Here is a 144,179-nt window from a genome sequence, read left to right as displayed (position 1 = left end):
TTTATGTTCTATGATATTTTTTGATCAGATGCGTAGTTCTCGAGATATATCAAGATATTTAAAAGTTCCGAAGCCGCACCAACATAATAGAGATACAGAAACACCGTGGCCCCTTTCTTTGAGATAACTCTGCACTATTGCGAGCTGCAAATGCCACTTCCAGCTTAGCTGTGCAGAGGAAGAACAACAAGAAGAAGAAATATCTCGAAATATGTCCGTCAGGCCAGTTCCTTTGAGATGAATCTGCAAATATCTCGGAAACGAAGCGAGCTATGGCAAAATGTTAAGAGACGTTTTTTATAGAGAATTATGTTTCCTACAATTTATGTTCTATGATATTTTTTGATCAGAAGCGTAGTTTTCGAGATACATCGAGATATTTAAAAGTTCCGAAGCCGCACCAACATAATAGAGATACAGAAACACCGTGGCCCCTTTCTTTGAGATAACTCTGCACTAGTGCGAGCCGCAAATGCCACTTCCAGCTTAGCTGTGCAGAAGAAGAACAACAAGAAGAAGAAATATCTCGAAATATGTCCGTCAGGCCCCTTCCCTTGAGATAAATCTGCAAATATCTCGGAAACGAAGCGAGCTATGGCAAAATGTTAAGAGACCTTTTTTGTAGAGAATTAAGTTTCCTACTTTTTATGTTCTATGATATTTTTTGATCAGATGCGTAGTTCTCGAGATATATCAAGATATTTAAAAGTTTCGAAGCCGCACCAACATAATAGAGATACAGAAACACCGTGGCCCCTTTCTTTGAGATAACTCTGCACTATTGCGAGCTGCAAATGCCACTTCCAGCTTAGCTGTGCAGAAGAAGAACAACAAGAAGAAGAAATATCTCGAAATATGTCCGTCAGGCCCCTTCCCTTGAGATAAATCTGCAAATATCTCGGAAACGAAGCGAGCTATGGCAAAATGTTAAGAGACCTTTTTTGTAGAGAATTAAGTTTCCTACTTTTCATGTTCTATGATATTTTTTGATCAGATGCGTAGTTCTCGAGATATATCAAGATATTTAAAAGTTCCGAAGCCGCACCAACATAATAGAGATACAGAAACACCGTGGCCCCTTTCTTTGCGATAACTCTGCACTATTGCGAGCTGCAAATGCCACTTCCAGCTTAGCTGTGCAGAGGAAGAACAACAAGAAGAAGAAATATCTCGAAATATGTCCGTCAGGCCAGTTCCTTTGAGCTGAATCTGCAAATATCGCGGAAACGAAGCGAGCTATGGCAAAATGTTAAAAGACATTTTTTGTAGAGAATTATGTTTCCTACAATTTATGTTCTATGATATTTTTTGATCAGAAGCGTAGTTTTCGAGATACATCGAGATATTTAAAAGTTCCGAAGCCGCACCAACATAATAGAGATACAGAAACACCGTGGCCCCTTTCTTTGAGATAACTCTGCACTAGTGCGAGCCGCAAATGCCACTTCCAGCTTAGCTGTGCAGAAGAAGAACAACAAGAAGAAGAAATATCTCGAAATATGTCCGGCAGGCCCCTTCCCTTGAGATATATCTGCAAATATCTCGGAAACGAAGCGAGGTATGGCAAAATGTTAAGAGACCTTTTTTGTAGAGAATTCTGTTTCCTACAATTTATGTTCTATGATATTTTTTGATCAGAAGCGTAGTTTTCGAGATATATCGAGATATTTAAAAGTTCCGAAGCCGCACCAACATAATAGAGATACAGAAACACCGTGGCCCCTTTCTTTGAGATAACTCTGCACTAGTGCGAGCCGCAAATGCCACTTCCAGCTTAGCTGTGCAGAAGAAGAACAACAAGAAGAAGAAATATCTCGAAATATGTCCGTCAGGCCCCTTCCCTTGAAATAAATCTGCAAATATCTCGGAAACGAAGCGAGCTATGGCAAAATGTTAAGAGACCTTTTTTGTAGAGAATTAAGTTTCCTACTTTTTATGTTCTATGATATTTTTTGATCAGATGCGTAGTTCTCGAGATATATCAAGATATTTAAAAGTTCCGAAGCCGCACCAACATAATAGAGATACAGAAACACCGTGGCCCCTTTCTTTGAGATAACTCTGCACTATTGCGAGCTGTAAATGCCACTTCCAGCTTAGCTGTGCAGAAGAAGAACAACAAGAAGAAGAAATATCTCGAAATATGTCCGTCAGGCCCCTTCCCTTGAGATATATCTGCAAATATCTCGGAAACGAAGCGAGCTATGGCAAAATGTTAAGAGACCTTTTTTGTAGAGAATTATGTTTCCTACAATTTATGTTGTATGATATTTTTTGATCAGAAGCGTAGTTTTCGAGATACATCGAGATATTTAAAAGTTCCGAAGCCGCACCAACATAATAGAGATACAGAAGCACCGTGGCCCCTTTTTTTGAGATAACTCTGCACTAGTGCGAGCCGCAAATGCCACTTCCCGCTTAGCTGTGCAGAAGAAGAACAACAAGAAGAAGAAATATCTCGAAATATGTCCGTCAGGCCCCTTCCCTTGAGATATATCTGCAAATATCTCGGAAACGAAGCGAGCTATGGCAAAATGTTAAGAGACCTTTTTTGTAGACAATTCTGTTTCCTACAATTTATGTTCTATGATATTTTTTGATCAGAAGCGTAGTTTTCGAGATATATCGAGATATTTAAAAGTTCCGAAGCCGCACCAACATAATAGAGGTACAGAAACACCGTGGCCCCTTTCTTTGAGATAACTCTGCACTAGTGCGAGCCGCAAATGCCACTTCCAGCTTAGCTGTGCAGAAGAAGAACAACAAGAAGAAGAAATATCTCGAAATATGTCCGTCAGGCCCCTTCCCTTGAGATAAATCTGCAAATATCTCGGAAACGAAGCGAGCTATGGCAAAATGTTAAGAGACCTTTTTTGTAGAGAATTAAGTTTCCTACTTTTTATGTTCTATGATATTTTTTGATCAGATGCGTAGTTCTCGAGATATATCAAGATATTTAAAAGTTCCGAAGCCGCACCAACATAATAGAGATACAGAAACTCCGTGGCCCCTTTCTTTGAGATAACTCTGCACTATTGCGAGCTGCAAATGCCACTTCCAGCTTAGCTGTGCAGAGGAAGAACAACAAGAAGAAGAAATATCTCGAAATATGTCCGTCAGGCCAGTTCCTTTGAGATGAATCTGCAAATATCTCGGAAACGAAGCGAGCTATGGCAAAATGTTAAGAGACGTTTTTTATAGAGAATTATGTTTCCTACAATTTATGTTCTATGATATTTTTTGATCAGAAGCGTAGTTTTCGAGATACATCGAGATATTTAAAAGTTCCGAAGCCGCACCAACATAATAGAGATACAGAAACACCGTGGCCCCTTTCTTTGAGATAACTCTGCACTAGTGCGAGCCGCAAATGCCACTTCCAGCTTAGCTGTGCAGAAGAAGAACAACAAGAAGAAGAAATATCTCGAAATATGTCCGTCAGGCCCCTTCCCTTGAGATAAATCTGCAAATATCTCGGAAACGAAGCGAGCTATGGCAAAATGTTAAGAGATCTTTTTTGTAGAGAATTAAGTTTCCTACTTTTTATGTTCTATGATATTTTTTGATCAGATGCGTAGTTCTCGAGATATATCAAGATATTTAAAAGTTCCGAAGCCGCACCAACATAATAGAGATACAGAAACACCGTGGCCCCTTTCTTTGAGATAACTCTGCACTATTGCGAGCTGCAAATGCCACTTCCAGCTTAGCTGTGCAGAAGAAGAACAACAAGAAGAAGAAATATCTCGAAATATGTCCGTCAGGCCCCTTCCCTTGAGATGAATCTGCAAATATCTCGGAAACGAAGCGAGCTATGGCAAAATGTTAAGAGACGTTTTTTGTAGAGAATTATGCTTCCTACAATTTATGTTCTATGATATTCTTTGATCAGAAGCGTAGTTTTCGAGATATATCGAGATATTTAAAAGTTCCGAAGCCGCACCAACATAATAGAGATACAGAAACACCGTGGCCCCTTTCTTTGAGATAACTCTGCACTATTGCGAGCTGTAAATGCCACTTCCAGCTTAGCTGTGCAGAAGAAGAACAACAAGAAGAAGAAATATCTCGAAATATGTCCGTCAGGCCCCTTCCCTTGAGATAAATCTGCAAATATCTCGGAAACGAAGCGACCTATGGCAAAATGTTCAGAGACCTTTTTTGTAGAGAATTAAGTTTCCTACTTTTTATGTTCTATGATATTTTTTGATCAGATGCGTAGTTCTCGAGATATATCAAGATATTTAAACGTTCCGAAGCCGCACCAACATAATAGAGATACAGAAACACCGTGGCCCCTTTCTTTGAGATAACTCTGCACTATTGCGAGCTGTAAATGCCACTTCCAGCTTAGCTGTGCAGAAGAAGAACAACAAGAAGAAGAAATATCTCGAAATATGTCCGTCAGGCCCCTTCCCTTGAGATAAATCTGCAAATATCTCGGAAACGAAGCGAGCTATGGCAAAATGTTAAGAGACCTTTTTTGTAGAGAATTAAGTTTCCTACTTTTTATGTTCTATGATATTTTTTGATCAGATGCGTAGTTCTCGAGATATATCAAGATATTTAAAAGTTCCGAAGCCGCACCAACATAATAGAGATACAGAAACGCCGTGGCCCCTTTCTTTGAGATAACTCTGCACTATTGCGAGCTGCAAATGCCACTTCCAGCTTAGCTGTGCAGAGGAAGAACAACAAGAAGAAGAAATATCTCGAAATATGTCCGTCAGGCCAGTTCCTTTGAGATGAATCTGCAAATATCTCGGAAACGAAGCGAGCTATGGCAAAATGTTAAGAGACGTTTTTTATAGAGAATTATGTTTCCTACAATTTATGTTCTATGATATTTTTTGATCAGAAGCGTAGTTTTCGAGATACATCGAGATATTTAAAAGTTCCGAAGCCGCACCAACATAATAGAGATACAGAAACACCGTGGCCCCTTTCTTTGAGATAACTCTGCACTAGTGCGAGCCGCAAATGCCACTTCCAGCTTAGCTGTGCAGAAGAAGAACAACAAGAAGAAGAAATATCTCGAAATATGTCCGTCAGGCCCCTTCCCTTGAGATAAATCTGCAAATATCTCGGAAACGAAGCGAGCTATGGCAAAATGTTAAGAGATCTTTTTTGTAGAGAATTAAGTTTCCTACTTTTTATGTTCTATGATATTTTTTGATCAGATGCGTAGTTCCCGAGATATATCAAGATATTTAAAAGTTCCGAAGCCGCACCAACATAATAGAGATACAGAAACACCGTGGCCCCTTTCTTTGAGATAACTCTGCACTATTGCGAGCTGCAAATGCCACTTCCAGCTTAGCTGTGCAGAAGTAGAACAACAAGAAGAAGAAATATCTCGAAATATGTCCGTCAGGCCCCTTCCCTTGAGATGAATCTGCAAATATCTCGGAAACGAAGCGAGCTATGGCAAAATGTTAAGAGACGTTTTTTGTAGAGAATTATGCTTCCTACAATTTATGTTCTATGATATTCTTTGATCAGAAGCGTAGTTTTCGAGATATATCGAGATATTTAAAAGTTCCGAAGCCGCACCAACATAATAGAGATACAGAAGCACCGTGGCCCCTTTCGTTGAGAAAACTCTGCACTAGTGCGAGCCGCAAATGCCACTTCCAGCTTAGCTGTGGAGAAGAAGAACAACAAGAAGAAGAAATATCTCGAAATATGTCCGTCAGGCCCCTTCCCTTGAGATAAATCTGCACATATCTCGGAAACGAAGCGAGCTATGGCAAAATGTTAAGAGACCTTTTTTGTAGAGAATTAAGTTTCCTACTTTTTATGTTCTATGATATTTTTTGATCAGATGCGTAGTTCTCGAGATATATCAGGATATTTAAAAGTTCCGAAGCCGCACCAACATAATAGAGATACAGAAACGCCGTGGCCCCTTTCTTTGAGATAACTCTGCACTATTGCGAGCTGCAAATGCCACTTCCAGCTTAGCTGTGCAGAGGAAGAACAACAAGAAGAAGAAATATCTCGAAATATGTCCGTCAGGCCAGTTCCTTTGAGATGAATCTGCAAATATCTCGGAAACGAAGCGAGCTATGGCAAAATGTTAAGAGACGTTTTTTATAGAGAATTATGTTTCCTACAATTTATGTTCTATGATATTTTTTGATCAGAAGCGTAGTTTTCGAGATACATCGAGATATTTAAAAGTTCCGAAGCCGCACCAACATAATAGAGATACAGAAGCACCGTGGCCCCTTTCGTTGAGAAAACTCTGCACTATTGCGAGCTGTAAATGCCACTTCCAGCTTAGCTGTGCAGAAGAAGAACAACAAGAAGAAGAAATATCTCGAAATATGTCCGTCAGGCCCCTTCCCTTGAGATAAATCTGCAAATATCTCGGAAACGAAGCGACCTATGGCAAAATGTTCAGAGACCTTTTTTGTAGAGAATTAAGTTTCCTACTTTTTATGTTCTATGATATTTTTTGATCAGATGCGTAGTTCTCGAGATATATCAAGATATTTAAACGTTCCGAAGCCGCACCAACATAATAGAGATACAGAAACACCGTGACCCCTTTCTTTGAGATAACTCTGCACTATTGCGAGCTGTAAATGCCACTTCCAGCTTAGCTGTGCAGAAGAAGAACAACAAGAAGAAGAAATATCTCGAAATATGTCCGTCAGGCCCCTTCCCTTGAGATATATCTGCAAATATCTCGGAAACGAAGCGAGCTATGGCAAAATGTTAAGAGACCTTTTTTGTAGAGAATTATGTTTCCTACAATTTATGTTCTATGATATTTTTTGATCAGAAGCGTAGTTTTCGAGATATATCGAGATATTTAAAAGTTCCGAAGCCGCACCAACATAATAGAGATACAGAAACACCGTGGCCCCTTTCTTTGAGATAACTCTGCACTAGTGCGAGCTGCAAATGCCACTTCCAGCTTAGCTGTGCAGAAGAAGAACAACAAGAAGAAGAAGTATCTCGAAATATGTCCGTCAGGCCCGTTCCTTTGAGCTGAATCTGCAAATATCTCGGAAACGAAGCGAGCTATGGCAAAATCTTAAGAGACGTTTTTTGTAGAGAATTATGTTTCCTACAATTTATGTTCTATGATATTTTTTGATCAGAAGCGTAGTTTTCGAGATACATCGAGATATTTAAAAGTTCCGAAGCCGCACCAACATAATAGAGATACAGAAACACCGTGGCCCCTTTCTTTGAGATAACTCTGCACTAGTGCGAGCCACAAATGCCACTTCTAGCTTAGCTGAGCAGAAGAAGAACAACAAGAAGAAGAAATATCTCGAAATATGTCCGTCAGGCCCCTTCCCTTGAGATAAATCTGCAAATATCTCGGAAACGAAGCGACCTATGGCAAAATGTTCAGAGACCTTTTTTGTAGAGAATTAAGTTTCCTACTTTTTATGTTCTATGATATTTTTGGATCAGATGCGTAGTTCTCGAGATATATCAAGATATTTAAAAGTTCCGAAGCCGCACCAACATAATAGAGATACAGAAACACCGTGGCCCCTTTCTTTGAAATAACTCTGCACTATTGCGAGCTGTAAATGCCACTTCCAGCTTAGCTGTGCAGAAGAAGAACAACAAGAAGAAGAAATATCTCGAAATATGTACGTCAGGCCCCTTCCCTTGAGATATATCTGCAAATATCTCGGAAACGAAGCGAGCTATGGCAAAATGTTAAGAGACCTTTTTTGTAGAGAATTATGTTTCCTACAATTTATGTTCTATGATATTTTTTGATCAGAAGCGTAGTTTTCGAGATATATCGAGATATTTAAAAGTTCCGAAGCCGCACCAACATAATAGAGATACAGAAACACCGTGGCCCCTTTCTTTGAGATAACTCTGCACTAGTGCGAGCCGCAAATGCCACTTCCAGCTTAGCTGTGCAGAAGAAGAACAACAAGAAGAAGAAATATCTCGAAATATGTCCGTCAGGCCCCTTCCCTTGAGATAAATCTGCAAATATCTCGGAAACGAAGCGAGCTATGGCAAAATGTTAAGAGACCTTTTTTGTAGAGAATTAAGTTTCCTACTTTTTATGTTCTATGATATTTTTTGATCAGATGCGTAGTTCTCGGGATATATCAAGATATTTAAAAGTTCCGAAGCCGCACCAACATAATAGAGATACTGAAACACCGTGGCCCCTTTCTTTGAGATAACTCTGCACTAGTGCGAGCCGCAAATGCCACTTCCAGCTTAGCTGTGCAGAAGAAGAACAACAAGAAGAAGAAATATCTCGAAATATGTCCGTCAGGCCCCTTCCCTTGAGATAAATCTGCAAATATCTCGGAAACGAAGCGAGCTATGGCAAAATGTTAAGAGACCTTTTTTGTAGAGAATTAAGTTTCCTACTTTTTATGTTCTATGACATTTTTTGATCAGATGCGTAGTTCTCGAGATATATCAAGATATTTAAAAGTTCCGAAGACGCATCAACATAATAGAGATACAGAAACGCTGTGGCCCCTTTCTTTGAGATAACTCTGCACTATTGCGAGCTGCAAATGCCACTTCCAGCTTAGCTGTGCAGAGGAAGAACAACAAGAAGAAGAAATATCTCGAAATATGTCCGTCAGGCCAGTTCCTTTGAGATGAATCTGCAAATATCTCGGAAACGAAGCGAGCTATGGCAAAATGTTAAGAGACGTTTTTTATAGAGAATTATGTTTCCTACAATTTATGTTCTATGATATTTTTTGATCAGAAGCGTAGTTTTCGAGATACATCGAGATATTTAAAAGTTCCGAAGCCGCACCAACATAATAGAGATACAGAAACACCGTGGCCCCTTTCTTTGAGATAACTCTGCACTAGTGCGAGCCGCAAATGCCACTTCCAGCTTAGCTGTGCAGAAGAAGAACAACAAGAAGAAGAAATATCTCGAAATATGTCCGTCAGGCCCCTTCCCTTGAGATAAATCTGCAAATATCTCGGAAACGAAGCGAGCTATGGCAAAATGTTAAGAGACCTTTTTTGTAGACAATTAAGTTTCCTACTTTTTATGTTCTATGATATTTTTTGATCAGATGCGTAGTTCTCGAGATATATCAAGATATTTAAAAGTTCCGAAGCCGCACCAACATAATAGAGATACAGAAACACCGTGGCCCCTTTCTTTGAGATAACTCTGCACTATTGCGAGCTGCAAATGCCACTTCCAGCTTAGCTGTGCAGAAGAAGAACAACAAGAAGAAGAAATATCTCGAAATATGTCCGTCAGGCCCCTTCCCTTGAGATAAATATGCAAATATCTCGGAAACGAAGCGAGCTATGGCAAAATGTTAAGAGACATTTTTTGTAGAGAATTAAGTTTCCTACTTTTTATGTTCTATGATATTTTTTGATCAGATGCGTAGTTCTCGAGATATATCAAGATATTTAAAAGTTCCGAAGCCGCACCAACATAATAGAGATACAGAAACACCGTGGCCCCTTTCTTTGAGATAACTCTGCACTATTGCGAGCTGTGAATGCCACTTCCAGCTTAGCTGTGCAGAAGAAGAACAACAAGAAGAAGAAATATCTCGAAATATGTCCGTCAGGCCCCTTCCCTTGAGATAAATCTGCAAATATCTCGGAAACGAAGCGAGCTATGGCAAAATGTTAAGAGACCTTTTTTGTAGACAATTAAGTTTCCTACTTTTTATGTTCTATGATATTTTTTGATCAGATGCGTAGTTCTCGAGATATATCAAGATATTTAAAAGTTCCGAAGCCGCACCAACATAATAGAGATACAGAAACACCGTGGCCCCTTTCTTTGAGATAACTCTGCGCTATTGCGAGCTGCAAATGCCACTTCCAGCTTAGCTGTGCAGAGGAAGAACAACAAGAAGAAGAAGTATCTCGAAATATGTCCGTCAGGCCCGTTCCTTTGAGCTGAATCTGCAAATATCTCGGAAACGAAGCGAGCTATGGCAAAATGCTAAGAGACGTTTCTTGTAGAGAATTATGTTTCCTACAATTTATGTTCTATGATATTTTTTGATCAGAAGCGTAGTTTTCGAGATATATCGAGATATTTAAAAGTTCCGAAGCCGCACCAACATAATAGAGATACAGAAACACCGTGGCTCCTTTCTTTGAGATAACTCTGCACTAGTGCGAGCCGCAAATGCCACTTCCAGCTTAGCTGTGCAGAGGAAGAACAACAAGAAGAAGAAATATCTCGAAATATGTCCGTCAGGCCAGTTCCTTTGAGCTGAATCTGCAAATATCTCGGAAACGAAACGAGCTATGGCAAAATGTTAAGAGATGTTTTTTGTAGAGAATTATGTTTCCTACAATTTATGTTCTATGATATTTTTTGATCAGAAGCGTAGTTTTCGAGATATATCGAGATATTTAAAAGTTCCGAAGACGCACCAACATAATAGAGATACAGAAACACCGTGGCCCCTTTCTTTGAGATAACTCTGCACTATTGCGAGCTGTAAATGCCACTTCCAGCTTAGCTGTGCAGAAGAAGAACAACAAGAAGAAGAAATATCTCGAAATATGTCCGTCAGGCCCCTTCCCTTGAGATAAATCTGCAAATATCTCGGAAACGAAACGAGCTATGGCAAAATGTTAAGAGACGTTTTTTGTAGAGAATTATGTTTCCTACAATTTATGTTCTATGATATTTTTTGATCAGAAGCGTAGTTTTCGAGATATATCGAGATATTTAAAAGTTCCGAAGACGCACTAACATAATAGAGATACAGAAACACCGTGGCCCCTTTCTTTGAGATAACTCTGCACTAGTGCGAGCCGCAAATGCCACTTCCAGCTTAGCTGTGCAGAAGAAGAATAACAAGAAGAAGAAATATCTCGAAATATGTCCGTCAGGCCCCTTCCCTTGAGATATATCTGCAAATATCTCGGAAACGAAGCGAGCTATGGCAAAATGTTAAGAGACGTTTTTTGTAGAGAATTATGTTTCCTACTATTTATGTTCTATGATATTTTTTGATCCGAAGCGTAGTTTTCGAGATATATCAAGATATTTAAAAGTTCCGAAGCCGCACCAACATAATAGAGATACAGAAACACCGTGGCCCCTTTCTTTGAGATAACTCTGCACTATTGCGAGCTGTAAATGCCACTTCCAGCTTAGCTGTGCAGAAGAAGAACAACAAGAAGAAGAAATATCTCGAAATATGTCCGTCAGGCCCCTTCCCTTGAGATACATCTGCAAATATCTCGGAAACGAAGCGACCTATGGCAAAATGTTCAGAGACCTTTTTTGTAGAGAATTAAGTTTCCTACTTTTTATGTTCTATGATATTTTTTGATCAGATGCGTAATTCTCGAGATATATCAAGATATTTAAACGTTCCGAAGCCGCACCAACATAATAGAGATACAGAAACACCGTGGCCCCTTTCTTTGAGATAACTCTGCACTATTGCGAGCTGTAAATGCCACTTCCAGCTTAGCTGTGCAGAAGAAGAACAACAAGAAGAAGAAATATCTCGAAATATGTCCGTCAGGCCCCTTCCCTTGAGATATATCTGCAAATATCTCGGAAACGAAGCGAGCTATGGCAAAATGTTAAGAGACCTTTTTTGTAGAGAATTATGTTTCCTACAATTTATGTTCTATGGTATTTTTTGATCAGAAGCGTAGTTTTCGAGATATATCGAGATATTTAAAAGTTCCGAAGCCGCACCAACATAATAGAGATACAGAAACACCGTGGCCCCTTTCTTTGAGATAACTCTGCACTAGTGCGAGCTGCAAATGCCACTTCCAGCTTAGCTGTGCAGAAGAAGAACAACAAGAAGAAGAAGTATCTCGAAATATGTCCGTCAGGCCCGTTCCTTTGAGCTGAATCTGCAAATATCTCGGAAACGAAGCGAGCTATGGCAAAATCTTAAGAGACGTTTTTTGTAGAGAATTATGTTTCCTACAATTTATGTTCTATGATATTTTTTGATCAGAAGCGTAGTTTTCGAGATACATCGAGATATTTAAAAGTTCCGAAGCCGCACCAACATAATAGAGATACAGAAACACCGTGGCCCCTTTCTTTGAGATAACTCTGCACTAGTGCGAGCCGCAAATGCCACTTCCAGCTTAGCTGTGCAGAAGAAGAACAACAAGGAGAAGAAATATCTCGAAATATGTCCGTCAGGCCCCTTCCCTTGAGATAAATCTGCAAATATCTCGGAAACGAAGCGAGCTATGGCAAAATGTTAAGAGACCTTTTTTGTAGAGAATTAAGTTTCCTACTTTTTATGTTCTATGATATTTTTTGATCAGATGCGTAGTTCTCGGGATATATCAAGATATTTAAAAGTTCCGAAGCCGCACCAACATAATAGAGATACTGAAACACCGTGGCCCCTTTCTTTGAGATAACTCTGCACTAGTGCGAGCCGCAAATGCCACTTCCAGCTTAGCTGTGCAGAAGAAGAACAACAAGAAGAAGAAATATCTCGAAATATGTCCGTCAGGCCCCTTCCCTTGAGATAAATCTGCAAATATCTCGGAAACGAAGCGAGCTATGGCAAAATGTTAAGAGACCTTTTTTGTAGAGAATTAAGTTTCCTACTTTTTATGTTCTATGACATTTTTTGATCAGATGCGTAGTTCTCGAGATATATCAAGATATTTAAAAGTTCCGAAGACGCATCAACATAATAGAGATACAGAAACGCTGTGGCCCCTTTCTTTGAGATAACTCTGCACTATTGCGAGCTGCAAATGCCACTTCCAGCTTAGCTGTGCAGAGGAAGAACAACAAGAAGAAGAAATATCTCGAAATATGTCCGTCAGGCCAGTTCCTTTGAGATGAATCTGCAAATATCTCGGAAACGAAGCGAGCTATGGCAAAATGTTAAGAGACGTTTTTTATAGAGAATTATGTTTCCTACAATTTATGTTCTATGATATTTTTTGATCAGAAGCGTAGTTTTCGAGATACATCGAGATATTTAAAAGTTCCGAAGCCGCACCAACATAATAGAGATACAGAAACACCGTGGCCCCTTTCTTTGAGATAACTCTGCACTAGTGCGAGCCGCAAATGCCACTTCCAGCTTAGCTGTGCAGAAGAAGAACAACAAGAAGAAGAAATATCTCGAAATATGTCCGTCAGGCCCCTTCCCTTGAGATAAATCTGCAAATATCTCGGAAACGAAGCGAGCTATGGCAAAATGTTAAGAGACCTTTTTTGTAGACAATTAAGTTTCCTACTTTTTATGTTCTATGATATTTTTTGATCAGATGCGTAGTTCTCGAGATATATCAAGATATTTAAAAGTTCCGAAGCCGCACCAACATAATAGAGATACAGAAACACCGTGGCCCCTTTCTTTGAGATAACTCTGCACTACTGCGAGCTGTGAATGCCACTTCCAGCTTAGCTGTGCAGAAGAAGAACAACAAGAAGAAGAAATATCTCGAAATATGTCCGTCAGGCCCCTTCCCTTGAGATAAATCTGCAAATATCTCGGAAACGAAGCGAGCTATGGCAAAATGTTAAGAGACCTTTTTTGTAGACAATTAAGTTTCCTACTTTTTATGTTCTATGATATTTTTTGATCAGATGCGTAGTTCTCGAGATATATCAAGATATTTAAAAGTTCCGAAGCCGCACCAACATAATAGAGATACAGAAACACCGTGGCCCCTTTCTTTGAGATAACTCTGCGCTATTGCGAGCTGCAAATGCCACTTCCAGCTTAGCTGTGCAGAGGAAGAACAACAAGAAGAAGAAGTATCTCGAAATATGTCCGTCAGGCCCGTTCCTTTGAGCTGAATCTGCAAATATCTCGGAAACGAAGCGAGCTATGGCAAAATGCTAAGAGACGTTTCTTGTAGAGAATTATGTTTCCTACAATTTATGTTCTATGATATTTTTTGATCAGAAGCGTAGTTTTCGAGATATATCGAGATATTTAAAAGTTCCGAAGCCGCACCAACATAATAGAGATACAGAAACACCGTGGCTCCTTTCTTTGAGATAACTCTGCACTAGTGCGAGCCGCAAATGCCACTTCCAGCTTAGCTGTGCAGAAGAAGAACAACAAGAAGAAGAAATATCTCGAAATATGTCCGTCAGGCCCCTTCCCTTGAGATAAATCTGCAAATATCTCGGAAACGAAGCGAGCTATGGCAAAATGTTAAGAGACCTTTTTTGTAGACAACTAAGTTTCCTACTTTTTATGTTCTATGATATTTTTTGATCAGATGCGTAGTTCTCGAGATATATCAAGATATTTAAAAGTTCCGAAGCCGCACCAACATAATAGAGATACAGAAACACCGTGGCCCCTTTCTTTGAGATAACTCTGCACTATTGCGAGCTGCAAATGCCACTTCCAGCTTAGCTGTGCAGAAGAAGAACAACAAGAAGAAGAAATATCTCGAAATATGTCCGTCAGGCCCCTTCCCTTGAGATAAATATGCAAATATCTCGGAAACGAAGCGAGCTATGGCAAAATGTTAAGAGACATTTTTTGTAGAGAATTAAGTTTCCTACTTTTTATGTTCTATGATATTTTTTGATCAGATGCGTAGTTCTCGAGATATATCAAGATATTTAAAAGTTCCGAAGCCGCACCAACATAATAGAGATACAGAAACACCGTGGCCCCTTTCTTTGAGATAACTCTGCACTATTGCGAGCTGTGAATGCCACTTCCAGCTTAGCTGTGCAGAAGAAGAACAACAAGAAGAAGAAATATCTCGAAATATGTCCGTCAGGCCCCTTCCCTTGAGATAAATCTGCAAATATCTCGGAAACGAAGCGAGCTATGGCAAAATGTTAAGAGACCTTTTTTGTAGACAATTAAGTTTCCTACTTTTTATGTTCTATGATATTTTTTGATCAGATGCGTAGTTCTCGAGATATATCAAGATATTTAAAAGTTCCGAAGCCGCACCAACATAATAGAGATACAGAAACACCGTGGCCCCTTTCTTTGAGATAACTCTGCGCTATTGCGAGCTGCAAATGCCACTTCCAGCTTAGCTGTGCAGAGGAAGAACAACAAGAAGAAGAAGTATCTCGAAATATGTCCGTCAGGCCCGTTCCTTTGAGCTGAATCTGCAAATATCTCGGAAACGAAGCGAGCTATGGCAAAATGCTAAGAGACGTTTCTTGTAGAGAATTATGTTTCCTACAATTTATGTTCTATGATATTTTTTGATCAGAAGCGTAGTTTTCGAGATATATCGAGATATTTAAAAGTTCCGAAGCCGCACCAACATAATAGAGATACAGAAACACCGTGGCTCCTTTCTTTGAGATAACTCTGCACTAGTGCGAGCCGCAAATGCCACTTCCAGCTTAGCTGTGCAGAAGAAGAACAACAAGAAGAAGAAATATCTCGAAATATGTCCGTCAGGCCCCTTCCCTTGAGATAAATCTGCAAATATCTCGGAAACGAAGCGAGCTATGGCAAAATGTTAAGAGACCTTTTTTGTAGACAATTAAGTTTCCTACTTTTTATGTTCTATGATATTTTTTGATCAGATGCGTAGTTCTCGAGATATATCAAGATATTTAAAAGTTCCGAAGCCGCACCAACATAATAGAGATACAGAAACACCGTGGCCCCTTTCTTTGAGATAACTCTGCACTATTGCGAGCTGCAAATGCCACTTCCAGCTTAGCTGTGCAGAAGAAGAACAACAAGAAGAAGAAATATCTCGAAATATGTCCGTCAGGCCCCTTCCCTTGAGATAAATATGCAAATATCTCGGAAACGAAGCGAGCTATGGCAAAATGTTAAGAGACCTTTTTTGTAGAGAATTAAGTTTCCTACTTTTTATGTTCTATGATATTTTTTGATCAGAAGCGTAGTTTTCGAGATATATCGAGATATTTAAAAGTTCCGAAGACGCACCAACATAATAGAGATACAGAAACACCGTGGCCCCTTTCTTTGAGATAACTCTGCACTATTGCGAGCTGTAAATGCCACTTCCAGCTTAGCTGTGCAGAAGAAGAACAACAAGAAGAAGAAATATCTCGAAATATGTCCGTCAGGCCCCTTCCCTTGAGATAAATCTGCAAATATCTCGGAAACGAAGCGAGCTATGGCAAAATGTTAAGAGACCTTTTTGGTACAGAATTATGTTTCCTACTTTTTACGTTCTATGATATTTTTTGATCAGACGCGTAGTTCTCGAGATATATCGAGATATTTAAAAGTTCCGAAGACGCACTAACATAATAGAGATACAGAAACACCGTGGCCCCTTTCTTTGAGATAACTCTGCACTAGTGCGAGCCGCAAATGCCACTTCCAGCTTAGCTGTGCAGAAGAAGAATAACAAGAAGAAGAAATATCTCGAAATATGTCCGTCAGGCCCCTTCCCTTGAGATATATCTGCAAATATCTCGGAAACGAAGAGAGCTATGGCAAAATGTTAAGAGACCTTTTTTGTAGAGAATTAAGTTTCCTACTTTTCATGTTCTATGATATTTTTTGATCAGAAGCGTAGTTTTCGAGATATATCGAGATATTTAAAAGTTCCGAAGCCGCACCAACATAATAGAGATACAGAAACACCGTGGCCCCTTTCTTTGAGACAACTCTGCGCTATTGCGAGCTGCAAATGCCACTTCCAGCTTAGCTGTGCAGAGGAAGAACAACAAGAAGAAGAAGTATCTCGAAATATGTCCGTCAGGCCCGTTCCTTTGAGCTGAATCTGCAAATATCTCGGAAACGAAGCGAGCTATGGCAAAATGCTAAGAGACGTTTCTTGTAGAGAATTATGTTTCCTACAATTTATGTTCTATGATATTTTTTGATCAGAAGCGTAGTTTTCGAGATATATCGAGATATTTAAAAGTTCCGAAGCCGCACCAACATAATAGAGATACAGAAACACCGTGGCTCCTTTCTTTGAGATAACTCTGCACTAGTGCGAGCCGCAAATGCCACTTCCAGCTTAGCTGTGCAGAAGAAGAACAACAAGAAGAAGAAATATCTCGAAATATGTCCGTCAGGCCCCTTCCCTTGAGATAAATCTGCAAATATCTCGGAAACGAAGCGAGCTATGGCAAAATGTTAAGAGACCTTTTTTGTAGACAATTAAGTTTCCTACTTTTTATGTTCTATGATATTTTTTGATCAGATGCGTAGTTCTCGAGATATATCAAGATATTTAAAAGTTCCGAAGCCGCACCAACATAATAGAGATACAGAAACACCGTGGCCCCTTTCTTTGAGATAACTCTGCACTATTGCGAGCTGTGAATGCCACTTCCAGCTTAGCTGTGCAGAAGAAGAACAACAAGAAGAAGAAATATCTCGAAATATGTCCGTCAGGCCCCTTCCCTTGAGATAAATCTGCAAATATCTCGGAAACGAAGCGAGCTACGGCAAAATGTTAAGAGACCTTTTTTGTAGACAATTAAGTTTCCTACTTTTTATGTTCTATGATATTTTTTGATCAGATGCGTAGTTCTCGAGATATATCAAGATATTTAAAAGTTCCGAAGCCGCACCAACATAATAGAGATACAGAAACACCGTGGCCCCTTTCTTTGAGATAACTCTGCGCTATTGCGAGCTGCAAATGCCACTTCCAGCTTAGCTGTGCAGAGGAAGAACAACAAGAAGAAGAAGTATCTCGAAATATGTCCGTCAGGCCCGTTCCTTTGAGCTGAATCTGCAAATATCTCGGAAACGAAGCGAGCTATGGCAAAATGCTAAGAGACGTTTCTTGTAGAGAATTATGTTTCCTACAATTTATGTTCTATGATATTTTTTGATCAGAAGCGTAGTTTTCGAGATATATCGAGATATTTAAAAGTTCCGAAGCCGCACCAACATAATAGAGATACAGAAACACCGTGGCTCCTTTCTTTGAGATAACTCTGCACTAGTGCGAGCCGCAAATGCCACTTCCAGCTTAGCTGTGCAGAAGAAGAACAACAAGAAGAAGAAATATCTCGAAATATGTCCGTCAGGCCCCTTCCCTTGAGATAAATCTGCAAATATCTCGGAAACGAAGCGAGCTATGGCAAAATGTTAAGAGACCTTTTTTGTAGACAATTAAGTTTCCTACTTTTTATGTTCTATGATATTTTTTGATCAGATGCGTAGTTCTCGAGATATATCAAGATATTTAAAAGTTCCGAAGCCGCACCAACATAATAGAGATACAGAAACACCGTGGCCCCTTTCTTTGAGATAACTCTGCACTATTGCGAGCTGCAAATGCCACTTCCAGCTTAGCTGTGCAGAGGAAGAACAACAAGAAGAAGAAGTATCTCGAAATATGTCCGTCAGGCCCGTTCCTTTGAGCTGAATCTGCAAATATCTCCGAAACGAAGCGAGCTATGGCAAAATGCTAAGAGACGTTTCTTGTAGAGAATTATGTTTCCTACAATTTATGTTCTATGATATTTTTTGATCAGAAGCGTAGTTTTCGAGATATATCGAGATATTTAAAAGTTCCGAAGCCGCACCAACATAATAGAGATACAGAAACACCGTGGCTCCTTTCTTTGAGATAACTCTGCACTAGTGCGAGCCGCAAATGCCACTTCCAGCTTAGCTGTGCAGAAGAAGAACAACAAGAAGAAGAAATATCTCGAAATATGTCCGTCAGGCCAGTTCCTTTGAGCTGAATCTGCAAATATCTCGGAAACGAAGCGAGCTATGGCAAAATGTAAAGAGACCTTTTTTGTACAGAATTATGTTTCCTACTTTTTATGTTCTACGATATTTTTTGATCAGACGCGTAGTTCTCGAGATATATCAAGATATTTAAAAGTTCCGAAGCCGCACCAACATAATAGAGATACAGAAACACCGTGGCCCCTTTCTTTGAGATAACTCTGCACTATTGCGAGCTGCAAATGCCACTTCCAGCTTAGCTGTGCAGAAGAAGAACAACAAGAAGAAGAAATATCTCGAAATATGTCCGTCAGGCCCCTTCCCTTGAGATAAATATGCAAATATCTCGGAAACGAAGCGAGCTATGGCAAAATGTTAAGAGACCTTTTTTGTAGAGAATTAAGTTTCCTACTTTTTATGTTCTATGATATTTTTTGATCAGATGCGTAGTTCTCGAGATATATCAAGATATTTAAAAGTTCCGAAGCCGCACCAACATAATAGAGATACAGAAACACCGTGGCCCCTTTCTTTGAGATAACTCTGCACTATTGCGAGCTGCAAATGCCACTTCCAGCTTAGCTGTGCAGAGGAAGAACAACAAGAAGAAGAAATATCTCGAAACATGTCCGTCAGGCCAGTTCCTTTGAGCTGAATCTGCAAATATCTCGGAAACGAAACGAGCTATGGCAAAATGTTAAGAGATGTTTTTTGTAGAGAATTATGTTTCCTACAATTTATGTTCTATGATATTTTTTGATCAGAAGCGTAGTTTTCGAGATATATCGAGATATTTAAAAGTTCCGAAGACGCACCAACATAATAGAGATACAGAAACACCGTGGCCCCTTTCTTTGAGATAACTCTGCACTATTGCGAGCTGTAAATGCCACTTCCAGCTTAGCTGTGCAGAAGAAGAACAACAAGAAGAAGAAATATCTCGAAATATGTCCGTCAGGCCCCTTCCCTTGAGATAAATCTGCAAATATCTCGGAAACGAAGCGAGCTATGGCAAAATGTTAAGAGACCTTTTTGGTACAGAATTATGTTTCCTACTTTTTACGTTCTATGATATTTTTTGATCAGACGCGTAGTTCTCGAGATATATCAAGATATTTAAAAGTTCCGAAGCCGCACCAACATAATAGAGATACAGAAACACCGTGGCCCCTTTCTTTGAGATAACCCTGCACTATTGCGAGCTGCAAATGCCACTTCCAGCTTAGCTGTGCAGAGGAAGAACAACAAGAAGAAGAAATATCTCGAAATATGTCCGTCAGGCCAGTTCCTTTGAGCTGAATCTGCAAATATCTCGGAAACGAAACGAGCTATGGCAAAATGTCAAGAGACGTTTTTTGTAGAGAATTATGTTTCCTACAATTTATGTTCTATGATATTTTTTGATCAGAAGCGTAGTTTTCGAGATATATCGAGATATTTAAAAGTTCCGAAGACGCACTAACATAATAGAGATACAGAAACACCGTGGCCCCTTTCTTTGAGATAACTCTGCACTAGTGCGAGCCGCAAATGCCACTTCCAGCTTAGCTGTGCAGAAGAAGAACAACAAGAAGAAGAAATATCTCGAAATATGTCCGTCAGGCCCCTTCCCTTGAGATATATCTGCAAATATCTCGGAAACGAAGAGAGCTATGGCAAAATGTTAAGAGACCTTTTTTGTAGAGAATTAAGTTTCCTACTTTTCATGTTCTATGATATTTTTTGATCGGATGCGTAGTTCTCGAGATATATCAAGATATTTAAAAGTTCCGAAGCCGCACCAACATAATACAGATACAGAAACACCGTGGCCCCTTTCTTTGAGATAACTCTGCACTAGTGCGAGCGGCAAATGCCACTTCCAGCTTAGCTGTGCAGAAGAAGAACAACAAGAAGAAGAAATATCTCGAAATATGTCCGTCAGGCCCCTTCCCTTGAGATAAATATGCAAATATCTCGGAAACGAAGCGAGCTATGGCAAAATGTTAAGAGACCTTTTTTGTACAGAATTATGTTTCCTACTTTTTACGTTCTATGATATTTTTTGATCAGACGCGTAGTTCTCGAGATATATCAAGATATTTAAAAGTTCCGTAGCCGCACCAACATAATAGAGATACAGAAACACCGTGGCCCCTTTCTTTGAGATAACTCTGCACTAGTGCGAGCCGCAAATGCCACTTCCAGCTTAGCTGTGCAGAAGAAGAACAACAAGAAGAAGAAATATCTCGAAATATGTCCGTCAGGCCCCTTCCCTTGAGATAAATATGCAAATATCTCGGAAACGAACCGAGCTATGGCAAAATGTTAAGCGACCTTTTTTGTAGAGAATTAAGTTTCCTACTTTTTATGTTCTATGATATTTTTTGATCAGATGCGTAGTTCTCGAGATATATCAAGATATTTAAAAGTTCCGAAGCCCCGCCAACATAATAGAGATACAGAAACAACGTGGCCCCTTTCTTTGAGATAACTATGCACTATTGCGAGCTGCAAATGCCACTTCCAGCTTAGCTGTGCAGAGGAAGAACAACAAGAAGAAGAAATATCTCGAAATATGTCCGTCAGGCCAGTTCCTTTGAGCTGAATCTGCAAATATCTCGGAAACGAAGCGAGCTATGGCAAAATGTAAAGAGACCTTTTTTGTACAGAATTATGTTTCCTACTTTTTATGTTCTACGATATTTTTTGATCAGACGCGTAGTTCTCGAGATATATCAAGATATTTAAAAGTTCCGAAGCCGCACCAACATAATAGAGATACAGAAACACCGTGGCCCCTTTCTTTGAGATAACTCTGCACTATTGCGAGCTGCAAATGCCACTTCCAGCTTAGCTGTGCAGAAGAAGAACAACAAGAAGAAGAAATATCTCGAAATATGTCCGTCAGGCCCCTTCCCTTGAGATAAATATGCAAATATCTCGGAAACGAAGCGAGCTATGGCAAAATGTTAACAGACTTTTTTGTAGAGAATTAAGTTTCCTACTTTTTATGTTCTATGATATTTTTTGATCAGATGCGTAGTTCTCGAGATATATCAAGATATTTAAAAGTTCCGTAGCCGCACCAACATAATAGAGATACAGAAACACCGTGGCCCCTTTCTTTGAGATAACTCTGCACTATTGCGAGCTGCAAATGCCACTTCCAGCTTAGCTGTGCAGAGGAAGAACAACAAGAAGAAGAAATATCTCGAAACATGTCCGTCAGGCCAGTTCCTTTGAGCTGAATCTGCAAATATCTCGGAAACGAAACGAGCTATGGCAAAATGTTAAGAGATGTTTTTTGTAGAGAATTATGTTTCCTACAATTTATGTTCTATGATATTTTTTGATCAGAAGCGTAGTTTTCGAGATATATCGAGATATTTAAAAGTTCCGAAGACGCACCAACATAATAGAGATACAGAAACACCGTGGCCCCTTTCTTTTAGATAACTCTGCACTATTGCGAGCTGTAAATGCCACTTCCAGCTTAGCTGTGCAGAAGAAGAACAACAAGAAGAAGAAATATCTCGAAATATGTCCGTCAGGCCCATTCCCTTGAGATAAATCTGCAAATATCTCGGAAACGAAGCGAGGTATGGCAAAATGTTAAGAGACCTTTTTTGTAGAGAATTATGTTTGCTACAATTTATGTTCTATGATATTTTTTGATCAGAAGCGTAGTTTTCGAGATATATCGAGATATTTAAAAGTTCCGAAGCCGCACCAACATAATAGAGATACAGAAACACCGTGGCCCCTTTCTTTGAGATAACTCTGCACTATTGCGAGCTGTAAATGCCACTTCCAGCTTAGCTGTGCAGAAGAAGAACAACAAGAAGAAGAAATATCTCGAAATATGTCCGTCAGGCCCATTCCCTTGAGATAAATCTGCAAATATCTCGGAAACGAAGCGAGGTATGGCAAAATGTTAAGAGACCTTTTTTGTAGAGAATTATGTTTGCTACAATTTATGTTCAATGATATTTTTTGATCAGAAGCGTAGTTTTCGAGATATATCGAGATATTTAAAAGTTCCGAAGCCGCACCAACATAATAGAGATACAGAAACACCGTGGCCCCTTTCTTTGAGATAACTCTGCACTATTGCGAGCTGTAAATGCCACTTCCAGCTTAGCTGTGCAGAAGAAGAACAACAAGAAGAAGAAATATCTCGAAATATGTCCGTCAGGCCCATTCCCTTGAGATAAATCTGCAAATATCTCGGAAACGAAGCGAGGTATGGCAAAATGTTAAGAGACCTTTTTTGTAGAGAATTATGTTTGCTACAATTTATGTTCTATGATATTTTTTGATCAGAAGCGTAGTTTTCGAGATATATCGAGATATTTAAAAGTTCCGAAGCCGCACCAACATAATAGAGATACAGAAACACCGTGGCCCCTTTCTTTGAGATAACTCTGCACTAGTGCGAGCGGCAAATGCCACTTCCAGCTTAGCTGTGCAGAAGAAGAACAACAAGAAGAAGAAATATCTCGAAATATGTCCGTCAGGCCCCTTCCCTTGAGATAAATATGCAAATATCTCGGAAACGAAGCGAGCTATGGCAAAATGTTAAGAGACCTTTTTTGTACAGAATTATGTTTCCTACTTTTTATGTTCTATGATATTTTTTGATCGGATGCGTAGTTCTCGAGATATATCAAGATATTTAAAAGTTCCGAAGCCGCACCAACATAATAGAGGTACAGAAACACCGTGGCCCCTTTCTTTGAGATAACTCTGCACTATTGCGAGCTGCAAATGCCACTTCCAGCTTAGCTGTGCAGAAGAAGAACAACAAGAAGAAGAAATATCTGGAAATATGTCCGTCAGGCCCCTTCCCTTGAGATAAATCTGCAAATATCTCGGAAACGAAGCGAGCTATTGCAAAACGTTAAGAGACCTTTTTTGTTGAGAATTAAGTTTCCTACTTTTTATGTTCTATGATATTTTTTGATCAGATGCGTAGTTCTCGAGATATATCAAGATATTTAAAAGTTCCGAAGCCGCACCAACATAATAGAGATACAGAAACACCGTGGCCCCTTTCTTTGCGATAACTCTGCACTACTGCGAGCTGCAAATGCCACTTCCAGCTTAGCTGTGCAGAAGAAGAACAACAAGAAGAAGAAATATCTCGAAATATGTCCGTCAGGCCCCTTCCCTTGAGATAAATCTGCAAATATCTCGGAAACGAAGCGAGCTATGGCAAAATGTTAAGAGACCTTTTTTGTAGAGAATTAAGTTTCCTACTTTTTATGTTCTATGATATTTTTTGATCAGAAGCGTAGTTTTCGGGATATATCGAGATATTTAAAAGTTCCGAAGCCGCACCAACATAATAGAGATACAGAAACACCGTGGCCCCTTTCTTTGAGATAACTCTGCACTATTGCGAGCTGCAAATGCCACTTCCAGCTTAGCTGTGCAGAGGAAGAACAACAAGAAGAAGAAATATCTCGAAATATGTCCGTCAGGCCAGTTCCTTTGAGCTGAATCTGCAAATATCGCGGAAACGAAGCGAGCTATGGCAAAATGTTAAGAGACATTTTTTGTAGAGAATTATGTTTCCTACAATTTATGTTCTATGATATTTTTTGATCAGAAGCGTAGTTTTCGAGATACATCGAGATATTTAAAAGTTCCGAAGCCGCACCAACATAATAGAGATACAGAAACACCGTGGCCCCTTTCTTTGAGATAACTCTGCACTAGTGCGAGCCGCAAATGCCACTTCCAGCTTAGCTGTGCAGAAGAAGAACAACAAGAAGAAGAAATATCTCGAAATATGTCCGTCAGGCCCCTTCCCTTGAGATAAATCTGCAAATATCTCGGAAACGAAGCGAGCTATGGCAAAATGTTAAGAGACCTTTTTTGTAGAGAATTAAGTTTCCTACTTTTTATGTTCTATGATATTTTTTGATCAGATGCGTAGTTCTCGAGATATATCAAGATATTTAAAAGTTCCGAAGCCGCACCAACATAATAGAGATACAGAAACACCGTGGCCCCTTTCTTTGAGATAACTCTGCACTATTGCGAGCTGCAAATGCCACTTCCAGCTTAGCTGTGCAGAGGAAGAACAACAAGAAGAAGAAATATCTCGAAATATGTCCGTCAGGCCAGTTCCTTTGAGCTGAATCTGCAAATATCGCGGAAACGAAGCGAGCTATGGCAAAATGTTAAGAGACCTTTTTTGTAGAGAATTCTGTTTCCTACAATTTATGTTCTATGATATTTTTTGATCAGAAGCGTAGTTTTCGGGATATATCGAGATATTTAAAAGTTCCGAAGCCGCACCAACATAATAGAGATACAGAAACACCGTGGCCCCTTTCTTTGAGATAACTCTGCACTAGTGCGAGCCGCAAATGCCACTTCCAGCTTAGCTGTGCAGAAGAAGAACAAGAAGAAGAAATATCTCGAAATATGTCCGTCAGGCCCCTTCCCTTGAGATAAATCTGCAAATATCTCGGAAACGAAGCGAGCTATGGCAAAATGTTAAGAGACCTTTTTTGTAGAGAATTAAGTTTCCTACTTTTTATGTTCTATGATATTTTTTGATCAGATGCGTAGTTCTCGAGATATATCAAGATATTTAAAAGTTCCGAAGCCGCACCAACATAATAGAGATACTGAAACACCGTGGCCCCTTTCTTTGAGATAACTCTGCACTAGTGCGAGCCGCAAATGCCACTTCCAGCTTAGCTGTGCAGAAGAAGAACAACAAGAAGAAGAAATATCTCGAAATATGTCCGTCAGGCCCCTTCCCTTGAGATAAATCTGCAAATATCTCGGAAACGAAGCGAGCTATGGCAAAATGTTAAGAGACCTTTTTTGTAGAGAATTAAGTTTCCTACTTTTTATGTTCTATGACATTTTTTGATCAGATGCGTAGTTCTCGAGATATATCAAGATATTTAAAAGTTCCGAAGACGCATCAACATAATAGAGATACAGAAACGCTGTGGCCCCTTTCTTTGAGATAACTCTGCACTAGTGCGAGCCGCAAATGCCACTTCCAGCTTAGCTGTGCAGAAGAAGAACAACAAGAAGCAGAAATATCTCGAAATATGTCCGTCAGGCCCCTTCCCTTGAGATAAATCTGCAAATATCTCGGAAACGAAGCGAGCTATGGCAAAATGTTAAGAGACCTTTTTTGTAGAGAATTAAGTTTCCTACTTTTTATGTTCTATGATATTTTTTGATCAGATGCGTAGTTCTCGAGATATATCAAGATATTTAAAAGTTCCGAAGCCGCACCAACATAATAGAGATACAGAAACACCGTGGCCCCTTTCTTTGAGATAACTCGGCACTATTGCGAGCTGCAAATGCCACTTCCAGCTTAGCTGTGCAGAGGAAGAACAACAAGAAGAAGAAATATCTCGAAATATGTCCGTCAGGCCAGTTCCTTTGAGATGAATCTGCAAATATCTCGGAAACGAAGCGAGCTATGGCAAAATGTTAAGAGACGTTTTTTATAGAGAATTATGTTTCCTACAATTTATGTTCTATGATATTTTTTGATCAGAAGCGTAGTTTTCGAGATACATCGAGATATTTAAAAGTTCCGAAGCCGCACCAACATAATAGAGATACAGAAACACCGTGGCCCCTTTCTTTGAGATAACTCTGCACTAGTGCGAGCCGCAAATGCCACTTCCAGCTTAGCTGTGCAGAAGAAGAACAACAAGAAGAAGAAATATCTCGAAATATGTCCGTCAGGCCACTTCCCTTGAGATAAATCTGCAAATATCTCGGAAACGAAGCGAGCTATGGCAAAATGTTAAGAGACCTTTTTTGTAGAGAATTCTGTTTCCTACAATTTATGTTCTATGATATTTTTTGATCAGAAGCGTAGTTTTCGGGATATATCGAGATATTTAAAAGTTCCGAAGCCGCACCAACATAATAGAGATACAGAAACACCGTGGCCCCTTTCTTTGAGATAACTCTGCACTAGTGCGAGCCGCAAATGCCACTTCCAGCTTAGCTGTGCAGAAGAAGAACAACAAGAAGAAGAAATATCTCGAAATATGTCCGTCAGGCCCCTTCCCTTGAGATAAATCTGCAAATATCTCGGAAACGAAGCGAGCTATGGCAAAATGTTAAGAGACCTTTTTTGTAGAGAATTAAGTTTCCTACTTTTTATGTTCTATGATATTTTTTGATCAGATGCGTAGTTCTCGAGATATATCAAGATATTTAAAAGTTCCGAAGCCGCACCAACATAATAGAGATACTGAAACACCGTGGCCCCTTTCTTTGAGATAACTCTGCACTAGTGCGAGCCGCAAATGCCACTTCCAGCTTAGCTGTGCAGAGGAAGAACAACAAGAAGAAGAAATATCTCGAAATATGTCCGTCAGGCCAGTTCCTTTGAGATGAATCTGCAAATATCTCGGAAACGAAGCGAGCTATGGCAAAATGTTAAGAGACGTTTTTTATAGAGAATTATGTTTCCTACAATTTATGTTCTATGATATTTTTTGATCAGAAGCGTAGTTTTCGAGATACATCGAGATATTTAAAAGTTCCGAAGCCGCACCAACATAATAGAGATACAGAAACACCGTGGCCCCTTTCTTTGAGATAACTCTGCACTAGTGCGAGCCGCAAATGCCACTTCCAGCTTAGCTGTGCAGAAGAAGAACAACAAGAAGAAGAAATATCTCGAAATATGTCCGTCAGGCCCCTTCCCTTGAGATAAATCTGCAAATATCTCGGAAACGAAGCGAGCTATGGCAAAATGTTAAGAGACCTTTTTTGTAGAGAATTAAGTTTCCTACATTTTATGTTCTATGATATTTTTTGATCAGATGCGTAGTTCTCGAGATATATCAAGATATTTAAAAGTTTCGAAGCCGCACCAACATAATAGAGATACAGAAACACCGTGGCCCCTTTCTTTGAGATAACTCTGCACTAGTGCGAGCCGCAAATGCCACTTCCAGCTTAGCTGTGCAGAAGAAGAACAACAAGAAGAAGAAATATCTCGAAATATGTCCGTCAGGCCCCTTCCCTTGAGATAAATCTGCAAATATCTCGGAAACGAAGCGAGCTATGGCAAAATGTTAAGAGACCTTTTTTGTAGAGAATTCTGTTTCCTACAATTTATGTTCTATGATATTTTTTGATCAGAAGCGTAGTTTTCGGGATATATCGAGATATTTAAAAGTTCCGAAGCCGCACCAACATAATAGAGATACAGAAACACCGTGGCCCCTTTCTTTGAGATAACTCTGCACTAGTGCGAGCCGCAAATGCCACTTCCAGCTTAGCTGTGCAGAAGAAGAACAAGAAGAAGAAATATCTCGAAATATGTCCGTCAGGCCCCTTCCCTTGAGATAAATCTGCAAATATCTCGGAAACGAAGCGAGCTATGGCAAAATGTTAAGAGACCTTTTTTGTAGAGAATTAAGTTTCCTACTTTTTATGTTCTATGATATTTTTTGATCAGATGCGTAGTTCTCGAGATATATCAAGATATTTAAAAGTTCCGAAGCCGCACCAACATAATAGAGATACAGAAACACCGTGGCCCCTTTCTTTGAGATAACTCGGCACTATTGCGAGCTGCAAATGCCACTTCCAGCTTAGCTGTGCAGAGGAAGAACAACAAGAAGAAGAAATATCTCGAAATATGTCCGTCAGGCCAGTTCCTTTGAGATGAATCTGCAAATATCTCGGAAACGAAGCGAGCTATGGCAAAATGTTAAGAGACGTTTTTTATAGAGAATTATGTTTCCTACAATTTATGTTCTATGATATTTTTTGATCAGAAGCGTAGTTTTCGAGATACATCGAGATATTTAAAAGTTCCGAAGCCGCACCAACATAATAGAGATACAGAAACACCGTGGCCCCTTTCTTTGAGATAACTCTGCACTAGTGCGAGCCGCAAATGCCACTTCCAGCTTAGCTGTGCAGAAGAAGAACAACAAGAAGAAGAAATATCTCGAAATATGTCCGTCAGGCCACTTCCCTTGAGATAAATCTGCAAATATCTCGGAAACGAAGCGAGCTATGGCAAAATGTTAAGAGACCTTTTTTGTAGAGAATTCTGTTTCCTACAATTTATGTTCTATGATATTTTTTGATCAGAAGCGTAGTTTTCGGGATATATCGAGATATTTAAAAGTTCCGAAGCCGCACCAACATAATAGAGATACAGAAACACCGTGGCCCCTTTCTTTGAGATAACTCTGCACTAGTGCGAGCCGCAAATGCCACTTCCAGCTTAGCTGTGCAGAAGAAGAACAACAAGAAGAAGAAATATCTCGAAATATGTCCGTCAGGCCCCTTCCCTTGAGATAAATCTGCAAATATCTCGGAAACGAAGCGAGCTATGGCAAAATGTTAAGAGACCTTTTTTGTAGAGAATTAAGTTTCCTACTTTTTATGTTCTATGATATTTTTTGATCAGATGCGTAGTTCTCGAGATATATCAAGATATTTAAAAGTTCCGAAGCCGCACCAACATAATAGAGATACTGAAACACCGTGGCCCCTTTCTTTGAGATAACTCTGCACTAGTGCGAGCCGCAAATGCCACTTCCAGCTTAGCTGTGCAGAGGAAGAACAACAAGAAGAAGAAATATCTCGAAATATGTCCGTCAGGCCAGTTCCTTTGAGATGAATCTGCAAATATCTCGGAAACGAAGCGAGCTATGGCAAAATGTTAAGAGACGTTTTTTATAGAGAATTATGTTTCCTACAATTTATGTTCTATGATATTTTTTGATCAGAAGCGTAGTTTTCGAGATACATCGAGATATTTAAAAGTTCCGAAGCCGCACCAACATAATAGAGATACAGAAACACCGTGGCCCCTTTCTTTGAGATAACTCTGCACTAGTGCGAGCCGCAAATGCCACTTCCAGCTTAGCTGTGCAGAAGAAGAACAACAAGAAGAAGAAATATCTCGAAATATGTCCGTCAGGCCCCTTCCCTTGAGATAAATCTGCAAATATCTCGGAAACGAAGCGAGCTATGGCAAAATGTTAAGAGACCTTTTTTGTAGAGAATTAAGTTTCCTACATTTTATGTTCTATGATATTTTTTGATCAGATGCGTAGTTCTCGAGATATATCAAGATATTTAAAAGTTTCGAAGCCGCACCAACATAATAGAGATACAGAAACACCGTGGCCCCTTTCTTTGAGATAACTCTGCACTAGTGCGAGCCGCAAATGCCACTTCCAGCTTAGCTGTGCAGAAGAAGAACAACAAGAAGAAGAAATATCTCGAAATATGTCCGTCAGGCCCCTTCCCTTGAGATAAATCTGCAAATATCTCGGAAACGAAGCGAGCTATGGCAAAATGTTAAGAGACCTTTTTTGTAGAGAATTCTGTTTCCTACAATTTATGTTCTATGATATTTTTTGATCAGAAGCGTAGTTTTCGGGATATATCGAGATATTTAAAAGTTCCGAAGCCGCACCAACATAATAGAGATACAGAAACACCGTGGCCCCTTTCTTTGAGATAACTCTGCACTAGTGCGAGCCGCAAATGCCACTTCCAGCTTAGCTGTGCAGAAGAAGAACAAGAAGAAGAAATATCTCGAAATATGTCCGTCAGGCCCCTTCCCTTGAGATAAATCTGCAAATATCTCGGAAACGAAGCGAGCTATGGCAAAATGTTAAGAGACCTTTTTTGTAGAGAATTAAGTTTCCTACTTTTTATGTTCTATGATATTTTTTGATCAGATGCGTAGTTCTCGAGATATATCAAGATATTTAAAAGTTCCGAAGCCGCACCAACATAATAGAGATACTGAAACACCGTGGCCCCTTTCTTTGAGATAACTCTGCACTAGTGCGAGCCGCAAATGCCACTTCCAGCTTAGCTGTGCAGAAGAAGAACAACAAGAAGAAGAAATATCTCGAAATATGTCCGTCAGGCCCCTTCCCTTGAGATAAATCTGCAAATATCTCGGAAACGAAGCGAGCTATGGCAAAATGTTAAGAGACCTTTTTTGTAGAGAATTAAGTTTCCTACTTTTTATGTTCTATGACATTTTTTGATCAGATGCGTAGTTCTCGAGATATATCAAGATATTTAAAAGTTCCGAAGACGCATCAACATAATAGAGATACAGAAACGCTGTGGCCCCTTTCTTTGAGATAACTCTGCACTATTGCGAGCTGCAAATGCCACTTCCAGCTTAGCTGTGCAGAGGAAGAACAACAAGAAGAAGAAATATCTCGAAATATGTCCGTCAGGCCAGTTCCTTTGAGATGAATCTGCAAATATCTCGGAAACGAAGCGAGCTATGGCAAAATGTTAAGAGACGTTTTTTATAGAGAATTATGTTTCCTACAATTTATGTTCTATGATATTTTTTGATCAGAAGCGTAGTTTTCGAGATACATCGAGATATTTAAAAGTTCCGAAGCCGCACCAACATAATAGAGATACAGAAACACCGTGGCCCCTTTCTTTGAGATAACTCTGCACTAGTGCGAGCCGCAAATGCCACTTCCAGCTTAGCTGTGCAGAAGAAGAACAACAAGAAGAAGAAATATCTCGAAATATGTCCGTCAGGCCCCTTCCCTTGAGATAAATCTGCAAATATCTCGGAAACGAAGCGAGCTATGGCAAAATGTTAAGAGACCTTTTTTGTAGAGAATTAAGTTTCCTACTTTTTATGTTCTATGATATTTTTTGATCAGATGCGTAGTTCTCGAGATATATCAAGATATTTAAAAGTTTCGAAGCCGCACCAACATAATAGAGATACAGAAACACCGTGGCCCCTTTCTTTGAGATAACTCTGCACTATTGCGAGCTGCAAATGCCACTTCCAGCTTAGCTGTGCAGAAGAAGAACAACAAGAAGAAGAAATATCTCGAAATATGTCCGTCAGGCCCCTTCCCTTGAGATAAATCTGCAAATATCTCGGAAACGAAGCGAGCTATGGCAAAATGTTAAGAGACATTTTTTGTAGAGAATTATGTTTCCTACAATTTATGTTCTATGATATTTTTTGGTCAGAAGCGTAGTTTTCGAGATACACCGAGATATTTAAAAGTTCCGAAGCCGCACCAACATAATAGAGATACAGAAACACCGTGGCCCCTTTCTTTGAGATAACTCTGCACTAGTGCGAGCCGCAAATGCCACTTCCAGCTTAGCTGTGCAGAAGAAGAACAACAAGAAGCAGAAATATCTCGAAATATGTCCGTCAGGCCCCTTCCCTTGAGATAAATCTGCAAATATCTCGGAAACGAAGCGAGCTATGGCAAAATGTTAAGAGACCTTTTTTGTAGAGAATTAAGTTTCCTACTTTTTATGTTCTATGATATTTTTTGATCAGATGCGTAGTTCTCGAGATATATCAAGATATTTAAAAGTTCCGAAGCCGCACCAACATAATAGAGATACAGAAACACCGTGGCCCCTTTCTTTGAGATAACTCTGCACTATTGCGAGCTGCAAATGCCACTTCCAGCTTAGCTGTGCAGAGGAAGAACAACAAGAAGAAGAAATATCTCGAAATATGTCCGTCAGGCCAGTTCCTTTGAGATGAATCTGCAAATATCTCGGAAACGAAGCGAGCTATGGCAAAATGTTAAGAGACGTTTTTTATAGAGAATTATGTTTCCTACAATTTATGTTCTATGATATTTTTTGATCAGAAGCGTAGTTTTCGAGATACATCGAGATATTTAAAAGTTCCGAAGCCGCACCAACATAATAGAGATACAGAAACACCGTGGCCCCTTTCTTTGAGATAACTCTGCACTAGTGCGAGCCGCAAATGCCACTTCCAGCTTAGCTGTGCAGAAGAAGAACAACAAGAAGAAGAAATATCTCGAAATATGTCCGTCAGGCCCCTTCCCTTGAGATAAATCTGCAAATATCTCGGAAACGAAGCGAGCTATGGCAAAATGTTAAGAGACCTTTTTCGTAGAGAATTAAGTTTCCTACTTTTTATGTTCTATGATATTTTTTGATCAGATGCGTAGTTCTCGAGATATATCAAGATATTTAAAAGTTTCGAAGCCGCACCAACATAATAGAGATACAGAAACACCGTGGCCCCTTTCTTTGAGATAACTCTGCACTATTGCGAGCTGCAAATGCCACTTCCAGCTTAGCTGTGCAGAAGAAGAACAACAAGAAGAAGAAATATCTCGAAATATGTCCGTCAGGCCCCTTCCCTTGAGATAAATCTGCAAATATCTCGGAAACGAAGCGAGCTATGGCAAAATGTTAAGAGACATTTTTTGTAGAGAATTATGTTTCCTACAATTTATGTTCTATGATATTTTTTGGTCAGAAGCGTAGTTTTCGAGATACACCGAGATATTTAAGAGTTCCGAAGCCGCACCAACATAATAGAGATACAGAAACACCGTGGCCCCTTTCTTTGAGATAACTCTGCACTAGTGCGAGCCGCAAATGCCACTTCCAGCTTAGCTGTGCAGAAGAAGAACAACAAGAAGAAGAAATATCTCGAAATATGTCCGTCAGGCCCCTTCCCTTGAGATAAATCTGCGAATATCTCGGAAACGAAGCGAGCTATGGCAAAATGTTAAGAGACCTTTTTTGTAGAGAATTAAGTTTCCTACTTTTCATGTTCTATGATATTTTTTGATCAGATGCGTAGTTCTCGAGATATATCAAGATATTTAAAAGTTCCGAAGCCGCACCAACATAATAGAGATACAGAAACACCGTGGCCCCTTTCTTTGCGATAACTCTGCACTATTGCGAGCTGCAAATGCCACTTCCAGCTTAGCTGTGCAGAAGAAGAACAACAAGAAGAAGAAATATCTCGAAATATGTCCGTCAGGCCCCTTCCCTTGAGATAAATCTGCAAATATCTCGGAAACGAAGCGAGCTATGGCAAAATGTTAAGAGACCTTTTTTGTAGAGAATTAAGTTTCCTACTTTTTATGTTCTATGATATTTTTTGATCAGATGCGTAGTTCTCGAGATATATCAAGATATTTAAAAGTTTCGAAGCCGCACCAACATAATAGAGATACAGAAACACCGTGGCCCCTTTCTTTGAGATAACTCTGCACTATTGCGAGCTGCAAATGCCACTTCCAGCTTAGCTGTGCAGAAGAAGAACAACAAGAAGAAGAAATATCTCGAAATATGTCCGTCAGGCCCCTTCCCTTGAGATAAATCTGCAAATATCTCGGAAACGAAGCGAGCTATGGCAAAATGTTAAGAGACATTTTTTGTAGAGAATTATGTTTCCTACAATTTATGTTCTATGATATTTTTTGGTCAGAAGCGTAGTTTTCGAGATACACCGAGATATTTAAAAGTTCCGAAGCCGCACCAACATAATAGAGATACAGAAACACCGTGGCCCCTTTCTTTGAGATAACTCTGCACTAGTGCGAGCCGCAAATGCCACTTCCAGCTTAGCTGTGCAGAAGAAGAACAACAAGAAGAAGAAATATCTCGAAATATGTCCGTCAGGCCCCTTCCCTTGAGATAAATCTGCGAATATCTCGGAAACGAAGCGAGCTATGGCAAAATGTTAAGAGACCTTTTTTGTAGAGAATTAAGTTTCCTACTTTTCATGTTCTATGATATTTTTTGATCAGATGCGTAGTTCTCGAGATATATCAAGATATTTAAAAGTTCCGAAGCCGCACCAACATAATAGAGATACAGAAACACCGTGGCCCCTTTCTTTGCGATAACTCTGCACTATTGCGAGCTGCAAATGCCACTTCCAGCTTAGCTGTGCAGAAGAAGAACAACAAGAAGAAGAAATATCTCGAAATATGTCCGTCAGGCCCCTTCCCTTGAGATAAATCTGCAAATATCTCGGAAACGAAGCGAGCTATGGCAAAATGTTAAGAGACCTTTTTTGTAGAGAATTAAGTTTCCTACTTTTTATGTTCTATGATATTTTTTGATCAGATGCGTAGTTCTCGAGATATATCAAGATATTTAAAAGTTTCGAAGCCGCACCAACATAATAGAGATACAGAAACACCGTGGCCCCTTTCTTTGAGATAACTCTGCACTATTGCGAGCTGCAAATGCCACTTCCAGCTTAGCTGTGCAGAAGAAGAACAACAAGAAGAAGAAATATCTCGAAATATGTCCGTCAGGCCCCTTCCCTTGAGATAAATCTGCAAATATCTCGGAAACGAAGCGAGCTATGGCAAAATGTTAAGAGACCTTTTTCGTAGAGAATTAAGTTTCCTACTTTTTATGTTCTATGATATTTTTTGATCAGATGCGTAGTTCTCGAGATATATCAAGATATTTAAAAGTTTCGAAGCCGCACCAACATAATAGAGATACAGAAACACCGTGGCCCCTTTCTTTGAGATAACTCTGCACTATTGCGAGCTGCAAATGCCACTTCCAGCTTAGCTGTGCAGAAGAAGAACAACAAGAAGAAGAAATATCTCGAAATATGTCCGTCAGGCCCCTTCCCTTGAGATAAATCTGCAAATATCTCGGAAACGAAGCGAGCTATGGCAAAATGTTAAGAGACATTTTTTGTAGAGAATTATGTTTCCTACAATTTATGTTCTATGATATTTTTTGGTCAGAAGCGTAGTTTTCGAGATACACCGAGATATTTAAGAGTTCCGAAGCCGCACCAACATAATAGAGATACAGAAACACCGTGGCCCCTTTCTTTGAGATAACTCTGCACTAGTGCGAGCCGCAAATGCCACTTCCAGCTTAGCTGTGCAGAAGAAGAACAACAAGAAGAAGAAATATCTCGAAATATGTCCGTCAGGCCCCTTCCCTTGAGATAAATCTGCGAATATCTCGGAAACGAAGCGAGCTATGGCAAAATGTTAAGAGACCTTTTTTGTAGAGAATTAAGTTTCCTACTTTTCATGTTCTATGATATTTTTTGATCAGATGCGTAGTTCTCGAGATATATCAAGATATTTAAAAGTTCCGAAGCCGCACCAACATAATAGAGATACAGAAACACCGTGGCCCCTTTCTTTGCGATAACTCTGCACTATTGCGAGCTGCAAATGCCACTTCCAGCTTAGCTGTGCAGAAGAAGAACAACAAGAAGAAGAAATATCTCGAAATATGTCCGTCAGGCCCCTTCCCTTGAGATAAATCTGCAAATATCTCGGAAACGAAGCGAGCTATGGCAAAATGTTAAGAGACCTTTTTTGTAGAGAATTAAGTTTCCTACTTTTTATGTTCTATGATATTTTTTGATCAGATGCGTAGTTCTCGAGATATATCAAGATATTTAAAAGTTTCGAAGCCGCACCAACATAATAGAGATACAGAAACACCGTGGCCCCTTTCTTTGAGATAACTCTGCACTATTGCGAGCTGCAAATGCCACTTCCAGCTTAGCTGTGCAGAAGAAGAACAACAAGAAGAAGAAATATCTCGAAATATGTCCGTCAGGCCCCTTCCCTTGAGATAAATCTGCAAATATCTCGGAAACGAAGCGAGCTATGGCAAAATGTTAAGAGACATTTTTTGTAGAGAATTATGTTTCCTACAATTTATGTTCTATGATATTTTTTGGTCAGAAGCGTAGTTTTCGAGATACACCGAGATATTTAAAAGTTCCGAAGCCGCACCAACATAATAGAGATACAGAAACACCGTGGCCCCTTTCTTTGAGATAACTCTGCACTAGTGCGAGCCGCAAATGCCACTTCCAGCTTAGCTGTGCAGAAGAAGAACAACAAGAAGAAGAAATATCTCGAAATATGTCCGTCAGGCCCCTTCCCTTGAGATAAATCTGCGAATATCTCGGAAACGAAGCGAGCTATGGCAAAATGTTAAGAGACCTTTTTTGTAGAGAATTAAGTTTCCTACTTTTCATGTTCTATGATATTTTTTGATCAGATGCGTAGTTCTCGAGATATATCAAGATATTTAAAAGTTCCGAAGCCGCACCAACATAATAGAGATACAGAAACACCGTGGCCCCTTTCTTTGCGATAACTCTGCACTATTGCGAGCTGCAAATGCCACTTCCAGCTTAGCTGTGCAGAAGAAGAACAACAAGAAGAAGAAATATCTCGAAATATGTCCGTCAGGCCCCTTCCCTTGAGATAAATCTGCAAATATCTCGGAAACGAAGCGAGCTATGGCAAAATGTTAAGAGACCTTTTTTGTAGAGAATTAAGTTTCCTACTTTTTATGTTCTATGATATTTTTTGATCAGATGCGTAGTTCTCGAGATATATCAAGATATTTAAAAGTTTCGAAGCCGCACCAACATAATAGAGATACAGAAACACCGTGGCCCCTTTCTTTGAGATAACTCTGCACTATTGCGAGCTGCAAATGCCACTTCCAGCTTAGCTGTGCAGAAGAAGAACAACAAGAAGAAGAAATATCTCGAAATATGTCCGTCAGGCCCCTTCCCTTGAGATAAATCTGCAAATATCTCGGAAACGAAGCGAGCTATGGCAAAATGTTAAGAGACATTTTTTGTAGAGAATTATGTTTCCTACAATTTATGTTCTATGATATTTTTTGGTCAGAAGCGTAGTTTTCGAGATACACCGAGATATTTAAAAGTTCCGAAGCCGCACCAACATAATAGAGATACAGAAACACCGTGGCCCCTTTCTTTGAGATAACTCTGCACTAGTGCGAGCCGCAAATGCCACTTCCAGCTTAGCTGTGCAGAAGAAGAACAACAAGAAGCAGAAATATCTCGAAATATGTCCGTCAGGCCCCTTCCCTTGAGATAAATCTGCAAATATCTCGGAAACGAAGCGAGCTATGGCAAAATGTTAAGAGACCTTTTTTGTAGAGAATTAAGTTTCCTACTTTTTATGTTCTATGATATTTTTTGATCAGATGCGTAGTTCTCGAGATATATCAAGATATTTAAAAGTTTCGAAGCCGCACCAACATAATAGAGATACAGAAACACCGTGGCCCCTTTCTTTGAGATAACTCTGCACTATTGCGAGCTGCAAATGCCACTTCCAGCTTAGCTGTGCAGAAGAAGAACAACAAGAAGAAGAAATATCTCGAAATATGTCCGTCAGGCCCCTTCCCTTGAGATAAATCTGCAAATATCTCGGAAACGAAGCGAGCTATGGCAAAATGTTAAGAGACATTTTTTGTAGAGAATTATGTTTCCTACAATTTATGTTCTATGATATTTTTTGGTCAGAAGCGTAGTTTTCGAGATACACCGAGATATTTAAAAGTTCCGAAGCCGCACCAACATAATAGAGATACAGAAACACCGTGGCCCCTTTCTTTGAGATAACTCTGCACTAGTGCGAGCCGCAAATGCCACTTCCAGCTTAGCTGTGCAGAAGAAGAACAACAAGAAGAAGAAATATCTCGAAATATGTCCGTCAGGCCCCTTCCCTTGAGATAAATCTGCGAATATCTCGGAAACGAAGCGAGCTATGGCAAAATGTTAAGAGACCTTTTTTGTAGAGAATTAAGTTTCCTACTTTTCATGTTCTATGATATTTTTTGATCAGATGCGTAGTTCTCGAGATATATCAAGATATTTAAAAGTTCCGAAGCCGCACCAACATAATAGAGATACAGAAACACCGTGGCCCCTTTCTTTGCGATAACTCTGCACTATTGCGAGCTGCAAATGCCACTTCCAGCTTAGCTGTGCAGAGGAAGAACAACAAGAAGAAGAAATATCTCGAAATATGTCCGTCAGGCCAGTTCCTTTGAGATGAATCTGCAAATATCTCGGAAACGAAGCGAGCTATGGCAAAATGTTAAGAGACGTTTTTTATAGAGAATTATGTTTCCTACAATTTATGTTCTATGATATTTTTTGATCAGAAGCGTAGTTTTCGAGATACATCGAGATATTTAAAAGTTCCGAAGCCGCACCAACATAATAGAGATACAGAAACACCGTGGCCCCTTTCTTTGAGATAACTCTGCACTAGTGCGAGCCGCAAATGCCACTTCCAGCTTAGCTGTGCAGAAGAAGAACAACAAGAAGAAGAAATATCTCGAAATATGTCCGTCAGGCCCCTTCCCTTGAGATAAATCTGCAAATATCTCGGAAACGAAGCGAGCTATGGCAAAATGTTAAGAGACCTTTTTTGTAGAGAATTAAGTTTCCTACTTTTTATGTTCTATGATATTTTTTGATCAGATGCGTAGTTCTCGAGATATATCAAGATATTTAAAAGTTTCGAAGCCGCACCAACATAATAGAGATACAGAAACACCGTGGCCCCTTTCTTTGAGATAACTCTGCACTATTGCGAGCTGCAAATGCCACTTCCAGCTTAGCTGTGCAGAAGAAGAACAACAAGAAGAAGAAATATCTCGAAATATGTCCGTCAGGCCCCTTCCCTTGAGATAAATCTGCAAATATCTCGGAAACGAAGCGAGCTATGGCAAAATGTTAAGAGACATTTTTTGTAGAGAATTATGTTTCCTACAATTTATGTTCTATGATATTTTTTGGTCAGAAGCGTAGTTTTCGAGATACACCGAGATATTTAAAAGTTCCGAAGCCGCACCAACATAATAGAGATACAGAAACACCGTGGCCCCTTTCTTTGAGATAACTCTGCACTAGTGCGAGCCGCAAATGCCACTTCCAGCTTAGCTGTGCAGAAGAAGAACAACAAGAAGCAGAAATATCTCGAAATATGTCCGTCAGGCCCCTTCCCTTGAGATAAATCTGCAAATATCTCGGAAACGAAGCGAGCTATGGCAAAATGTTAAGAGACCTTTTTTGTAGAGAATTAAGTTTCCTACTTTTTATGTTCTATGATATTTTTTGATCAGATGCGTAGTTCTCGAGATATATCAAGATATTTAAAAGTTCCGAAGCCGCACCAACATAATAGAGATACAGAAACACCGTGGCCCCTTTCTTTGAGATAACTCTGCACTATTGCGAGCTGCAAATGCCACTTCCAGCTTAGCTGTGCAGAGGAAGAACAACAAGAAGAAGAAATATCTCGAAATATGTCCGTCAGGCCAGTTCCTTTGAGATGAATCTGCAAATATCTCGGAAACGAAGCGAGCTATGGCAAAATGTTAAGAGACGTTTTTTATAGAGAATTATGTTTCCTACAATTTATGTTCTATGATATTTTTTGATCAGAAGCGTAGTTTTCGAGATACATCGAGATATTTAAAAGTTCCGAAGCCGCACCAACATAATAGAGATACAGAAACACCGTGGCCCCTTTCTTTGAGATAACTCTGCACTAGTGCGAGCCGCAAATGCCACTTCCAGCTTAGCTGTGCAGAAGAAGAACAACAAGAAGAAGAAATATCTCGAAATATGTCCGTCAGGCCCCTTCCCTTGAGATAAATCTGCAAATATCTCGGAAACGAAGCGAGCTATGGCAAAATGTTAAGAGACCTTTTTTGTAGAGAATTAAGTTTCCTACTTTTTATGTTCTATGATATTTTTTGATCAGATGCGTAGTTCTCGAGATATATCAAGATATTTAAAAGTTTCGAAGCCGCACCAACATAATAGAGATACAGAAACACCGTGGCCCCTTTCTTTGAGATAACTCTGCACTATTGCGAGCTGCAAATGCCACTTCCAGCTTAGCTGTGCAGAAGAAGAACAACAAGAAGAAGAAATATCTCGAAATATGTCCGTCAGGCCCCTTCCCTTGAGATAAATCTGCAAATATCTCGGAAACGAAGCGAGCTATGGCAAAATGTTAAGAGACCTTTTTTGTAGAGAATTAAGTTTCCTACTTTTCATGTTCTATGATATTTTTTGATCAGATGCGTAGTTCTCGAGATATATCAAGATATTTAAAAGTTCCGAAGCCGCACCAACATAATAGAGATACAGAAACACCGTGGCCCCTTTCTTTGCGATAACTCTGCACTATTGCGAGCTGCAAATGCCACTTCCAGCTTAGCTGTGCAGAGGAAGAACAACAAGAAGAAGAAATATCTCGAAATATGTCCGTCAGGCCAGTTCCTTTGAGCTGAATCTGCAAATATCGCGGAAACGAAGCGAGCTATGGCAAAATGTTAAAAGACATTTTTTGTAGAGAATTATGTTTCCTACAATTTATGTTCTATGATATTTTTTGATCAGAAGCGTAGTTTTCGAGATACATCGAGATATTTAAAAGTTCCGAAGCCGCACCAACATAATAGAGATACAGAAACACCGTGGCCCCTTTCTTTGAGATAACTCTGCACTAGTGCGAGCCGCAAATGCCACTTCCAGCTTAGCTGTGCAGAAGAAGAACAACAAGAAGAAGAAATATCTCGAAATATGTCCGGCAGGCCCCTTCCCTTGAGATATATCTGCAAATATCTCGGAAACGAAGCGAGGTATGGCAAAATGTTAAGAGACCTTTTTTGTAGAGAATTCTGTTTCCTACAATTTATGTTCTATGATATTTTTTGATCAGAAGCGTAGTTTTCGAGATATATCGAGATATTTAAAAGTTCCGAAGCCGCACCAACATAATAGAGATACAGAAACACCGTGGCCCCTTTCTTTGAGATAACTCTGCACTAGTGCGAGCCGCAAATGCCACTTCCAGCTTAGCTGTGCAGAAGAAGAACAACAAGAAGAAGAAATATCTCGAAATATGTCCGTCAGGCCCCTTCCCTTGAAATAAATCTGCAAATATCTCGGAAACGAAGCGAGCTATGGCAAAATGTTAAGAGACCTTTTTTGTAGAGAATTAAGTTTCCTACTTTTTATGTTCTATGATATTTTTTGATCAGATGCGTAGTTCTCGAGATATATCAAGATATTTAAAAGTTCCGAAGCCGCACCAACATAATAGAGATACAGAAACACCGTGGCCCCTTTCTTTGAGATAACTCTGCACTATTGCGAGCTGTAAATGCCACTTCCAGCTTAGCTGTGCAGAAGAAGAACAACAAGAAGAAGAAATATCTCGAAATATGTCCGTCAGGCCCCTTCCCTTGAGATATATCTGCAAATATCTCGGAAACGAAGCGAGCTATGGCAAAATGTTAAGAGACCTTTTTTGTAGAGAATTATGTTTCCTACAATTTATGTTGTATGATATTTTTTGATCAGAAGCGTAGTTTTCGAGATACATCGAGATATTTAAAAGTTCCGAAGCCGCACCAACATAATAGAGATACAGAAGCACCGTGGCCCCTTTTTTTGAGATAACTCTGCACTAGTGCGAGCCGCAAATGCCACTTCCCGCTTAGCTGTGCAGAAGAAGAACAACAAGAAGAAGAAATATCTCGAAATATGTCCGTCAGGCCCCTTCCCTTGAGATATATCTGCAAATATCTCGGAAACGAAGCGAGCTATGGCAAAATGTTAAGAGACCTTTTTTGTAGACAATTCTGTTTCCTACAATTTATGTTCTATGATATTTTTTGATCAGAAGCGTAGTTTTCGAGATATATCGAGATATTTAAAAGTTCCGAAGCCGCACCAACATAATAGAGGTACAGAAACACCGTGGCCCCTTTCTTTGAGATAACTCTGCACTAGTGCGAGCCGCAAATGCCACTTCCAGCTTAGCTGTGCAGAAGAAGAACAACAAGAAGAAGAAATATCTCGAAATATGTCCGTCAGGCCCCTTCCCTTGAGATAAATCTGCAAATATCTCGGAAACGAAGCGAGCTATGGCAAAATGTTAAGAGACCTTTTTTGTAGAGAATTAAGTTTCCTACTTTTTATGTTCTATGATATTTTTTGATCAGATGCGTAGTTCTCGAGATATATCAAGATATTTAAAAGTTCCGAAGCCGCACCAACATAATAGAGATACAGAAACTCCGTGGCCCCTTTCTTTGAGATAACTCTGCACTATTGCGAGCTGCAAATGCCACTTCCAGCTTAGCTGTGCAGAGGAAGAACAACAAGAAGAAGAAATATCTCGAAATATGTCCGTCAGGCCAGTTCCTTTGAGATGAATCTGCAAATATCTCGGAAACGAAGCGAGCTATGGCAAAATGTTAAGAGACGTTTTTTATAGAGAATTATGTTTCCTACAATTTATGTTCTATGATATTTTTTGATCAGAAGCGTAGTTTTCGAGATACATCGAGATATTTAAAAGTTCCGAAGCCGCACCAACATAATAGAGATACAGAAACACCGTGGCCCCTTTCTTTGAGATAACTCTGCACTAGTGCGAGCCGCAAATGCCACTTCCAGCTTAGCTGTGCAGAAGAAGAACAACAAGAAGAAGAAATATCTCGAAATATGTCCGTCAGGCCCCTTCCCTTGAGATAAATCTGCAAATATCTCGGAAACGAAGCGAGCTATGGCAAAATGTTAAGAGATCTTTTTTGTAGAGAATTAAGTTTCCTACTTTTTATGTTCTATGATATTTTTTGATCAGATGCGTAGTTCTCGAGATATATCAAGATATTTAAAAGTTCCGAAGCCGCACCAACATAATAGAGATACAGAAACACCGTGGCCCCTTTCTTTGAGATAACTCTGCACTATTGCGAGCTGCAAATGCCACTTCCAGCTTAGCTGTGCAGAAGAAGAACAACAAGAAGAAGAAATATCTCGAAATATGTCCGTCAGGCCCCTTCCCTTGAGATGAATCTGCAAATATCTCGGAAACGAAGCGAGCTATGGCAAAATGTTAAGAGACGTTTTTTGTAGAGAATTATGCTTCCTACAATTTATGTTCTATGATATTCTTTGATCAGAAGCGTAGTTTTCGAGATATATCGAGATATTTAAAAGTTCCGAAGCCGCACCAACATAATAGAGATACAGAAACACCGTGGCCCCTTTCTTTGAGATAACTCTGCACTATTGCGAGCTGTAAATGCCACTTCCAGCTTAGCTGTGCAGAAGAAGAACAACAAGAAGAAGAAATATCTCGAAATATGTCCGTCAGGCCCCTTCCCTTGAGATAAATCTGCAAATATCTCGGAAACGAAGCGACCTATGGCAAAATGTTCAGAGACCTTTTTTGTAGAGAATTAAGTTTCCTACTTTTTATGTTCTATGATATTTTTTGATCAGATGCGTAGTTCTCGAGATATATCAAGATATTTAAACGTTCCGAAGCCGCACCAACATAATAGAGATACAGAAACACCGTGGCCCCTTTCTTTGAGATAACTCTGCACTATTGCGAGCTGTAAATGCCACTTCCAGCTTAGCTGTGCAGAAGAAGAACAACAAGAAGAAGAAATATCTCGAAATATGTCCGTCAGGCCCCTTCCCTTGAGATAAATCTGCAAATATCTCGGAAACGAAGCGAGCTATGGCAAAATGTTAAGAGACCTTTTTTGTAGAGAATTAAGTTTCCTACTTTTTATGTTCTATGATATTTTTTGATCAGATGCGTAGTTCTCGAGATATATCAAGATATTTAAAAGTTCCGAAGCCGCACCAACATAATAGAGATACAGAAACGCCGTGGCCCCTTTCTTTGAGATAACTCTGCACTATTGCGAGCTGCAAATGCCACTTCCAGCTTAGCTGTGCAGAGGAAGAACAACAAGAAGAAGAAATATCTCGAAATATGTCCGTCAGGCCAGTTCCTTTGAGATGAATCTGCAAATATCTCGGAAACGAAGCGAGCTATGGCAAAATGTTAAGAGACGTTTTTTATAGAGAATTATGTTTCCTACAATTTATGTTCTATGATATTTTTTGATCAGAAGCGTAGTTTTCGAGATACATCGAGATATTTAAAAGTTCCGAAGCCGCACCAACATAATAGAGATACAGAAACACCGTGGCCCCTTTCTTTGAGATAACTCTGCACTAGTGCGAGCCGCAAATGCCACTTCCAGCTTAGCTGTGCAGAAGAAGAACAACAAGAAGAAGAAATATCTCGAAATATGTCCGTCAGGCCCCTTCCCTTGAGATAAATCTGCAAATATCTCGGAAACGAAGCGAGCTATGGCAAAATGTTAAGAGATCTTTTTTGTAGAGAATTAAGTTTCCTACTTTTTATGTTCTATGATATTTTTTGATCAGATGCGTAGTTCCCGAGATATATCAAGATATTTAAAAGTTCCGAAGCCGCACCAACATAATAGAGATACAGAAACACCGTGGCCCCTTTCTTTGAGATAACTCTGCACTATTGCGAGCTGCAAATGCCACTTCCAGCTTAGCTGTGCAGAAGTAGAACAACAAGAAGAAGAAATATCTCGAAATATGTCCGTCAGGCCCCTTCCCTTGAGATGAATCTGCAAATATCTCGGAAACGAAGCGAGCTATGGCAAAATGTTAAGAGACGTTTTTTGTAGAGAATTATGCTTCCTACAATTTATGTTCTATGATATTCTTTGATCAGAAGCGTAGTTTTCGAGATATATCGAGATATTTAAAAGTTCCGAAGCCGCACCAACATAATAGAGATACAGAAGCACCGTGGCCCCTTTCGTTGAGAAAACTCTGCACTAGTGCGAGCCGCAAATGCCACTTCCAGCTTAGCTGTGGAGAAGAAGAACAACAAGAAGAAGAAATATCTCGAAATATGTCCGTCAGGCCCCTTCCCTTGAGATAAATCTGCACATATCTCGGAAACGAAGCGAGCTATGGCAAAATGTTAAGAGACCTTTTTTGTAGAGAATTAAGTTTCCTACTTTTTATGTTCTATGATATTTTTTGATCAGATGCGTAGTTCTCGAGATATATCAGGATATTTAAAAGTTCCGAAGCCGCACCAACATAATAGAGATACAGAAACGCCGTGGCCCCTTTCTTTGAGATAACTCTGCACTATTGCGAGCTGCAAATGCCACTTCCAGCTTAGCTGTGCAGAGGAAGAACAACAAGAAGAAGAAATATCTCGAAATATGTCCGTCAGGCCAGTTCCTTTGAGATGAATCTGCAAATATCTCGGAAACGAAGCGAGCTATGGCAAAATGTTAAGAGACGTTTTTTATAGAGAATTATGTTTCCTACAATTTATGTTCTATGATATTTTTTGATCAGAAGCGTAGTTTTCGAGATACATCGAGATATTTAAAAGTTCCGAAGCCGCACCAACATAATAGAGATACAGAAGCACCGTGGCCCCTTTCGTTGAGAAAACTCTGCACTATTGCGAGCTGTAAATGCCACTTCCAGCTTAGCTGTGCAGAAGAAGAACAACAAGAAGAAGAAATATCTCGAAATATGTCCGTCAGGCCCCTTCCCTTGAGATAAATCTGCAAATATCTCGGAAACGAAGCGACCTATGGCAAAATGTTCAGAGACCTTTTTTGTAGAGAATTAAGTTTCCTACTTTTTATGTTCTATGATATTTTTTGATCAGATGCGTAGTTCTCGAGATATATCAAGATATTTAAACGTTCCGAAGCCGCACCAACATAATAGAGATACAGAAACACCGTGACCCCTTTCTTTGAGATAACTCTGCACTATTGCGAGCTGTAAATGCCACTTCCAGCTTAGCTGTGCAGAAGAAGAACAACAAGAAGAAGAAATATCTCGAAATATGTCCGTCAGGCCCCTTCCCTTGAGATATATCTGCAAATATCTCGGAAACGAAGCGAGCTATGGCAAAATGTTAAGAGACCTTTTTTGTAGAGAATTATGTTTCCTACAATTTATGTTCTATGATATTTTTTGATCAGAAGCGTAGTTTTCGAGATATATCGAGATATTTAAAAGTTCCGAAGCCGCACCAACATAATAGAGATACAGAAACACCGTGGCCCCTTTCTTTGAGATAACTCTGCACTAGTGCGAGCTGCAAATGCCACTTCCAGCTTAGCTGTGCAGAAGAAGAACAACAAGAAGAAGAAGTATCTCGAAATATGTCCGTCAGGCCCGTTCCTTTGAGCTGAATCTGCAAATATCTCGGAAACGAAGCGAGCTATGGCAAAATCTTAAGAGACGTTTTTTGTAGAGAATTATGTTTCCTACAATTTATGTTCTATGATATTTTTTGATCAGAAGCGTAGTTTTCGAGATACATCGAGATATTTAAAAGTTCCGAAGCCGCACCAACATAATAGAGATACAGAAACACCGTGGCCCCTTTCTTTGAGATAACTCTGCACTAGTGCGAGCCACAAATGCCACTTCTAGCTTAGCTGAGCAGAAGAAGAACAACAAGAAGAAGAAATATCTCGAAATATGTCCGTCAGGCCCCTTCCCTTGAGATAAATCTGCAAATATCTCGGAAACGAAGCGACCTATGGCAAAATGTTCAGAGACCTTTTTTGTAGAGAATTAAGTTTCCTACTTTTTATGTTCTATGATATTTTTGGATCAGATGCGTAGTTCTCGAGATATATCAAGATATTTAAAAGTTCCGAAGCCGCACCAACATAATAGAGATACAGAAACACCGTGGCCCCTTTCTTTGAAATAACTCTGCACTATTGCGAGCTGTAAATGCCACTTCCAGCTTAGCTGTGCAGAAGAAGAACAACAAGAAGAAGAAATATCTCGAAATATGTACGTCAGGCCCCTTCCCTTGAGATATATCTGCAAATATCTCGGAAACGAAGCGAGCTATGGCAAAATGTTAAGAGACCTTTTTTGTAGAGAATTATGTTTCCTACAATTTATGTTCTATGATATTTTTTGATCAGAAGCGTAGTTTTCGAGATATATCGAGATATTTAAAAGTTCCGAAGCCGCACCAACATAATAGAGATACAGAAACACCGTGGCCCCTTTCTTTGAGATAACTCTGCACTAGTGCGAGCCGCAAATGCCACTTCCAGCTTAGCTGTGCAGAAGAAGAACAACAAGAAGAAGAAATATCTCGAAATATGTCCGTCAGGCCCCTTCCCTTGAGATAAATCTGCAAATATCTCGGAAACGAAGCGAGCTATGGCAAAATGTTAAGAGACCTTTTTTGTAGAGAATTAAGTTTCCTACTTTTTATGTTCTATGATATTTTTTGATCAGATGCGTAGTTCTCGGGATATATCAAGATATTTAAAAGTTCCGAAGCCGCACCAACATAATAGAGATACTGAAACACCGTGGCCCCTTTCTTTGAGATAACTCTGCACTAGTGCGAGCCGCAAATGCCACTTCCAGCTTAGCTGTGCAGAAGAAGAACAACAAGAAGAAGAAATATCTCGAAATATGTCCGTCAGGCCCCTTCCCTTGAGATAAATCTGCAAATATCTCGGAAACGAAGCGAGCTATGGCAAAATGTTAAGAGACCTTTTTTGTAGAGAATTAAGTTTCCTACTTTTTATGTTCTATGACATTTTTTGATCAGATGCGTAGTTCTCGAGATATATCAAGATATTTAAAAGTTCCGAAGACGCATCAACATAATAGAGATACAGAAACGCTGTGGCCCCTTTCTTTGAGATAACTCTGCACTATTGCGAGCTGCAAATGCCACTTCCAGCTTAGCTGTGCAGAGGAAGAACAACAAGAAGAAGAAATATCTCGAAATATGTCCGTCAGGCCAGTTCCTTTGAGATGAATCTGCAAATATCTCGGAAACGAAGCGAGCTATGGCAAAATGTTAAGAGACGTTTTTTATAGAGAATTATGTTTCCTACAATTTATGTTCTATGATATTTTTTGATCAGAAGCGTAGTTTTCGAGATACATCGAGATATTTAAAAGTTCCGAAGCCGCACCAACATAATAGAGATACAGAAACACCGTGGCCCCTTTCTTTGAGATAACTCTGCACTAGTGCGAGCCGCAAATGCCACTTCCAGCTTAGCTGTGCAGAAGAAGAACAACAAGAAGAAGAAATATCTCGAAATATGTCCGTCAGGCCCCTTCCCTTGAGATAAATCTGCAAATATCTCGGAAACGAAGCGAGCTATGGCAAAATGTTAAGAGACCTTTTTTGTAGACAATTAAGTTTCCTACTTTTTATGTTCTATGATATTTTTTGATCAGATGCGTAGTTCTCGAGATATATCAAGATATTTAAAAGTTCCGAAGCCGCACCAACATAATAGAGATACAGAAACACCGTGGCCCCTTTCTTTGAGATAACTCTGCACTATTGCGAGCTGCAAATGCCACTTCCAGCTTAGCTGTGCAGAAGAAGAACAACAAGAAGAAGAAATATCTCGAAATATGTCCGTCAGGCCCCTTCCCTTGAGATAAATATGCAAATATCTCGGAAACGAAGCGAGCTATGGCAAAATGTTAAGAGACATTTTTTGTAGAGAATTAAGTTTCCTACTTTTTATGTTCTATGATATTTTTTGATCAGATGCGTAGTTCTCGAGATATATCAAGATATTTAAAAGTTCCGAAGCCGCACCAACATAATAGAGATACAGAAACACCGTGGCCCCTTTCTTTGAGATAACTCTGCACTATTGCGAGCTGTGAATGCCACTTCCAGCTTAGCTGTGCAGAAGAAGAACAACAAGAAGAAGAAATATCTCGAAATATGTCCGTCAGGCCCCTTCCCTTGAGATAAATCTGCAAATATCTCGGAAACGAAGCGAGCTATGGCAAAATGTTAAGAGACCTTTTTTGTAGACAATTAAGTTTCCTACTTTTTATGTTCTATGATATTTTTTGATCAGATGCGTAGTTCTCGAGATATATCAAGATATTTAAAAGTTCCGAAGCCGCACCAACATAATAGAGATACAGAAACACCGTGGCCCCTTTCTTTGAGATAACTCTGCGCTATTGCGAGCTGCAAATGCCACTTCCAGCTTAGCTGTGCAGAGGAAGAACAACAAGAAGAAGAAGTATCTCGAAATATGTCCGTCAGGCCCGTTCCTTTGAGCTGAATCTGCAAATATCTCGGAAACGAAGCGAGCTATGGCAAAATGCTAAGAGACGTTTCTTGTAGAGAATTATGTTTCCTACAATTTATGTTCTATGATATTTTTTGATCAGAAGCGTAGTTTTCGAGATATATCGAGATATTTAAAAGTTCCGAAGCCGCACCAACATAATAGAGATACAGAAACACCGTGGCTCCTTTCTTTGAGATAACTCTGCACTAGTGCGAGCCGCAAATGCCACTTCCAGCTTAGCTGTGCAGAGGAAGAACAACAAGAAGAAGAAATATCTCGAAATATGTCCGTCAGGCCAGTTCCTTTGAGCTGAATCTGCAAATATCTCGGAAACGAAACGAGCTATGGCAAAATGTTAAGAGATGTTTTTTGTAGAGAATTATGTTTCCTACAATTTATGTTCTATGATATTTTTTGATCAGAAGCGTAGTTTTCGAGATATATCGAGATATTTAAAAGTTCCGAAGACGCACCAACATAATAGAGATACAGAAACACCGTGGCCCCTTTCTTTGAGATAACTCTGCACTATTGCGAGCTGTAAATGCCACTTCCAGCTTAGCTGTGCAGAAGAAGAACAACAAGAAGAAGAAATATCTCGAAATATGTCCGTCAGGCCCCTTCCCTTGAGATAAATCTGCAAATATCTCGGAAACGAAACGAGCTATGGCAAAATGTTAAGAGACGTTTTTTGTAGAGAATTATGTTTCCTACAATTTATGTTCTATGATATTTTTTGATCAGAAGCGTAGTTTTCGAGATATATCGAGATATTTAAAAGTTCCGAAGACGCACTAACATAATAGAGATACAGAAACACCGTGGCCCCTTTCTTTGAGATAACTCTGCACTAGTGCGAGCCGCAAATGCCACTTCCAGCTTAGCTGTGCAGAAGAAGAATAACAAGAAGAAGAAATATCTCGAAATATGTCCGTCAGGCCCCTTCCCTTGAGATATATCTGCAAATATCTCGGAAACGAAGCGAGCTATGGCAAAATGTTAAGAGACGTTTTTTGTAGAGAATTATGTTTCCTACTATTTATGTTCTATGATATTTTTTGATCCGAAGCGTAGTTTTCGAGATATATCAAGATATTTAAAAGTTCCGAAGCCGCACCAACATAATAGAGATACAGAAACACCGTGGCCCCTTTCTTTGAGATAACTCTGCACTATTGCGAGCTGTAAATGCCACTTCCAGCTTAGCTGTGCAGAAGAAGAACAACAAGAAGAAGAAATATCTCGAAATATGTCCGTCAGGCCCCTTCCCTTGAGATACATCTGCAAATATCTCGGAAACGAAGCGACCTATGGCAAAATGTTCAGAGACCTTTTTTGTAGAGAATTAAGTTTCCTACTTTTTATGTTCTATGATATTTTTTGATCAGATGCGTAATTCTCGAGATATATCAAGATATTTAAACGTTCCGAAGCCGCACCAACATAATAGAGATACAGAAACACCGTGGCCCCTTTCTTTGAGATAACTCTGCACTATTGCGAGCTGTAAATGCCACTTCCAGCTTAGCTGTGCAGAAGAAGAACAACAAGAAGAAGAAATATCTCGAAATATGTCCGTCAGGCCCCTTCCCTTGAGATATATCTGCAAATATCTCGGAAACGAAGCGAGCTATGGCAAAATGTTAAGAGACCTTTTTTGTAGAGAATTATGTTTCCTACAATTTATGTTCTATGGTATTTTTTGATCAGAAGCGTAGTTTTCGAGATATATCGAGATATTTAAAAGTTCCGAAGCCGCACCAACATAATAGAGATACAGAAACACCGTGGCCCCTTTCTTTGAGATAACTCTGCACTAGTGCGAGCTGCAAATGCCACTTCCAGCTTAGCTGTGCAGAAGAAGAACAACAAGAAGAAGAAGTATCTCGAAATATGTCCGTCAGGCCCGTTCCTTTGAGCTGAATCTGCAAATATCTCGGAAACGAAGCGAGCTATGGCAAAATCTTAAGAGACGTTTTTTGTAGAGAATTATGTTTCCTACAATTTATGTTCTATGATATTTTTTGATCAGAAGCGTAGTTTTCGAGATACATCGAGATATTTAAAAGTTCCGAAGCCGCACCAACATAATAGAGATACAGAAACACCGTGGCCCCTTTCTTTGAGATAACTCTGCACTAGTGCGAGCCGCAAATGCCACTTCCAGCTTAGCTGTGCAGAAGAAGAACAACAAGGAGAAGAAATATCTCGAAATATGTCCGTCAGGCCCCTTCCCTTGAGATAAATCTGCAAATATCTCGGAAACGAAGCGAGCTATGGCAAAATGTTAAGAGACCTTTTTTGTAGAGAATTAAGTTTCCTACTTTTTATGTTCTATGATATTTTTTGATCAGATGCGTAGTTCTCGGGATATATCAAGATATTTAAAAGTTCCGAAGCCGCACCAACATAATAGAGATACTGAAACACCGTGGCCCCTTTCTTTGAGATAACTCTGCACTAGTGCGAGCCGCAAATGCCACTTCCAGCTTAGCTGTGCAGAAGAAGAACAACAAGAAGAAGAAATATCTCGAAATATGTCCGTCAGGCCCCTTCCCTTGAGATAAATCTGCAAATATCTCGGAAACGAAGCGAGCTATGGCAAAATGTTAAGAGACCTTTTTTGTAGAGAATTAAGTTTCCTACTTTTTATGTTCTATGACATTTTTTGATCAGATGCGTAGTTCTCGAGATATATCAAGATATTTAAAAGTTCCGAAGACGCATCAACATAATAGAGATACAGAAACGCTGTGGCCCCTTTCTTTGAGATAACTCTGCACTATTGCGAGCTGCAAATGCCACTTCCAGCTTAGCTGTGCAGAGGAAGAACAACAAGAAGAAGAAATATCTCGAAATATGTCCGTCAGGCCAGTTCCTTTGAGATGAATCTGCAAATATCTCGGAAACGAAGCGAGCTATGGCAAAATGTTAAGAGACGTTTTTTATAGAGAATTATGTTTCCTACAATTTATGTTCTATGATATTTTTTGATCAGAAGCGTAGTTTTCGAGATACATCGAGATATTTAAAAGTTCCGAAGCCGCACCAACATAATAGAGATACAGAAACACCGTGGCCCCTTTCTTTGAGATAACTCTGCACTAGTGCGAGCCGCAAATGCCACTTCCAGCTTAGCTGTGCAGAAGAAGAACAACAAGAAGAAGAAATATCTCGAAATATGTCCGTCAGGCCCCTTCCCTTGAGATAAATCTGCAAATATCTCGGAAACGAAGCGAGCTATGGCAAAATGTTAAGAGACCTTTTTTGTAGACAATTAAGTTTCCTACTTTTTATGTTCTATGATATTTTTTGATCAGATGCGTAGTTCTCGAGATATATCAAGATATTTAAAAGTTCCGAAGCCGCACCAACATAATAGAGATACAGAAACACCGTGGCCCCTTTCTTTGAGATAACTCTGCACTACTGCGAGCTGTGAATGCCACTTCCAGCTTAGCTGTGCAGAAGAAGAACAACAAGAAGAAGAAATATCTCGAAATATGTCCGTCAGGCCCCTTCCCTTGAGATAAATCTGCAAATATCTCGGAAACGAAGCGAGCTATGGCAAAATGTTAAGAGACCTTTTTTGTAGACAATTAAGTTTCCTACTTTTTATGTTCTATGATATTTTTTGATCAGATGCGTAGTTCTCGAGATATATCAAGATATTTAAAAGTTCCGAAGCCGCACCAACATAATAGAGATACAGAAACACCGTGGCCCCTTTCTTTGAGATAACTCTGCGCTATTGCGAGCTGCAAATGCCACTTCCAGCTTAGCTGTGCAGAGGAAGAACAACAAGAAGAAGAAGTATCTCGAAATATGTCCGTCAGGCCCGTTCCTTTGAGCTGAATCTGCAAATATCTCGGAAACGAAGCGAGCTATGGCAAAATGCTAAGAGACGTTTCTTGTAGAGAATTATGTTTCCTACAATTTATGTTCTATGATATTTTTTGATCAGAAGCGTAGTTTTCGAGATATATCGAGATATTTAAAAGTTCCGAAGCCGCACCAACATAATAGAGATACAGAAACACCGTGGCTCCTTTCTTTGAGATAACTCTGCACTAGTGCGAGCCGCAAATGCCACTTCCAGCTTAGCTGTGCAGAAGAAGAACAACAAGAAGAAGAAATATCTCGAAATATGTCCGTCAGGCCCCTTCCCTTGAGATAAATCTGCAAATATCTCGGAAACGAAGCGAGCTATGGCAAAATGTTAAGAGACCTTTTTTGTAGACAACTAAGTTTCCTACTTTTTATGTTCTATGATATTTTTTGATCAGATGCGTAGTTCTCGAGATATATCAAGATATTTAAAAGTTCCGAAGCCGCACCAACATAATAGAGATACAGAAACACCGTGGCCCCTTCCTTTGAGATAACTCTGCACTATTGCGAGCTGCAAATGCCACTTCCAGCTTAGCTGTGCAGAAGAAGAACAACAAGAAGAAGAAATATCTCGAAATATGTCCGTCAGGCCCCTTCCCTTGAGATAAATATGCAAATATCTCGGAAACGAAGCGAGCTATGGCAAAATGTTAAGAGACATTTTTTGTAGAGAATTAAGTTTCCTACTTTTTATGTTCTATGATATTTTTTGATCAGATGCGTAGTTCTCGAGATATATCAAGATATTTAAAAGTTCCGAAGCCGCACCAACATAATAGAGATACAGAAACACCGTGGCCCCTTTCTTTGAGATAACTCTGCACTATTGCGAGCTGTGAATGCCACTTCCAGCTTAGCTGTGCAGAAGAAGAACAACAAGAAGAAGAAATATCTCGAAATATGTCCGTCAGGCCCCTTCCCTTGAGATAAATCTGCAAATATCTCGGAAACGAAGCGAGCTATGGCAAAATGTTAAGAGACCTTTTTTGTAGACAATTAAGTTTCCTACTTTTTATGTTCTATGATATTTTTTGATCAGATGCGTAGTTCTCGAGATATATCAAGATATTTAAAAGTTCCGAAGCCGCACCAACATAATAGAGATACAGAAACACCGTGGCCCCTTTCTTTGAGATAACTCTGCGCTATTGCGAGCTGCAAATGCCACTTCCAGCTTAGCTGTGCAGAGGAAGAACAACAAGAAGAAGAAGTATCTCGAAATATGTCCGTCAGGCCCGTTCCTTTGAGCTGAATCTGCAAATATCTCGGAAACGAAGCGAGCTATGGCAAAATGCTAAGAGACGTTTCTTGTAGAGAATTATGTTTCCTACAATTTATGTTCTATGATATTTTTTGATCAGAAGCGTAGTTTTCGAGATATATCGAGATATTTAAAAGTTCCGAAGCCGCACCAACATAATAGAGATACAGAAACACCGTGGCTCCTTTCTTTGAGATAACTCTGCACTAGTGCGAGCCGCAAATGCCACTTCCAGCTTAGCTGTGCAGAAGAAGAACAACAAGAAGAAGAAATATCTCGAAATATGTCCGTCAGGCCCCTTCCCTTGAGATAAATCTGCAAATATCTCGGAAACGAAGCGAGCTATGGCAAAATGTTAAGAGACCTTTTTTGTAGACAATTAAGTTTCCTACTTTTTATGTTCTATGATATTTTTTGATCAGATGCGTAGTTCTCGAGATATATCAAGATATTTAAAAGTTCCGAAGCCGCACCAACATAATAGAGATACAGAAACACCGTGGCCCCTTTCTTTGAGATAACTCTGCACTATTGCGAGCTGCAAATGCCACTTCCAGCTTAGCTGTGCAGAAGAAGAACAACAAGAAGAAGAAATATCTCGAAATATGTCCGTCAGGCCCCTTCCCTTGAGATAAATATGCAAATATCTCGGAAACGAAGCGAGCTATGGCAAAATGTTAAGAGACCTTTTTTGTAGAGAATTAAGTTTCCTACTTTTTATGTTCTATGATATTTTTTGATCAGAAGCGTAGTTTTCGAGATATATCGAGATATTTAAAAGTTCCGAAGACGCACCAACATAATAGAGATACAGAAACACCGTGGCCCCTTTCTTTGAGATAACTCTGCACTATTGCGAGCTGTAAATGCCACTTCCAGCTTAGCTGTGCAGAAGAAGAACAACAAGAAGAAGAAATATCTCGAAATATGTCCGTCAGGCCCCTTCCCTTGAGATAAATCTGCAAATATCTCGGAAACGAAGCGAGCTATGGCAAAATGTTAAGAGACCTTTTTGGTACAGAATTATGTTTCCTACTTTTTACGTTCTATGATATTTTTTGATCAGACGCGTAGTTCTCGAGATATATCGAGATATTTAAAAGTTCCGAAGACGCACTAACATAATAGAGATACAGAAACACCGTGGCCCCTTTCTTTGAGATAACTCTGCACTAGTGCGAGCCGCAAATGCCACTTCCAGCTTAGCTGTGCAGAAGAAGAATAACAAGAAGAAGAAATATCTCGAAATATGTCCGTCAGGCCCCTTCCCTTGAGATATATCTGCAAATATCTCGGAAACGAAGAGAGCTATGGCAAAATGTTAAGAGACCTTTTTTGTAGAGAATTAAGTTTCCTACTTTTCATGTTCTATGATATTTTTTGATCAGAAGCGTAGTTTTCGAGATATATCGAGATATTTAAAAGTTCCGAAGCCGCACCAACATAATAGAGATACAGAAACACCGTGGCCCCTTTCTTTGAGACAACTCTGCGCTATTGCGAGCTGCAAATGCCACTTCCAGCTTAGCTGTGCAGAGGAAGAACAACAAGAAGAAGAAGTATCTCGAAATATGTCCGTCAGGCCCGTTCCTTTGAGCTGAATCTGCAAATATCTCGGAAACGAAGCGAGCTATGGCAAAATGCTAAGAGACGTTTCTTGTAGAGAATTATGTTTCCTACAATTTATGTTCTATGATATTTTTTGATCAGAAGCGTAGTTTTCGAGATATATCGAGATATTTAAAAGTTCCGAAGCCGCACCAACATAATAGAGATACAGAAACACCGTGGCTCCTTTCTTTGAGATAACTCTGCACTAGTGCGAGCCGCAAATGCCACTTCCAGCTTAGCTGTGCAGAAGAAGAACAACAAGAAGAAGAAATATCTCGAAATATGTCCGTCAGGCCCCTTCCCTTGAGATAAATCTGCAAATATCTCGGAAACGAAGCGAGCTATGGCAAAATGTTAGGAGACCTTTTTTGTAGACAATTAAGTTTCCTACTTTTTATGTTCTATGATATTTTTTGATCAGATGCGTAGTTCTCGAGATATATCAAGATATTTAAAAGTTCCGAAGCCGCACCAACATAATAGAGATACAGAAACACCGTGGCCCCTTTCTTTGAGATAACTCTGCACTATTGCGAGCTGTGAATGCCACTTCCAGCTTAGCTGTGCAGAAGAAGAACAACAAGAAGAAGAAATATCTCGAAATATGTCCGTCAGGCCCCTTCCCTTGAGATAAATCTGCAAATATCTCGGAAACGAAGCGAGCTATGGCAAAATGTTAAGAGACCTTTTTTGTAGACAATTAAGTTTCCTACTTTTTATGTTCTATGATATTTTTTGATCAGATGCGTAGTTCTCGAGATATATCAAGATATTTAAAAGTTCCGAAGCCGCACCAACATAATAGAGATACAGAAACACCGTGGCCCCTTTCTTTGAGATAACTCTGCGCTATTGCGAGCTGCAAATGCCACTTCCAGCTTAGCTGTGCAGAGGAAGAACAACAAGAAGAAGAAGTATCTCGAAATATGTCCGTCAGGCCCGTTCCTTTGAGCTGAATCTGCAAATATCTCGGAAACGAAGCGAGCTATGGCAAAATGCTAAGAGACGTTTCTTGTAGAGAATTATGTTTCCTACAATTTATGTTCTATGATATTTTTTGATCAGAAGCGTAGTTTTCGAGATATATCGAGATATTTAAAAGTTCCGAAGCCGCACCAACATAATAGAGATACAGAAACACCGTGGCTCCTTTCTTTGAGATAACTCTGCACTAGTGCGAGCCGCAAATGCCACTTCCAGCTTAGCTGTGCAGAAGAAGAACAACAAGAAGAAGAAATATCTCGAAATATGTCCGTCAGGCCCCTTCCCTTGAGATAAATCTGCAAATATCTCGGAAACGAAGCGAGCTATGGCAAAATGTTAAGAGACCTTTTTTGTAGACAATTAAGTTTCCTACTTTTTATGTTCTATGATATTTTTTGATCAGATGCGTAGTTCTCGAGATATATCAAGATATTTAAAAGTTCCGAAGCCGCACCAACATAATAGAGATACAGAAACACCGTGGCCCCTTTCTTTGAGATAACTCTGCACTATTGCGAGCTGCAAATGCCACTTCCAGCTTAGCTGTGCAGAGGAAGAACAACAAGAAGAAGAAGTATCTCGAAATATGTCCGTCAGGCCCGTTCCTTTGAGCTGAATCTGCAAATATCTCCGAAACGAAGCGAGCTATGGCAAAATGCTAAGAGACGTTTCTTGTAGAGAATTATGTTTCCTACAATTTATGTTCTATGATATTTTTTGATCAGAAGCGTAGTTTTCGAGATATATCGAGATATTTAAAAGTTCCGAAGCCGCACCAACATAATAGAGATACAGAAACACCGTGGCTCCTTTCTTTGAGATAACTCTGCACTAGTGCGAGCCGCAAATGCCACTTCCAGCTTAGCTGTGCAGAAGAAGAACAACAAGAAGAAGAAATATCTCGAAATATGTCCGTCAGGCCAGTTCCTTTGAGCTGAATCTGCAAATATCTCGGAAACGAAGCGAGCTATGGCAAAATGTAAAGAGACCTTTTTTGTACAGAATTATGTTTCCTACTTTTTATGTTCTACGATATTTTTTGATCAGACGCGTAGTTCTCGAGATATATCAAGATATTTAAAAGTTCCGAAGCCGCACCAACATAATAGAGATACAGAAACACCGTGGCCCCTTTCTTTGAGATAACTCTGCACTATTGCGAGCTGCAAATGCCACTTCCAGCTTAGCTGTGCAGAAGAAGAACAACAAGAAGAAGAAATATCTCGAAATATGTCCGTCAGGCCCCTTCCCTTGAGATAAATATGCAAATATCTCGGAAACGAAGCGAGCTATGGCAAAATGTTAAGAGACCTTTTTTGTAGAGAATTAAGTTTCCTACTTTTTATGTTCTATGATATTTTTTGATCAGATGCGTAGTTCTCGAGATATATCAAGATATTTAAAAGTTCCGAAGCCGCACCAACATAATAGAGATACAGAAACACCGTGGCCCCTTTCTTTGAGATAACTCTGCACTATTGCGAGCTGCAAATGCCACTTCCAGCTTAGCTGTGCAGAGGAAGAACAACAAGAAGAAGAAATATCTCGAAACATGTCCGTCAGGCCAGTTCCTTTGAGCTGAATCTGCAAATATCTCGGAAACGAAACGAGCTATGGCAAAATGTTAAGAGATGTTTTTTGTAGAGAATTATGTTTCCTACAATTTATGTTCTATGATATTTTTTGATCAGAAGCGTAGTTTTCGAGATATATCGAGATATTTAAAAGTTCCGAAGACGCACCAACATAATAGAGATACAGAAACACCGTGGCCCCTTTCTTTGAGATAACTCTGCACTATTGCGAGCTGTAAATGCCACTTCCAGCTTAGCTGTGCAGAAGAAGAACAACAAGAAGAAGAAATATCTCGAAATATGTCCGTCAGGCCCCTTCCCTTGAGATAAATCTGCAAATATCTCGGAAACGAAGCGAGCTATGGCAAAATGTTAAGAGACCTTTTTGGTACAGAATTATGTTTCCTACTTTTTACGTTCTATGATATTTTTTGATCAGACGCGTAGTTCTCGAGATATATCAAGATATTTAAAAGTTCCGAAGCCGCACCAACATAATAGAGATACAGAAACACCGTGGCCCCTTTCTTTGAGATAACCCTGCACTATTGCGAGCTGCAAATGCCACTTCCAGCTTAGCTGTGCAGAGGAAGAACAACAAGAAGAAGAAATATCTCGAAATATGTCCGTCAGGCCAGTTCCTTTGAGCTGAATCTGCAAATATCTCGGAAACGAAACGAGCTATGGCAAAATGTCAAGAGACGTTTTTTGTAGAGAATTATGTTTCCTACAATTTATGTTCTATGATATTTTTTGATCAGAAGCGTAGTTTTCGAGATATATCGAGATATTTAAAAGTTCCGAAGACGCACTAACATAATAGAGATACAGAAACACCGTGGCCCCTTTCTTTGAGATAACTCTGCACTAGTGCGAGCCGCAAATGCCACTTCCAGCTTAGCTGTGCAGAAGAAGAACAACAAGAAGAAGAAATATCTCGAAATATGTCCGTCAGGCCCCTTCCCTTGAGATATATCTGCAAATATCTCGGAAACGAAGAGAGCTATGGCAAAATGTTAAGAGACCTTTTTTGTAGAGAATTAAGTTTCCTACTTTTCATGTTCTATGATATTTTTTGATCGGATGCGTAGTTCTCGAGATATATCAAGATATTTAAAAGTTCCGAAGCCGCACCAACATAATACAGATACAGAAACACCGTGGCCCCTTTCTTTGAGATAACTCTGCACTAGTGCGAGCGGCAAATGCCACTTCCAGCTTAGCTGTGCAGAAGAAGAACAACAAGAAGAAGAAATATCTCGAAATATGTCCGTCAGGCCCCTTCCCTTGAGATAAATATGCAAATATCTCGGAAACGAAGCGAGCTATGGCAAAATGTTAAGAGACCTTTTTTGTACAGAATTATGTTTCCTACTTTTTACGTTCTATGATATTTTTTGATCAGACGCGTAGTTCTCGAGATATATCAAGATATTTAAAAGTTCCGTAGCCGCACCAACATAATAGAGATACAGAAACACCGTGGCCCCTTTCTTTGAGATAACTCTGCACTAGTGCGAGCCGCAAATGCCACTTCCAGCTTAGCTGTGCAGAAGAAGAACAACAAGAAGAAGAAATATCTCGAAATATGTCCGTCAGGCCCCTTCCCTTGAGATAAATATGCAAATATCTCGGAAACGAACCGAGCTATGGCAAAATGTTAAGCGACCTTTTTTGTAGAGAATTAAGTTTCCTACTTTTTATGTTCTATGATATTTTTTGATCAGATGCGTAGTTCTCGAGATATATCAAGATATTTAAAAGTTCCGAAGCCCCGCCAACATAATAGAGATACAGAAACAACGTGGCCCCTTTCTTTGAGATAACTATGCACTATTGCGAGCTGCAAATGCCACTTCCAGCTTAGCTGTGCAGAGGAAGAACAACAAGAAGAAGAAATATCTCGAAATATGTCCGTCAGGCCAGTTCCTTTGAGCTGAATCTGCAAATATCTCGGAAACGAAGCGAGCTATGGCAAAATGTAAAGAGACCTTTTTTGTACAGAATTATGTTTCCTACTTTTTATGTTCTACGATATTTTTTGATCAGACGCGTAGTTCTCGAGATATATCAAGATATTTAAAAGTTCCGAAGCCGCACCAACATAATAGAGATACAGAAACACCGTGGCCCCTTTCTTTGAGATAACTCTGCACTATTGCGAGCTGCAAATGCCACTTCCAGCTTAGCTGTGCAGAAGAAGAACAACAAGAAGAAGAAATATCTCGAAATATGTCCGTCAGGCCCCTTCCCTTGAGATAAATATGCAAATATCTCGGAAACGAAGCGAGCTATGGCAAAATGTTAACAGACTTTTTTGTAGAGAATTAAGTTTCCTACTTTTTATGTTCTATGATATTTTTTGATCAGATGCGTAGTTCTCGAGATATATCAAGATATTTAAAAGTTCCGTAGCCGCACCAACATAATAGAGATACAGAAACACCGTGGCCCCTTTCTTTGAGATAACTCTGCACTATTGCGAGCTGCAAATGCCACTTCCAGCTTAGCTGTGCAGAGGAAGAACAACAAGAAGAAGAAATATCTCGAAACATGTCCGTCAGGCCAGTTCCTTTGAGCTGAATCTGCAAATATCTCGGAAACGAAACGAGCTATGGCAAAATGTTAAGAGATGTTTTTTGTAGAGAATTATGTTTCCTACAATTTATGTTCTATGATATTTTTTGATCAGAAGCGTAGTTTTCGAGATATATCGAGATATTTAAAAGTTCCGAAGACGCACCAACATAATAGAGATACAGAAACACCGTGGCCCCTTTCTTTTAGATAACTCTGCACTATTGCGAGCTGTAAATGCCACTTCCAGCTTAGCTGTGCAGAAGAAGAACAACAAGAAGAAGAAATATCTCGAAATATGTCCGTCAGGCCCATTCCCTTGAGATAAATCTGCAAATATCTCGGAAACGAAGCGAGGTATGGCAAAATGTTAAGAGACCTTTTTTGTAGAGAATTATGTTTGCTACAATTTATGTTCTATGATATTTTTTGATCAGAAGCGTAGTTTTCGAGATATATCGAGATATTTAAAAGTTCCGAAGCCGCACCAACATAATAGAGATACAGAAACACCGTGGCCCCTTTCTTTGAGATAACTCTGCACTATTGCGAGCTGTAAATGCCACTTCCAGCTTAGCTGTGCAGAAGAAGAACAACAAGAAGAAGAAATATCTCGAAATATGTCCGTCAGGCCCATTCCCTTGAGATAAATCTGCAAATATCTCGGAAACGAAGCGAGGTATGGCAAAATGTTAAGAGACCTTTTTTGTAGAGAATTATGTTTGCTACAATTTATGTTCAATGATATTTTTTGATCAGAAGCGTAGTTTTCGAGATATATCGAGATATTTAAAAGTTCCGAAGCCGCACCAACATAATAGAGATACAGAAACACCGTGGCCCCTTTCTTTGAGATAACTCTGCACTATTGCGAGCTGTAAATGCCACTTCCAGCTTAGCTGTGCAGAAGAAGAACAACAAGAAGAAGAAATATCTCGAAATATGTCCGTCAGGCCCATTCCCTTGAGATAAATCTGCAAATATCTCGGAAACGAAGCGAGGTATGGCAAAATGTTAAGAGACCTTTTTTGTAGAGAATTATGTTTGCTACAATTTATGTTCTATGATATTTTTTGATCAGAAGCGTAGTTTTCGAGATATATCGAGATATTTAAAAGTTCCGAAGCCGCACCAACATAATAGAGATACAGAAACACCGTGGCCCCTTTCTTTGAGATAACTCTGCACTAGTGCGAGCGGCAAATGCCACTTCCAGCTTAGCTGTGCAGAAGAAGAACAACAAGAAGAAGAAATATCTCGAAATATGTCCGTCAGGCCCCTTCCCTTGAGATAAATATGCAAATATCTCGGAAACGAAGCGAGCTATGGCAAAATGTTAAGAGACCTTTTTTGTACAGAATTATGTTTCCTACTTTTTATGTTCTATGATATTTTTTGATCGGATGCGTAGTTCTCGAGATATATCAAGATATTTAAAAGTTCCGAAGCCGCACCAACATAATAGAGGTACAGAAACACCGTGGCCCCTTTCTTTGAGATAACTCTGCACTATTGCGAGCTGCAAATGCCACTTCCAGCTTAGCTGTGCAGAAGAAGAACAACAAGAAGAAGAAATATCTGGAAATATGTCCGTCAGGCCCCTTCCCTTGAGATAAATCTGCAAATATCTCGGAAACGAAGCGAGCTATTGCAAAACGTTAAGAGACCTTTTTTGTTGAGAATTAAGTTTCCTACTTTTTATGTTCTATGATATTTTTTGATCAGATGCGTAGTTCTCGAGATATATCAAGATATTTAAAAGTTCCGAAGCCGCACCAACATAATAGAGATACAGAAACACCGTGGCCCCTTTCTTTGCGATAACTCTGCACTACTGCGAGCTGCAAATGCCACTTCCAGCTTAGCTGTGCAGAAGAAGAACAACAAGAAGAAGAAATATCTCGAAATATGTCCGTCAGGCCCCTTCCCTTGAGATAAATCTGCAAATATCTCGGAAACGAAGCGAGCTATGGCAAAATGTTAAGAGACCTTTTTTGTAGAGAATTAAGTTTCCTACTTTTTATGTTCTATGATATTTTTCGATCAGAGGCGTAGTTCTCGAGATATATCAAGATATTTAAAAGTTTCGAAGCCGCACCAACATAATAGAGATACAGAAACACCGTGGCCCCTTTCTTTGCGATAACTCTGCACTATTGCGAGCTGCAAATGCCACTTCCAGCTTATCTGTGCAGAAGAAGAACAACAAGAAGAAGAAATATCTCGAAATATGTCCGTCAGGCCCCTTCCCTTGAGATAAATCTGCAAATATCTCGGAAACGAAGCGAGCTATGGCAGAATGTTAAGAGACCTTTTTTGTAGAGAATTAAGTTTCCTACTTTTTATGTTCTATGATATTTTTTGATCAGATGCGTAGTTCTCGAGATATATCAAGATATTTAAAAGCTCCGAAGCTGCACCAACATAATAGAGGTACAGAAACACCGTGGCCCCTTTCTTTGAGATAACTCTGCACTATTGCGAGCTGCAAATGCCACTTCCAGCTTAGCTGTGCAGAAGAAGAACAACAAGAATAAGAAATATTTCGAAATATGTCCGTCAGGCCCCTTCCCTTGAGATATATCTGCAAATATCTCGGAAACGAAGCGAGCTACGGCAAAATGTTAAGAGACCTTTTTTGTAGAAAATTAGGTTTCCTACTTTTTATATTCTATGATATTTTTTGATCAGATGCGTAGTTCTCGAGATATATCAAGATATTTAAAAGTTCCGAAGCCGCACCAACATAATAGAGGTACAGAAACACCGTGGCCCCTTTCTTTGAGATAACTCTGCACTATTGCGAGCTGCAAATGCCACTTCCAGCTTAGCTGTGCAGAAGAAGAACAACAAGAATAAGAAATATTTCGAAATATGTCCGTCAGGCCCCTTCCCTTGAGATAAATCTGCAAATATCTCGGAAACGAAGCGAGCGATGGCAAAATGTGAAGAGACCTTTTTTGTAGAGAATTATGTTTCCTACAATTTATGTTCTATGATATTTTTTGATCAGAAGCGTAGTTTTCGAGATATATCGAGATATTTAAAAGTGCCGAAGCCGCACCAACATAATAGAGATACAGAAACACCGTGGCCCCTTTCTTTGGGATAACTCTGCACTATTGCGAGCTGGAAATGCCACTTCCAGTTTAGCTGTGCGGAAGAAGAACAACAAGAAGAAGAAATATCTCGAAATATGTCCGTCATGACCCTTCCCTTGAGATAAATCTGCAAATATCTCGGAAACGAAGCGAGCTATTGCAAAACGTTAAGAGACCTTTTTTGTAGAGAATTAAGTTTCCTACTTTTTATGTTCTATGATATTTTTTGATCAGATGCGTAGTTCTCGAGATATATCAAGATATTTAAAAGCTCCGAAGCTGCACCAACAGAATAGAGGTACAGAAACACCGTGGCCCCTTTCTTTGAGATAACTCTGCACTATTGCGAGCTGCAAATGCCACTTCCAGTTTAGCTGTGCAGAAGAAGAACAACAAGAAGAAGAAATATCTCGAAATATGTCCGTCAGGACCCTTCCCTTGAGATAAATCTGCAAATATCTCGGAAACGAAGCGAGCTATTGCAAAACGTTAAGAGACCTTTTTTGTAGAGAATTAAGTTTCCTACTTTTTATGTTCTATGATATTTTTTGATCAGATGCGTAGTTCTCGAGATATATCAAGATATTTAAAAGCTCCGAAGCTGCACCAACAGAATAGAGGTACAGAAACACCGTGGCCCCTTTCTTTGAGATAACTCTGCACTATTGCGAGCTGCAAATGCCACTTCCAGTTTAGCTGTGCAGAAGAAGAACAACAAGAAGAAGAAATATCTCGAAATATGTCCATCAGGACCCTTCCCTTGAGATAAATCTGCAAATATCTCGGAAACGATGCCAGCTATGGGAAAATGTTAAGAGACCTTTTTTGTAGAGAATTAAGTTTCCTACTTTCTATATTCTATGATATTTTTTGATCAGATGCGTAGTTCTCGAGATATATCAAGATATTTAAAAGTTCCGAAGCCGCACCAACATAATAGAGATACAGAAACACCGTGGCCCCTTTCTTTGCGATAACTCTGCACTATTGCGAGCTGCAAATGCCACTTCCAGCTTAGCTGTGCAGAAGAAGAACAACAAGAAGAAGAAATATCTCGAAATATGTCCGTCAGGCCACTTCCCTTGAGATAAATCTGCAAATATCTCGGAAACGAAGCGAGCTATGGCAAAATGTTAGGAGACCTTTTTTGTAGAGAATTAAGTTTCCTACTTTTTATGTTCTATGATATTTTTCGATCAGAGTCGTAGTTCTCGAGATATATCAAGATATTTAAAAGTTCCGAAGCCGCACCAACATAATAGAGATACAGAAACACCGTGGCCCCTTTCTTTGAGATTACTCTGCACGATTGCGAGCTGGAAATGCCACTTCCAGTTTAGCTGTGCAGAAGAAGAACAACAAGAAGAAGAAATATCTCGAAATATGTCCATCAGGACCCTTCCCTTGAGATAAATCTGCAAATATCTCGGAAACGAAGCGAGCGATGGCAAAATGTGAAGAGACCTTTTTTGTAGAGAATTATGTTTCCTACAATTTATGTTCTATGATATTTTTTGATCAGAAGCGTAGTTTTCGAGATATATCGAGATATTTAAAAGTGCCGAAGCCGCACCAACATAATAGAGATACAGAAACACCGTGGCCCCTTTCTTTGGGATAACTCTGCACTATTGCGAGCTGTAAATGCCACTTCCAGCTTAGCTGTGCAGAAGAAGAACAACAAGAAGAAGAAATATCTCGAAATATGTCCGTCAGGCCCCTTCCCTTGAGATATATCTGCAAATATCTCGGAAACGAAGCGAGCTATGGCAAAATGTTAAGAGACCTTTTTTGTAGAGAATTATGTTTCCTACAATTTATTTTCTATGATATTTTTTGATCAGAAGCGTAGTTTTCGAGATATATCGAGATATTTAAAAGTTCCGAAGCCGCACCAACATAATAGAGATACAGAAACACCGTGGCCCCTTTCTTTGAGATAACTCTGCACGATTGCGAGCTGGAAATGCCCCTTCCAGTTTAGCTGTGCAGAAGAAGAACAACAAGAAGAAGAAATATCTCGAAATATGTCCATCAGGACCCTTCCCTTGAGATAAATCTGCAAATATCTCGGAAACGAAGCGAGCTATGGCAAAATGTTAAGAGACCTTTTTTGTAGAGAATTATGTTTCCTACAATTTATGTTCTATGATATTTTTTGATCAGAAGCGTAGTTTTCGAGATATATCGAGATATTTAAAAGTTCCGAAGCCGCACCAACATAATAGAGATACAGAAACACCGTGGCCCCTTTCTTTGGGATAACTCTGCACTATTGCGAGCTGCAAATGCCACTTCCAGTTTAGCTGTGCAGAAGAAGAACAACAAGAAGAAGAAATATCTCGAAATATGTCCGTCAGGACCCTTCCCTTGAGATAAATCTGCAAATATCTCGGAAACGAAGCGAGCTATTGCAAAACGTTAAGAGACCTTTTTTGTAGAGAATTAAGTTTCCTACTTTTTATGTTCTATGATATTTTTTGATCAGATGCGTAGTTCTCGAGATATATCAAGATATTTAAAAGCTCCGAAGCTGCACCAACATAATAGAGGTACAGAAACACCGTGGCCCCTTTCTTTGAGATAACTCTGCACTATTGCGAGCTGCAAATGCCACTTCCAGCTTAGCTGTGCAGAAGAAGAACAACAAGAATAAGAAATATTTCGAAATATGTCCGTCAGGCCCCTTCCCTTGAGATATATCTGCAAATATCTCGGAAACGAAGCGAGCTACGGCAAAATGTTAAGAGACCTTTTTTGTAGAAAATTAGGTTTCCTACTTTTTATATTCTATGATATTTTTTGATCAGATGCGTAGTTCTCGAGATATATCAAGATATTTAAAAGTTCCGAAGCCGCACCAACATAATAGAGATACAGAAACACCGTGGCCCCTTTCTTTGCGATAACTCTGCACTATTGCGAGCTGCAAATGCCACTTCCAGCTTAGCTGTGCAGAAGAAGAACAACAAGAAGAAGAAATATCTCGAAATATGTCCGTCAGGCCACTTCCCTTGAGATAAATCTGCAAATATCTCGGAAACGAAGCGAGCTATGGCAAAATGTTAGGAGACCTTTTTTGTAGAGAATTAAGTTTCCTACTTTTTATGTTCTATGATATTTTTCGATCAGAGTCGTAGTTCTCGAGATATATCAAGATATTTAAAAGTTCCGAAGCCGCACCAACATAATAGAGATACAGAAACACCGTGGCCCCTTTCTTTGAGATTACTCTGCACGATTGCGAGCTGGAAATGCCACTTCCAGTTTAGCTGTGCAGAAGAAGAACAACAAGAAGAAGAAATATCTCGAAATATGTCCATCAGGACCCTTCCCTTGAGATAAATCTGCAAATATCTCGGAAACGACGCGAGCGATGGCAAAATGTGAAGAGACCTTTTTTGTAGAGAATTATGTTTCCTACAATTTATGTTCTATGATATTTTTTGATCAGAAGCGTAGTTTTCGAGATATATCGAGATATTTAAAAGTGCCGAAGCCGCACCAACATAATAGAGATACAGAAACACCGTGGCCCCTTTCTTTGGGATAACTCTGCACTATTGCGAGCTGGAAATGCCACTTCCAGTTTAGCTGTGCGGGAGAAGAACAACAAGAAGAAGAAATATCTCGAAATATGTCCGTCATGACCCTTCCCTTGAGATAAATCTGCAAATATCTCGGAAACGAAGCGAGCTATTGCAAAACGTTAAGAGACCTTTTTTGTAGAGAATTAAGTTTCCTACTTTTTATGTTCTATGATATTTTTTGATCAGATGCGTAGTTCTCGAGATATATCAAGATATTTAAAAGCTCCGAAGCTGCACCAACAGAATAGAGGTACAGAAACACCGTGGCCCCTTTCTTTGAGATAACTCTGCACTATTGCGAGCTGCAAATGCCACTTCCAGCTTAGCTGTGCAGAAGAAGAACAACAAGAATAAGAAATATTTCGAAATATGTCCGTCAGGCCCCTTCCCTTGAGATAAATCTGCAAATATCTCGGAAACGAAGCGAGCTATGGCAAAATGTTAAGAGACCTTTTTTGTAGAGAATTAAGTTTCCTACTTTTTATGTTCTATGATATTTTTCGATCAGAGGCGTAGTTCTCGAGATATATCAAGATATTTAAAAGTTCCGAAGCCGCACCAACATAATAGAGATACAGAAACACCGTGGCCCCTTTCTTTGAGATTACTCTGCACGATTGCGAGCTGGAAATGCCACTGCCAGTTTAGCTGTGCAGAAGAAGAACAACAAGAAGAAGAAATATCTCGAAATATGTCCATCAGGACCCTTCCCTTGAGATAAATCTGCAAATATCTCGGAAACGATGCCAGCTATGGGAAAATGTTAAGAGACCTTTTTTGTAGAGAATTAAGTTTCCTACTTTTTATCTTCTATGATATTTTTTGATCAGATGCGTAGTTCTCGAGATATATCAAGATATTTAAAAGTTCCGAAACCGCACCAACATAATAGAGATACAGAAACACCGTGGCCCCTTTCTTTGAGATAACTCTGCACTATTGCGAGCTGTAAATGCCACTTCCAGCTTAGCTGTGCAGAAGAAGAACAACAAGAAGAAGAAATATCTCGAAATATGTCCGTCAGGCCCCTTCCCTTGAGATATATCTGCAAATATCTCGGAAACGAAGCGAGCTATGGCAAAATGTTAAGAGACCTTTTTTGTAGAGAATTACGTTTCCTACAATTTATTTTCTATGATATTTTTTGATCAGAAGCGTAGTTTTCGAGATATATCGAGATATTTAAAAGTTCCGAAGCCGCACCAACATAATAGAGATACAGAAACACCGTGGCCCCTTTCTTTCAGATAACTATGCACTATTGCGAGCTGCAAATGCCACTTCCAGCTTAGCTGTGCAGAAGAAGAACAACAAGAAGAAGAAATATCACGAAATATGTCCGTTAGGCCCCTTCCCTTGAGATAAATCTGCAAATATCTCGGAAACGAAGCGAGCTATGGCAAAATGTTAAGAGACCTTTTTTGTAGAGAATTAAGTTTCCTACTTTTTATGTTCTATGATATTTTTTGATCAGATGCGTAGTTCTCGAGATATACCAAGATATTTAAAAGTTCCGAAGCCGCACCAACATAATAGAGATACAGATACACCGTGGCCCCTTTCTTTGAGATAACTCTGCACTATTGCGAGCTGCAAATGCCACTTCCAGCTTAGCTGTGCAGAGGAAGAACAACAAGAAGAAGAAATATCTCGAAATATGTCCGTCAGGCCCCTTCCCTTGAGATAAATCTGCAAATATCTCGGAAAGGAAGCGAGCTATGGCAAAATGTTAAGAGACCTTTTTTGTAGAGAATTAAGTTTCCTACTTTTTATGTTCTATGATATTTTTTGATCAGATGCGTAGTTCTCGAGATATATCAAGATATTTAAAAGTTCCGAAGCCGCACCAACATAATAGAGATACAGAAACACCGTGGCCCCTTTCTTTGAGATAACTCTGCACTATTGCGAGCTGTAAATGCCACTTCCAGCTTAGCTGTGCAGAAGAAGAACAACAAGAAGAAGAAATATCTCGAAATATGTCCGTCAGGCCCCTTCCCTTGAGATATATCTGCAAATATCTCGGAAACGAAGCGAGCTATGGCAAAATGTTAAGAGACCTTTTTTGTAGAGAATTATGTTTCCTACAATTTATGTTCTATGATCTTTTTTGATCAGAAGCGTAGTTTTCGAGATATATCGAGATATTTAAAAGTTCCGAAGCCGCACCAACATAATAGAGATACAGAAACACCGTGGCCCCTTTCTTTGAGATAACTCTGCACTAGTGCGAGCTGGAAATGCCACTTCCAGTTTAGCTGTGCAGAAGAAGAACAACAAGAAGAAGAAATATCTCGAAATATGTCCATCAGGACCCTTCCCTTGAGATAAATCTGCAAATATCTCGGAAACGAAGCGAGCTATGGCAAAATGTTAAGAGACCTTTTTTGTAGAGAATAATATTTCCTACAATTTACGTTCTATGATATTTTTTGATCAGAAGCGTAGTTTTCGAGATATATCGAGATATTTAAAAGTTCCGAAGCCGCACCAACATAATAGAGATACAGAAACACCGTGGCCCCTTTCTTTGAGATAACTCTGCACTATTGCGAGCTGGAAATGCCACTTCCAGTTTAGCTGTGCAGAAGAAGAACAACAAGAAGAAGAAATATCTCGAAATATGTCCGTTAGGCCCCTTCCCTTGAGATAAATCTGCAAATATCTCGGAAACGAAGCGAGCTATGGCAAAATGTTAAGAGACCTTTTTTGTAGAGAATTAAGTTTCCTACTTTTTATGTTCTATGATATTTTCTGATCAGAAGCGTAGTTTTCGAGATATATCGAGATATTTAAAAGTTCCGAACCCGCACCAACATAATAAAGATACAGAAACACCGTGGCCCCTTTCTTTGAGATAACTCTGCACTAGTGCGAGCCGCAAATGCCACTTCCAGCTTAGCTGTGCAGAAGAAGAACAACAAGAAGAAGAAATATCTCGAAATATGTCCGTCAGGCCAGTTCCTTTGAGCTGAATCTGCAAATATCTCGGAAACGAAGCGAGCTATGGCAAAATGTTAAGAGACGTTTTTTGTAGAGAATTATGTTTCCTACAATTTATGTTCTATGATATTTTTTGATCAGAAGCGTAGTTTTCGAGATATATCGAGATATTTAAAAGTTCCGAAGCCGCACCAACATAATAGAGATACAGAAACACCGTGGCCCCTTTCTTTGAGATAACTCTGCACTAGTGCGAGCCGCAAATGCCACTTCCAGCTTAGCTGTGCAGAAGAAGAACAACAAGAAGAAGAAATATCTCGAAATATGTCCGTCAGGCCCCTTGCCTTGAGATAAATCTGCAAATATCTCGGAAACGAAGCGAGCTATGGCAAAATGTTAAGAGACCTTTTTAGTAGATAATTAAGTTTCCTACTTTTTATGTTCTATGATATTTTTCGATCAGAGGCGTAGTTCTCGAGATATATCAAGATATTTAAAAGTTCCGAAGCCGCACCAACATAATAGAGATACAGAAACACCGTGGCCCCTTTCGTTGAGATAACTCTGCACGATTGCGAGCTGGAAATGCCACTTCCAGTTTAGCTGTGCAGAAGAAGAACAACAAGAAGAAGAAATATCTCGAAATATGTCCATCAGGACCCTTCCCTTGAGATAAATCGGCAAATATCTCGGAAACGAAGCGAGCTATGGCAAAATGTTAAGAGACCTTTTTTGCAGAGAATAATATTTCCTACAATTTACCTTCTATGATATTTTTTGATCAGAAGCGTAGTTTTCGAGATATATCGAGATATTTAAAAGTTCCGAAGCCGCACCAACATAATAGAGATACAGAAACACCGTGGCCCCTTTCTTTGAGATAACTCTGCACTATTGCGACCTGCAAATGCCACTTCCAGCTCAGCTGTGCAGAAGAAGAACAACAAGAAGAAGAAATATCTCGAAATATGTCCGTCAGGCCAGTTGCTTTGAGCTGTATCTGCAAATATGTCGGAAACGAAGCGAGCTATGGCAAAATGTTAAGAGACGTTTTTTGTAGAGAATTATGTTTCCTACAATTTATGTTCTATGATATTTTTTGATCAGAAGCGTAGTTTTCGAGATATATCGAGATATTTAAAAGTTCCGAAGACGCACCAACATAATAGAGATACAGAAACACCGTGGCCCCTTTCTTTGAGATAACTGTGCACTAGTGCGAGCCGCAAATGCCACTTCCAGCTTAGCTGTGCAGAAGAAGAACAACAAGAAGAAGAAATATCTCGAAATATGTCCGTCAGACCCCTTCCCTTGAGATGAATCTGCAAATATCTCGGAAACGAAGCGAGCTATTGCAAAATGTTGAGAGACCTTTTTTGTAGAGAATAATATTTCCTACAATTTGCGTTCTATGATATTTTTTGATCAGATGCGTAGTTCTCGAGATATATCAAGATATTTAAAAGTTCCGAAACCGCACCAACATAATAGAGATACAGAAACACCGTGGCCCCTTTCTTTGAGATAACTCTGCACTATTGCGAGCTGTAAATGCCACTTCCAGCTTAGCTGTGCAGAAGAAGAACAACAAGAAGAAGAAATATCTCGAAATATGTCCGTCAGGCCCCTTCCCTTGAGATATATCTGCAAATATCTCGGAAACGAAGCGAGCTATGGCAAAATGTTAAGAGACCTTTTTTGTAGAGAATTATGTTTCCTACAATTTATGTTCTATGATCTTTTTTGATCAGAAGCGTAGTTTTCGAGATATATCGAGATATTTAAAAGTTCCGAAGCCGCACCAACATAATAGAGATACAGAAACACCGTGGCCCCTTTCTTTGAGATAACTCTGCACTAGTGCGAGCTGGAAATGCCACTTCCAGTTTAGCTGTGCAGAAGAAGAACAACAAGAAGAAGAAATATCTCGAAATATGTCCATCAGGACCCTTCCCTTGAGATAAATATGCAAATATCTCGGAAACGAAGCGAGCTATGGCAAAATGTTAAGAGACCTTTTTTGTAGAGAATAATATTTCCTACAATTTACGTTCTATGATATTTTTTGATCAGAAGCGTAGTTTTCGAGATATATCGAGATATTTAAAAGTTCCGAAGCCGCACCAACATAATAGAGATACAGAAACACCGTGGCCCCTTTCTTTGAGATAACTCTGCACTAGTGCGAGCTGGAAATGCCACTTCCAGTTTAGCTGTGCAGAAGAAGAACAACAAGAAGAAGAAATATCTCGAAATATGTCCATCAGGACCCTTCCCTTGAGATAAATCTGCAAATATCTCGGAAACGAAGCGAGCTATGGCAAAATGTTAAGAGACCTTTTTTGTAGAGAATAATATTTCCTACAATTTACGTTCTATGATATTTTTTGATCAGAAGCGTAGTTTTCGAGATATATCGAGATATTTAAAAGTTCCGAAGCCGCACCAACATAATAGAGATACAGAAACACCGTGGCCCCTTTCTTTGAGATAACTCTGCACTATTGCGAGCTGGAAATGCCACTTCCAGTTTAGCTGTGCAGAAGAAGAACAACAAGAAGAAGAAATATCTCGAAATATGTCCGTTAGGCCCCTTCCCTTGAGATAAATCTGCAAATATCTCGGAAACGAAGCGAGCTATGGCAAAATGTTAAGAGACCTTTTTTGTAGAGAATTAAGTTTCCTACTTTTTATGTTCTATGATATTTTTTGATCAGAAGCGTAGTTTTCGAGATATATCGAGATATTTAAAAGTTCCGAAGCCGCACCAACATAATAAAGATACAGAAACACCGTGGCCCCTTTCTTTGAGATAACTCTGCACTAGTGCGAGCCGCAAATGCCACTTCCAGCTTAGCTGTGCAGAAGAAGAACAACAAGAAGAAGAAATATCTCGAAATATGTCCGTCAGGCCAGTTCCTTTGAGCTGAATCTGCAAATATCTCGGAAACGAAGCGAGCTATGGCAAAATGTTAAGAGACGTTTTTTGTAGAGAATTATGTTTCCTACAATTTATGTTCTATGATATTTTTTGATCAGAAGCGTAGTTTTCGAGATATATCGAGATATTTAAAAGTTCCGAAGCCGCACCAACATAATAGAGATACAGAAACACCGTGGCCCCTTTCTTTGAGATAACTCTGCACTAGTGCGAGCCGCAAATGCCACTTCCAGCTTAGCTGTGCAGAAGAAGAACAACAAGAAGAAGAAATATCTCGAAATATGTCCGTCAGGCCAGTTCCTTTGAGCTGAATCTGCAAATATCTCGGAAACGAAGCGAGCTATGGCAAAATGTTAAGAGACGTTTTTTGTAGAGAATTATGTTTCCTACAATTTATGTTCTATGATATTTTTTGATCAGAAGCGTAGTTTTCGAGATATATCGAGATATTTAAAAGTTCCGAAGCCGCACCAACATAATAGAGATACAGAAACACCGTGGCCCCTTTCTTTGAGATAACTCTGCACTAGTGCGAGCTGGAAATGCCACTTCCAGTTTAGCTGTGCAGAAGAAGAACAACAAGAAGAAGAAATATCTCGAAATATGTCCATCAGGACCCTTCCCTTGAGATAAATCTGCAAATATCTCGGAAACGAAGCGAGCTATGGCAAAATGTTAAGAGACCTTTTTTGTAGAGAATAATATTTCCTACAATTTACGTTCTATGATATTTTTTGATCAGAAGCGTAGTTTTCGAGATATATCGAGATATTTAAAAGTTCCGAAGCCGCACCAACATAATAGAGATACAGAAACACCGTGGCCCCTTTCTTTGAGATAACTCTGCACTAGTGCGAGCTGGAAATGCCACTTCCAGTTTAGCCGTGCAGAAGAAGAACAACAAGAAGAAGAAATATCTCGAAATATGTCCATCAGGACCCTTCCCTTGAGATAAATCTGCAAATATCTCGGAAACGAAGCGAGCTATGGCAAAATGTTAAGAGACCTTTTTTGTAGAGAATAATATTTCCTACAATTTACGTTCTATGATATTTTTTGATCAGAAGCGTAGTTTTCGAGATATATCGAGATATTTAAAAGTTCCGAAGCCGCACCAACATAATAGAGATACAGAAACACCGTGGCCCCTTTCTTTGAGATAACTCTGCACTATTGCGAGCTGGAAATGCCACTTCCAGTTTAGCTGTGCAGAAGAAGAACAACAAGAAGAAGAAATATCTCGAAATATGTCCGTTAGGCCCCTTCCCTTGAGATAAATCTGCAAATATCTCGGAAACGAAGCGAGCTATGGCAAAATGTTAAGAGACCTTTTTTGTAGAGAATTAAGTTTCCTACTTTTTATGTTCTATGATATTTTTTGATCAGAAGCGTAGTTTTCGAGATATATCGAGATATTTAAAAGTTCCGAAGCCGCACCAACATAATAAAGATACAGAAACACCGTGGCCCCTTTCTTTGAGATAACTCTGCACTAGTGCGAGCCGCAAATGCCACTTCCAGCTTAGCTGTGCAGAAGAAGAACAACAAGAAGAAGAAATATCTCGAAATATGTCCGTCAGGCCAGTTCCTTTGAGCTGAATCTGCAAATATCTCGGAAACGAAGCGAGCTATGGCAAAATGTTAAGAGACGTTTTTTGTAGAGAATTATGTTTCCTACAATTTATGTTCTATGATATTTTTTGATCAGAAGCGTAGTTTTCGAGATATATCGAGATATTTAAAAGTTCCGAAGCCGCACCAACATAATAGAGATACAGAAACACCGTGGCCCCTTTCTTTGAGATAACTCTGCGCTAGTGCGAGCCGCAAATGCCACTTCCAGCTTAGCTGTGCAGAAGAAGAACAACAAGAAGAAGAAATATCTCGAAATATGTCCGTCAGGCCCCTTGCCTTGAGATAAATCTGCAAATATCTCGGAAACGAAGCGAGCTATGGCAAAATGTTAAGAGACCTTTTTTGTAGAGAATTATATTTCCTACAATTTATGTTCTATGATATTTTTTGATCAGAAGCGTAGTTCTCGAGATAGATCAAGATACTTAAAAGTTCCGAAGCCGCACCAAACGTAATAGAGATACAGAAACACCGTGGCCCCTCTCTTTGAGATAACTCTGCACTATTGCGAGCTGCAAATGCCACTTCCAGCTTAGCTGTGCAGAAGAAGAACAACAAGAAGAAGAAATATCTCGAAATATGTCCGTCAGGCCCCTTCCCTTGAGATAAATCTGCAAATATCTCGGAAACGAAGCGAGCTATGGCAAAATGTTAAGAGACCTTTTTTGTAGATAATTAAGTTTCCTACTTTTTACGTTCTATGATATTTTTCGATCAGAGGCGTAGTTCTCGAGATATATCAAGATATTTAAAAGTTCCGAAGCCGCACCAACATAATAGAGATACAGAAACACCGTGGCCCCTTTCTTTGAGATAACTCTGCACGATTGCGAGCTGGAAATGCCACTTCCAGTTTAGCTGTGCAGAAGAAGAACAACAAGAAGAAGAAATATCTCGAAATATGTCCATCAGGACCCTTCCCTTGAGATAAATCGGCAAATATCTCGGAAACGAAGCGAGCTATGGCAAAATGTTAAGAGACCTTTTTTGTAGAGAATAATATTTCCTACAATTTACCTTCTATGATATTTTTTGATCAGAAGCGTAGTTTTCGAGATATATCGAGATATTTAAAAGTTCCGAAGCCGCACCAACATAATAGAGATACAGAAACACCGTGGCCCCTTTCTTTGAGATAACTCTGCACTATTGCGACCTGCAAATGCCACTTCCAGCTCAGCTGTGCAGAAGAAGAACAACAAGAAGAAGAAATATCTCGAAATATGTCCGTCAGACCCCTTCCCTTGAGATGAATCTGCAAATATCTCGGAAACGAAGCGAGCTATGGAAAAAGGTTGAGAGACCTTTTTTGTAGAGAATAATATTTCCTACAATTTACGTTCTATGATATTTTTTGATCAGAAGCGTAGTTTTCGAGATATATCGAGATATTTAAAAGTTCCGAAGCCGCACCAACATAATAGAGATACAGAAACACCGTGGCCCCTTTCTTTGAGATAACTCTGCACTATTGCGACCTGCAAATGCCACTTCCAGCTCAGCTGTGCAGAAGAAGAACAACAAGAAGAAGAAATATCTCGAAATATGTCCGTCAGGCCCCTTACCTTGAGATAAATCTGCAAATATCTCGGAAACGAAGCGAGCTATGGCAAAATGTTAAGAGACCTTTTTTGTAGACAATTAAGTTTCCTACTTCTTATGTTCTATGATATTTTTTGATCAGATGCGTAGTTCTCGAGATATATCAAGATATTTAAAAGTTCCGAAGCCGCACCAACATAATAGAGATACAGAAACACCGTGGCCCCTTTCTTTGAGATAACTCTGCACTATTGCGAGCTGGAAATGCCACTTCCAGTTTAGCTGTGCAGAAGAAGAACAACAAGAAGAAGAAATATCTCGAAATATGTCCGTTAGGCCCCTTCCCTTGAGGTAAATCTGCAAATATCTCGGAAACGAAGCGAGCTATGGCAAAATGTTAAGAGACCTTTTTTGTAGAGAATTAAGTTTCCTACTTTTTATGTTCTATGATATTTTTTGATCAGAAGCGTAGTTTTCGAGATATATCGAGATATTTAAAAGTTCCGAAGCCGCACCAACATAATAAAGATACAGAAACACCGTGGCCCCTTTCTTTGAGATAACTCTGCACTAGTGCGAGCCGCAAATGCCACTTCCAGCTTAGCTGTGCAGAAGAAGAACAACAAGAAGAAGAAATATCTCGAAATATGTCCGTCAGGCCCCTTCCCTTGAGATAAATATGCAAATATCTCGGAAACGAAGCGAGGTATGGCAAAATGTTAAGAGACCTTTTTTGTAGAGCATTAAGTTTCCTACTTTTTATGTTGTATGATATTTTTTGATCAGATGCGTAGTTCTCGAGATATATCAAGATATTTAAAAGTTCCGAAGCCGCACCAACATAATAGGGATACAGAAACACCGTGGCCCCTTTCTTTGAGATAACTCTGCACTAGTGCGAGCCGCAAATGCCACTTCCAGCTTAGCTGTGCAGAAGAAGAACAACAAGAAGAAGAAATATCTCGAAATATGTCCGTCAGGCCACTTCCCTTGAGATAAATCTGCAAATATCTCGGAAACGAAGCGAGCTATGGCAAAATGTTAAGAGACGTTTTTTGTAGAGAATTATATTTCCTACAATTTATGTTCTATGATATTTTTTGATCAGAAGCGTAGTTCTCGAGATAGATCAAGATACTTAAAAGTTCCGAAGCCGCACCAAACATAATAGAGATACAGAAACACCGTGGCCCCTCTCTTTGAGATAACTCTGCACTATTGCGAGCTGCAAATGCCACTTCCAGCTTGGCTGTGCAGAAGAAGAACAACAAGAAGAAGAAATATCTCGAAATATGTCCGTCAGGCCCCTTCCCTTGAGATAAATCTGCAAATATCTCGGAAACGAAGCGAGCTATGGCAAAATGTTAAGAGACCTTTTTTGTAGATAATTAAGTTTCCTACTTTTTATGTTCTATGATATTTTTCGATCAGAGGCGTAGTTCTCGAGATATATCAAGATACTTAAAAGTTCCGAAGCCGCACCAACATAGTACAGATACAGAAACACCGTGGCCCCTTTCTTTGAGATAACTCTGCACGACTGCGAGCTGGAAATGCCACTTCCAGTTTAGCTGTGCAGAAGAAGAACAACAAGAAGAAGAAATATCTCGAAATATGTCCATCAGGACCCTTCCCTTGAGATAAATCTGCAAATATCTCGGAAACGAAGCGAGCTATGGCAAAATGTTAAGAGACCTTTTTTGTAGAGAATTATGTTTCCTACAATTTATGTTCTATGATATTTTTTGATCAGAAGCGTAGTTTTCGAGATACATCGAGATATTTAAAAGTTCCGAAGCCGCACCAACATAATAGAGATACAGAAACACCGTGGCCCCTTTCTTTGGGATAACTCTGCACTATTGCGAGCTGCAAATGCCACTTGCAGCTTAGCTGCGCAGAAGAAGAACAACAAGAAGAAGAAATATCTCGAAATATGTCCGTCAGGCCACTTCCCTTGAGATAAATCTGCAAATATCTCGGAAACGAAGCGAGCTATGGCAAAATGTTAAGAGACCTTTTTTGTAGAGAATTAAGTTGCCTACTTTTTATGTTCGATGATATTTTTTGATCAGATGCGTAGTTCTCGAGATATATCAAGATACTTAAAAGTTCCGAAGCTGCACTAACATAATAGAGGTACAGAAACACCGTGGCCTCTTTCTTTGAGATAACTCTGCACTATTGCGAGCTGCAAATGCCACTTCGAGCTTAGCTGCGCAGAAGAAGAACAACAAGAAGAAGAAATATCTCGAAATATGTCCGTCAGACCCCTTCCCTTGAGATGAATCTGCAAATATCTCGGAAACGAAGCGAGCTATGGCAAAATGTTGAGAGACATTTTTTGTAGAGAATAATATTTCCTACAATTTACGCTCTATGATATTTTTTGATCAGAAGCGTAGTTTTCGAGATATATCGAGATATTTAAAAGTTCCGAAGCCGCACCAACATAATAGAGATACAGAAACACCGTGGCCCCTTTCTTTGAGATAACTCTGCACTAGTACGAGCCGCAAATGCCACTTCCAGCTTAGCTGTGCAGAAGAAGAACAACAAGAAGAAGAAATATCTCGAAATATGTCCGTCAGGCCCCTTGCCTTGAGATAAATCTGCAAATATCTCGGAAACGAAGCGAGCTATGGCAAAATGTTAAGAGACCTTTTTTGTAGAGAATTAAGTTTCCCACTTTTTATGTTCTATGATATTTTTTGATCAGATGCGTAGTTCTCGAGATATATCAAGATATTTAAAAGTTCCGAAGCCGCACCAACATAATAGAGATACAGAAACACCGTGGCCCCTTTCTTTGAGATAACTCTGCACTATTGCGAGCTGCAAATGCCACTTCCAGCTTAGCTGTGCAGAGGAAGAACAACAAGAAGAAAAAATATCTCGAAATATGTCCGTCAGGCCAGTTCCTTTGAGCTGAATCTGCAAATATCTCGGAAACGAAGCGAGCTATGGCAAAATGTTAAGAGACGTTTTTTGTAGAGAATTATGTTTCCTACAATTTATGTTCTATGATATTTTTTGATCAGAAGCGTAGTTTTCGAGATATATCGAGATATTTAAAAGTTCCGAAGCCGCACCAACATAATAGGGATACAGAAACACCGTGGCCCCTTTCTTTGAGATAACTCTGCACTAGTGCGAGCCGCAAATGCCACTTCCAGCTTAGCTGTGCAGAAGAAGAACAACAAGAAGAAGAAATATCTCGAAATATGTCCATCAGGACCCTTCCCTTGAGATAAATCTGCAAATATCTCGGAAACGAAGCGAGCTATGGCAAAATGTTAAGAGACCATTTTTGTAGAGAATTATGTTTCCTACTTTTTATGTTCGATAATATTTTTTGATCAGATGCGTAGTTCTCGAGATATATCAAGATATTTAAAAGTTCCGAAGCTGCACCAACATAATAGAGGTACAGAAACACCGTGGCCTCTTTCTTTGAGATAACTCTGCACTATTGCGAGCTGCAAATACCACTTCGAGCTTAGCTGTGCAGAAGAAGAACAACAAGAAGAAGAAATATCTCGAAATATGTCCGTCAGACCCCTTCCCTTGAGATGAATCTGCAATTATCTCGGAAACGAAGCGAGCTATGGCAAAATGTTAAGAGACCTTTTTTGTAGAGAATTAAGTTTCCTACTTTTTATGTTCTATGATATTTTTTGATCAGATGCGTAGTTCTCGAGATATATCAAGATATTTAAAAGTTCCGAAGCCGCACCAACATAATAGAGATACAGAAACACCGTGGCCCCTTTCTTTGAGATAACTCTGCACTATTGCGAGCTGGAAATGCCACTTCCAGTTTAGCTGTGCAGAAGAAGAACAACAAGAAGAAGAAATATCTCGAAATATGTCCGTTAGGCCCCTTCCCTTGAGATAAATCTGCAAATATCTCGGAAACGAAGCGAGCTATGGCAAAATGTTAAGAGACCTTTTTTGTAGAGAATTAAGTTTCCTACTTTTTATGTTCTATGATATTTTTTGATCAGAAGCGTAGTTTTCGAGATATATCGAGATATTTAAAAGTTCCGAAGCCGCACCAACATAATAAAGATACAGAAACACCGTGGCCCCTTTCTTTGAGATAACTCTGCACTGGTGCGAGCCGCAAATGCCACTTCCAGCTTAGCTGTGCAGAAGAAGAACAACAAGAAGAAGAAATATCTCGAAATATGTCCGTCAGGCCCCTTCCCTTGAGATAAATATGCAAATATCTCGGAAACGAAGCGAGCTATGGCAAAATGTTAAGAGACCTTTTTTGTAGAGAATTAAGTTTCCTACTTTTTATGTTCTATGATATTTTTTGATCAGATGCGTAGTTCTCGAGATATATCAAGATATTTAAAAGTTCCGAAGCCGCACCAACATAATAGAGATACAGAAACACCGTGGCCCCTTTCTTTGAGATAACTCTGCACTATTGCGAGCTGCAAATGCCACTTCCAGCTTAGCTGTGCAGAGGAAGAACAACAAGAAGAAAAAATATCTCGAAATATGTCCGTCAGGCCAGTTCCTTTGAGCTGAATCTGCAAATATCTCGGAAACGAAGCGAGCTATGGCAAAATGTTAAGAGACGTTTTTTGTAGAGAATTATGTTTCCTACAATTTATGTTCTATGATATTTTTTGATCAGAAGCGTAGTTTTCGAGATATATCGAGATATTTAAAAGTTCCGAAGCCGCACCAACATAATAGGGATACAGAAACACCGTGGCCCCTTTCTTTGAGATAACTGTGCACTAGTGCGAGCCGCAAATGCCACTTCCAGCTTAGCTGTGCAGAAGAAGAACAACAAGAAGAAGAAATATCTCGAAATATGTCCGTCAGGCCACTTCCCTTGAGATAAATCTGCAAATATCTCGGAAACGAAGCGAGCTATGGCAAAATGTTAAGAGACGTTTTTTGTAGAGAATTATATTTCCTACAATTTATGTTCTATGATATTTTTTGATCAGAAGCGTAGTTCTCGAGACAGATCAAGATGCTTAAAAGTTCCGAAGCCGCACCAAACATAATAGAGATACAGAAACACCGTGGCCCCTCTCTTTGAGATAACTCTGCACTATTGCGAGCTGCAAATGCCACTTCCAGCTTAGCTGTGCAGAAGAAGAACAACAAGAAGAAGAAATATCTCGAAATATGTCCATCAGGACCCTTCCCTTGAGATAAATCTGCAAATATCTCGGAAACGAAGCGAGCTATAGCAAAATGTTAAGAGACCATTTTTGTAGAGAATTATGTTTCCTACTTTTTATGTTCGATGATATTTTTTGATCAGATGCGTAGTTCTCGAGATATATCAAGATATTTAAAAGTTCCGAAGCTGCACCAACATAATAGAGGTACAGAAACACCGTGGCCTCTTTCTTTGAGATAACTCTGCACTATTGCGAGCTGCAAATACCACTTCGAGCTTAGCTGTGCAGAAGAAGAACAACAAGAAGAAGAAATATCTCGAAATATGTCCGTCAGACCCCTTCCCTTGAGATGAATCTGCAAATATCTCGGAAACGAAGCGAGCTATGGCAAAATGTTAAGAGACCTTTTTTGTAGAGAATTAAGTTTCCTACTTTTTATGTTCTATGATATTTTTTGATCAGATGCGTAGTTCTCGAGATATATCAAGATATTTAAAAGTTCCGAAGCCGCACCAACATAATAGAGATACAGAAACACCGTGGCCCCTTTCTTTGAGATAACTCTGCACTATTGCGAGCTGGAAATGCCACTTCCAGTTTAGCTGTGCAGAAGAAGAACAACAAGAAGAAGAAATATCTCGAAATATGTCCGTTAGGCCCCTTCCCTTGAGATAAATCTGCAAATATCTCGGAAACGAAGCGAGCTATGGCAAAATGTTAAGAGACCTTTTTTGTAGAGAATTAAGTTTCCTACTTTTTATGTTCTATGATATTTTTTGATCAGAAGCGTAGTTTTCGAGATATATCGAGATATTTAAAAGTTCCGAAGCCGCACCAACATAATAAAGATACAGAAACACCGTGGCCCCTTTCTTTGAGATAACTCTGCACTGGTGCGAGCCGCAAATGCCACTTCCAGCTTAGCTGTGCAGAAGAAGAACAACAAGAAGAAGAAATATCTCGAAATATGTCCGTCAGGCCCCTTCCCTTGAGATAAATATGCAAATATCTCGGAAACGAAGCGAGCTATGGCAAAATGTTAAGAGACCTTTTTTGTAGAGAATTAAGTTTCCTACTTTTTATGTTCTATGATATTTTTTGATCAGATGCGTAGTTCTCGAGATATATCAAGATATTTAAAAGTTCCGAAGCCGCACCAACATAATAGAGATACAGAAACACCGTGGCCCCTTTCTTTGAGATAACTCTGCACTATTGCGAGCTGCAAATGCCACTTCCAGCTTAGCTGTGCAGAGGAAGAACAACAAGAAGAAAAAATATCTCGAAATATGTCCGTCAGGCCAGTTCCTTTGAGCTGAATCTGCAAATATCTCGGAAACGAAGCGAGCTATGGCAAAATGTTAAGAGACGTTTTTTGTAGAGAATTATGTTTCCTACAATTTATGTTCTATGATATTTTTTGATCAGAAGCGTAGTTTTCGAGATATATCGAGATATTTAAAAGTTCCGAAGCCGCACCAACATAATAGGGATACAGAAACACCGTGGCCCCTTTCTTTGAGATAACTGTGCACTAGTGCGAGCCGCAAATGCCACTTCCAGCTTAGCTGTGCAGAAGAAGAACAACAAGAAGAAGAAATATCTCGAAATATGTCCGTCAGGCCACTTCCCTTGAGATAAATCTGCAAATATCTCGGAAACGAAGCGAGCTATGGCAAAATGTTAAGAGACGTTTTTTGTAGAGAATTATATTTCCTACAATTTATGTTCTATGATATTTTTTGATCAGAAGCGTAGTTCTCGAGACAGATCAAGATGCTTAAAAGTTCCGAAGCCGCACCAAACATAATAGAGATACAGAAACACCGTGGCCCCTCTCTTTGAGATAACTCTGCACTATTGCGAGCTGCAAATGCCACTTCCAGCTTAGCTGTGCAGAAGAAGAACAACAAGAAGAAGAAATATCTCGAAATATGTCCATCAGGACCCTTCCCTTGAGATAAATCTGCAAATATCTCGGAAACGAAGCGAGCGATAGCAAAATGTTAAGAGACCATTTTTGTAGAGAATTATGTTTCCTACTTTTTATGTTCGATGATATTTTTTGATCAGATGCGTAGTTCTCGAGATATATCAAGATATTTAAAAGTTCCGAAGCTGCACCAACATAATAGAGGTACAGAAACACCGTGGCCTCTTTCTTTGAGATAACTCTGCACTATTGCGAGCTGCAAATGCCATTTCGAGCTTAGCTGTGCAGAAGAAGAACAACAAGAAGAAGAAATATCTCGAAATATGTCCGTCAGGCCACTTCCCTTGAGATAAATCTGCAAATATCTCGGAAACGAAGCGAGCTATGGCAAAATGTTAAGAGACGTTTTTTGTAGAGAATTATATTTCCTACAATTTATGTTCTATGATATTTTTTGATCAGAAGCGTAGTTCTCGAGACAGATCAAGATGCTTAAAAGTTCCGAAGCCGCACCAAACATAATAGAGATACAGAAACACCGTGGCCCCTCTCTTTGAGATAACTCTGCACTATTGCGAGCTGCAAATGCCACTTCCAGCTTAGCTGTGCAGAAGAAGAACAACAAGAAGAAGAAATATCTCGAAATATGTCCATCAGGACCCTTCCCTTGAGATAAATCTGCAAATATCTCGGAAACGAAGCGAGCTATAGCAAAATGTTACGAGACCATTTTTGTAGAGAATTATGTTTCCTACTTTTTATGTTCGATGATATTTTTTGATCAGATGCGTAGTTCTCGAGATATATCAAGATATTTAAAAGTTCCGAAGCTGCACCAACATAATAGAGGTACAGAAACACCGTGGCCTCTTTCTTTGAGATAACTCTGCACTATTGCGAGCTGCAAATGCCATTTCGAGCTTAGCTGTGCAGAAGAAGAACAACAAGAAGAAGAAATATCTCGAAATATGTCCGTCAGACCCCTTCCCTTGAGATGAATCTGCAAATATCTCGGAAAAGAAGCGAGCTATGGCAAAATGTTCACAGACCTTTTTTGTAGAGAATTAAGTTTCCTACTTTTTATGTTCTATGATATTTTTTGATCAGATGCGTAGTTCTCGAGATATATCAAGATATTTAAAAGTTCCGAAGCCGCACCAACATAATAGAGATACAGAAACACCGTGGCCCCTTTCTTTGAGATAACTCTGCACTATTGCGAGCTGGAAATGCCACTTCCAGTTTAGCTGTGCAGAAGAAGAACAACAAGAAGAAGAAATATCTCGAAATATGTCCGTTAGGCCCCTTCCCTTGAGATAAATCTGCAAATATCTCGGAAACGAAGCGAGCTATGGCAAAATGTTAAGAGACCTTTTTTGTAGAGAATTAAGTTTCCTACTTTTTATGTTCTATGATATTTTTTGATCAGAAGCGTAGTTTTCGAGATATATCGAGATATTTAAAAGTTCCGAAGCCGCACCAACATAATAAAGATACAGAAACACCGTGGCCCCTTTCTTTGAGATAACTCTGCACTAGTGCGAGCCGCAAATGCCACTTCCAGCTTAGCTGTGCAGAAGAAGAACAACAAGAAGAAGAAATATCTCGAAATATGTCCGTCAGGCCCCTTCCCTTGAGATAAATATGCAAATATCTCGGAAACGAAGCGAGCTATGGCAAAATGTTAAGAGACCTTTTTTGTAGAGAATTAAGTTTCCTACTTTTTATGTTCTATGATATTTTTTGATCAGATGCGTAGTTTTCGAGATATATCAAGATATTTAAAAGTTCCGAAGCCGCACCAACATAATAGAGATACAGAAACACCGTGGCCCCTTTCTTTGAGATAACTCTGCACTAGTGCGAGCCGCAAATGCCACTTCCAGCTTAGCTGTGCAGAAGAAGAACAACAAGAAGAAGAAATATCTCGAAATATGTCCGTCAGGCCCCTTCCCTTGAGATAAATATGCAAATATCTCGGAAACGAAGCGAGCTATTGCAAAATGTTAAGAGACCTTTTTTGTAGAGAATTAAGTTTCCTACTTTTTATGTTCTATGATATTTTTTGATCAGATGCGTAGTTCTCGAGATATATCAAGATATTTAAAAGTTCCGAAGCCGCACCAACATAATAGAGATACAGAAACACCGTGGCCCCTTTCTTTGAGATAACTCTGCACTATTGCGAGCTGTAAATGCCACTTCCAGCTTAGCTGTGCAGAAGAAGAACAACAAGAAGAAGAAATATCTCGAAATATGTCCGTCAGGCCCCTTCCCTTGAGATAAATATGCAAATATCTCGGAAACGAAGCGAGCTATGGCAAAATGTTAAGAAACCTTTTTTGTAGAGAATTAAGTTTCCTACTTTTTATGTTCTATGATATTTTTTGATCAGATGCGTAGTTCTCGAGATATATCAAGATATTTAAAAGTTCCGAAGCCGCACCATCATAATAGAGATACAGAAACACCGTGGCCCCTTTCTTTGAGATAACTCTGCACTATTGCGAGCTGCAAATGCCACTTCCAGCTTAGGTGTGCAGAGGAAGAACAATAAGAAGAAGAAATATCTCGAAATATGTCCGTCAGGCCAGTTCCTTTGAGCTGAATCTGCAAATATCTCGGAAACGAAGCGAGCTATGGCAAAATGTTAAGAGACGTTTTTTGTAGAGAATTATGTTTCCTACAATTTATGTTCTATGATATTTTTTGATCAGAAGCGTAGTTTTCGAGATATATCGAGATACTTAAAAGTTCCGAAGCCGCACCAACATAATAGAGATACAGAAACACCGCGGCCCCTTTCTTTGAGATAACTGTGCACTAGTGCGAGCCGCAAATGCCACTTCCAGCTTAGCTGTGCAGAAGAAGAACAACAAGAAGAAGAAATATCTCGAAATATGTCCGTCAGGCCCCTTCCCTTGAGATAAATCTGCAAATATCTCGGAAACGAAGCGAGCTATGGCAAAATGTTGAGAGACCTTTTTTGTAGAGAATTATGTTTCCTACTTTTTATGTTCTATGATATTTTTTGATCAGACGCGTAGTTCTCGAGATATATCAAGATATTTAAAAGTTCCGAAGCCGCACCAACATAATAGAGATACAGAAACACCGTGGCCCCTTTCTTTGAGATATCTCTGCACTATTGCGAGCCGCAAATGCCACTTCCAGCTTAGCTGTGCAGAAGAAGAACAACAAGAAGAAGAAATATCTCGAAATATGTCCGTTAGGCCCCTTCCCTTGAGATAAATCTGCAAATATCTCGGAAACGAAGCGAGCTATGGCAAAATGTTAAGAGACGTTTTTTGTAGAGAATTATGTTTCCTACAATTTATGTTCTATGATATTTTTTGATCAGAAGCGTAGTTTTCGAGATATATCGAGATACTTAAAAGTTCCGAAGCCGCACCAACATAATAGAGATACAGAAACACCGTGGCCCCTTTCTTTGAGATAACTGTGCACCAGTGCGAGCCGAAAATGCCACTTCCAGCTTAGCTGTGCAGAAGAAGAACAACAAGAAGAAGAAATATCTCGAAATATGTCCGTCAGGCCCCTTCCCTTGAGATATATCTGCAAATATCTCGGAAACGAAGCGAGCTATGGCAAAATGTTAAGAGACCGTTTTTGTAGAGAATTAAGTTTCCTACTTTTTATGTTCTATGATATTTTTTGATCAGATGCGTAGTTCTCGAGATATATCAAGATATTTAAAAGTTCCGAAGCCGCACCATCATAATAGAGATACAGAAACACCGTGGGCCCTTTCTTTGAGATAACTCTGCACTATTGCGAGCTGCAAATGCCACTTCCAGCTTAGCTGTGCAGAGGAAGAACAACAAGAAGAAGAAATATCTCGAAATATGTCCGTCAGGCCAGTTCCTTTGAGATAAATATGCAAATATCTCGGAAACGAAGAGAGCTATGGCAAAATGTTAAGAGACCTTTTTTGTAGAGAATTAAGTTTCCTACTTTTCATGTTCTATGATATTTTTTGATCAGATGCGTAGTTCTCGAGATATATCAAGATATTTAAAAGTTCCGAAGCCGCACCAACATAATAGAGATACAGAAACACCGTGGCCCCTTTCTTTGAGATAACTCTGCACTATTGCGAGCTGTAAATGCCACTTCCAGCTTAGCTGTGCAGAAGAAGAACAACAAGAAGAAGAAATATCTCGAAATATGTCCGTCAGGCCCCTTCCCTTGAGATAAATATGCAAATATCTCGGAAACGAAGCGAGCTATGGCAAAATGTTAAGAAACCTTTTTTGTAGAGAATTAAGTTTCCTACTTTTTATGTTCTATGATATTTTTTGATCAGATGCGTAGTTCTCGAGATATATCAAGATATTTAAAAGTTCCGAAGCCGCACCATCATAATAGAGATACAGAAACACCGTGGCCCCTTTCTTTGAGATAACTCTGCACTATTGCGAGCTGCAAATGCCACTTCCAGCTTAGGTGTGCAGAGGAAGAACAATAAGAAGAAGAAATATCTCGAAATATGTCCGTCAGGCCAGTTCCTTTGAGCTGAATCTGCAAATATCTCGGAAACGAAGCGAGCTATGGCAAAATGTTAAGAGACGTTTTTTGTAGAGAATTATGTTTCCTACAATTTATGTTCTATGATATTTTTTGATCAGAAGCGTAGTTTTCGAGATATATCGAGATACTTAAAAGTTCCGAAGCCGCACCAACATAATAGAGATACAGAAACACCGCGGCCCCTTTCTTTGAGATAACTGTGCACTAGTGCGAGCCGCAAATGCCACTTCCAGCTTAGCTGTGCAGAAGAAGAACAACAAGAAGAAGAAATATCTCGAAATATGTCCGTCAGGCCCCTTCCCTTGAGATAAATCTGCAAATATCTCGGAAACGAAGCGAGCTATGGCAAAATGTTGAGAGACCTTTTTTGTAGAGAATTATGTTTCCTACTTTTTATGTTCTATGATATTTTTTGATCAGACGCGTAGTTCTCGAGATATATCAAGATATTTAAAAGTTCCGAAGCCGCACCAACATAATAGAGATACAGAAACACCGTGGCCCCTTTCTTTGAGATATCTCTGCACTATTGCGAGCCGCAAATGCCACTTCCAGCTTAGCTGTGCAGAAGAAGAACAACAAGAAGAAGAAATATCTCGAAATATGTCCGTTAGGCCCCTTCCCTTGAGATAAATCTGCAAATATCTCGGAAACGAAGCGAGCTATGGCAAAATGTTAAGAGACGTTTTTTGTAGAGAATTATGTTTCCTACAATTTATGTTCTATGATATTTTTTGATCAGAAGCGTAGTTTTCGAGATATATCGAGATACTTAAAAGTTCCGAAGCCGCACCAACATAATAGAGATACAGAAACACCGTGGCCCCTTTCTTTGAGATAACTGTGCACCAGTGCGAGCCGAAAATGCCACTTCCAGCTTAGCTGTGCAGAAGAAGAACAACAAGAAGAAGAAATATCTCGAAATATGTCCGTCAGGCCCCTTCCCTTGAGATATATCTGCAAATATCTCGGAAACGAAGCGAGCTATGGCAAAATGTTAAGAGACCGTTTTTGTAGAGAATTAAGTTTCCTACTTTTTATGTTCTATGATATTTTTTGATCAGATGCGTAGTTCTCGAGATATATCAAGATATTTAAAAGTTCCGAAGCCGCACCATCATAATAGAGATACAGAAACACCGTGGGCCCTTTCTTTGAGATAACTCTGCACTATTGCGAGCTGCAAATGCCACTTCCAGCTTAGCTGTGCAGAGGAAGAACAACAAGAAGAAGAAATATCTCGAAATATGTCCGTCAGGCCAGTTCCTTTGAGATAAATATGCAAATATCTCGGAAACGAAGAGAGCTATGGCAAAATGTTAAGAGACCTTTTTTGTAGAGAATTAAGTTTCCTACTTTTCATGTTCTATGATATTTTTTGATCAGATGCGTAGTTCTCGAGATATATCAAGATATTTAAAAGTTCCGAAGCCGCACCAACATAATAGAGATACAGAAACACCGTGGCCCCTTTCTTTGAGATAACTCTGCACTATTGCGAGCTGTAAATGCCACTTCCAGCTTAGCTGTGCAGAAGAAGAACAACAAGAAGAAGAAATATCTCGAAATATGTCCGTCAGGCCCCTTCCCTTGAGATAAATATGCAAATATCTCGGAAACGAAGCGAGCTATGGCAAAATGTTAAGAAACCTTTTTTGTAGAGAATTAAGTTTCCTACTTTTTATGTTCTATGATATTTTTTGATCAGATGCGTAGTTCTCGAGATATATCAAGATATTTAAAAGTTCCGAAGCCGCACCATCATAATAGAGATACAGAAACACCGTGGGCCCTTTCTTTGAGATAACTCTGCACTATTGCGAGCTGCAAATGCCACTTCCAGCTTAGGTGTGCAGAGGAAGAACAATAAGAAGAAGAAATATCTCGAAATATGTCCGTCAGGCCAGTTCCTTTGAGCTGAATCTGCAAATATCTCGGAAACGAAGCGAGCTATGGCAAAATGTTAAGAGACGTTTTTTGTAGAGAATTATGTTTCCTACAATTTATGTTCTATGATATTTTTTGATCAGAAGCGTGGTTTTCGAGATATATCGAGATACTTAAAAGTTCCGAAGCCGCACCAACATAATAGAGATACAGAAACACCGCGGCCCCTTTCTTTGAGATAACTGTGCACTAGTGCGAGCCGCAAATGCCACTTCCAGCTTAGCTGTGCAGAAGAAGAACAACAAGAAGAAGAAATATCTCGAAATATGTCCGTCAGGCCCCTTCCCTTGAGATAAATCTGCAAATATCTCGGAAACGAAGCGAGCTATGGCAAAATGTTGAGAGACCTTTTTTGTAGAGAATTAAGTTTCCTACTTTTTATGTTCTATGATATTTTTTGATCAGACGCGTAGTTCTCGAGATATATCAAGATATTTAAAAGTTCCGAAGCCGCACCAACATAATAGAGATACAGAAACACCGTGGCCCCTTTCTTTGAGATAACTGTGCACCAGTGCGAGCCGCAAATGCCACTTCCAGCTTAGCTGTGCAGAAGAAGAACAACAAGAAGAAGAAATATCTCGAAATATGTCCGTCAGGCCCCTTCCCTTGAGATATATCTGCAAATATCTCGGAAACGAAGCGAGCTATGGCAAAATGTTAAGAGACCGTTTTTGTAGAGAATTAAGTTTCCTACTTTTTATGTTCTATGATATTTTTTGATCAGATGCGTAGTTCTCGAGATATATCAAGATATTTAAAAGTTCCGAAGCCGCACCATCATAATAGAGATACAGAAACACCGTGGCCCCTTTCTTTGAGATAACTCTGCACTATTGCGAGCTGCAAATGCCACTTCCAGCTTAGCTGTGCAGAGGAAGAACAACAAGAAGAAGAAATATCTCGAAATATGTCCGTCAGGCCAGTTCCTTTGAGATAAATATGCAAATATCTCGGAAACGAAGAGAGCTATGGCAAAATGTTAAGAGACCTTTTTTGTAGAGAATTAAGTTTCCTACTTTTCATGTTCTATGATATTTTTTGATCAGATGCGTAGTTCTCGAGATATATCAAGATATTTAAAAGTTCCGAAGCCGCACCAACATAATAGAGATACAGAAACACCGTGGCCCCTTTCTTTGAGATAACTCTGCACTATTGCGAGCTGTAAATGCCACTTCCAGCTTAGCTGTGCAGAAGAAGAACAACAAGAAGAAGAAATATCTCGAAATATGTCCGTCAGGCCCCTTCCCTTGAGATAAATATGCAAATATCTCGGAAACGAAGCGAGCTATGGCAAAATGTTAAGAAACCTTTTTTGTAGAGAATTAAGTTTCCTACTTTTTATGTTCTATGATATTTTTTGATCAGATGCGTAGTTCTCGAGATATATCAAGATATTTAAAAGTTCCGAAGCCGCACCATCATAATAGAGATACAGAAACACCGTGGCCCCTTTCTTTGAGATAACTCTGCACTATTGCGAGCTGCAAATGCCACTTCCAGCTTAGGTGTGCAGAGGAAGAACAATAAGAAGAAGAAATATCTCGAAATATGTCCGTCAGGCCAGTTCCTTTGAGCTGAATCTGCAAATATCTCGGAAACGAAGCGAGCTATGGCAAAATGTTAAGAGACGTTTTTTGTAGAGAATTATGTTTCCTACAATTTATGTTCTATGATATTTTTTGATCAGAAGCGTAGTTTTCGAGATATATCGAGATACTTAAAAGTTCCGAAGCCGCACCAACATAATAGAGATACAGAAACACCGCGGCCCCTTTCTTTGAGATAACTGTGCACTAGTGCGAGCCGCAAATGCCACTTCCAGCTTAGCTGTGCAGAAGAAGAACAACAAGAAGAAGAAATATCTCGAAATATGTCCGTCAGGCCCCTTCCCTTGAGATAAATCTGCAAATATCTCGGAAACGAAGCGAGCTATGGCAAAATGTTGAGAGACCTTTTTTGTAGAGAATTATGTTTCCTACTTTTTATGTTCTATGATATTTTTTGATCAGACGCGTAGTTCTCGAGATATATCAAGATATTTAAAAGTTCCGAAGCCGCACCAACATAATAGAGATACAGAAACACCGTGGCCCCTTTCTTTGAGATATCTCTGCACTATTGCGAGCCGCAAATGCCACTTCCAGCTTAGCTGTGCAGAAGAAGAACAACAAGAAGAAGAAATATCTCGAAATATGTCCGTTAGGCCCCTTCCCTCGAGATAAATCTGCAAATATCTCGGAAACGAAGCGAGCTATGGCAAAATGTTAAGAGACGTTTTTTGTAGAGAATTATGTTTCCTACAATTTATGTTCTATGATATTTTTTGATCAGAAGCGTAGTTTTCGAGATATATCGAGATACTTAAAAGTTCCGAAGCCGCACCAACATAATAGAGATACAGAAACACCGTGGCCCCTTTCTTTGAGATAACTGTGCACCAGTGCGAGCCGAAAATGCCACTTCCAGCTTAGCTGTGCAGAAGAAGAACAACAAGAAGAAGAAATATCTCGAAATATGTCCGTCAGGCCCCTTCCCTTGAGATATATCTGCAAATATCTCGGAAACGAAGCGAGCTATGGCAAAATGTTAAGAGACCGTTTTTGTAGAGAATTAAGTTTCCTACTTTTTATGTTCTATGATATTTTTTGATCAGATGCGTAGTTCTCGAGATATATCAAGATATTTAAAAGTTCCGAAGCCGCACCATCATAATAGAGATACAGAAACACCGTGGGCCCTTTCTTTGAGATAACTCTGCACTATTGCGAGCTGCAAATGCCACTTCCAGCTTAGCTGTGCAGAGGAAGAACAACAAGAAGAAGAAATATCTCGAAATATGTCCGTCAGGCCAGTTCCTTTGAGATAAATATGCAAATATCTCGGAAACGAAGAGAGCTATGGCAAAATGTTAAGAGACCTTTTTTGTAGAGAATTAAGTTTCCTACTTTTCATGTTCTATGATATTTTTTGATCAGATGCGTAGTTCTCGAGATATATCAAGATATTTAAAAGTTCCGAAGCCGCACCAACATAATAGAGATACAGAAACACCGTGGCCCCTTTCTTTGAGATAACTCTGCACTATTGCGAGCTGTAAATGCCACTTCCAGCTTAGCTGTGCAGAAGAAGAACAACAAGAAGAAGAAATATCTCGAAATATGTCCGTCAGGCCCCTTCCCTTGAGATAAATATGCAAATATCTCGGAAACGAAGCGAGCTATGGCAAAATGTTAAGAAACCTTTTTTGTAGAGAATTAAGTTTCCTACTTTTTATGTTCTATGATATTTTTTGATCAGATGCGTAGTTCTCGAGATATATCAAGATATTTAAAAGTTCCGAAGCCGCACCATCATAATAGAGATACAGAAACACCGTGGGCCCTTTCTTTGAGATAACTCTGCACTATTGCGAGCTGCAAATGCCACTTCCAGCTTAGGTGTGCAGAGGAAGAACAATAAGAAGAAGAAATATCTCGAAATATGTCCGTCAGGCCAGTTCCTTTGAGCTGAATCTGCAAATATCTCGGAAACGAAGCGAGCTATGGCAAAATGTTAAGAGACGTTTTTTGTAGAGAATTATGTTTCCTACAATTTATGTTCTATGATATTTTTTGATCAGAAGCGTGGTTTTCGAGATATATCGAGATACTTAAAAGTTCCGAAGCCGCACCAACATAATAGAGATACAGAAACACCGCGGCCCCTTTCTTTGAGATAACTGTGCACTAGTGCGAGCCGCAAATGCCACTTCCAGCTTAGCTGTGCAGAAGAAGAACAACAAGAAGAAGAAATATCTCGAAATATGTCCGTCAGGCCCCTTCCCTTGAGATAAATCTGCAAATATCTCGGAAACGAAGCGAGCTATGGCAAAATGTTGAGAGACCTTTTTTGTAGAGAATTAAGTTTCCTACTTTTTATGTTCTATGATATTTTTTGATCAGACGCGTAGTTCTCGAGATATATCAAGATATTTAAAAGTTCCGAAGCCGCACCAACATAATAGAGATACAGAAACACCGTGGCCCCTTTCTTTGAGATAACTGTGCACCAGTGCGAGCCGCAAATGCCACTTCCAGCTTAGCTGTGCAGAAGAAGAACAACAAGAAGAAGAAATATCTCGAAATATGTCCGTCAGGCCCCTTCCCTTGAGATATATCTGCAAATATCTCGGAAACGAAGCGAGCTATGGCAAAATGTTAAGAGACCGTTTTTGTAGAGAATTAAGTTTCCTACTTTTTATGTTCTATGATATTTTTTGATCAGATGCGTAGTTCTCGAGATATATCAAGATATTTAAAAGTTCCGAAGCCGCACCATCATAATAGAGATACAGAAACACCGTGGCCCCTTTCTTTGAGATAACTCTGCACTATTGCGAGCTGCAAATGCCACTTCCAGCTTAGCTGTGCAGAGGAAGAACAACAAGAAGAAGAAATATCTCGAAATATGTCCGTCAGGCCAGTTCCTTTGAGATAAATATGCAAATATCTCGGAAACGAAGAGAGCTATGGCAAAATGTTAAGAGACCTTTTTTGTAGAGAATTAAGTTTCCTACTTTTCATGTTCTATGATATTTTTTGATCAGATGCGTAGTTCTCGAGATATATCAAGATATTTAAAAGTTCCGAAGCCGCACCAACATAATAGAGATACAGAAACACCGTGGCCCCTTTCTTTGAGATAACTCTGCACTATTGCGAGCTGTAAATGCCACTTCCAGCTTAGCTGTGCAGAAGAAGAACAACAAGAAGAAGAAATATCTCGAAATATGTCCGTCAGGCCCCTTCCCTTGAGATAAATATGCAAATATCTCGGAAACGAAGCGAGCTATGGCAAAATGTTAAGAAACCTTTTTTGTAGAGAATTAAGTTTCCTACTTTTTATGTTCTATGATATTTTTTGATCAGATGCGTAGTTCTCGAGATATATCAAGATATTTAAAAGTTCCGAAGCCGCACCATCATAATAGAGATACAGAAACACCGTGGCCCCTTTCTTTGAGATAACTCTGCACTATTGCGAGCTGCAAATGCCACTTCCAGCTTAGGTGTGCAGAGGAAGAACAATAAGAAGAAGAAATATCTCGAAATATGTCCGTTAGGCCCCTTCCCTTGAGATAAATCTGCAAATATCTCGGAAACGAAGCGAGCTATGGCAAAATGTTAAGAGACGTTTTTTGTAGAGAATTATGTTTCCTACAATTTATGTTCTATGATATTTTTTGATCAGATGCGTAGTTCTCGAGATATATCAAGATATTTAAAAGTTCCGAAGCCGCACCATCATAATAGAGATACAGAAACACCGTGGCCCCTTTCTTTGAGATAACTCTGCACTATTGCGAGCTGCAAATGCCACTTCCAGCTTAGCTGTGCAGAGGAAGAACAACAAGAAGAAGAAATATCTCGAAATATGTCCGTCAGGCCAGTTCCTTTGAGATAAATATGCAAATATCTCGGAAACGAAGCGAGCTATGGCAAAATGTTAAGAGACCTTTTTTGTAGAGAATTAAGTTTCCTACTTTTTATGTTCTATGATATTTTTTGATCAGACGCGTAGTTCTCGAGATATATCAAGATATTTAAAAGTTCCGAAGCCGCACCAACATAATAGAGATACAGAAACACCGTGGCCCCTTTCTTTGAGATATCTCTGCACTATTGCGAGCCGCAAATGCCACTTCCAGCTTAGCTGTGCAGAAGAAGAACAACAAGAAGAAGAAATATCTCGAAATATGTCCGTTAGGCCCCTTCCCTTGAGATAAATCTGCAAATATCTCGGAAACGAAGCGAGCTATGGCAAAATGTTAAGAGACGTTTTTTGTAGAGAATTATGTTTCCTACAATTTATGTTCTATGATATTTTTTGATCAGAAGCGTAGTTTTCGAGATATATCGAGATACTTAAAAGTTCCGAAGCCGCACCAACATAATAGAGATACAGAAACAACGTGGCCCCTTTCTTTGAGATAACTGTGCACCAGTGCGAGCCGCAAATGCCACTTCCAGCTTAGCTGTGCAGAAGAAGAACAACAAGAAGAAGAAATATCTCGAAATATGTCCGTCAGGCCCCTTCCCTTGAGATATATCTGCAAATATCTCGGAAACGAAGCGAGCTATGGCAAAATGTTAAGAGACCGTTTTTGTAGAGAATTAAGTTTCCTACTTTTTATGTTCTATGATATTTTTTGATCAGATGCGTAGTTCTCGAGATATATCAAGATATTTAAAAGTTCCGAAGCCGCACCATCATAATAGAGATACAGAAACACCGTGGCCCCTTTCTTTGAGATAACTCTGCACTATTGCGAGCTGCAAATGCCACTTCCAGCTTAGCTGTGCAGAGGAAGAACAACAAGAAGAAGAAATATCTCGAAATATGTCCGTCAGGCCAGTTCCTTTGAGATAAATATGCAAATATCTCGGAAACGAAGAGAGCTATGGCAAAATGTTAAGAGACCTTTTTTGTAGAGAATTAAGTTTCCTACTTTTCATGTTCTATGATATTTTTTGATCAGATGCGTAGTTCTCGAGATATATCAAGATATTTAAAAGTTCCGAAGCCGCACCAACATAATAGAGATACAGAAACACCGTGGCCCCTTTCTTTGAGATAACTCTGCACTATTGCGAGCTGTAAATGCCACTTCCAGCTTAGCTGTGCAGAAGAAGAACAACAAGAAGAAGAAATATCTCGAAATATGTCCGTCAGGCCCCTTCCCTTGAGATAAATATGCAAATATCTCGGAAACGAAGCGAGCTATGGCAAAATGTTAAGAAACCTTTTTTGTAGAGAATTAAGTTTCCTACTTTTTATGTTCTATGATATTTTTTGATCAGATGCGTAGTTCTCGAGATATATCAAGATATTTAAAAGTTCCGAAGCCGCACCATCATAATAGAGATACAGAAACACCGTGGCCCCTTTCTTTGAGATAACTCTGCACTATTGCGAGCTGCAAATGCCACTTCCAGCTCAGGTGTGCAGAGGAAGAACAATAAGAAGAAGAAATATCTCGAAATATGTCCGTTAGGCCCCTTCCCTTGAGATAAATCTGCAAATATCTCGGAAACGAAGCGAGCTATGGCAAAATGTTAAGAGACGTTTTTTGTAGAGAATTCTGTTTCCTACAATTTATGTTCTATGATATTTTTTGATCAGATGCGTAGTTCTCGAGATATATCAAGATATTTAAAAGTTCCGAAGCCGCACCATCATAATAGAGATACAGAAACACCGTGGCCCCTTTCTTTGAGATAACTCTGCACTATTGCGAGCTGCAAATGCCACTTCCAGCTTAGCTGTGCAGAGGAAGAACAACAAGAAGAAGAAATATCTCGAAATATGTCCGTCAGGCCAGTTCCTTTGAGATAAATATGCAAATATCTCGGAAACGAAGCGAGCTATGGCAAAATGTTAAGAGACCCTTTTTGTAGAGAATTAAGTTTCCTACTTTTTATGTTCTATGATATTTTTTGATCAGACGCGTAGTTCTCGAGATATATCAAGATATTTAAAAGTTCCGAAGCCGCACCAACATAATAGAGATACAGAAACACCGTGGCCCCTTTCTTTGAGATATCTCTGCACTATTGCGAGCCGCAAATGCCACTTCCAGCTTAGCTGTGCAGAAGAAGAACAACAAGAAGAAGAAATATCTCGAAATATGTCCGTTAGGCCCCTTCCCTTGAGATAAATCTGCAAATATCTCGGAAACGAAGCGAGCTATGGCAAAATGTTAAGAGACCTTTTTTGTAGAGAATTAAGTTTCCTACTTTTTATGTTCTATGATATTTTTTGATCAGATGCGTAGTTCTCGAGATATATCAAGATATTTAAAAGTTCCGAAGCCGCACCAACATAATAGAGATACAGAAACACCGTGGCCCCTTTCTTTGAGATAACTCTGCACTATTGCGAGCTGTAAATGCCACTTCCAGCTTAGCTGTGCAGAGGAAGAACAACAAGAAGAGGAAGTATCTCGAAATATGTCCGTCAGGCCCGTTCCTTTGAGCTGAATCTGCAAATATCTCGGAAACGAAGCGAGCTATGGCAAAATGTTAAGAGACGTTTTTTGTAGAGAATTATGTTTCCTACAATTTATGTTCTATGATATTTTTTGATCAGAAGCGTAGTTTTCGAGATATATCGAGATATTTAAAAGTTCCGAAGCCGCACCAACATAATAGAGATACAGAAACACCGTGGCCCCTTTCTTTGAGATAACTCTGCACTATTGCGAGCTGCAAATGCCACTTCCAGCTTAGCTGTGCAGAAGAAGAACAACAAGAAGAAGAAATATCTCGAAATATGTCCGTCAGGCCCCTTCCCTTGAGATAAATCTGCAAATATCTCGGAAACGAAGAGAGCTATGGCAAAATGTTAAGAGACCTTTTTTGTAGAGAATTAAGGTTCCTACTTTTCATGTTCTATGATATTTTTTGATCAGATGCGTAGTTCTCGAGATATATCAAGATATTTAAAAGTTGCGAAGCCGCACCAACATAATAGAGATACAGAAACACCGTGGCCCCTTTCTTTGAGATAACTCTGCACTATTGCGAGCTGTAAATGCCACTTCCAGCTTAGCTGTGCAGAAGAAGAACAACAAGAAGAAGAAATATCTCGAAATATGTCCGTCAGGCCCCTTCCCTTGAGATAAATATGCAAATATCTCGGAAACGAAGCGAGCTATGGCAAAATGTTAAGAAACCTTTTTTGTAGAGAATTAAGTTTCCTACTTTTTATGTTCTATGATATTTTTTGATCAGATGCGTAGTTCTCGAGATATATCAAGATATTTAAAAGTTCCGAAGCCGCACCAACATAATAGAGATACAGAAACACCGTGGCCCCTTTCTTTGAGATAACTCTGCACTATTGCGAGCTGTAAATGCCACTTCCAGCTTAGCTGTGCAGAGGAAGAACAACAAGAAGAGGAAGTATCTCGAAATATGTCCGTCAGGCCCGTTCCTTTGAGCTGAATCTGCAAATATCTCGGAAACGAAGCGAGCTATGGCAAAATGTTAAGAGACGTTTTTTGTAGAGAATTATGTTTCCTACAATTTATGTTCTATGATATTTTTTGATCAGAAGCGTAGTTTTCGAGATATATCGAGATATTTAAAAGTTCCGAAGCCGCACCAACATAATAGAGATACAGAAACACCGTGGCCCCTTTCTTTGAGATAACTCTGCACTATTGCGAGCTGCAAATGCCACTTCCAGCTTAGCTGTGCAGAGGAAGAACAACAAGAAGAAGAAGTATCTCGAAATATGTCCGTCAGGCCCGTTCCTTTGAGTTGAATCTGCAAATATCTCGGAAACGAAGCGAGCTGTGGCAAAATGGTAAGAGACGTTTTTTGTAGAGAATTATGTTTCCTACAATTTATGTTCTATGATATTTTTTGATCAGAAGCGTAGTTTTCGAGATATATCGAGATATTTAAAAGTTCCGAAGCCGCACCAACATAATAGAGATACAGAAACACCGTGGCCCCTTTCTTTGAGATAACTTTGCACTATTGCGAGCTGCAAATGCCACTTCCAGCTTAGCTGTGCAGAGGAAGAACAACAAGAAGAAGAAGTATCTCGAAATATGTCCGTCAGGCCCGTTCCTTTGAGCTGAATCTGCAAATATCTCGGAAACGAAGCGAGCTATGGCAAAATGGTAAGAGACGTTTTTTGTAGAGAATTATGTTTCCTACAATTTATGTTCTATGATATTTTTTGATCAGAAGCGTAGTTTTCGAGATATATCGAGATATTTAAAAGTTCCGAAGCCGCACCAACATATTAGAGATACAGAAACACCGTGGCCCCTTTCTTTGAGATAACTCTGCACTAGTGCGAGCCGCAAATGCCACTTCCAGCTTAGCTGTGCAGAAGAAGAACAACAAGAAGAAGAAATATCTCGAAATATGTCCGTCAGGCCCCTTCCCTTGAGATAAATCTGCAAATATCTCGGAAACGAAGCGAGCTATGGCAAAATGTTAAGGGACCTTTTTTGTAGAGAATTATGTTTCCTACAATTTATGTTCTATGATATTTTTTGATCAGAAGCGTAGTTTTCGAGATATATCGAGATATTTAAAAGTTCCGAAGCCGCACCAACATAATAGAGATACAGAAACACCGTGGCCCCTTTCTTTGAGATAACTCTGCACTAGTGCGAGCTGCAAATGCCACTTCCAGCTTAGCTGTGCAGAAGAAGAACAACAAGAAGAAGAAGTATCTCGAAATATGTCCGTCAGGCCCGTTCCTTTGAGCTGAATCTGCAAATATCTCGGAAACGAAGCGAGCTATGGCAAAATGTTAAGAGACCTTTTTTGTAGAGAATAATGTTTCCTACAATTTACGTTCTATGACATTTTTTGATCAGAAGCGTAGTTTTCGAGATATATCGAGATATTTAAAAGTTCCGAAGCCGCACCAACATAATAGAGATACAGAAACACCGTGCCCCTTTCTCTGAGATAACTCTGCACTAGTGAGAGCCGCAAATGCCACTTCCAGCTTAGCTGTGCAGAAGAAGAACAACAAGAAGAAGAAATATCTCGAAATATGTCCGTTAGGCCCCTTCCCTTGAGATAAATCTGCAAATATCTCGGAAACGAAGCGAGCTATGGCAAAATGTTAAGAGACCTTTTTTGTAGAGAATTAAGTTTCCTACTTTTCATGTTCTATGATATTTTTTGATCAGATGCGTAGTTCTCGAGATATATCAAGATATTTAAAAGTTCCGAAGCCGCACCAACATAATAGAGATACAGAAACACCGTGGCCCCTTTCTTTGAGATAACTCTGCACTATTGCGAGCTGTAAATGCCACTTCCAGCTTAGCTGTGCAGAAGAAGAACAACAAGAAGAAGAAGTATCTCGAAATATGTCCGTCAGGCCCGTTCCTTTGAGCTGAATCTGCAAATATCTCGGAAACGAAGCGAGCTATGGCAAAATGTTAAGAGACCTTTTTTGTAGAGAATAATGTTTCCTACAATTTACGTTCTATGACATTTTGTGATCAGAAGCGTAGTTTTCGAGATATATCAAGATATTTAAAAGTTCCGAAGCCGCACCAACATAATAGAGATACAGAAACACCGTGGCCCCTTTCTTTGAGATAACTGTGCACTAGTGCGAGCCGCAAATGCCACTTCCAGCTTAGCTGTGCAGAAGAAGAACAACAAGAAGAAGAAATATCTCGAAATATGTCCGTCAGGCCCCTTCCCTTGAGATAAATCTGCAAATATCTCGGAAACGAAGCGAGCTATGGCAAAATGTTAAGAGACCTTTTTTGTAGAGAATTATGTTTCCTACTTTTTATGTTCTATGATATTTTTTGATCAGACGCGTAGTTCTCGAGATATATCAAGATATTTAAAAGTTCCGAAGCCGCACCAACATAATAGAGATACAGAAACACCGTGGCCCCTTTCTTTGAGATATCTCTGCAGTATTGCGAGCTGCAAATGCCACTTCCAGCTTAGCTGTGCAGAAGAAGAACAACAAGAAGAAGAAATATCTCGAAATATGTCCGTTAGGCCCCTTCCCTTGAGATAAATCTGCAAATATCTCGGAAACGAAGCGAGCTATGGCAAAATGTTAAGAGACGTTTTTTGTAGAGAATTATGTTTCCTACAATTTATGTTCTATGATATTTTTTGATCAGAAGCGTAGTTTTCGAGATATATCGAGATATGTAAAAGTTCCGAAGACGCACCAACATAATAGAGATACAGAAACACCGTGGCCCCTTTCTTTGAGATAACTGTGCACTAGTGCGAGCCGCAAATGCCACTTCCAGCTTAGCTGTGCAGAAGAAGAACAACAAGAAGAAGAAATATCTCGAAATATGTCCGTCAGGCCCCTTCCCTTGAGATATATCTGCAAATATCTCGGAAACGAAGCGAGCTATGGCAAAATGTTAAGAGACCGTTTTTGTAGAGAATTATGTTTCCTACTTTTTATGTTCTATGATATTTTTTGATCAGACGCGTAGTTCTCGAGATATATCAAGATATTTAAAAGTTCCGAAGACGCACCAACATAATAGAGATACAGAAACACCGTGGCCCCTTTCTTTGAGATAACTCTGCACTATTGCGAGCTGCAAATGCCACTTCCAGCTTAGCTGTGCAGAGGAAGAAGAACAAGAAGAAGAAATATCTCGAAATATGTCCGTCAGGCCAGTTCCTTTGAGATAAATATGCAAATATCTCGGAAACGAAGCGAGCTATGGCAAAATGTTAAGAGACCTTTTTTGTAGAGAATTAAGTTTCCTACTTTTTATGTTCTATGATATTTTTTGATCAGAAGCGTAGTTTTCGAGATATATCGAGATATTTAAAAGTTCCGAAGCCGCACCAACATAATAGAGATACAGAAACACCGTGGCCCCTTTCTTTGAGATAACTCTGCACTATTGCGAGCTGTAAATGCCACTTCCAGCTTAGCTGTGCAGAGGAAGAACAACAAGAAGAGGAAGTATCTCGAAATATGTCCGTCAGGCCCGTTCCTTTGAGCTGAATCTGCAAATATCTCGGAAACGAAGCGAGCTATGGCAAAATGTTAAGAGACGTTTTTTGTAGAGAATTATGTTTCCTACAATTTATGTTCTATGATATTTTTTGATCAGAAGCGTAGTTTTCGAGATATATCGAGATATTTAAAAGTTCCGAAGCCGCACCAACATAATAGAGATATAGAAACACCGTGGCCCCTTTCTTTGAGATAACTCTGCACTATTGCGAGCTGTAAATGCCACTTCCAGCTTAGCTGTGCAGAAGAAGAACAACAAGAAGAAGAAATATCTCGAAATATGTCCGTCAGGCCAGTTCCTTTGAGCTGAATCTGCAAATATCTCGGAAACGAAGCGAGCTATGGCAAAATGTTAAGAGACATTTTTTGTAGAGAATTATGTTTCCTACAATTTATGTTCTATGATATTCTTTGATCAGAAGCGTAGTTTTCGAGATATATCGAGATACTTAAAAGTTCCGAAGCCGCGCCAACATAATAGAGATACAGAAACACCGTGGCCCCTTTCTTTGAGATAACTGTGCACTAGTGCGAGCCGCAAATGCCACTTCCAGCTTAGCTGTGCAGAAGAAGAACAACAAGAAGAAGAAATATCTCGAAATATGTCCGTCAGGCCCCTTCCCTTGAGATAAATCTGCAAATATCTCGGAAACGAAGCGAGCTATGGCAAAATCTTAAGAGACCTTTTTTGTAGAGAATTATGTTTCCTACTTTTTATGTTCTATGATATTTTTTGATCAGACGCGTAGTTCTCGAGATATATCAAGATATTTAAAAGTTCCGAAGCCGCACCAACATAATAGAGATACAGAAACACCGTGGCCCCTTTCTTTGAGATATCTCTGCAGTATTGCGAGCTGCAAATGCCACTTCCAGCTTAGCTGTGCAGAAGAAGAACAACAAGAAGAAGAAATATCTCGAAATATGTCCGTTAGGCCCCTTCCCTTGAGATAAATCTGCAAATATCTCGGAAACGAAGCGAGCTATGGCAAAATGTTAAGAGACGTTTTTTGTAGAGAATTATGTTTCCTACAATTTATGTTCTATGATATTTTTTGATCAGAAGCGTAGTTTTCGAGATATATCGAGATATGTAAAAGTTCCGAAGACGCACCAACATAATAGAGATACAGAAACACCGTGGCCCCTTTCTTTGAGATAACTGTGCACTAGTGCGAGCCGCAAATGCCACTTCCAGCTTAGCTGTGCAGAAGAAGAACAACAAGAAGAAGAAATATCTCGAAATATGTCCGTCAGGCCCCTTCCCTTGAGATATATCTGCAAATATCTCGGAAACGAAGCGAGCTATGGCAAAATGTTAAGAGACCGTTTTTGTAGAGAATTATGTTTCCTACTTTTTATGTTCTATGATATTTTTTGATCAGACGCGTAGTTCTCGAGATATATCAAGATATTTAAAAGTTCCGAAGACGCACCAACATAATAGAGATACAGAAACACCGTGGCCCCTTTCTTTGAGATAACTGTGCACTAGTGCGAGCCGCAAATGCCACTTCCAGCTTAGCTGTGCAGAAGAAGAACAACAAGAAGAAGAAATATCTCGAAATATGTCCGTCAGGCCCTTCCCTTGAGATAAATCTGCAAATATCTCGGAAACGAAGAGAGCTATGGCAAAATGTTAAGCGACCTTTTTTGTAGAGAATTAAGTTTCCTACTTTTCATGTTCTATGATATTTTTTGATCAGATGCGTAGTTCTCGAGATATATCAAGATATTTAAAAGACCGAAGCCGCACCAACATAATAGAGATACAGAAACACCGTGGCCCCTTTCTTTGAGATAACTCTGCACTACTGCGAGCTGCAAATGCCACTTCCAGCTTAGCTGTGCAGAAGAAGAACAACAAGAAGAAGAAATATCTCGAAATATGTCCGTCAGGCCCCTTCCCTTGAGATAAATCTGCAAATATCTCGGAAACGAAGCGAGCTATGGCAAAATGTTAAGAGACCGTTTTTGTAGAGAATTATGTTTCCTACTTTTTATGTTCTATGATATTTTTTGATCAGACGCGTAGTTCTCGAGATATATCAAGATATTTAAAAGTTCCGAAGCCGCACCAACATAATAGAGATACAGAAACACCGTGGCCCCTTTCTTTGAGATAACTCTGCACTATTGCGAGCTGCAAATGCCACTTCCAGCTTAGCTGTGCAGAGGAAGAAGAACAAGAAGAAGAAATATCTCGAAATATGTCCGTCAGGCCAGTTCCTTTGAGATAAATATGCAAATATCTCGGAAACGAAGCGAGCTATGGCAAAATGTTAAGAGACCTTTTTTGTAGAGAATTAAGTTTCCTACTTTTTATGTTCTATGATATTTTTTGATCAGAAGCGTAGTTTTCGAGATATATCGAGATATTTAAAAGTTCCGAAGCCGCACCAACATAATAGAGATACAGAAACACCGTGGCCCCTTTCTTTGGGATAACTCTGCACTATTGCGAGCTGCAAATGCCACTTCCAGCTTAGCTGTGCAGAAGAAGAACAACAAGAAGAAGAAATATCTCGAAATATGTCCGTCAGGCCCCTTCCCTTGAGATAAATCTGCAAATATCTCGGAAACGAAGAGAGCTATGGCAAAATGTTAAGAGACCTTTTTTGTAGAGAATTAAGTTTCCTACTTTTCATGTTCTATGATATTTTTTGATCAGATGCGTAGTTCTCGAGATATATCAAGATATTTAAAAGTTCCGAAGCCGCACCAACATAATAGAGATACAGAAACACCGTGGCCCCTTTCTTTGAGATAACTCTGCACTACTGCGAGCTGCAAATGCCACTTCCAGCTTAGCTGTGCAGAAGAAGAACAACAAGAAGAAGAAATATCTCGAAATATGTCCGTCAGGCCCCTTCCCTTGAGATAAATCTGCAAATATCTCGGAAACGAAGCGAGCTATGGCAAAATGTTAAGAGACCGTTTTTGTAGAGAATTATGTTTCCTACTTTTTATGTTCTATGATATTTTTTGATCAGACGCGTAGTTCTCGAGATATATCAAGATATTTAAAAGTTCCGAAGCCGCACCAACATAATAGAGATACAGAAACACCGTGGCCCCTTTCTTTGAGATAACTCTGCACTATTGCGAGCTGTAACTGCCACTTCCAGCTTAGCTGTGCAGAAGAAGAACAACAAGAAGAAGAAATATCTCGAAATATGTCCGTCAGGCCCCTTCCCTTGAGATATATCTGCAAATATCTCGGAAACGAAGCGAGCTATGGCAAAATGTTAAGAGACCTTTTTTGTAGAGAATTATGTTTCCTACAATTTATGTTCTATGATATTTTTTGATCAGAAGCGTAGTTTTCGAGATATATCGAGATATTTAAAAGTTCCGAAGCCGCACCAACATAATAGAGATACAGAAACACCGTGGCCCCTTTCTTTGAGATAACTCTGCAATAGTGCGAGCCGCAAATGCCACTTCCAGCTTAGCTGTGCAGAAGAAGAACAACAAGAAGAAGAAATATCTCGAAATATGTCCGTCAGGCCCCTTCCCTTGAGATAAATATGCAAATATCTCGGAAACGAAGCGAGCTATGGCAAAATGTTAAGAGACCTTTTTTGTAGAGAATTAAGTTTCCTACTTTTTATGTTCTATGATATTTTTTGATCAGATGCGTAGTTCTCGAGATATATCAAGATATTTAAAAGTTCCGAAGCCGCACCAACATAATAGAGATACAGAAACACCGTGGCCCCTCTCTTTGAGATAACTCTGCACTATTGCGAGCTGGAAATGCCACTTCCAGTTTAGCTGTGCAGAAGAAGAACAACAAGAAGAAGAAATATCTCGAAATATGTCCGACAGGCCCCTTCCCTTGAGATAAATCTGCAAATATCTCGGAAACGAAGCGAGCTATGGCGAAATCTTAAGAGACCTTTTTTGTAGAGAATTAAGTTTCCTACTTTTTATGTTCTATGATATTTTTTGATCAGATGCGTAGTTCTCGAGATATATCAAGATATCTAAAAGTTCCGAAGCCGCACCAACATAATAGAGATACAGAAACACCGTGGCCCCTCTCTTTGAGATAACTCTGCACTATTGCGAGCTGCAAATGCCACTTCCAGCTTAGCTGTGCAGAAGAAGAACAACAAGAAGAAGAAATATCTCGAAATATGTCCGTCAGGCCCCTTCCCTTGAGATAAATCTGCAAATATCTCGGAAACGAAGCGAGCTATGGCAAAATGTTAAGAGACGTTTTTTGTAGAGAATTATGTTTCCTACAATTTATGTTCTATGATATTTTTTGATCAGAAGCGTAGTTTTCGAGATATATCGAGATATTTAAAAGTTCCGAAGCCGCACCAACATAATAGAGATACAGAAACACCGTGGCCCCTTTCTTTGAGAAAACTGTGTACTAGTGCGAGCCGCAAATGCCACTTCCAGCTTAGCTGTGCAGAAGAAGAACAACATGAAGAAGAAATATCTCGAAATATGTCCGTCAGGCCCCTTCCCTTGAGATAAACCTGCAAATATCTCGGAAACGAAGCGAGCTATGGCAAAATGTTAAGAGACCTTTTTTGTAGAGAATTAAGTTTCCTACTTTTTATGTTCTATGATATTTTTTGATCAGATGCGTAGTTCTCGAGATATATCAAGGTATTTAAAAGTTCCGAAGCCGCACCAACATAATAGAGATACAGAAACACCGTGGCCCCTTTCTTTGAGATAACTCTGCACTATTGCGAGCTGCAAATGCCACTTCCAGCTTAGCTGTGCAGAAGAAGAACAACAAGAAGAAGAAATATCTCGAAATATGTCCGTCAGGCCCCTTCCCTTCAGATAAATCTGCAAATATCTCGGAAACGAAGAGAGCTATGGCAAAATGTTAAGAGACCTTTTTTGTACAGAATTAAGTTTCCTACAATTTATGTTCTATGATATTTTTTGATCAGAAGCGTAGTTTTCGAGATATATCGAGATATTTAAAAGTTCCGAAGCCGCACCAACATAATAGAGATACAGAAACACCGTGGCCCCTTTCTTTGAGATAACTCTGCACTATTGCGAGCCGCAAATGCCACTTCCAGCTTAGCTGTGCAGAAGAAGAACAACAAGAAGAAGAAATATCTCGAAATATGTCCGTAAGGTCCCTTGCCTTGAGATAAATCTGCAAATATCTCGGAAACGAAGCGAGCTATGGCAAAATGTTAAGAGACCTTTTTTGTAGAGAATTAAGTTTCCTACAATTTATGTTCTATGATATTTTTTGATCAGAAGCGTAGTTTTCGAGATATATCGAGATATTTAAAAGTTCCGAAGCCGCACCAACATAATAGAAATACAGAAACACCGTGGCCCCTTTCTTTGAGATAACTCTGCACTATTGCGAGCCGCAAATGCCACTTCCAGCTTAGCTGTGCAGAAGAAGAACAACAAGAAGAAGAAATATCTCGAAATATGTCCGTCAGGCCCCTTCCCTTGAGATATATCTGCAAATATCTCGGAAACGAAGCGAGCTATGGCAAAATGTTAAGAGACCTTTTTTGTAGAGAATTATGTTTCCTACAATTTATGTTCTATGATATTTTTTGATCAGAAGCGTAGTTTTCGAGATATATCGAGATATTTAAAAGTTCCGAAGCCGCACCAACATAATAGAGATACAGAAACACCGTGGCCCCTTTCTTTGAGATAACTCTGCACTAGTGCGAGCCGCAAATGCCACTTCCAGCTTAGCTGTGCAGAAGAAGAACAACAAGAAGAAGAAATATCTCGAAATATGTCCGTCAGGCCCCTTCCCTTGAGATAAATCTGCAAATCTCTCGGAAACGAAGCGAGCTATGGCAAAATGTTAAGAGACGTTTTTTGTAGAGAATTAAGTTTCCTACTTATTATGTTCTATGATATTTTTTGATCAGATGCGTAGTTCTCGAGATATATCAAGATATTTAAAAGTTCCGAAGCCGCACCAACAGAATAGAGATACAGAAACACCGTGGCTCCTTTCTTTGAGATAACTCTGCACTATTGCGAGCTGGAAATGCCACTTCCAGTTTAGCCGTGCAGAAGAAGAACAACAAGAAGAAGAAATATCTCGAAATATGTCCGCTGGGCCCCTTCCATTGAGATAAACCTGCAAATATCTCGGAAACGAAGCGAGCTATGGCAAAATGTTAAGAGACCTTTTTTGTAGAGAATTAAGTTTCCTACTTTTTATGTTCTATGATATTTTTTGATCAGATGCGTAGTTCTCGAGATATATCAAGATATTTAAAAGTTCCGAAGCCGCACCAACATAATAGAGATACAGAAACACCGTGGCCCCTTTCTTTGAGATAACTCTGCACTAGTGCGAGCCGCAAATGCCACTTCCAGCTTAGCTGTGCAGAAGAAGAACAACAAGAAGAAGAAATATCTCGAAATATGTCCATCAGGTCCCTTCCCTTGAGATAAATCTGCAAATATCTCGGAAACGAAGCGAGCTATGGCAAAATGTTTAGAGACCTCTCTTGTAGAGAATTAAGTTTCCTACTTTTTATGTAGTATGATATTTTTTGATCAGATGCGTAGTTCTCGAGATATATCAAGATATTTAAAAGTTCCGAAGCCGCACCAACATAATAGAGATACAGAAACACCGTGGCCCCTCTCTTTGAGATAACTCTGCACTATTGCGAGCTGCAAATGCCACTTCCAGCTTAGCTGTGCAGAAGAAGAACAACAAGAAGAAGAAATATCTCGAAATATGTCCGTCAGGCCCCTTCCCTTGAGATAAATCTGCAAATATCTCGGAAACGAAGCGAGCTATGGCAAAATGTTAAGAGACGTTTTTTGTAGAGAATTATGTTTCCTACAATTTATGTTCTATGATATTTTTTGATCAGAAGCGTAGTTTTCGAGATATATCGAGATATTTAAAAGTTCCGAAGCCGCACCAACATAATAGAGATACAGAAACACCGTGGCCCCTTTCTTTGAGAAAACTGTGTACTAGTGCGAGCCGCAAATGCCACTTCCAGCTTAGCTGTGCAGAAGAAGAACAACATGAAGAAGAAATATCTCGAAATATGCCCGTCAGGCCCCTTCCCTTGAGATAAATCTGCAAATATCTCGGAAACGAAGCGAGCTATGGCAAAATGTTAAGAGACCTTTTTTGTAGAGAACTAAGTTTCCTACTTTTTATGTTCTATGATATTTTTTGATCAGATGCGTAGTTCTCGAGATATATCAAGGTATTTAAAAGTTCCGAAGCCGCACCAACATAATAGAGATACAGAAACACCGTGGCCCCTTTCTTTGAGATAACTCTGCACTATTGCGAGCTGCAAATGCCACTTCCAGCTTAGCTGTGCAGAAGAAGAACAACAAGAAGAAGAAATATCTCGAAATATGTCCGTCAGGCCCCTTCCCTTCAGATAAATCTGCAAATATCTCGGAAACGAAGAGAGCTATGGCAAAATGTTAAGAGACCTTTTTTGTAGAGAATTAAGTTTCCTACAATTTATGTTCTATGATATTTTTTGATCAGAAGCGTAGTTTTCGAGATATATCGAGATATTTAAAAGTTCCGAAGCCGCACCAACATAATAGAGATACAGAAACACCGTGGCCCCTTTCTTTGAGATAACTCTGCACTATTGCGAGCCGCAAATGCCACTTCCAGCTTAGCTGTGCAGAAGAAGAACAACAAGAAGAAGAAATATCTCGAAATATGTCCGTAAGGTCCCTTGCCTTGAGATAAATCTGCAAATATCTCGGAAACGAAGCGAGCTATGGCAAAATGTTAAGAGACCTTTTTTGTAGAGAATTAAGTTTCCTACAATTTATGTTCTATGATATTTTTTGATCAGAAGCGTAGTTTTCGAGATATATCGAGATATTTAAAAGTTCCGAAGCCGCACCAACATAATAGAAATACAGAAACACCGTGGCCCCTTTCTTTGAGATAACTCTGCACTATTGCGAGCCGCAAATGCCACTTCCAGCTTAGCTGTGCAGAAGAAGAACAACAAGAAGAAGAAATATCTCGAAATATGTCCGTCAGGCCCCTTGCCTTGAGATAAATCTGCAAATATCTCGGAAACGAAGCGAGCTATGGCAAAATGTTAAGAGACCTTTTTTGTAGAGAATTAAGTTTCCTACAATTTATGTTCTATGATATTTTTTGATCAGAAGCGTAGTTTTCGAGATATATCGAGATATTTAAAAGTTCCGAAGCCACACCAACATAATAGAGATACAGAAACACCGTGGCCCCTTTCTTTGAGATAACTTTGCACTATTGCGAGCTGTAAATGCCACTTTCAGCTTAGCTGTCCAGAAGAAGAACAGCTAGAAGAAGAAATATCTCGAAATATGTCCGTCAGGCCCCTTCCCTTGAGATATATCTGCAAATATCTCGGAAACGAAGCGAGCTAGGGCAAAATGTTAAGAGACCTTTTTTGTAGAGAATTATGTTTCCTACAATTTATGTTCTATGATATTTTTTGATCAGAAGCGTAGTTTTCGAGATATATCGAGATATTTAAAAGTTCCGAAGCCGCACCAACATAATAGAGATACAGAAACACCGTGGCCCCTTTCTTTGAGATAACTCTGCACTAGTGCGAGCCGCAAATGCCACTTCCAGCTTAGCTGTGCAGAAGAAGAACAACAAGAAGAAGAAATATCTCGAAATATGTCCGTCAGGCCCCTTCCCTTGAGATAAATCTGCAAATCTCTCGGAAACGAAGCGAGCTATGGCAAAATGTTAAGAGACCTTTTTTGTAGAGAATTAAGTTTCCTACTTATTATGTTCTATGATATTTTTTGATCAGATGCGTAGTTCTCGAGATATATCAAGATATTTAAAAGTTCCGAAGCCGCACCAACAGAATAGAGATACAGAAACACCGTGGCCCCTTTCTTTGAGATAACTCTGCACGATTGCGAGCTGGAAATGCCACTTCCAGTTTAGCTGTGCAGAAGAAGAACAACAAGAAGAAGAAATATCTCGAAATATGTCCATCAGGACCCTTCCCTTGAGATAAATCTGCAAATATCTCGGAAACGAAGCGAGCTATGGCAAAATGTTAAGAGACCTTTTTTGTAGAGAATTATGTTTCCTACAATTTATGTTTTATGATATTTTTTGATCAGAAGGGTAGTTTTCGAGATATATCGAGATATTTAAAAGTTCCGAAGCCGCACCAACATAATAGAGATACAGAAACACCGTGGCCCCTTTCTTTGAGATAACTGTGTACTAGTGCGAGCCGCAAATGCCACTTCTAGCTTAGCTGTGCAGAAGAAGAACAACAAGAAGAAGAAATATCTCGAAATATGTCCGTCAGGCCCCTTCCCTTGAGATAAATCTGCAAATATCTCGGAAACGAAGCGAGCTATGGCAAAATGTTAAGAGACCGTTTTTGTAGAGAATTAAGTTTCCTACTTTTTATGCTCTATGATATTTTTTGATCAGATGCGTAGTTCTCGAGATATATCAAGATATGTAAAAGTTCCGAAGCCGCACCAACATAATAGAGATACAGAAACACCGTGGCCCCTTTCTTTGAGATAATTCTGCACTATTGCGAGCTGCAAATGCCACTTCCAGCTTAGCTGTGCAGAAGAAGAACAACAAGAATAAGAAATATCTCGAAATATGTCCGTCAGGCCCCTTCCCTTGAGATAAATCTGCAAATATCTCGGAAACGAAGAGAGCTATGGCAAAATGTTGAGAGACCTTTTTTGTAGAGAATTAAGTTTCCTACTATTTATGTTCTATGATATTTTTTGATCAGAAGCGTAGTTTTCGAGATATATCGAGATATTTAAAAGTTCCGAAGCCGCACCAACATAATAGAGATACAGAAACACCGTGGCCCCTTTCTTTGAGATAACTGTGTACTAGTGCGAGCCGCAAATGCCACTTCCAGCTTAGCTGTGCAGAAGAAGAACAACAAGAAGAAGAAATATCTCGAAATATGTCCGTCAGGCCCCTTCCCTTGAGATAAATCTGCAAATATCTCGGAAACGAAGCGAGCTATGGCAAAATGTTAAGAGACCTTTCTTGTAGAGAATTAAGTTTCCTACTTTTTATGTAGTATGATATTTTTTGATCAGATGCGTAGTTCTCGAGATATATCAAGATATGTAAAAGTTCCGAAGCCGCACCAACATAATAGAGATACAGAAACACCGTGGCCCCTTTCTTTGAGATAATTCTGCACTATTGCGAGCTGCAAATGCCACTTCCAGCTTAGCTGTGCAGAAGAAGAACAACAAGAAGAAGAAATATCTCGAAATATGTCCGTCAGGCCCCTTCCCTTGAGATAAATCTGCAAATATCTCGGAAACGAAGCGAGCTATGGCAAAATGTTAAGAGACCTTTCTTGTAGAGAATTAAGTTTCCTACTTTTTATGTAGTATGATATTTTTTGATCAGATGCGTAGTTCTCGAGATATATCAAGGTATTTAAAAGTTCCGACGCCGCACCAACATAACAGAGATACAGAAACACCGTGGCCCCTTTCTTTGAGATAACTCTGCACTATTGCGCGCTGCAAATGCCACTTCCAGCTTAGCTGTGCAGAAGAAGAACAACATGAAGAAGAAATATCTCGAAATATGTCCGTCAGGCCCCTTCCCTTGAGATAAATCTGCAAATATCTCGGAAACGAAGCGAGCTATGGCAAAATGTTAAGAGACCTTTTTTGTAGAGAATAATGTTTCCTACAATTTACGATCTATGATATTTTTTGATCAGAAGCGTAGTTTTCGAGATATATCGAGATATTTAAAAGTTCCGAAGGCGCACCAACATAATAGAGATACAGAAACACCGTGGCCCCTTTCTTTGAGATAACTGTGTACTAGTGCGAGCCGCAAATGCCACTTCCAGCTTAGCTGTGCAGAAGAAGAACAACAAGAAGAAGAAATATCTCGAAATATGTCCGTCAGGCCCCTTGCCTTGAGATAAATCTGCAAATATCTCGGAAACGAAGCGAGCTATGGCAAAATGTTAAGAGATCTTTTTTGTAGAGAATTAAGTTTCCTACAATTTATGTTCTATGATATTTTTTGATCAGAAGCGTAGTTTTCGAGATATATCGAGATATTTAAAAGTTCCGAAGCCACACCAACATAATAGAGATACAGAAACACCGTGGCCCCTTTCTTTGAGATAACTTTGCACTATTGCGAGCTGTAAATGCCACTTTCAGCTTAGCTGTCCAGAAGAAGAACAACTAGAAGAAGAAATATCTCGAAATATGTCCGTCAGGCCCCTTCCCTTGAGATATATCTGCAAATATCTCGGAAACGAAGCGAGCTATGGCAAAATGTTAAGAGACCTTTTTTGTAGAGAATTATGTTTCCTACAATTTATGTTCTATGATATTTTTTGATCAGAAGCGTAGTTTTCGAGATATATCGAGATATTTAAAAGTTCCGAAGCCGCACCAACATAATAGAGATACAGAAACACCGTGGCCCCTCTCTTTGAGATAACTCTGCACTATTGCGAGCTGCAAATGCCACTTCCAGCTTAGCTGTGCAGAAGAAGAACAACAAGAAGAAGAAATATCTCGAAATATGTCCGTCAGGCCCCTTCCCTTGAGATAAATCTGCAAATATCTCGGAAACGAAGCGAGCTATGGCAAAATGTTAAGAGACGTTTTTTGTAGAGAATTATGTTTCCTACAATTTATGTTCTATGATATTTTTTGATCAGAAGCGTAGTTTTCGAGATATATCGAGATATTTAAAAGTTCCGAAGCCGCACCAACATAATAGAGATACAGAAACACCGAGGCCCCTTTCTTTGAGAAAACTGTGTACTAGTGCGAGCCGCAAATGCCACTTCCAGCTTAGCTGTGCAGAAGAAGAACAACATGAAGAAGAAATATCTCGAAATATGTCCGTCAGGCCCCTTCCCTTGAGATAAATCTGCAAATATCTCGGAAACGAAGCGAGCTATGGCAAAATGTTAAGAGACCTTTTTTGTAGAGAACTAAGTTTCCTACTTTTTATGTTCTATGATATTTTTCGATCAGAGGCGTAGTTCTCGAGATATATCAAGATATTTAAAAGTTCCGAAGCCGCACCAACATAATAGAGATACAGAAACACCGTGGCCCCTTTCTTTGAGATAACTCTGCACGATTGCGAGCTGGAAATGCCACTTCCAGTTTAGCTGTGCAGAAGAAGAACAACAAGAAGAAGAAATATCTCGAAATATGTCCATCAGGACCCTTCCCTTGAGATAAATCTGCAAATATCTCGGAAACGAAGCGAGCTATGGCAAAATGTTAAGAGACCTTTTTTGTAGAGAATAATGTTTCCTACAATTTACGTTCTATGATATTTTTTGATCAGAAGCGTAGTTTTCGAGATATATCGAGATATTTAAAAGTTCCGAAGGCGCACCAACATAATAGAGATACAGAAACACCGTGGCCCCTTTCTTTGAGATAACTCTGCACTATTGCGACCTACAAATGCCACTTCCAGCTTAGCTGTGCAGAAGAAGAACAACAAGAAGAAGAAATATCTCGAAATATGTCCGTCAGGCCCCTTCCCTTGGGATATATCTGCAAATATCTCGGAAACGAAGCGAGCTATGGCAAAATGTTAAGAGACGTTTTTTGTAGAGAATTATGTTTCCTACAATTTATGTTCTATGATATTTTTTGATCAGAAGGGTAGTTTTCGAGATATATCGAGATATTTAAAAGTTCCGAAGCCGCACCAACATAATAGAGATACAGAAACACCGTGGCCCCTTTCTTTGAGATAACTGTGTACTAGTGCGAGCCGCAAATGCCACTTCTAGCTTAGCTGTGCAGAAGAAGAACAACAAGAAGAAGAAATATCTCGAAATATGTCCGTCAGGCCCCTTCCCTTGAGATAAATCTGCAAATATCTCGGAAACGAAGCGAGCTATGGCAAAATGTTAAGAGACCGTTTTTGTAGAGAATTAAGTTTCCTACTTTTTATGTTCTATGATATTTTTTGATCAGATGCGTAGTTCTCGAGATATATCAAGATATGTAAAAGTTCCGAAGCCGCACCAACATAATAGAGATACAGAAACACCGTGGCCCCTTTCTTTGAGATAATTCTGCACTATTGCGAGCTGCAAATGCCACTTCCAGCTTAGCTGTGCAGAAGAAGAACAACAAGAATAAGAAATATCTCGAAATATGTCCGTCAGGCCCCTTCCCTTGAGATAAATCTGCAAATATCTCGGAAACGAAGAGAGCTATGGCAAAATGTTGAGAGACCTTTTTTGTAGAGAATTAAGTTTCCTACTATTTATGTTCTATGATATTTTTTGATCAGATGCGTAGTTCTCGAGATATATCAAGATATTTAAAAGTTCCGAAGCCGCACCAATATAATAGAGATACAGTAACACCGTGGCCCCTTTCTTTGAGATAACTCTGCACTAGTGCGAGCCGCAAATGCCACTTCCAGCTTAGCTGTGCAGAAGAAGAACAACAAGAAGAAGAAATATCTCGAAATATGTCCGTCAGGCCCCGTCCCTTGAGATAAATCTGCAAATATCTCGGAAACGAAGCGAGCTATGGCAAAATGTTAAGAGAACGTTTTTGTAGAGAATTAAGTTTCCTACTTTTTATGTTCTATGATATTTTTTGATCAGATGCGTAGTTCTCGAGATATATCAAGATATTTAAAAGTTCCGAAGCCGCACCAACATAATAGAGATACAGAAACACCGTGGCCCCTTTCTTTGAGATAACTCTGCACTATTGCGACCTGCAAATGCCACTTCCAGCTTAGCTGTGCAGAAGAAGAACAACAAGAAGAAGAAATATCTCGAAATATGTCCGTCAGGCCCCTTCCCTTGGGATATATCTGCAAATATCTCGGAAACGAAGCGAGCTATGGCAAAATGTTAAGAGACATTTTTTGTAGAGAATTATGTTTCCTACAATTTATGTTCTATGATATTTTTTGATCAGAAGCGTAGTTTTCGAGATATATCGAGATATTTAAAAGTTCCGAAGCCGCACCAACATAATAGAGATACAGAAACACCGTGGCCCCTTTCTTTGAGATAACTGTGTACTAGTGCGAGCCGCAAATGCCACTTCCAGCTTAGCTGTGCAGAAGAAGAACAACAAGAAGAAGAAATATCTCGAAATATGTCCGTCAGGCCCCGTCCCTTGAGATAAATCTGCAAATATCTCGGAAACGAAGCGAGCTATGGCAAAATGTTAAGAGAACGTTTTTGTAGAGAATTAAGTTTCCTACTTTTTATGTTCTATGATATTTTTTGATCAGATGCGTAGTTCTCGAGATATATCAAGATATTTAAAAGTTCCGAAGCCGCACCAACATAATAGAGATACAGAAACACCGTGGCCCCTTTCTTTGAGATAACTCTGCACTATTGCGACCTGCAAATGCCACTTCCAGCTTAGCTGTGCAGAAGAAGAACAACAAGAAGAAGAAATATCTCGAAATATGTCCGTCAGGCCCCTTCCCTTGGGATATATCTGCAAATATCTCGGAAACGAAGCGAGCTATGGCAAAATGTTAAGAGACATTTTTTGTAGAGAATTATGTTTCCTACAATTTATGTTCTATGATATTTTTTGATCAGAAGCGTAGTTTTCGAGATATATCGAGATATTTAAAAGTTCCGAAGCCGCACCAACATAATAGAGATACAGAAACACCGTGGCCCCTTTCTTTGAGATAACTGTGTACTAGTGCGAGCCGCAAATGCCACTTCCAGCTTAGCTGTGCAGAAGAAGAACAACAAGAAGAAGAAATATCTCGAAATATGTCCGTCAGGCCCCTTCCCTTGAGATAAATCTGCAAATATCTCGGAAACGAAGCGAGCTATGGCAAAATGTTAAGAGACCTTTTTTGTAGAGAATAATGTTTCCTACAATTTACGTTCTATGATATTTTTTGATCAGAAGCGTAGTTTTCGAGATATATCGAGATATTTAAAAGTTCCGAAGGCGCACCAACATAATAGAGATACAGAAACACCGTGGCCCCTTTCTTTGAGATAACTCTGCACTATTGCGACCTACAAATGCCACTTCCAGCTTAGCTGTGCAGAAGAAGAACAACAAGAAGAAGAAATATCTCGAAATATGTCCGTCAGGCCCCTTCCCTTGGGATATATCTGCAAATATCTCGGAAACGAAGCGAGCTATGGCAAAATGTTAAGAGACGTTTTTTGTAGAGAATTATGTTTCCTACAATTTATGTTCTATGATATTTTTTGATCAGAAGGGTAGTTTTCGAGATATATCGAGATATTTAAAAGTTCCGAAGCCGCACCAACATAATAGAGATACAGAAACACCGTGGCCCCTTTCTTTGAGATAACTGTGTACTAGTGCGAGCCGCAAATGCCACTTCTAGCTTAGCTGTGCAGAAGAAGAACAACAAGAAGAAGAAATATCTCGAAATATGTCCGTCAGGCCCCTTCCCTTGAGATAAATCTGCAAATATCTCGGAAACGAAGCGAGCTATGGCAAAATGTTAAGAGACCGTTTTTGTAGAGAATTAAGTTTCCTACTTTTTATGTTCTATGATATTTTTTGATCAGATGCGTAGTTCTCGAGATATATCAAGATATGTAAAAGTTCCGAAGCCGCACCAACATAATAGAGATACAGAAACACCGTGGCCCCTTTCTTTGAGATAATTCTGCACTATTGCGAGCTGCAAATGCCACTTCCAGCTTAGCTGTGCAGAAGAAGAACAACAAGAATAAGAAATATCTCGAAATATGTCCGTCAGGCCCCTTCCCTTGAGATAAATCTGCAAATATCTCGGAAACGAAGAGAGCTATGGCAAAATGTTGAGAGACCTTTTATGTAGAGAATTAAGTTTCCTACTATTTATGTTCTATGATATTTTTTGATCAGATGCGTAGTTCCCGAGATATATCAAGATATTTAAAAGTTCCGAAGCCGCACCAATATAATAGAGATACAGTAACACCGTGGCCCCTTTCTTTGAGATAACTCTGCACTAGTGCGAGCCGCAAATGCCACTTCCAGCTTAGCTGTGCAGAAGAAGAACAACAAGAAGAAGAAATATCTCGAAATATGTCCGTCAGGCCCCGTCCCTTGAGATAAATCTGCAAATATCTCGGAAACGAAGCGAGCTATGGCAAAATGTTAAGAGAACGTTTTTGTAGAGAATTAAGTTTCCTACTTTTTATGTTCTATGATATTTTTTGATCAGATGCGTAGTTCTCGAGATATATCAAGATATTTAAAAGTTCCGAAGCCGCACCAGCATAATAGAGATACAGAAACACCGTGGCCCCTTTCTTTGAGATAACTCTGCACTATTGCGACCTGCAAATGCCACTTCCAGCTTAGCTGTGCAGAAGAAGAACAACAAGAAGAAGAAATATCTCGAAATATGTCCGTCAGGCCCCTTCCCTTGAGATAAATCTGCAAATATCTCGGAAACGAAGCGAGCTATGGCAAAATGTTAAGAGACCTTTTTTGTAGAGAATAATGTTTCCTACAATTTACGTTCTATGATATTTTTTGATCAGAAGCGTAGTTTTCGAGATATATCGAGATATTTAAAAGTTCCGAAGGCGCACCAACATAATAGAGATACAGAAACACCGTGGCCCCTTTCTTTGAGATAACTCTGCACTATTGCGACCTACAAATGCCACTTCCAGCTTAGCTGTGCAGAAGAAGAACAACAAGAAGAAGAAATATCTCGAAATATGTCCGTCAGGCCCCTTCCCTTGGGATATATCTGCAAATATCTCGGAAACGAAGCGAGCTATAGCAAAATGTTAAGAGACGTTTTTTGTAGAGAATTATGTTTCCTACTATTTAGGTTCTATGATATTTTTTGATCAGAAGGGTAGTTTTCGAGATATATCGAGATATTTAAAAGTTCCGAAGCCGCACCAACATAATAGAGATACAGAAACACCGTGGCCCCTTTCTTTGAGATAACTGTGTACTAGTGCGAGCCGCAAATGCCACTTCCAGCTTAGCTGTGCAGAAGAAGAACAACAAGAAGAAGAAATATCTCGAAATATGTCCGTCAGGCCCCTTCCCTTGAGATAAATCTGCAAATATCTCGGAAACGAAGCGAGCTATGGCAAAATGTTAAGAGACCGTTTTTGTAGAGAATTAAGTTTCCTACTTTTTATGTTCTATGATATTTTTTGATCAGATGCGTAGTTCTCGAGATATATCAAGATATGTAAAAGTTCCGAAGCCGCACCAACATAATAGAGATACAGAAACACCGTGGCCCCTTTCATTGAGATAACGCTGCACTAGTGCGAGCCGCAAATGCCACTTCCAGCTTAGCTGCGCAGAAGAAGAACAACAAGAAGAAGAAATATCTCGAAATATGTCCGTCAGGCCCCTTCCCTTGAGATAAATCTGCAAATATCTCGGAAACGAAGCGAGCTATGGCAAAATGTTAAGAGACCTTTTTTGTACAGAATTAAGTTTCCTACTTTTTATGTTCTATGATATTTTTTGATCAGATGCGTAGTTCTCGAGATATATCAAGATATTTAAAAGTTCCGAAGCCGCACCAACATAATAGAGATACAGAAACACCGTGGCCCCTTTCTTTGAGATAACTCTGCACTAGTGCGAGCCGCAAATGCCACTTCCAGCTTAGCTGTGCAGAAGAAGAACAACAAGAAGAAGAAATATCTCGAAATATGTCCGTCAGGCCCCTTCCCTTGAGATAAATCTGCAAATATCTCGGAAACGAAGCGAGCTATGGCAAAATGTTAAGAGACCTTTTTTGTAGAGAATAATGTTTCCTACAATTTACGTTCTATGATATTTTTTGATCAGAAGCGTAGTTTTCGAGATATATCGAGATATTTAAAAGTTCCGAAGGCGCACCAACATAATAGAGATACAGAAACACCGTGGCCCCTTTCTTTGAGATAACTCTGCACTATTGCGACCTACAAATGCCACTTCCAGCTTAGCTGTGCAGAAGAAGAACAACAAGAAGAAGAAATATCTCGAAATATGTCCGTCAGGCCCCTTCCCTTGGGATATATCTGCAAATATCTCGGAAACGAAGCGAGCTATGGCAAAATGTTAAGAGACGTTTTTTGTAGAGAATTATGTTTCCTACAATTTATGTTCTATGATATTTTTTGATCAGAAGGGTAGTTTTCGAGATATATCGAGATATTTAAAAGTTCCGAAGCCGCACCAACATAATAGAGATACAGAAACACCGTGGCCCCTTTCTTTGAGATAACTGTGTACTAGTGCGAGCCGCAAATGCCACTTCTAGCTTAGCTGTGCAGAAGAAGAACAACAAGAAGAAGAAATATCTCGAAATATGTCCGTCAGGCCCCTTCCCTTGAGATAAATCTGCAAATATCTCGGAAACGAAGCGAGCTATGGCAAAATGTTAAGAGACCGTTTTTGTAGAGAATTAAGTTTCCTACTTTTTATGTTCTATGATATTTTTTGATCAGCTGCGTAGTTCTCGAGATATATCAAGATATGTAAAAGTTCCGAAGCCGCACCAACATAATAGAGATACAGAAACACCGTGGCCCCTTTCTTTGAGATAATTCTGCACTATTGCGAGCTGCAAATGCCACTTCCAGCTTAGCTGTGCAGAAGAAGAACAACAAGAATAAGAAATATCTCGAAATATGTCCGTCAGGCCCCTTCCCTTGAGATAAATCTGCAAATATCTCGGAAACGAAGAGAGCTATGGCAAAATGTTGAGAGACCTTTTTTGTAGAGAATTAAGTTTCCTACTATTTATGTTCTATGATATTTTTTGATCAGATGCGTAGTTCCCGAGATATATCAAGATATTTAAAAGTTCCGAAGCCGCACCAATATAATAGAGATACAGTAACACCGTGGCCCCTTTCTTTGAGATAACTCTGCACTAGTGCGAGCCGCATTGCCACTTCCAGCTTAGCTGTGCAGAAGAAGAACAACAAGAAGAAGAAATATCTCGAAATATGTCCGTCAGGCCCCGTCCCTTGAGATAAATCTGCAAATATCTCGGAAACGAAGCGAGCTATGGCAAAATGTTAAGAGAACGTTTTTGTAGAGAATTAAGTTTCCTACTTTTTATGTTCTATGATATTTTTTGATCAGATGCGTAGTTCTCGAGATATATCAAGATATTTAAAAGTTCCGAAGCCGCACCAGCATAATAGAGATACAGAAACACCGTGGCCCCTTTCTTTGAGATAACTCTGCACTATTGCGACCTGCAAATGCCACTTCCAGCTTAGCTGTGCAGAAGAAGAACAACAAGAAGAAGAAATATCTCGAAATATGTCCGTCAGGCCCCTTCCCTTGAGATAAATCTGCAAATATCTCGGAAACGAAGCGAGCTATGGCAAAATGTTAAGAGACCTTTTTTGTAGAGAATAATGTTTCCTACAATTTACGTTCTATGATATTTTTTGATCAGAAGCGTAGTTTTCGAGATATATCGAGATATTTAAAAGTTCCGAAGGCGCACCAACATAATAGAGATACAGAAACACCGTGGCCCCTTTCTTTGAGATAACTCTGCACTATTGCGACCTACAAATGCCACTTCCAGCTTAGCTGTGCAGAAGAAGAACAACAAGAAGAAGAAATATCTCGAAATATGTCCGTCAGGCCCCTTCCCTTGGGATATATCTGCAAATATCTCGGAAACGAAGCGAGCTATAGCAAAATGTTAAGAGACGTTTTTTGTAGAGAATTATGTTTCCTACTATTTAGGTTCTATGATATTTTTTGATCAGAAGGGTAGTTTTCGAGATATATCGAGATATTTAAAAGTTCCGAAGCCGCACCAACATAATAGAGATACAGAAACACCGTGGCCCCTTTCTTTGAGATAACTGTGTACTAGTGCGAGCCGCAAATGCCACTTCCAGCTTAGCTGTGCAGAAGAAGAACAACAAGAAGAAGAAATATCTCGAAATATGTCCGTCAGGCCCCTTCCCTTGAGATAAATCTGCAAATATCTCGGAAACGAAGCGAGCTATGGCAAAATGTTAAGAGACCGTTTTTGTAGAGAATTAAGTTTCCTACTTTTTATGTTCTATGATATTTTTTGATCAGATGCGTAGTTCTCGAGATATATCAAGATATGTAAAAGTTCCGAAGCCGCACCAACATAATAGAGATACAGAAACACCGTGGCCCCTTTCATTGAGATAACGCTGCACTAGTGCGAGCCGCAAATGCCACTTCCAGCTTAGCTGCGCAGAAGAAGAACAACAAGAAGAAGAAATATCTCGAAATATGTCCGTCAGGCCCCTTCCCTTGAGATAAATCTGCAAATATCTCGGAAACGAAGCGAGCTATGGCAAAATGTTAAGAGACCTTTTTTGTACAGAATTAAGTTTCCTACTTTTTATGTTCTATGATATTTTTTGATCAGATGCGTAGTTCTCGAGATATATCAAGATATTTAAAAGTTCCGAAGCCGCACCAACATAATAGAGATACAGAAACACCGTGGCCCCTTTCATTGAGATAACTCTGCACTAGTGCGAGCCGCAAATGCCACTTCCAGCTTAGCTGTGCAGAAGAAGAACAACAAGAAGAAGAAATATCTCGAAATATGTCCGTCAGGCCCCTTCCCTTGAGATATATCTGCAAATATCTCGGAAACGAAGCGAGCTATGGCAAAATGTTAAGAGACCTTTTTTGTAGAGAATTATGTTTCCTACAATTTATGTTCTATGATATTTTTTGATCAGAAGCGTAGTTTTCGAGATATATCGAGATATTTAAAAGTTCCGAAGCCGCACCAACATAATAGAGATACAGAAACACCGTGGCCCCTTTCTTTGAGATAACTCTGCACCAGTGCGAGCCGCAAATGCCACTTCCAGCTTAGCTGTGCAGAAGAAGAACAACAAGAAGAAGAAATATCTCGAAATATGTCCGTCATGCCCCTTCCCTTGAGATAAATCTGCAAATATCTCGGAAACGAAGCGAGCTATGGCAAAATGTTAAGAGACCTTTTTTGTAGAGAATTAAGTTTCCTACTTTTTATGTTCTATGATATTTTTTGATCAGAAGCGTAGTTCTCGAGATATATCAAGATATTTAAAAGTTCCGAAGCCGCACCAACATAATAGAGATACAGAAACACCGTGGCCCTTTTCTTTGAGATAACTTTGCACTATTGCGAGCTGTAAATGCCACTTTCAGCTTAGCTGTGCAGAAGAAGAACAACAAGAAGAAGAAATATCTCAAAATATGTCCGTCAGGCCCCTTCCCTTGAGATATATCTGCAAATATCTCGGAAACGAAGGCGAGCTATGGCAAAATGTTAAGAGACCTTTTTTGTAGAGAATTAAGTTTCCTACAATTTATGTTCTATGATATTTTTTGATCAGAAGCGTAGTTTTCGAGATATATCGAGATATTTAAAAGTTCCGAAGCCGCACCAACATGATAGAGATACAGAAACACCGTGGCCCTTTTCTTTGAGATAACTTTGCACTATTGCGAGCTGTAAATGCCACTTTCAGCTTAGCTGTGCAGAAGAAGAACAACAAGAAGAAGAAATATCTCAAAATATGTCCGTCAGGCCCCTTCCCTTGAGATATATCTGCAAATATCTCGGAAACGAAGGCGAGCTATGGCAAAATGTTAAGAGACCTTTTTTGTAGAGAATTATGTTTCCTACTTTTTATGTTCTATGATATTTTTTGATCAGATGCGTAGTTCTCGAGATATATCAAGATATTTAAAAGTTCCGAAGCCGCACCAACATAACAGAGATACAGAAACACCGTGGCCCCCTTCTTTGAGATAACGCTGCACTAGTGCGAGCCGCAAATGCCACTTCCAGCTTAGCTGTGCAGAAGAAGAACAACAAGAAGAAGAAATATCTCGAAATATGTCCGTCAGGCCCCTTCCCTTGAGATAAATCTGCAAATATCTCGGAAACGAAGCGAGCTATGGCAAAATGTTAAGAGACCTTTTTTGTAGAGAATGAAGTTTCCTACTTTTTATGTTCTATGATATTTTTTGATCAGATGCGCAGTTCTCGAGATATATCAAGATATTTAAAAGTTCCGAAGCCGCACCAACATAATAGAGATACAGAAACACCGTGGCCCCTTTCTTTGAGATAACTTTGCACTATTGCGAGCTGTAAATGCCACTTCCAGCTTAGCTGTGCAGAAGAAGAACAACAAGAAGAAGAAATATCTCGAAATATGTCCGTCAGGCCCCTTCCCTTGAGATATATCTGCAAATATCTCGGAAACGAAGCGAGCTATGGCAGATGTTAAGAGACCTTTTTTGTAGAGAATTATGTTTCCTACAATTTATGTTCTATGATATTTTTTGATCAGAAGCGTAGTTTTCGAGATATATCGAGATATTTAAAAGTTCCGAAGCCGCACCAACATAATAGAGATACAGAAACACCGTGGCCCCTTTCTTTGAGATAACTCTGCACTAGTGCGAGCCGCAAATGCCACTTCCAGCTTAGCTGTGCAGAAGAAGAACAACAAGAAGAAGAAATATCTCGAAATATGTCCGTCAGGCCCCTTCCCTTGAGATAAATCTGCAAATATCTCGGAAACGAAGAGAGCTATGGCAAAATGTTAAGAGACCTTTTTTGTAGAGAATTAAGTTTCCTACTTTTTATGTTCTATTATATTTTTTGATCAGATGCGTAGTTCTCGAGATATATCAAGATATTTAAAAGTTCCGAAGCCGCACCAACATAATAGAGATACAGAAACACCGTTGCCCCCTTCTTTGAGATAACTCTGCACTATTGCGAGCTGGAAATGCCACTTCCAGTTTAGCTGTGCAGAAGAAGAACAACAAGAAGAAGAAATATCTCGAAATATGTCCGTCAGGCCCCTTCCCTTGAGATAAATATGCAAATATCTCGGAAACGAAGCGAGCTATGGCAAAATGTTAAGAGACCTTTTTTGTAGAGAATTAAGTTTCCTACTTTTTATGTTCCATGATATTTTTTGATCAGATGCGCAGTTCTCGAGATATATCAAGATATTTAAAAGTTCCGAAGCCGCACCAACATAATAGAGATACAGAAACACCGTGGCCCCTTTCTTTGAGATAACTCTGCACTATTGCGAGCTGCAAATGCCACTTCCAGCTTACTGTGCAGAAGAAGAACAACAAGAAGAAGAAATATCTCGAAATATGTCCGTCAGGCCCCTTCCCTTGAGATAAATCTGCAAATATCTCGGAAACGAAGCGAGCTATGGCAAAATGTTAAGAGACTTTATTTGTAGAGAATTAAGTTTCCTACTTTTTACGTTCTACGATATTTTTTGATCAGATGCGTAGTTCTCGAGATATATCAAGATATTTAAAAGTTCCGAAGCCGCACCAACATAATAGAGATACAGAAACACCGTGGCTCCTTTCTTTGAGATAACTCTGCACTATTGCGAGCTGGAAATGCCACTTCCAGTTTAGCTGTGCAGAAGAAGAACAACAAGAAGAAGAAATATCTCGAAATATGTCCGTTAGGCCCCTTCCCTTCAGATAAATCTGCAAATATCTCGGAAACGAAGCGAGCTATGGCAAAATGTTAAGAGACCTTTTTTGTAGAGAATTAAGTTTCCTACTTTTTATGTTGTATGATATTTTTTGATCAGATGCGCAGTTCTCGAGATATATCAAGATATTTCAAAGTTCCGAAGCCGCACCAACATAATAGAGATACAGAAACACAGTGGCCCCTTTCTTTGAGATAACTCTGCACTATTGCGAGCTGCAAATGCCACTTCCAGCTTAGCTGTGCAGAAGAAGAACAACAAGAAGAAGAAATATCTCGAAATATGTCCGTCAGGCCCTTTCCCTTCAGATAAATCTGCAAATATCTCGGAAACGAAGCGAGCTATGGCAAAATGCTAAGAGACCTTTTTTGTAGAGAATCATGTTTTCCACAATTTATGTCCTATGATATTTTTTGATCAGAAGCGTAGTTTTCGAGATATATCGAGATATTTAAAAGTTCCGAAGCCGCACCAACATAATAGATATACAGAAACACCGTAGCCCCTTTCTTTGAGATAACTCTGCACTAGTGCGAGCCGCAAATGCCACTTCCAGCTTAGCTGTGCAGAAGAAGAACAACAAGAAGAAGAAATATCTCGAAATATGTCCGTCAGGCCCCTTCCCTTGAGATAAATCTGCAAATATCTCGGAAACGAAGCGAGCTATGGCAAAATGTTAAGAGACCTTTTTTGTAGAGAATTAAGTTTCCTACTTTTTATGTTCTATCATATTTTTCGATCAGAGGCGTAGTTCTCGAGATATATCAAGATATTTAAAAGTTCCGAAGCCGCACCAACATAATAGAGATACAGAAACACCGTGGCCCCTTTCTTTGAGATAACTCTGCACTATTGCGAGCTGTAAATGCCACTTCCAGCTTAGCTGTGCAGAAGAAGAACAACAAGAAGAAGAAATATCTCGAAATATGTCCGTCAGGCCCCTTCCCTTGAGATAAATCTGCAAATATCTCGGAAACGAAGCGAGCTATGGCAAAATGTTAAGAGACCTTTTTTGTAGAGAACTAAGTTTCCTACTTTTTATGTTCTATCATATTTTTCGATCAGAGGCGTAGTTCTCGAGATATATCAAGATATTTAAAAGTTCCGAAGCCGCACCAACATAATAGAGATACAGAAACACCGTGGCCCCTTTCCTTGAGATAACTCTGCACTATTGCGAGCTGTAAATGCCACTTCCAGCTTAGCTGTGCAGAAGAAGAACAACAAGAAGAAGAAATATCTCGAAATATGTCCGTCAGGCCCCTTCCCTTGAGATAAATCTGCAAATATCTCGGAAACGAAGCGAGCTATGGCAAAATGTTAAGAGACCTTTTTTGTAGAGAATTAAGTTTCCTACAATTTATGTTCTATGATATTTTTTGATCAGATGCGTAGTTCTCGAGATATATCAAGATATTTAAAAGTTCCGAAGCCGCACCAACATAATAGAGATACAGAAACACCGTGGCCCCTTTCTTTGAGATAACTCTGCACTATTGCGAGCTGCAAATGCCCCTTCCAGCTTAGCTGTGCAGAGGAAGAACAACAAGAAGAAGAAATATCTCGAAATATGTCCGTCAGGCCAGTTCCTTTGAGCTGAATCTGCAAATATGTCGGAAACGAAGCGAGCTATGGCAAAATGTTAAGAGACGTTTTTTGTAGAGAATTATGTTTCCTACAATTTATGTTCTATGATATTTTTTGATCAGAAGCGTAGTTTTCGAGATATATCGAGATATTTAAAAGTTCCGAAGCCGCACCAACATAATAGGGATACAGAAACACCGTGGCCCCTTTCTTTGAGATAACTCTGCACTAGTGCGACCCGCAAATGCCACTTCCAGCTTAGCTGTGCAGAAGAAGAACAACAAGAATAAGAAATATCTCGAAATATGTCCGTCAGGCCCCTTCCCTTGAGATAAATCTGCAAATATCTCGGAAACGAAGCGAGCTATGGCAAAATGTTAAGAGACCTTTTTTGTAGAGAATTAGGTTTCCTACTTTTTATGTTTTATGATATTTTTTGATCAGATGCGTAGTTCTCGAGATATATCAAGATATTTAAAAGTTCCGAAGCCGCACCAACATAATAGAGATACAGAAACACCGTGGCCCCTTTCTTTGAGATAGCTCTGCACTATTGCGAGCTGTAAATGCCACTTCCAGCTTAGCTGTGCAGAAGAAGAACAACAAGAAGAAGAAATATCTCGAAATATGTCCGTCAGGCCAGTTGCTTTGAGCTGAATCTGCAAATATCTCGGAAACGAAACGAGCTATGGCAAAATGTTAAGAGACGTTTTTTGTAGAGAGTTATGTTTCCTACAATTTATGTTCTATGATATTTTTTGATCAGAAGCGTAGTTTTCGAGATATATCGAGATATTTAAAAGTTCCGAAGCCGCACCAACATAATAGGGATACAGAAACACCGTGGCCCCTTTCTTTGAGATAACTCTGCACTAGTGCGAGCCGCAAATGCCACTTCCAGCTTAGCTGTGCAGAAGAAGAACAACAAGAAGAAGAAATATCTCGAAATATGTCCGTCAGGCCCCTTCCCTTGAGATAAATATGCAAATATCTCGGAAACGAAGCGAGCTATGGCAAAATCTTAAGAGACCTTTTTTGTAGAGAATTAAGTTTCCTACTTTTTATGTTCTATGATATTTTTTGATCAGATGCGCAGTTCTCGAGATATATCAAGATATTTAAAAGTTCCGAAGCCGCACCAACATAATAGGGATACAGAAACACCGTGGCCCCTTTCTCTGAGATAACTCTGCACTAGTGCGAGCCGCAAATGCCACTTCCAGCTTAGTTGTGCAGAAGAAGAACAACAAGAAGAAGAAATATCTCGAAATATGTCCGTCAGGCCACTTCCCTTGAGATAAATCTGCAAATATCTCGGAAACGAAGCGAGCTATGGCAAAATGTTAAGAGACGTTTTTTGTAGAGAATTATGTTTCCTACAATTTATGTTCTATGATATTTTTTGATCAGAAGCGTAGTTTTCGAGATATATCGAGATATTTAAAAGTTCCGAAGCCGCACCAACATAATAGAGATACAGAAACACCGTGGCCCCTTTCTTTGAGATAACTCTGCACTAGTGCGAGCCGCAAATGCCACTTCCAGCTTAGCTGTGCAGAAGAAGAGCAACAAGAAGAAGAAATATCTCGAAATATGTCCGTCAGGCCCCTTCCCTTGAGATAAATCTGCAAATATCTCGGAAACGAAGCGAGCTATGGCAAAACGTTAAGAGACCTTTTTTGTAGAGAATAATATTTCCTACAATTTACGTTCTATGACATTTTTTGATCAGAAGCGTAGTTTTCGAGATAGATCAAGATACTTAAAAGTTCCGAAGCCGCACCAACATAATAGAGATACAGAAACACCGTGGCCCCTCTCTTTGAGATAACTCTGCACTATTGCGAGCTGCAAATGCCACTTCCAGCTTAGCTGTGCAGAAGAAGAACAACAAGAAGAAGAAATATCTCGAAATATGTCCGTCAGGCCCCTTCCCTTGAGATAAATCTGCAAATATCTCGGAAACGAAGCGAGCTATGGCAAAATGTTTAGAGACCTTTCTTGTAGAGAATTAAGTTTCCTACTTTTTATGTAGTATGATATTTTTTGATCAGATGCGTAGTTCTCGAGATATATCAAGATATTTAAAAGTTCCGAAGCCGCACCAACATAATAGAGATACAGAAACACCGTGGCCCCTTTCTTTGAGATAACTCTGCACTATTGCGCGCTGCAAATGCCACTTCCAGCTTAGCTGTGCAGAAGAAGAACAACAAGAAGAAGAAATATCTCGAAATATGTCCGTCAGGCCCCTTCCCTTGAGATAAATCTGCAAATATCTCGGAAACGAAGCGAGCTATGGCAAAATGTTAAGAGACCTTTTTTGTAGAGAATTATGTTTCCTACAATTTATGTTCTATCATATTTTTTGATCAGAAGCGTAGTTTTCGAGATATATCGAGATATTTAAAAGTTCCGAAGCCGCACCAACATAATAGAGATACAGAAACACCGTGGCCCCTTTCTTTGGGATAACTCTGCACTATTGCGAGCTGCAAATGCCACTTCCAGCTTAGCTGTGCAGAAGAAGAACAACAAGAAGAAGAAATATCTCGAAATATGTCCGTCAGGCCACTTCCCTTGAGATAAATCTGCAAATATCTCGGAAACGAAGCGAGCTATGGCAAAATGTTAAGAGACGTTTTTTGTAGAGAATTATGTTTCCTACAATTTATGTTCTATGATATTTTTTGATCAGAAGCGTAGTTTTCGAGATATATCGAGATATTTAAAAGTTCCGAAGCCGCACCAACATAATAGAGATACAGAAACACCGTGGCCCCTTTCTTTGAGATAACTCTGCACTAGTGCGAGCTGCAAATGCCACTTCCAGCTTAGCCGTGCAGAGGAAGAACAACAAGAAGAAGAAATATCTCGAAATATGTCCGTCAGGCCAGTTCCTTTGAGCTGAATCTGCAAATATCTCGGAAACGAAGCGAGCTATGGCAAAATGTTAAGAGATGTTTTTTGTAGAGAATTATGTTTCCTACAATTTATGTTCTATGTTATTTTTTGATCAGAAGCGTAGTTTTCGAGATATATCGAGATATTTAAAAGTTCCGAAGACGCACCAACATAATAGAGATACAGAAACACCGTGGCCCCCTTCTTTGAGATAACTGTGCACTAGTGCGAGCCGCAAATGCAACTTCCAGCTTAGCTGTGCAGAAGAAGAACAACAAGAAGAAGAAATATCTTGAAATATGTCCGTCAGGCCCCTTCCCTTGAGATAAATCTGCAAATGTCTCGGAAACGAAGCGAGCTATGGCAAAATGTTAAGAGACCTTTTTTGTAGAGAATTAAGTTTCCTACTTTTTATGTTCTATGATATTTTTTGATCAGATGCGTAGTTCTCGAGATATAGCGAGATATTTAAAAGTTCCGAAGCCGCACCAACATAATAGAGATACAGAAACACCGTGGCCCCTTTCTTTGAGATAACTCTGCACTATTGCGAGCTGCAAATGCCACTTCCAGCTTAGCTGTGCAGAAGAAGAACAACAAGAAGAACAAATATCTCGAAATATGTCCGTCAGGCCCCTTCCCTTGAGATAAATATGCAAATATCTCGGAAACGAAGCGAGCTATGGCAAAATGTTAAGAGACCTTTTTTGTAGAGAATAATGTTTCCTACAATTTACGTTCTATGATATTTTTTGATCAGAAGCGTAGTTTTCGAGATATATCGAGATATTTAAAAGTTCCGAAGCCGCACCAACATAATAGAGATACAGAAACACCGTGGCCCCTTTCTTTGAGATAACTCTGCACTATTGCGACCTGCAAATGCCACTTCCAGCTCAGCTGTGCAGAAGAAGAACAACAAGAAGAAGAAATATCTCGAAATATGTCCGTCAGGCCCCTTCCCTTGAGATAAATCTGCAAATATCTCGGAAACGACGCGAGCTATGGCAAAATGTTAAGAGACCTTTTTTGTAGAGAATTAAGTTTCCTACTTTTTATGTTCTATGATATTTTTTGATCAGATGCGTAGTTCTCGAGATATATCAAGATATTTAAAAGATCCGAAGCCGCACCAACATAATAGAGATACAGAAACACCGTGGCCCCTTTCTTTGAGATAACTCTGCACTATTGCGAGCTGGAAATGCCACTTCCAGTTTAGCTGTGCAGAAGAAGAACAACAAGAAGAAGAAATATCTCGAAATATGTCCGTTAGGCCCCTTCCCTTGAGATAAATCTGCAAATATCTCGGAAACGAAGCGAGCTATGGCAAAATGTTAAGAGACCTTTTTTGTAGAGAATTAAGTTTCCTACTTTTTATGTTCTATGATATTTTTTGATCAGAAGCGTAGTTTTCGAGATATATCGAGATATTTAAAAGTTCCGAAGCCGCACCAACATAATAGAGATACAGAAACACCGTGGCCCCTTTCTTTGAGATAACTCTGCACTAGTGCGAGCCGCAAATGCCACTTCCAGCTTAGCTGTGCAGAAGAAGAACAACAAGAAGAAGAAATATCTCGAAATATGTCCGTCAGGCCCCTTCCCTTGAGATAAATATGCAAATATCTCGGAAACGAAGCGAGCTATGGCAAAATGTTAAGAGACCTTTTTTGTAGAGAATTAAGTTTCCTACTTTTTATGTTCTATGACATTTTTTGATCAGATGCGTAGTTCTCGAGATATATCAAGATATTTAAAAGTTCCGAAGCCGCACCAACATAATAGAGATACAGAAACACCGTGGCCCCTTTCTTTAAGATAACTCTGCACTATTGCGAGCTGCAAATGCCACTTCCAGCTTAGCTGTGCAGAGGAAGAACAACAAGAAGAAGAAATATCTCGAAATATGTCCGTCAGGCCAGTTCCTTTGAGCTGAATCTGCAAATATCTCGGAAACGAAGCGAGCTATGGCAAAATGTTAAGAGACCTTTTTTGTAGAGAATTAAGTTTCCTACTTTTTATGCTCTATGATATTTTTTGATCAGATGCGTAGCTCTCGAGATATATCATGATATTTAAAAGTTCCGAAGCCGCACCAACATAATAGAGATACAGAAACACCGTGGCCCCTTTCTTTGAGATAACTCTGCACTATTGCGAGCTGCAAATGCCACTTCCAGCTTAGCTGTGCAGAGGAAGAACAACAAGAAGAAGAAATATCTCGAAATATGTCCGTCAGGCCAGTTCCTTCGAGCTGAATCTGCAAATATCTCGGAAACGAAGCGAGCTATGGCAAAATGTTAAGAGACGTTTTTTGTAGAGAATTATGTTTCCTACAATTTATGTTCTATGATATTTTTTGATCAGAAGCGTAGTTTTCGAGATATATCGAGATATTTAAAAGTTCCGAAGACGCACCAACATAATAGAGATACAGAAACACCGTGGCCCCTTTCTTTGAGATAACTCTGCACTATTGCGAGCTGCAAATGCCGCTTCGAGCTTAGCTGTGCAGAAGAAGAACAACAAGAAGAAGAAATATCTCGAAATATGTCCGTCAGACCCCTTCCCTTGAGATGAATCTGCAAATATCTCGGAAACGAAGCGAGCTATGGCAAAATCTTAAGAGACCTTTTTTGTAGAGAATAATGTTTCCTACAATTTACGCTCTATGATATTTTTTGATCAGAAGGGTAGTTTTCGAGATATATCGAGATATTTAAAAGTTCCGAAGCCGCACCAACATAATAGAGATACAGAAACACCGTGGCCCCTTTCTTTGAGATAACTCTGCACTATTGCGACCTGCAAATGCCACTTCCAGCTCAGCTGTGCAGAAGAAGAACAACAAGAAGAAGAAATATCTCGAAATATGTCCGTCAGGCCCCTTCCCTTGAGATAAATCTGCAAATATCTCGGAAACGAAGCAAGCTATGGCAAAATGTTAAGAGACCTTTTTTGTAGAGAATTAAGTTTCCTACTTTTTGTGTTCTATGATATTTTTTGATCAGATGCGTAGTTCTCGAGATATATCAAGATATTTAAAAGTTCCGAAGCCGCACCAACATAATACAGATACAGAAACACCGTGGCCCCTTTCTTTGAGATAACTCTGCACTAGTGCGAGCCGCAAATGCCACTTCCAGCTTAGCTGTGCAGAAGAAGAACAACAAGAAGAAGAAATATCTCGAAATATGTCCGTCAGGCCCCTTCCCTTGAGATAAATCTGCAAATATCTCGGAAACGAAGCGAGCTATGGCAAAATGTTTAGAGACCTTTCTTGTAGAGAATTAAGTTTCCTACTTTTTATGTAGTATGATATTTTTTGATCAGATGCGTAGTTCTCGAGATATATCAAGATATTTAAAAGTTCCGAAGCCGCACCAACATAATAGAGATACAGAAACACCGTGGCCCCTTTCTTTGGGATAACTCTGCACTATTGCGAGCTGCAAATGCCACTTCCAGCTTAGCTGTGCAGAAGAAGAACAACAAGAAGAAGAAATATCTCGAAATATGTCCGTCAGGCCACTTCCCTTGAGATGAATCTGCAAATATCTCGGAAACGAAGCGAGCTATGGCAAAATGTTAAGAGACCTTTTTTGTAGAGAATAATGTTTCCTACAATTTACGCTCTATGATATTTTTTGATCAGAAGCGTAGTTTTCGAGATGTATCGAGATATTTAAAAGTTCCGAAGCCGCACCAACATAATAGAGATACAGAAACACCGTGGCCCCTTTCTTTGAGATAACTCTGCACTAGTGCGAGCCGCAAATGCCACTTCCAGCTTAGCTGTGCAGAGGAAGAACAACAAGAAGAAGAAATATCTCGAAATATGTCCGTCAGGCCAGTTCCTTTGAGCTGAATCTGCAAATATCTCGGAAACGAAGCGAGCTATGGCAAAATGTTAAGAGACCTATTTTGTAGAGAATTAAGTTTCCTACTTTTTATGTTCTATGATATTTTTTGATCAGATGCGTAGTTCTCGAGATATATCAAGATATTTAAAAGTTCCGAAGCCGCACCAACATAATAGAGATACAGAAACACCGTGGCCCCTTTCTTTGAGATAACTCTGCACTATTGCGAGCTGCAAATGCCACTTCCAGCTTAGCTGTGCAGAGGAAGAACAACAAGAAGAAGAAATATCTCGAAATATGTCCGTCAGGCCAGTTCCTTTGAGCTGAATCTGCAAATATCTCGGAAACGAAGCGAGCTATGGAAAAATGTTAAGAGACGTTTTTTGTAGAGAATTATGTTTCCTACAATTTATGTTCTATGATATTTTTTGATCAGAAGCGTAGTTTTCGAGATATATCGAGATACTTAAAAGTTCCGAAGCCGCACCAACATATTAGAGATACAGAAACACCGTGGCCCCTTTCTTTGAGATAACTGTGCACTAGTGCGAGCCGCAAATGCCACTTCCAGCTTAGCTGTGCAGAAGAAGAACAACAAGAAGAAGAAATATCTCGAAATATGTCCGTCAGGCCCCTTCCCTTGAGATAAATCTGCAAATATCTCGGAAACGAAGCGAGCTATGGCAAAATGTTAAGAGACCTTTTTTGTAGAGAATTATGTTTCCTACTTTTTATGTTCTATGATATTTTTTGATCAGACGCGTAGTTCTCGAGATATATAAAGATATTTAAAAGTTCCGAAGCCGCACCAACATAATACAGATACAGAAACACCGTGGCCCCTTTCTTTGAGATAACTCTGCACTAGTGCGAGCCGCAAATGCCACTTCCAGCTTAGCTGTGCAGAAGAAGAACAACAAGAAGAAGAAATATCTCGAAATATGTCCGTCAGGCCCCTTCCCTTGAGATAAATCTGCAAATATCTCGGAAACGAAGCGAGCTATGGCAAAATGTTAAGAGACCTTTTTTGTAGAGAATTAAGTTTCCTACTTTTTATGTTCTATGATATTTTTTGATCAGATGCGTAGTTCTCGAGATATATCAAGATATTTAAAAGTTCCGAAGCCGCACCAACATAATAGAGATACAGAAACACCGTGGCCCCTTTCTTTGAGATAACTCTGCAATAGTGCGAGCCGCAAATGCCACTTCCAGCTTAGCTGTGCAGAAGAAGAACAACAAGAAGAAGAAATATCTCGAAATATGTCCGTTAGGCCCCTTCCCTTGAGATAAATCTGCAAATATCTCGGAAACGAAGCGAGCTATGGCAAAATGTTGAGAGACCTTTTTTGTAGAGAATTAAGTTTCCTACTTTTTATGTTCTATGATATTTTTTGATCAGATGCGTAGTTCTCGAGATATATCAAGATATTTAAAAGTTCCGAAGCCGCACCAACATAATAGAGATACAGAAACACCGTGGCCCCTTTCTTTGAGATAACTCTGCACTATTGCGAGCTGGAAATGCCACTTCCAGTTTAGCTGTGCAGAAGAAGAACAACAAGAACAAGAAATATCTCGAAATATGTCCGTTAGGCCCCTTCCCTTGAGATAAATCTGCAAATATCTCGGAAACGAAGCGAGCTATGGCAAAATGTTAAGAGACCTTTTTTGTAGAGAATTAAGTTTCCTACTTTTTATGTTCGATGATATTTTTTGATCAGATGCGTAGTTCTCGAGATATATCAAGATATTTAAAAGTTCCGAAGCTGCACCAACATAATAGAGGTACAGAAACACCGTGGCCTCTTTCTTTGAGATAACTCTGCACTATTGCGAGCTGGAAATGCCACTTCCAGTTTAGCTGTGCAGAAGAAGAACAACAAGAAGAAGAAATATCTCGAAATATGTCCGTTAGGCCCCTTCCCTTGAGATAAATCTGCAAATATCTCGGAAACGAAGCGAGCTATGGCAAAATGTTGAGAGACCTTTTTTGTAGAGAATTAAGTTTCCTACTTTTTATGTTCTATGATATTTTTTGATCAGATGCGTAGTTCTCGAGATATATCAAGATATTTAAAAGTTCCGAAGCCGCACCAACATAATAGAGATACAGAAACACCGTGGCCTCTTTCTTTGAGATAACTCTGCACTATTGCGAGCTGCAAATGCCACTTCGAGCTTAGCTGTGCAGAAGAAGAACAACAAGAAGAAGAAATATCTCGAAATATGTCCGTCAGGCCCCTTCCCTTGAGATAAATTTGCAAATATCTCGGAAACGAAGCGAGCTATGGCAAAATCTTAAGAGACCTTTTTTGTAGAGAATTAAGTTTCCTACTTTTTATGTTCCACGATATTTTTTGATCAGATGCGTAGTTCTCGAGATATATCAAGATATTTAAAAGTTCCGGAGCTGCACCAACATAATAGAGATACAGAAACACCGTGGCCCCTTTCTTTGAGATAACTCTGCACTAGTGCGAGCCGCAAATGCCACTTCCAGCTTAGCTGTGCAGAAGAAGAACAACAAGAAGAAGAAATATCTCGAAATATGTCCGTCAGGCCCCTTCCCTTGAGATAAATCTGCAAATATCTCGGAAACGAAGCGAGCTATGGCAAAATGTTAAGAGACCTTTTTTGTAGAGAATTAAGTTTCCTACTTTTTATGTTCTATGATATTTTTTGATCAGATGCGTAGTTCTCGAGATATATCAAGATATTTAAAAGTTCCGAAGCCGCACCAACATAATAGAGATACAGAAACACCGTGGCCCCTTTCTTTGAGATAACTCTGCAATAGTGCGAGCCGCAAATGCCACTTCCAGCTTAGCTGTGCAGAAGAAGAACAACAAGAAGAAGAAATATCTCGAAATATGTCCGTTAGGCCCCTTCCCTTGAGATAAATCTGCAAATATCTCGGAAACGAAGCGAGCTATGGCAAAATGTTGAGAGACCTTTTTTGTAGAGAATTAAGTTTCCTACTTTTTATGTTCTATGATATTTTTTGATCAGATGCGTAGTTCTCGAGATATATCAAGATATTTAAAAGTTCCGAAGCCGCACCAACATAATAGAGATACAGAAACACCGTGGCCCCTTTCTTTGAGATAACTCTGCACTATTGCGAGCTGGAAATGCCACTTCCAGTTTAGCTGTGCAGAAGAAGAACAACAAGAACAAGAAATATCTCGAAATATGTCCGTTAGGCCCCTTCCCTTGAGATAAATCTGCAAATATCTCGGAAACGAAGCGAGCTATGGCAAAATGTTAAGAGACCTTTTTTGTAGAGAATTAAGTTTCCTACTTTTTATGTTCGATGATATTTTTTGATCAGATGCGTAGTTCTCGAGATATATCAAGATATTTAAAAGTTCCGAAGCTGCACCAACATAATAGAGGTACAGAAACACCGTGGCCTCTTTCTTTGAGATAACTCTGCACTATTGCGAGCTGGAAATGCCACTTCCAGTTTAGCTGTGCAGAAGAAGAACAACAAGAAGAAGAAATATCTCGAAATATGTCCGTTAGGCCCCTTCCCTTGAGATAAATCTGCAAATATCTCGGAAACGAAGCGAGCTATGGCAAAATGTTGAGAGACCTTTTTTGTAGAGAATTAAGTTTCCTACTTTTTATGTTCTATGATATTTTTTGATCAGATGCGTAGTTCTCGAGATATATCAAGATATTTAAAAGTTCCGAAGCCGCACCAACATAATAGAGATACAGAAACACCGTGGCCTCTTTCTTTGAGATAACTCTGCACTATTGCGAGCTGCAAATGCCACTTCGAGCTTAGCTGTGCAGAAGAAGAACAACAAGAAGAAGAAATATCTCGAAATATGTCCGTCAGGCCCCTTCCCTTGAGATAAATTTGCAAATATCTCGGAAACGAAGCGAGCTATGGCAAAATCTTAAGAGACCTTTTTTGTAGAGAATTAAGTTTCCTACTTTTTATGTTCCACGATATTTTTTGATCAGATGCGTAGTTCTCGAGATATATCAAGATATTTAAAAGTTCCGGAGCTGCACCAACATAATAGAGATACAGAAACACCGTGGCCCCTTTCTTTGAGATAACTCTGCACTAGTGCGAGCCGCAAATGCCACTTCCAGCTTAGCTGTGCAGAAGAAGAACAACAAGAAGAAGAAATATCTCGAAATATGTCCGTCAGGCCCCTTCCCTTGAGATAAATCTGCAAATATCTCGGAAACGAAGCGAGCTATGGCAAAATGTTTAGAGACCTTTCTTGTAGAGAATTAAGTTTCCTACTTTTTATGTAGTATGATATTTTTTGATCAGATGCGTAGTTCTCGAGATATATCAAGATATTTAAAAGTTCCGAAGCCGCACCAACATAATAGAGATACAGAAACACCGTGGCCCCTTTCTTTGGGATAACTCTGCACTATTGCGAGCTGCAAATGCCACTTCCAGCTTAGCTGTGCAGAAGAAGAACAACAAGAAGAAGAAATATCTCGAAATATGTCCGTCAGGCCACTTCCCTTGAGATGAATCTGCAAATATCTCGGAAACGAAGCGAGCTATGGCAAAATGTTAAGAGACCTTTTTTGTAGAGAATAATGTTTCCTACAATTTACGCTCTATGATATTTTTTGATCAGAAGCGTAGTTTTCGAGATGTATCGAGATATTTAAAAGTTCCGAAGCCGCACCAACATAATAGAGATACAGAAACACCGTGGCCCCTTTCTTTGAGATAACTCTGCACTAGTGCGAGCCGCAAATGCCACTTCCAGCTTAGCTGTGCAGAGGAAGAACAACAAGAAGAAGAAATATCTCGAAATATGTCCGTCAGGCCAGTTCCTTTGAGCTGAATCTGCAAATATCTCGGAAACGAAGCGAGCTATGGCAAAATGTTAAGAGACCTATTTTGTAGAGAATTAAGTTTCCTACTTTTTATGTTCTATGATATTTTTTGATCAGATGCGTAGTTCTCGAGATATATCAAGATATTTAAAAGTTCCGAAGCCGCACCAACATAATAGAGATACAGAAACACCGTGGCCCCTTTCTTTGAGATAACTCTGCACTATTGCGAGCTGCAAATGCCACTTCCAGCTTAGCTGTGCAGAGGAAGAACAACAAGAAGAAGAAATATCTCGAAATATGTCCGTCAGGCCAGTTCCTTTGAGCTGAATCTGCAAATATCTCGGAAACGAAGCGAGCTATGGAAAAATGTTAAGAGACGTTTTTTGTAGAGAATTATGTTTCCTACTTTTTATGTTCTATGATATTTTTTGATCAGATGCGTAGTTCTCGAGATATATCAAGATATTTAAAAGTTCCGAAGCCGCACCAACATAATAGAGATACAGAAACACCGTGGCCCCTTTCTTTGAGATAACTCTGCAATAGTGCGAGCCGCAAATGCCACTTCCAGCTTAGCTGTGCAGAAGAAGAACAACAAGAAGAAGAAATATCTCGAAATATGTCCGTCAGGCCCCTTCCCTTGAGATAAATCTGCAAATATCTCGGAAACGAAGCGAGCTATGGCAAAATGTTAAGAGACCTTTTTTGTAGAGAATTAAGTTTCCTACTTTTTATGTTCTATGATATTTTTTGATCAGATGCGTAGTTCTCGAGATATATCAAGATATTTAAAAGTTCCGAAGCCGCACCAACATAATAGAGATACAGAAACACCGTGGCCCCTTTCTTTGGGATAACTCTGCACTATTGCGAGCTGCAAATGCCACTTCCAGCTTAGCTGTGCAGAGGAAGAACAACAAGAAGAAGAAATATCTCGAAATATGTCCGTCAGGCCCGTTCCTTTGAGCTGAATCTGCAAATATCTCGGAAACGAAGCGAGCTATGGCAAAATGCTAAGAGACGTTTTTTGTAGAGAATTATGTTTCCTACAATTTATGGTCTATGATATTTTTCGAACAGAATCGTAGTTTTCGAGATATATCAAGATATTTAAAAGTTCCGAAGCCGCACCAACATAATAGAGATACAGAAACACCGTGGCCCCTTTCTTTGAGATAACTGTGCACTAGTGCGAGCCGCAAATGCCACTTCCAGCTTAGCTGTGCAGAAGAAGAACAACAAGAAGAAGAAATATCTCGAAATATGTCCGTCAGGCCCCTTCCCTTGAGATAAATCTGCAAATATCTCGGAAACGAAGCGAGCTATGGCAAAATGTTAAGAGACCTTTTTTGTAGAGAATTATGTTTCCTACTTTTTATGTTCTATGATATTTTTTGATCAGACGCGTAGTTCTCGAGATATATCAAGATATTTAAAAGTTCCGAAGCCGCACCAACATAATAGAGATACAGAAACACCGTGGCCCCTTTCTTTGAGATAACTCTGCAATAGTGCGAGCCGCAAATGCCACTTCCAGCTTAGCTGTGCAGAAGAAGAACAACAAGAAGAAGAAATATCTCGAAATATGTCCGTTAGGCCCCTTCCCTTGAGATAAATCTGCAAATATCTCGGAAACGAAGCGAGCTATGGCAAAATGTTGAGAGACCTTTTTTGTAGAGAATTAAGTTTCCTACTTTTTATGTTCTATGATATTTTTTGATCAGATGCGTAGTTCTCGAGATATATCAAGATATTTAAAAGTTCCGAAGCCGCACCAACATAATAGAGATACAGAAACACCGTGGCCCCTTTCTTTGAGATAACTCTGCACTATTGCGAGCTGGAAATGCCACTTCCAGTTTAGCTGTGCAGAAGAAGAACAACAAGAAGAAGAAATATCTCGAAATATGTCCGTTAGGCCCCTTCCCTTGAGATAAATCTGCAAATATCTCGGAAACGAAGCGAGCTATGGCAAAATGTTAAGAGACCTTTTTTGTAGAGAATTAAGTTTCCTACTTTTTATGTTCGATGATATTTTTTGATCAGATGCGTAGTTCTCGAGATATATCAAGATATTTAAAAGTTCCGAAGCTGCACCAACATAATAGAGGTACAGAAACACCGTGGCCTCTTTCTTTGAGATAACTCTGCACTATTGCGAGCTGGAAATGCCACTTCCAGTTTAGCTGTGCAGAAGAAGAACAACAAGAAGAAGAAATATCTCGAAATATGTCCGTCAGGCCCCTTCCCTTGAGATAAATTTGCAAATATCTCGGAAACGAAGCGAGCTATGGCAAAATCTTAAGAGACCTTTTTTGTAGAGAATTAAGTTTCCTACTTTTTATGTTCCACGATATTTTTTGATCAGATGCGTAGTTCTCGAGATATATCAAGATATTTAAAAGTTCCGGAGCTGCACCAACATAATAGAGATACAGAAACACCGTGGCCCCTTTCTTTGAGATAACTCTGCACTAGTGCGAGCCGCAAATGCCACTTCCAGCTTAGCTGTGCAGAAGAAGAACAACAAGAAGTAGAAATATCTCGAAATATGTCCGTTAGGCCCCTTCCCTTGAGATAAATGTGCAAATATCTCGGAAACGAAGCGAGCTATGGCAAAATGTTGAGAGACCTTTTTTGTAGAGAATTATGTTTCCTACAATTTATGTTCTATGATATTTTTTGATCAGAAGCGTAGTTTTCGAGATATATCGAGATATTTAAAAGTTACGAAGCCGCACCAACATAATACAGATACAGAAACACCGTGGCCCCTTTCTTTGAGATAACTCTGCACTAGTGCGAGCCGCAAATGCCACTTCCAGCTTAGCTGTGCAGAAGAAGAACAACAAGAAGAAGAAATATCTCGAAATATGTCCGTCAGGCCCCTTCCCTTGAGATAAATCTGCAAATATCTCGGAAACGAAGCGAGCTATGGCAAAATGTTAAGAGACCTTTTTTGTAGAGAATTAAGTTTCCTACTTTTTATGTTCTATGATATTTTTTGATCAGATGCGTAGTTCTCGAGATATATCAAGATATTTAAAAGTTCCGAAGCCGCACCAACATAATAGAGATACAGAAACACCGTGGCCCCTTTCTTTGAGATAACTCTGCAATAGTGCGAGCCGCAAATGCCACTTCCAGCTTAGCTGTGCAGAAGAAGAACAACAAGAAGAAGAAATATCTCGAAATATGTCCGTTAGGCCCCTTCCCTTGAGATAAATCTGCAAATATCTCGGAAACGAAGCGAGCTATGGCAAAATGTTGAGAGACCTTTTTTGTAGAGAATTAAGTTTCCTACTTTTTATGTTCTATGATATTTTTTGATCAGATGCGTAGTTCTCGAGATATATCAAGATATTTAAAAGTTCCGAAGCCGCACCAACATAATAGAGATACAGAAACACCGTGGCCCCTTTCTTTGAGATAACTCTGCACTATTGCGAGCTGGAAATGCCACTTCCAGTTTAGCTGTGCAGAAGAAGAACAACAAGAACAAGAAATATCTCGAAATATGTCCGTTAGGCCCCTTCCCTTGAGATAAATCTGCAAATATCTCGGAAACGAAGCGAGCTATGGCAAAATGTTAAGAGACCTTTTTTGTAGAGAATTAAGTTTCCTACTTTTTATGTTCGATGATATTTTTTGATCAGATGCGTAGTTCTCGAGATATATCAAGATATTTAAAAGTTCCGAAGCTGCACCAACATAATAGAGGTACAGAAACACCGTGGCCTCTTTCTTTGAGATAACTCTGCACTATTGCGAGCTGGAAATGCCACTTCCAGTTTAGCTGTGCAGAAGAAGAACAACAAGAAGAAGAAATATCTCGAAATATGTCCGTTAGGCCCCTTCCCTTGAGATAAATCTGCAAATATCTCGGAAACGAAGCGAGCTATGGCAAAATGTTGAGAGACCTTTTTTGTAGAGAATTAAGTTTCCTACTTTTTATGTTCTATGATATTTTTTGATCAGATGCGTAGTTCTCGAGATATATCAAGATATTTAAAAGTTCCGAAGCCGCACCAACATAATAGAGATACAGAAACACCGTGGCCTCTTTCTTTGAGATAACTCTGCACTATTGCGAGCTGCAAATGCCACTTCGAGCTTAGCTGTGCAGAAGAAGAACAACAAGAAGAAGAAATATCTCGAAATATGTCCGTCAGGCCCCTTCCCTTGAGATAAATTTGCAAATATCTCGGAAACGAAGCGAGCTATGGCAAAATCTTAAGAGACCTTTTTTGTAGAGAATTAAGTTTCCTACTTTTTATGTTCCACGATATTTTTTGATCAGATGCGTAGTTCTCGAGATATATCAAGATATTTAAAAGTTCCGGAGCTGCACCAACATAATAGAGATACAGAAACACCGTGGCCCCTTTCTTTGAGATAACTCTGCACTAGTGCGAGCCGCAAATGCCACTTCCAGCTTAGCTGTGCAGAAGAAGAACAACAAGAAGAAGAAATATCTCGAAATATGTCCGTCAGGCCCCTTCCCTTGAGATAAATCTGCAAATATCT

The sequence above is a fragment of the Osmia lignaria genome, unplaced genomic scaffold (genome assembly GCF_051020975.1).
Source record: "Osmia lignaria lignaria isolate PbOS001 unplaced genomic scaffold, iyOsmLign1 scaffold0002, whole genome shotgun sequence".
Taxonomy (NCBI): domain Eukaryota; kingdom Metazoa; phylum Arthropoda; class Insecta; order Hymenoptera; family Megachilidae; genus Osmia; species Osmia lignaria.
The sequence above is the reverse complement of the archived record's forward strand: the minus strand, read 5'-3'. Positions refer to the sequence as shown.